General features: G+C 35.8%; 7 protein-coding genes across 13 annotated transcripts; 3 read left to right on the top strand and 4 right to left on the bottom strand.

Moving 5' to 3' along the window:
• Positions 1-23,836: 23,836 nt before the first annotated feature.
• Positions 23,837-65,960, bottom strand: LOC149926613 (uncharacterized). Its single transcript, XM_090158799.1, has 3 exons — positions 65,328-65,960; positions 33,577-33,737; positions 23,837-24,661 (listed from the first exon to the last, which is right to left on the bottom strand). Exons 1-3 carry the CDS (start codon positions 65,881-65,883, stop codon positions 24,116-24,118), a joined length of 1,263 nt encoding a protein of 420 aa, XP_090014925.1. The 5' UTR covers positions 65,884-65,960; the 3' UTR covers positions 23,837-24,115.
• Positions 65,961-66,953: 993 nt separating this feature from the next.
• Positions 66,954-72,833, bottom strand: CycT (Cyclin T). 3 transcript variants are annotated; one of them, XM_090158064.1, is made up of 12 exons: positions 72,545-72,833; positions 72,215-72,414; positions 71,727-71,808; positions 71,528-71,656; positions 71,394-71,454; positions 71,262-71,324; positions 71,147-71,192; positions 70,800-70,890; positions 70,650-70,722; positions 70,505-70,584; positions 68,435-69,629; positions 66,954-68,377 (listed from the first exon to the last, which is right to left on the bottom strand). In XM_090158064.1, the coding sequence occupies exons 1-12, from the start codon at positions 72,572-72,574 to the stop codon at positions 67,431-67,433; spliced, it is 2,997 nt and encodes a 998-aa protein (XP_090014190.1). In that variant the 5' UTR covers positions 72,575-72,833; the 3' UTR covers positions 66,954-67,430. The 3 variants fall into 3 exon arrangements, with proteins under 3 accessions (XP_090014190.1, XP_090014188.1, XP_090014189.1); XM_090158062.1 differs by having other exon boundaries at positions 66,954-69,629; XM_090158063.1 differs by having other exon boundaries at positions 66,954-69,629; positions 70,505-70,563.
• A 29,288-nt stretch (positions 72,834-102,121) lies between these two features.
• Mat1 (CDK-activating kinase assembly factor) lies at positions 102,122-103,215 on the bottom strand. Its single transcript, XM_090158385.1, has one exon. The coding sequence runs from the start codon at positions 103,122-103,124 to the stop codon at positions 102,189-102,191; it is 936 nt and encodes a 311-aa protein (XP_090014511.1). The 5' UTR covers positions 103,125-103,215; the 3' UTR covers positions 102,122-102,188.
• Positions 103,216-103,256: 41 nt separating this feature from the next.
• Positions 103,257-104,913, top strand: LOC149926610 (dual specificity protein phosphatase 3-like). Of its 5 annotated transcripts, none has more exons than XM_090159566.1 (4): positions 103,257-103,343; positions 103,603-103,912; positions 103,981-104,204; positions 104,259-104,913. In XM_090159566.1, exons 2-4 carry the CDS (start codon positions 103,620-103,622, stop codon positions 104,513-104,515), a joined length of 774 nt encoding a protein of 257 aa, XP_090015692.1. In that variant the 5' UTR covers positions 103,257-103,343; positions 103,603-103,619; the 3' UTR covers positions 104,516-104,913. The 5 variants fall into 5 exon arrangements, with proteins under 5 accessions (XP_090015692.1, XP_090015690.1, XP_090015691.1 ...); XM_090159564.1 differs by having other exon boundaries at positions 103,315-103,449; XM_090159565.1 differs by having other exon boundaries at positions 103,321-103,386.
• Positions 104,572-107,892, bottom strand: LOC149926609 (low-density lipoprotein receptor-related protein 12-like). Its single transcript, XM_090159561.1, has 9 exons — positions 107,537-107,892; positions 107,415-107,468; positions 106,999-107,355; positions 106,737-106,929; positions 106,549-106,663; positions 106,418-106,457; positions 106,266-106,338; positions 106,158-106,207; positions 104,572-106,095 (listed from the first exon to the last, which is right to left on the bottom strand). The coding sequence occupies exons 1-9, from the start codon at positions 107,589-107,591 to the stop codon at positions 105,449-105,451; spliced, it is 1,584 nt and encodes a 527-aa protein (XP_090015687.1). The 5' UTR covers positions 107,592-107,892; the 3' UTR covers positions 104,572-105,448.
• A 665-nt stretch (positions 107,893-108,557) lies between these two features.
• LOC149926608 (Krueppel-like factor 13) lies at positions 108,558-122,253 on the top strand. The gene is made up of 2 exons (XM_090159562.1): positions 108,558-109,339; positions 120,878-122,253. The coding sequence occupies exons 1-2, from the start codon at positions 108,769-108,771 to the stop codon at positions 121,243-121,245; spliced, it is 939 nt and encodes a 312-aa protein (XP_090015688.1). The 5' UTR covers positions 108,558-108,768; the 3' UTR covers positions 121,246-122,253.
• Positions 122,254-127,503: 5,250 nt separating this feature from the next.
• LOC149926607 (tetratricopeptide repeat protein 37) lies at positions 127,504-134,734 on the top strand. Its single transcript, XM_090158949.1, has 30 exons — positions 127,504-127,676; positions 127,748-127,891; positions 127,954-128,118; positions 128,178-128,309; positions 128,378-128,482; positions 128,546-128,930; positions 128,989-129,334; positions 129,415-129,526; positions 129,589-129,665; positions 129,731-129,889; positions 129,958-130,062; positions 130,124-130,240; positions 130,691-130,791; positions 130,852-130,957; positions 131,022-131,198; positions 131,267-131,552; positions 131,615-131,671; positions 131,732-131,875; positions 131,950-132,091; positions 132,153-132,246; positions 132,308-132,388; positions 132,454-132,578; positions 132,641-132,773; positions 132,839-133,287; positions 133,359-133,588; positions 133,647-133,790; positions 133,858-133,949; positions 134,035-134,101; positions 134,202-134,341; positions 134,436-134,734. Exons 1-30 carry the CDS (start codon positions 127,578-127,580, stop codon positions 134,656-134,658), a joined length of 4,737 nt encoding a protein of 1,578 aa, XP_090015075.1. The 5' UTR covers positions 127,504-127,577; the 3' UTR covers positions 134,659-134,734.
• Positions 134,735-144,179: the final 9,445 nt, after the last annotated feature.

The following is a 144,179-nucleotide window of genomic DNA, read 5'->3' as shown; positions in this document are numbered from 1 at the left end:
GCCCCCTTTTTGTCAGGGGGGGGGCACGCGCAAACCCCCAAAAATACCCCCCCTCCTTCGTGGGTGAACTAGGAGTTCCCCCCCCCCCCCCGCCTCAGCATTATCTCAAATCCACTTAGCGCGATCGAAAGGCAAGTAGGGGCCCTACTTTTTGGGGGGGGGGGGTGCTACAGTAGCGCCCTCTGTTACGTGATAGCCTCACTAAAGTCGTACTAAGGAGTACGGGATACGTGCTTGGTAGGTTGTAGGTACTGCGGGTACTGCTAAAAGGGGAACCAACGTAGCCATCGAACTGAAAGCCAAAAGGATGAGGGGGGTGGAATTTTTCTAACGGGTGACTATGGCGGAGTTGGTGGGGTGGCGGGGGGGGGGGTGGAGAAGAGTGAGTTTTAGGAGGAAATGGAAAAGCTTGGGAATAAAACGTCAAACGACACTTAATTAAATCTAAGTGCCCATTTCAGCCAAATTCAATGAGCTCCAATGAATGCGGACGTGCAGGTCGGTAATCAAAGACGAACGTTGCGTTGCGAATCAAAAGCGTCTCTGTCTGCCTCCCGCGCTGCTTTCCCGCCCTTTTTTGCCTCCCCGTTCCCTTTCCGCCTACCGCCGACAGGGGTCGTTCCTTACAGCTCAATTGCCAAGATTTCTCTTTTTACGAGGATGGATGCGGAAAGCAAATAATCCAGACTTTTTCAATATTGAATTTGATTTGGTTTTGGCGAGGAGTAATACTAGGTATTAAATATTTATTAAAACTTAATTGTAATATTTAATTACAAATATTCAATTAAATACAGGAAATCTATACTATATTCCTAAGTGTCTTCTGTCTGTCTGTCTGTCTGTCTGTCTGTCTGTCTGTCTGTCTGTCTTGCGTCTGTTTCTTTATAGGCGTCCGAGCCGTTCAACCTAGGACCTCCAAATTTCTCACAGCTATTCTTATGGCGCAAAGGCAGCGAGTCGCGCTATTTTCATCGATTTCGAATTTGGGTTAAGTTAATTAATTAAATAATGTTAAAAAGCGAGTCGAAATCTGTTTTTCTTTGCCCCTGGAAAGGTGCCGTGAAACCTGCAACCTACATACACCTATACAACCAATATTTTTCTGCCTCAGTCAATTTCATAGTCACTTGGAGAATGGAGACGGGGGGGGGGAAGGAATAGGGTTTTGTTTATGACTCGGTCTTCACGAGATTTTTGTTCTAGCTCCTCCCCACTAAAGAAATCAAATCTCATTGGTCAACTAAAACTTAAGCGATTGAAGCTCACGCCGAAGACGGGTTTCTTACCCCCCTGACCATGATGACCCTGAATATAGTCACTCTCGCTAACTATAAATAAGTAAATTCTTGAAATTATTTTAACGCTTAATTTTAAATTTATCGGCTAGCCGCTGCCGTCACCGATGAAAAATGGAAGACGTTCACTCGGAAAATAATCTTATCAGAAATTGGTTTTAAAAAACCCATTAATGTATTAAAAAGATTAAATTAGGTAAATGATCTTTTATCTGAGCCAAGGCTTGAAGGGACACACCGGCGTTTGAATTTAATCAGTTTCCCGCGCTTGTTTGCAGAATATGATTGGTTGTATCTTCTACCACGTGGTGAATAAGGACTGAATTTAAGGCTGTTAAATAGCGTATCATGGCTCAAGCAAAAATCTCGGCTGTAAACCACGCCTATTTCTATGTGAATCATCACTGCCACCGTCGTTCTTCCCTAGACATTCCAAGTGAACAGATATAATTTCCTTGTATAGATATCAGGAATCCATACCTATATTTGGAATGCTTATCCTTCCGTATGGCGTATGGTAAGATCACTCAGACGGCTTTGGCCCCGCCTACGAGATAAAAAAAACCCTCTGCGCGCGCTCCCTTCTCACGTTGTTGTTTGTTAAGTTAACATAGTGACGTCAAAAAAAACGTCAGCCGCGAGGTATAAATTCCTGTAGATGTATATGTTTTAAGAAAATATTTGGTTGTCTAACGAATTTATAAAAGTAAAAAATTATTTTTACATGCTTTAGACATCATCTTCCGTTTAGGCTTAATGTTCCAACAAGATGGCGACCAAATTGCGTTACATTTTGCACTATTAAAACAATTTTTGATTCATTTCTTCCATATCTACGATAGCAAAACTTTAGGCCTCCAGATGGTTAATAGATGGCGAATAAAGCTGGGCAAATTTAAAACAAATTTACGTTGTTATACTGAATGCCTAGTTTCGGACTCCATCTTGATTTTAGGTCTAGAGCGCCCTCACTTTAAAAGATTACGAGATAAGTATTATTATATTATACTAATTAATTATTATCACTATATTACTTTTATAAATACGTTATATTTTGTAACATGAATACGTAGTATATTAATTAAATTTAATTAATTTTATTTTGAAAATTTTATTTTATAAATAATGTAATTTTAACCATTAATAATTTATATTATAAAAAGTATAAATTTAAGATTAAGCATTACAGCATTTTCCGAAAGTATATTTATAATTAATTAGAAATTCGGAATATTTTGTATTAATTAAAGTTGGGCATTATTATAACACTTTCGATTTCGCTCAATAGATGGCGACAGCTGAGTGTTACGAAAAGTAAATAAAAAATAGCGGAACTACGTGAAAACGAAAACTGAGGGTGTTCTTTACGTAAATCGGTTCTTGGTTAAATTCTAATTTGTAGCAAAGAATCGCTCTATCGCGCGGTTTGACGAAAGCGCGAGTTAGCCGTTCTGGACGCCCCCTAACGGATGTTTCGGCGTTTTCCGCTCTCGGCTTTCGCATTATACGCGATGTGTGTAAACGTCGGCAAAGGTCCCCAGGGCCAAAGCCCATCTCTTCTCCTCCGAAAGGGTCGCTTGAAATAAAAGACCAAACGACTTTTACAGGGGCACTGGCGGAGGTGGCACCAACGTAAAAAACGCCACCAGGCGATTGCCTCTTCCACTTGGTGGGCGTTCACTTTTTTTCGCGCCTCGATCGCGCCATTATACAGCTCCACACCGCGGGTCGTTTCCACAATAACTTTATATATCCTTCTTTATCCTCGTTCGGTTTTAAAGAAAAAAGAATGAGTGTAAGGGGTATCTTATCGACCGAATTCGTCTGCTCGGAGAACGGCGGCCTCCGATTGGTCGTAATTTGAGGGGGTGACGTCACGCTTGACTCGTTGGCAATTAGGCCTACACGTTTCGCGGAAATTCTACTCCAGGGAAACGGACGATCGTGCCGCCAAAGTACCGCGCCATCAACACCCTTATTTGGATTCCCTCGGTGCCTGGCGACTCTCGAACGTCGCCGCTAACTCCGTCCTATTCTTCGGTATCATTGACGGCCCGTAGTTGCCAGACTGCCTGTATCTCTTTCGTTGATTGCACCCTTTTTCGGTCGTAGGATTACCCTTTCAGCAATTCTCTGGAGTTATTATTTTTCGCGCGATACGGAATACATTTCCTCCGATATATCGGAAATATCCTTGTTATTCTTAATACATATTCCATATTTTATCTCATTTCGCGCACTCTTTTATGGAAATTCACGTGTATCTTCTCTTTTCTTCAAACTTGGGACTAATGACAATAGGAAACTTCTTACTCTTTCCATAAGTAACGTGATAGTTTTAAGTATCGCAATTGATATTCTCCCGTTGCTATTTTTATAATGGATGAATTGTTTCGTTAATCAGTACGTTTAGTATTTACATAAGTCTATAATATTGTTTTATAAGTTTGTCACTTTGGGGAATATTTTAATGAGAGCTAGTAACGGAGTGACGTCATCACAAGAAGAAAATCCCCCCCTAGCGAGACGCTGTCAAAGGCTACGTGTGACGCGTTAGTAAGCGGACGCAAAACGGAGACGAAGCCCGTAATGCAGTCTGTCTAGTGAATAGCTCTCAGTAAATCTTTTGCATGTGAAGTATAGGAAGTGTCACACTTATGTAACAATATTATATACTTATGGTATTTATTTATACTTAGGCTGAATCTAAAGAAGTGGTATTTGATAGAAATATAATTTAATAAAAAATTTTAATCATACTTTGATCCGAATTTGATCACAGAATATGGAAAAAAATGTCATGTGATCAAGTAAAATTTGATCAAATGGTATTTGATCAGAATTTGATAAAATTCCATTTGATAAACGTTTTCTTGCTCAAATAACATTTGATCAGAATATTAATAATTTTTATTTGATGAAATACCATTTGATCGAAATTCGCTAATCTTTTACTTGCTAAAATACCATATCAGAATTTGGATAAATTTTACTTTTACTGATATCAAAATTTAATTAGAAATATAATTTAATTAAATATTTTTTATCACACTGTGATCCGAATTTGATATCAGAATATGAAAAAAGTTTATTTGATCGTATACCATTTGATCAGTATTTGATAAAATTCTATTTGCTTAGAATTTGATTAATTTCTATTTGATGAAATACCACTTGATCAGAATTTGATTAATTTCTATTTGATGAAATACCATTTGATCAGAAGTTGATTAGTTTCTATTTGATGAAATACCATTTGATCAGAAGTTGATTAGTTTCTATTTGATGAAATACCATTTGATCGGCATTTGCTAATCTTTTACTTGCTAAAATAACATCAGAATTTGATTAAATTGTACTTTTACTGATATAAAAATTTCATTAGAAATGTATCCCTTAAGAAAATAGGTGTTATTTGATCGAAATATAATTTATTAAAATAATTTTTATCATATTGTGATCTGAATTTGATATCAGAATATGAAAAAAATCAATGTGATCAAATAAAAGTATATAAAATTTTGAAAAAGGTTTATTTGATCATATACCATTTGATTAGAATTTTATAAACGTTTTCTTGCTCAAATATCAATTTGATCAGAATTTAATTAATTTATATTTGATGAATTACTATTTGATCGGAATTTGCTAATCTTTTATAACATATCATAATTTTGTAAAATTCTACTTTTACTGATATCAAAATTTATTTAGAAATACATCTATTTCCAAAAGAAGTGTTATTTGATCGAAATATAATTTAGTAAAATTTTTTTTATCAAACTTTGATCATAGTTTAAACAAATCTAAAAGTTCAGATTTGATCAAATTTTGATAAAACAATATTTGATAACAAATTTCATCACCATTTGATCGGTCCCATTTTTGATAAAATCATTTGATCAAAATTTTATCAATCATTTTCATAAGGGGTGAGGTGGATTGGGAACACCGCTAATAGTAAAAGTATAAATAAATTAATTCTTGATTATACTTAGGGATAATTACTGTTGAGATGATCCATGACCATTATGGTCTAATTTTCCGCCGGGTACCAGAAATTATTACTTATCACTAAGAAATTATTACATACTTCTGATATTACTCAGGTAAAAGAAATCAATTCAATAGCCAAATAAATAACCTTAAGTCTCTATTTGGGAAACTAGAACTAAGACACCCCATTTTATAGAAAGCAGCTATCTATTTCATTTAAACAAAATCAAAAGTAAATGGCCACGTTGTGTTATTCCATATTTATTGTGTAAACTATCCGTGATTTATGATTACATTTTGTAGACCAAACACGTCTCTCGAAATTTCAAACATTAAGCAACAGTAAAAATTCTGAGTGATCACAGGATCCAGTTTTTTGGTTCGCACCCAAAGCGATCAAATAATCCAGTTTTTTCAGTTCGCATCCAAAGTGATCAGATAATCCAGTTTTTTCAGTTCACACCCAAAGTGATCAGATAATCCAGTTTTTTCAGTTCGCACCCAAAGTGATCAAATAATCCAGTATTTTCAGTTCGCACCCAAAGTGATCAGATAATCCAGTTTTTTCAGTTCGCACCCAAAGTTAACAGATAATCCAGTTTTTCAGTTCGCACCCAAAGTGATCACATAATACAGTTTTTCGTGTTCTCAAACAAAGTGATCACATAAAATAGTTATTCCTGTTCACACCCAAATGGTAATAGTTAGTGTAGGGAGCTATTGGCTCGCGTGGCATGAAGGGCTTGCCATCACCCTCCTACGCATTGCAACCCGGCCACCTGTTTAAAGGCATTATAAGTCGCTAGATGACTTGGGCCTAAGGTTGTGCCTTGGGTATTAGCCTAGCTGATAATTATTTTAAAACTAGTTATTCCTGTTCGCACCCAAACCGATCACATAAACTAGTTATTCCTGTTCACACCCAAACCGATCACATAAACTAGTTATTCCTGTTCACACCCAAAGCGATCACATAAACTAGTTATTCCTGTTCACACCCAAAGCGATCACATAAACTAGTTATTCCTGTTCACACCCAAAGCGATCACATAAACTAGTTTTTCCTGTTCGCACCCAAAGCGATCACATAAACTAGTTATTCCTGTTCGGACCCAAAGCGATCACATAAACTAGTTTTTCCTGTTCGCATTAAAAGCGATCACAGAATACAGTTTTTACTGTTCGCACCCAGAGAGATCACATAAACTAGTTTTTCCTGTCTGCAATCACAGAATCCATTTTTTACTGCTCGCACCCAAAGCGATCACAGAATCCAGTTTTTCCTGTTCGCACCCAAAGCGATCAAAGGATCCAGTTTTTCCTGTTCGCGCCCAAAGCGATCACAGGATCCAGTTTTTCCTGTTCGCACCCAAAGTGATCACAGGATCCAGTTTTTCCTGTTCGCACCCAAAGCGATCACAGGATCCAATTTTTCCTGTTCGCACCCAAAGCGATCACAGGATCTAGTTTTTCCTGTTCGCACCCAAAGCGATCACAGAATCCAGTTTTTTATGTTCGCACCCAAAGCGATCAAAGGATCCAGTTTTTCCTGTTCGCACCCAAAGCGATCACAGGATCCAGTTTTTCCTGTTCGCACCCAAAGCGATCACAGGATACAGTTTTTCCTGTTCGCACCCAAAGCGATCACAGGATCCAGTTTTTCCTGTTCACACCCAAAGCGATCACAGGATCCAGTTTTTCCTGTTCGCACCCAAAGCGATCACAGGATCCAATTTTTCCTGTTCGCACCCAAAGCGATCACAGGATCCAGTTTTTCCTGTTCGCACCCAAAGCGATCACAGAATCCAGTTTTTCCTGTTTAAACACAAAGTTATCACAGAATTCAGATTTTCATGTTCCCACCTAAATCTATCTTAGAATCTTTACTAATTCTTCATTTCATAAACACAAAATTTATGAACTGTGATTAAACTAATACATATAAGCTATGTTCAAGGTCAAAGATGTATATTTTGGGAGGGGTTCGACATTTGAAAACGGGATTTAGAATCTCAAAGTGGTTTTAGAAATCAAAAACTGATTTTGAGATTTCAGAAAATGATTTTCGTGTTGATTTAATTTTTTTTTAACTTATTTCGAGATTTTTAAAAATCATTTTTCTCTAGAGTGTACGGGATTTGTAGGACAGTCGAATCCCACGATAATGTGACATTTAAAAACTACGATAAAGTTAGTCGAAATATTTTCGGAGTGCTACGTATGGAGTGACATAGAATTAACGTCACACCCCAAAAAAAACCTACTCTAGCGAGAGAAATACACAACTTCAAAACAAATGACCATTCGTCGAACCTCGGCTACGCGTTTACTATATAGCCACTAGGTAAAGAGAAAGTATTAACCCTAATGTCTGCACCAAACAGAGTTGCCAGATGCACGATCCGGATCTTATTTGTACGATAATTGAACCCTCGATACGATATACGGTCCGAAGGCTGGATCGTACGGCAAAAATACAATCTCACGATAAAATACAAAGTACGATCCGTCTAAAAACTGTTTTCTTTAGAGCGGAAACCTTTATATATCTCTAAATACTGCGGTGGCCACTGATCTTAAGCAAAGGTTATCTCCCAGATTCCGGATTTCCACTTCCAAACACGCTCTTGCGAATATAAAATATTTCCAAATATTTTCTCACGTGTTTTTCGTACATAACGGTGACCTGAAGTATATGACATAAAAGGTTTTACAAACTGTTTTTTATTATCTTTAAATAACTTTTGGTCTTAATTGGTTTGTCGTCAGCCGTACGATCCTTCTTAATCTAGTACGATTCAAATCAAAACTACAGGGTGGAAGCCTCAGCCGTGGTGCAGCCTCGGTACTTCTCCTAGTACACTAGAGTGCTGCGGGTGGAATACTTCTACAGGCGCTGCTTCGGCCATTTAATCCGTTATTTAATTATTAGATAATTAGAGATATTTAATTATCTCTACAAATTCTAGCTGGATGTTTCTCGCTCTTTATTTTACTTTTCGGTTTTAAATCGTCGTCTGCTATCGCGGAATCCAAGACGAGGAAGATATGTAAGCAATTTCAAAACTTCTAAGCCTTGTATTAGAAACTAGGAATCCATCATAACAATATCTAAATCGCTCGCCATTTTAACATCAAACTGTCAACTTCGGGGGAAAAAAATCCCCAACGGGGTAACGGGTGAATCTCTTCTAAACTTTGCCTAGATAATCAAAAAGTTCTCCCAAACTCGTACGGCGTCTTCGGCCGCTCTCTCTGGCGATTTCTTCCGTCTGATCTTGGCTGGGCGTGTGACAAAGGCTTACAGAAAACGCTTCACCGGAGCGGAAAGAAAAATTTGCCCGCCTAAACGCCAGCCTGATTGCGTTAGCTCCTCGCTAAGAGGGATAGTCGCCCGAAAAAGAGAAGGTCCTTTTGGCTTTTTGCGGTGGGCTGTGGGCGGTGGGCGGGGGGCGTGAGGGGAGGGGAAGCTCGCATTTGGTCGCGTGCCGAAGTCACGGAGGCTCCGGGGGTGGCCCGAAACCGAAGAGGTATTATTAGCGGCGAGGCAAAGACGGCGGTGTACTTGGGGGGTTCGATGGAACCTTTTTTGGACGACTGTGGCATGGCTAATAGGGACTATAGGAAGAAAAAGTTCCTTGGCAAGCAACTAGGACACACTGTAAGGAGAGGGGGTCGCGGTGAAAGGGAGTTATACCCCCCCTCGGGTTTCCAGATTAAGAATTAAGGGATAAAAAATTACTTTGTTAAATAGCGAAAAGGACGTGAAGGAAAGTTTCTGGGGCAATTTGGAGGGCCTTTAACCGAAGACAATCACCGAATTTATTGAAATTTATCGAGTTTGCCCTTCCCGCAAATTAAGGCTTTTACTTTTTTAACCACGTAACTCTCGAGAGTGCCTAGAGATGGCGTATCTGTCGCGCTGAGTTTCCAATTAGGCGGACTCTATTATTGGAATTTTTGAAGTATTTGCCGAAATTAACTGGTATTCCGGTTATGAGTTTTTTATTGAGGTGGTGGATGTTTCAACGGTTTAATTGGTATTAAATATAGAGGCTTAATTAATTTATAATTAATTTAATTTCAATATAATTTTCGTGTCTTTTGATGCACGGATTTGGTAGCGTGCTCCTGGTAGATGACTTCTTAACGAACAGCGATGTAATGCTGGTAGAACACTTCTACAGGCGCTAGTAGACCAATTTTAGAGCAAATTCTTATCGATAATATTTAAGGAATATTAATCGCAAATATATTGTTTATAATAGGACTTTTTTGTCGTTTTAAACGCGTCGTCCGTTTTAAATTCCGCGTAAAATCAACTTTACGACTTTGAGAGCGTCCTAAAGGGAATGAATAAGGACAGTTAAAAGCTAAGCAAGTCCTAAAACGCGCTCGACTCCGGCGTGTATGGCAGTTCTTACACGCCATTTGCGGGGTCCAAAGTAGCGAATCATCAGTGCCCAATGAGTGTAGTAAAAGTAGAAGCGTCCCAAAAAAAGGGAAGAGGGAGTGGAAGATGAGGCAAAGGCTTAATGGCAAACCGAGGCTTAGCGAGTCGTTGGCGCGCCGCGAATTAGGGCCTCGCAGATCCATTAAGGGCCATCATTAGGCTGCAGTTAACGAGTCAATTATGCAACTGAGATAGATTCCTCGGCCCATAACGACCGGCGGAGAGGGTCCCTTTTACGACTTTCCGGAACCCCGAAGACGCGCTCTTTTCACTCTAGCGAGCCAGACAGCCACTGCCCGAGTCGCCACTCTTTTGTTAAGCCTAATATAGATGGCGCTAACTGCTCTGCCGTTTAGGTATTACGAGCCGTAGATTGGCGGCATTAAGCCCGCGTCCTACGCGATTCCGTACCGCCTAGCTAATTCCCCTTCCACGGCCGAGCTTTACGGCTTTGCGGTTTATTAGTATTAAAGCGCCGGCTTCCGTCTAGGAGTCACCGGGGTCGCGTGGCGTATTAGCGGCGGTTAAACCCCGTCCGCCTTTCCCCGGCATCGCGCCGATAACCGCGCTTGTAGATTGTAGAGAGGAAATTACCTTAAACATTTTAAGCCTTGCCAAGGCCTTGGTTACCCCGTATTAGACCCATTCCCGCTTAATGCCGAGGAACCGCCCTCGCAATTGGGGTGGAGGATAAGTTTAGCCTTTAAGCGTATGCGAAAGCCTTAACTATAACTATATGATTATCACCTCGAAATATACCTCTCTCACGTATCTCCCATAATCGTTAAAAGTTAATTTTTAAAAGCCACAATTAAAGTTTTCCCGGCGCAGTTTTCAGAATAGCCCGAGCTTATCGAGACGAAATGGCCTCGATTTGGATAGTGTATATAAATCGGTATTACGGCTCTCCAATCCAATAAGAACCCTATAAAATTGCTTCCTCAATTTCACTGATTAAAATTGCGAAATTCGCAAATATTAATTTGGTAATAAAAAAAACTATCGCATATTTATAAATATAACCACCCGAAAATGATCGCGGATGGGGGCCATTTTTAAGAAGTAGAATACGTAAAAAGGGTGTCGTATATGTCCGGTTAATATGACAGGTCAAAGCTAGGGGGCGTGTTAAACGTTCTTTGGGCGCTTTTACCCTACTACGTCGCACCCTGGCGGCGCCCGACCCGAGGTATAATGGTCTCGTTTAGTTTTCCATTTCTTTTAATTACCATTTTACGCGAAAATGAAAGAATCCGCAAAATTTAATCTTAGGAAAGAATGAGAGAGAGAGAGAGAGAGAGAGAGGGAGAAGTACATGAGAGGCCGAGGCTTAGGTCGCGATTAAAGTGAAAGGCAACAATGGTGTAGTGGGGGGGGGGGATGAGGAGGGTTTCGGAGGGAGGGAGTGGAGAGGGAACGCGCAACAGAGAGAGGGGGGCAGGCAATTTAAGCCACAGCATTTGCATTAGGGCTTAGCGATGACGCGCCCTAGAACCCGTTGCTGCAAAATTCTGCCGCCCGCCGACATTAGCTAATTAGCGAGTTAATCTCTTAGCAGCGTGCCAACGATCCAATTAAGGGGGCAAAAGAGCCTTGTTTGCTCAGAGGATAGACCCCTCGGAATGAATATAAAGCCAGTCACCGCGCCTTCCTCGGGGACGGGGGGGGGGGACGCCACCACCCCCCCCCCCATTTCGCCTTGGCGACGGGCGAAGAGCGCCTAGCGGCAGCTGTATGGTGGCCGAAATTAATCAGATCTTCGGAGGCTTCGGCCAGACACGGGAGATGACAAACCCCGACTTTTCCCCTTCATATTCACTACAAAAGTCCCAACTTTCTCCGGACCCATTCGTGTACTGTGGGACGCGGGTGAACTCGGAGGTGGCCCGACCATAATTGGAGCTGATGCTGATGATAAACTCTCGCTAGGGCCTGTTCTCGACCAACTTGTTTGTGACGTTTATCAATTCGTTTTCCATAGGGTCATATAAGTGGTAATTATAGACCATATTATCTGTAAAACACGCGGAATATAGGAAACTGACACACTTCTATCTAGGAGCAACAAACCCAAGGAGAACACAGCTAGCCTTTAAACACGCTAACGCAGAGTTGTGTACAAATTTCATTGAACGAACCTTTACGCTGAACGTTTTATGGGCACGGGGGAAGACAATTTCCGAATTTCCCCCTTCCGACAGCAGCAATGAAAAATGTACGCCAGAAAATGCACGACTTTTGACGGGTTGCGATCTCCTTGTTTTTAACAACACAAAATGAAAATTTTATCATTGAAAATAACATGGGAATCTGGACCAACTTTAAGGGTAAAAAAATGGAAATGCGAAAAATAGAAAATATAAATAAAAAATAATGTAAAAGTTCGAAATTGATTAAAATTTTTAGAATTGGTCAGATTCCCATATTCCCCCTATTTACTTTTGATATAACATGTTATATCAAAAGAAAATAGGGGGAGAAAGTCTATAACTGCCTTCAGATTTTACCTTCCACCATGCTTGACACCCTTTTTAAAGAGCTAGTGATCACGTGATATTTCTAACCAATAAGGATAGCGCATTACGCGCGAAGTAGTGCATTTGTGGTATTCCGGTCCGCGCTCAAGATGAAAATTTGGAATTTTATTCCCTGGCAACCATGTCACCGCCTCGCGATTTCAAATAGTCTCTCTGTCAAATGCTGACCATTATTTCCTTCGATAACGGTTGATTTTAAATAATAATTACTATATCAATTGTAAAATAAACAAAAAAAGCTCGTAGCTATAGCTGTTATTTCAGTTAAACTTGCAAATTGTTAGGTCTTAACATCGTAGATTTAAATATTAGTCTCGATCTCTGCTCTTAGATGGCGCCACGCTCTCCACGATTTAAGTGAGTGTTATTCTAGTTACGGTTTATTTCTTTTCAAAAGTCGTGTTATTATTTTTAAAATGTCGCATTTTAGTTTCTATCATATATCTACTTTATTTAGGAACTAAATTAACCAAATTATCGAAAGCAAAAGTTTAATATTCACGTATTTTATAGAGAACTATTTTTCATCGTGCCGGAGTACAACCGATATCTTTGTGTCCCTGTAAAGAGGCGAGGGGGAAGTCATTTCCGAAGCCCAAATATTTTACCCCTCAAATAAGACGTCGTGCGGTTGGACCCAAGTGCCAGACTTTCTCCCCCTATTTACTTTTGGTTATATTCAATGGTAAAATTTCCATTTTGTATTGTCAAAAACATTTTTGGTTGCCATGGAAAAACGGTTGTCAAGTTACATGAAGGTCTACCAAACCCCCGAGTTTGAACAAAATCGGTGTGTTATACCTCAGGTCATCTCCTTGTAAGTATTGGCGACCGAAAACTATCGCTACGCCCCCTTTGGTTCGCCATTGAAACCTAGATAGGTAGCGATTGAAGCAGAAACTATTAGTTTTTCCTTATCGTGTTTCGTAAATATGAATAATTATGCTTGCATTTAAAGTGTATTTAAGAAAAAAACGTTCTTATGACTTTATAATTTGTCCGTAGCAGACGCTAGGTCTTAGGGGCAACCTCAGAGAAGCTAGCGCCGTTACGCCACCTAGATTCGTTTCGGTCGCGAATTATTTAATTATACTGTGTTGGGATTATCCGTGGACGGTGGTCATCATGGTCGAATTTACTTGCAAGACATTGGTTTTAGTTGACCAATGAGTATGAATATAAATATTAATAAATGCATTCTTGGCTTAGCTATATTATCGAAACGTTACAAATTATGCCATAACTATTAATTATACAAAAACGATTTTTACAAAAAAATTCAAATCAAATAGAATTTTCTAGTGTTGTAAGTTGGAAAATTTTCCGGAAAAAGACCGAGGCCTTTTTTCCGGAAAATGTTCCGTATTTTTCAGAAAAAAATAAAAAACAGTCTTCATTCCATGATTAGTCTAATATATTGTTTGCAAATTTAAATAAAGCGGCATTTTTGCCTAATTTTTTCGAATCTGAAAGTAAAACTAAACCTCTAGACTAGTTTAAACTGGTTAAAATGTAATACTTGTTAATGCTTTTTAGTATGTTTACTGATATTAGACATTTTATATCGATAAAAAGTTAAAAACATTAAAAACCCTTAAATAGTAATTTATCTTTCAATTTTTTATTTTCCCGATTTGCGGAAAATGTTCTGGAAATTTTTCCGCGTTTTATTTTTCCGGAAAATAAACAACACTAGAATTTTCTGAAAACTTTCGTTGCTTTATCTCATAATTAAAAAATGAAAAAATATTTGTGGCTTTGAAAAATAGCAATATCCGTAGTAATTTTGGGCGCGGTTAACTTACAAGGAGACTACCCGAGGTGTTACACACCGATTTCGTTCAAACTCGGGGAATTGGTAGACCTTCATGTAACTTGAAAAATCCTAAAGGGAATTTATTCAATGGGCAACGGTTTTGCCATGGCAATGAAAAATGTTTTTGACAACATAAAATGGAAATTTTCCCATTGAAAATAACATGGGATTTGGACCGATTCCAATGGTCCCCCCCCACCCCCTGTGAAAGATTTAAAAAAATTGAAAAATTTTAAAATACCAAAATTATAAAAAAAAAATAAAAATTGAAGAAAAAAATCAAAATTGATCACATTTTGATCAATTTGAACCAAATGGGTGAAAATGAACCGATATGGCTTAAATAGGAAAACTTAATATTTTATGTTGTCAAAAACATTTTTCGTTGCCATGGCAAAACCGTAACCCATTGAATAAATTCCCTTTAGGATTTTTCAAGTTACATGAAGGTCTGTCTACCAATCCCTCGAGTTTGAACGAAATCGGTGTGTAACACCTCGGGTCGTCTCCTTGTTAGTATCGGCCCATCGCATTTTCCCAGATTCTCCGAACCATTTAATACGATAGCGCATAAATATTGTTGTTATTGGCCTACGATTCTCGGACATCGGGGGGACTTTATTAATTGACTGGGGCAGTTGGCGATCTTCGTTGTGACCTCTATAGACGCCATTCTTCCACGATATTTATTTTTGTTGTCTCTTAATTGAATTGATTCCGTCCGAAGGAAGCTTGTTTATGTATGGTAGCCACCATTGAAACTAACGCTCTCTATCGCGATAACTTTTATCGGGAACTGCTTCACTCTCTCTCCTGCTCACATTAATTAAGTAATATGGATCGGCGGACGGATTCCGCCGGCGTCCCAACATATTTATGTTGCTCTTTGATAAATTGAATTGATGTAAGCTTTCACCTATAATCTTTTCCAGCCGTTACTTTTCGATATTTATCGGTTTCAGTTCGACGAATATTATGACCAGTTTTGACATTAGGAATAGCTGGCCGTTTTTCTAAATCAATCTGTGGTTCAGTTTTTCAAATATGAAGTTATTTTCTAGCAATTATTAATATTAAACAATATAATTACATTTCCTAAATTAAAGGGAGTAGAAACTAAATTGAAGGAATACGTGATTAATGCTAATACTCCCTAGGATTTGTTCGTAACGTAACTAGCGTCAATAAACACGCGGACAGAAATGTCGATTGCAATGATCCAAAATGACTATGTAAGTTCTTAACTCCCAAATATTATTTCTAAATCTTTTGGTTAAAATCGTACTGAAAAAACTAATATATTTTGGATATTTTAATCATATAAACCGATAACGTTATTCCTATAAACTGCATGATATCTTTAATCTTATAAACTTGTAATTTCAATCATATAAACTGATAATTTTGATCCCAAAACCTCATCATTTTAATCCTATAAAATGGTAATTTTTATCCCAAAACCTCATCATTTTAATCCTATAAACTGGTAATTTTGATCCCAAAACCTCATAATTTTAATCCTATAAACTGATAATTTTGATCCCAAAACCTCATAATTTTAGTCCTATAAACTGGTAATTTTGATCCTATAAACTGGTAACTTTAATCCTATAAACTGATAACTTTAATCCTATAAACTGGTAATTTCAATCCTTTAAACTGGTAACTTTAATCCTATAAACTGGTAACATTAATCCTATAAACTGGTAACTTTAATCCTATAAACTGGTAACATTAATCCTATAAACTGGTAATTTTAATCCTATAAATTGGTAACTTTAATCCTATAAACTGGTAATTTTAATCCTTTAAACTGGTAACTTTAATCCTATAAACTAGTAACATTAATCCTATAAACTGGTAACTTTAATCTTATAAATTGGTAACTTTAATCCTTTAAACTGGTAATTTTAATCCTATAAACTGGTAACTTTAATCCTATAAATTGGTAACTTTAATCCTATAAACTGGTAATTTTAATCCTTTAAACTGGTAACTTTAATCCTATAAACTGGTAACATTAATCCTATAAACTGGTAACTTAAACTTATAAATTGGTAACTTTAATCCTATAAACTGGTAATTTTGATCCTATAAACTGGTAACTTTAATCCTATAAACTGGTAACTTTAATCCTATAAACTGGTAACTTTAATCCTATAAACTGGTAATTTTAATCCTATAAACTGGTAATTTTAATCCTATAAACTGGTAGTTTTAATCCTATAAACTGGTAATTTTAATCCTATAAACTGGTAATTTAAATCCTTTAAACTGGTAACTTTAATCCTATAAACTGGTAACATTAATCCTATAAACTGGTAACATTAATCCTATAAACTGGTAATTTTAAAACTATAAACTGGTAATTTCAATCGTATAAAATGGTAACTTTAATCCTATAAACTGATAACTTTAATCCTATAAACTGGTAATTTTAATCCTTTAAACTGGTAACTTTAATCCTATAAACTAGTAACATTAATCCTATAAACTGGTAACTTTAATCTTATAAATTGGTAACTTTAATCCTTTAAACTGGTAATTTTAATCCTTTAAACTGGTAATTTTAATCCTTTAAACTGGTAACTTTAATCCTATAAACTGGTAACATTAATCCTATAAACTGGTAACTTTAATCCTATAAACTGGTAACATTAATCCTATAAACTGGTAACTTTAATCCTATAAATTGGCAACTTTAATCCTATAAACTGGTAACTTTAATCCTATAAATTGGTAACTTTAATCCTATAAACTGGTAATTTTAATCCTTTAAACTGGTAACTTTAATCCTATAAACTAGTAACATTAATCCTATAAACTGGTAACTTTAATCCTATAAATTGGTAACTTTAATCCTGTAAACTGGTAACTTTAATCCTATAAATTGGTAACTTTAATCCTGTAAACTGGTAACATTAATCCTATAAACTGGTAACTTAAAACTTATAAATTGGTAACTTTAATTCTATAAACTGGTAATTTTGATCCTATAAACTGGTAACTTTAATCCTATAAACTGGTAACTTCAATCCTATAAACTGGTAACTTTAATCCTATAAACTGGTAATTTTAATCCTATAAACTGGTAATTTTAATCCTATAAACTGGTAGTTTTAATCCTATAAACTGGTAACTTTAATCCTATAAACTGGTAACTTTAATCCTATAAACTGGTAATTTTAATCCTATAAACTGGTAGTTTTAATCCTATAAACTGGTAATTTTAATCCTATAAACTGGTAATTTTAATCCTTTAAACTGGTAACTTTAATCCTATAAACTGGTAATTTTAATCCTATAAACTGGTAGTTTTAATCCTATAAACTGGTAATTTTAATCCTATAAACTGGTAGTTTTAATCCTATAAACTGGTAATTTTAATTCTTTAAATGTATTATTTAATTCCTTAATTCCTTTCAGTCTAGGAACAATTTATTGTCTGTTACCGCCGCAACTGATGTTTTAATTGTGTAACGAATAAAATAATGGTTCCATTAATCCGAAAGTATTTACCTCGACGACTGTAAGTAAGACCCCCGTTTTATCCCAGCTTGTATTTGGTTTTTATGGATCGTTCGCTAGATGGGGCTGGTGGTCCCGGAGGTTGCGGAGGAATAGAGACGCTGTCGGAGAGGGCGAAACGAATCCCAGAGGTGACTAAAACACACAAGCGTATTACTTCTACAAGCTGAGCTGCCGATTTTCACTCGATTCCAGTGTTATCTCTCTCCCAGCGATGGAGATCGAAACCTTCTTTTCTCTTTCGTCTTTCGCCAGCAAATATCTTCTTATTGGATTTTCTCCTTACGATAATCGCCCATTTTGGGGCGAATCTAAAATCCTTTAGCGCCTTGTTAACTCGAGTCTCTTTCTATTAAGTATATAACGACTCTTCGATACCAAATATAAGCGAACGATGAAACGATTAAAATGACGACATCTGGTAAATTTTAATAACTTTATTGTGACGAATATTTTTTTAATTCTTCTTAAACAGAGCTGTCAGTTAAAGGTGATTTCTTTCAAACCAATTGCGAATTAAATTAGCACAATTAGTAAAAATTAAAAATTGTATTTTTAAAAATAGACTAAATATATGGAACCCATTTTGTAGCCTAATATTAAAGAAATGGAATCTATTAAATAAGTTCAAAAACTTACCAACCTAATTTTATTATTATTATAATTAACAATAACAAAACTTTATAACGTAATTTTATTTTTAGAGAATTAGGAATACTATTTTTCCCCCAGATATAAAATGATATTAAAATAACAATAGCATTGATTATTAATTATTAACCAAATCAAAAAAATGCCTTTAGTTACTCTTAGAGTTGAAAGTCGGAAAATGCCTTTAGTTACTCTTAGATTTGTAAGTCGGAAAATGCCTTTAGTTACTCTTAGAGTTGTAAGTCGGAAAATGCCTTTAGTTACTCTTACTTGTTAGAGTTGTAAGTCGGAAAATGCCTTTAGTTACTCTTACTTGTTAGAGTTGTAAGTCGGAAAATGCCTTTAGTTACTCTTACTTGTTAGAGTTGTAAGTCGGAAAATGCCTTTAGTTACTCTTAGAGTTGTAAGTCGGAAAATATTTCGTTGAAAATGACCGAGACCTTTTTTCCGAAAAAAGAAAATAAAGGTTTTCATTTCATGATTAGCCTAATATTGTTCGCAAATTTCAATTTCGCGGACTTTTCGCCTCATTTTGTCGAATCCAAAAGTAGAACCTCTAGACTAGCCTAGAATGAAAAACCCTTCCAATTTTTTATTTTTCCAATTTTCGGGAAAAGTTTTAGAACATTTTTCTGGAAAATTAACAACTCTAGTTACTCTAGTCTAATAATCTTCCCAGCACGAAATTTTGAAAAGTAGCCCAATTGGGTGTTAAAACCGCCCATCTGGTAACTCTGTTTCTTTCAACTATATGAAAAATATATGGAATCTATGGAGGTCAGATATTATAACATTTTTAATAAAAAGTAATGTGTTCCAATTTTTTATTTTTCCAATTTTCTGGTAAAGTTTTCGAATATTTTTCCGGAAAATTAACAAACTAGTTACTCTAGTCCAATATTTTTCCCAGCCCAATTGGGTGTTAAAACTGGCCATCTGGGAACTCTGTTTCTTTAAACCAGCGGTTCCCAAAAGGTGTTCCACGGAACCAAGGGTCACCGGGGTTCCGAGAAGAATCTTTTAAGATAAGTAAAAAAGGTATTTGAGGTTCCGCCAGAATTAGGTGGACAATTTCGGGTTCCATAGGAATGAAAAACTGCTGCTTAAAACTATATGAAAAATATATGGAATCTATGGAGGTCAGAGAATATTACATTTATAACATTAATTTACTCCTAAAATATGTAACTTAAGTTGATATTTTTGCACGGCTTTATCATAAATTTCTCCAATAAAGACATTTTCACACTTTAGTACTTCGTTAAATAAAATTTCTATGTGGAAACAACGGAAATTTCAACTTTAAACAATGGAGGGAAATTCCAAGAGAGAGATGAGGATTGTTATGGCCCTTTGTGACCCCCTCGCGTCTCCCGAAATGATAATCAAGTTAAAGCCGATAGACATTGTAGTAACAGTCGTTTAGTCGCGGGGAGAACGGTCCAAATCTGGGCTGGAATACACCGTGATGCGGGGCGACAAAACATTTCTTCCTTCACCAATTCTTACCCGCCTCTTCCCGGTCTTTGGCGCGGCGAAAGAGGAGAGCCTACCCTAATTCATCTTCTCCTCCTCTCGGGCTTCCTCCATCCCCATCCAGCAGATCGATCTCCCGCTCCTGAGCTTCCTCGCTCCCTCCTCTTCCAAAGAACTTTCTGCCCAGTTTCCAATCGAATTAGAGCCGAGACGAAGAATGGAAACCCTTTCGAACGATTTTTGAAAATACTCTTCTCTTGTTAAGCCCCTCCCCCGTCTTCTGCTTGCTTTTATTTGCTTTTAGACGCTCGCTGTATAAAGGAATTTTCACCAGATTAACTAATTCTCTTATTATTTGGAATTTCATAAATCGTCAGTAACACTGAAATGTTATAATTAAACAGTGCTTAGGCTAATATACCTGTGTTAAATAACTTGAAATGTAAATAATATACGCCTAAAATTTGCACTTTCCCACGGATCAAAGTTTGTTGTACGTTTTGACGCTAGAGGGCGAGAATAAGGCTGTTATTAGACAAACCTGGTCGAGAACAGTCAGCAGCGCTTCCACATGCGGGGAATTTTTCCTTTTTCTGGGATTTTTCAACCTTTCAAAATGCTTAAAGGGAATAATCCAATTTAAGAGTGAAAACGGGAAAAGTCAAGGAAAATGACATTTCGCGGGATAAACTGAGGGAAAAGTGTTCTTTGCACGGGAAGAAAGGGAATTTTTTAGCTTTTCTGATAACATTACCTGTTCTAGTCTACTCTAATTGTATATTTAGTCCATAGATATGATATGAGTCACAGATGTAAAAAATATTTTCAATGATCTAAATATCCATTTGCGACTTTTGCGGATATATTTTCGCAAAATTATTCAAATGTAAGTAATTTTGTAATAAATAAAACCTTATATTTTGAATTATTTTCGGAAATTAAACTGAATATTTATATAAATTAGTAGTAGTTCCAAAATATAGCGAGGGATAAAAATGGGGATTTCCAACCCAAAAATGGGATTTTTAGTTAAATGAAATTATTGCAAGAGGGAAATTTTAGATATCAGATGTGGAAGCCCTGACAGTCAGATTTTTCAACGTTCGAACCACGAAACAATCTACTTCTAGAAGTTCTTTGTAGCAGATGTTCAATATTTTAATGTTTAAGCTCATCAATAAATGACAGTTCGTTTTAATAGGCGAAACTATAAAGACCAGAGGGGCTGAAAAGATGGTAGTCACAGGACGTTGTAGAGAACTGCAGCGCCATCTATCCTAAGAAATACGAATTTTTATTAATTTTCTTTTGCTAATGTCGGTTTAAATTTTGAGCGATTCATCTAAATAATCTAATTATTATTATTATTTAAAACATCTTGTGGAAGTTAATTAACTGCCTGCAGTATTCTGGAAGGAATCATTTTTTTCTTTACCATCGCACGGCCAACTATGAACACGACTTACCAAATCGAAGTTGGCTGTGAAATGGTAGTCACGTGATTTTGTTTTCCCATTTTAACAAGTTGGTTAAGACCAAATTTACTTTATAGTTTTGCCTATTCACGTTGCGTTTGATTGTTTTTTATTTGTACACGAACAAACAGTAAAGCGATATTATTTACTTATTTATAAGAAGTATTTTCTCGAAGTCATAGTTTTAGAAAGTCAATATTTCTTCTGAAACATACTTTATAAATGCAGCGGAAGCCTGCTAAGGTATACACGTTTCAAGCAAATATAATTAGCAATATAATAATTGAATACTATATTATATTCTTCTAATATTACCTATTTTCATCACTGTCAGGTAATTAATCAGACGAAAATTCTGCAGATTCGGTAACTGAAAATCAGTTATAATTGATAAAAATAAGCTAGGATTATAACCTACTAGTGTTGTACGTCGGAAAATGACAGAGGCCTTTTTTTCCGGAAAATTTTCCGTATCTTTCCGAAAAAAAATAAAAAACGTTTTCATTCCATGACTAGTCTAATATATTGTTTGCCAATTTAAATAAAGCGCCATTTTCGCCTCATTTTTTCGAATCTGAAAGTAAAACTAAACCTCTAGACTAGTTTAACCCTATTAATGTTTTGTAGTATGTTTACTGATATTAGACATTTTATATCGATAAAAAGTTAAAAACATTAAAAACCCTTAAAAAGTAATTTATGTTTCAATTTATTATTTTTCCGGAAAATTTTGTGGAAATATTTCCGTATTTTATTTTTCCAGAAAATTAACAACACTAACCTACATTTCACTCACTATTGCTTTACAACATCTGCATGTTTTTATGGAAAGAGGAAGCCGGAGAACAGATGTCCAGAAATTAATCCATTATGTTCATACGTCCATGTTACTTTTGGTACCACGCATTGCGTGATACTTACGTAGCCAAATACTTTTGCATTATTTACTTATGATATTAAGAATGCTTTGCAAACGTTAAACCATGTATAAACCAATCAGAAACCGCTACTCCAACCTATGTAGTTTCTGATAAATGGTAGCAGAGCGTGTTATCGCGTTTATAATTTAGCTTAACACCGAAGCACTCTATATCGGCGATATAAATTGTTTTAATCAAAATTATCGATGCGCTCTGATGGTTCCGTTTCTAATTGGAAAGGCGATCGCGAGAGGTCGCTCCAATATTTACCCTATGACACTTAATTAGGAGATTGAGTCGCTCCCAACTCAAGAGTCCGATATGCTTAAGATAACGCCTAGATTTGATTCAGTTTGTTTCGCATTTTCCGTTACAAGGACAAATGGCGGCTCCCTTACATATAGCCTATGAAACTGGTACGTAAATGTAACCTTGGTTTAAATGACGCTATCAGAGAGCAAAAGTCAAGCGAGTAAAAAAACATTTACAGAAAAACAAGTTTTTAGTTATATGTCTGTAATAATTTCCATAATAATCTAATAATTGAAATTTACTAAAAACATTAATAATTTAATTATGTAAAAATACTCAAGGATTATTATTTGGAATATTTTTCAAAAATAAGGTATCTCGACTTGCTTGACTCTGGCTCTCAAGTAGCGATGTGTTGTAAGAAACTTTATGAAATATTTAACAAAAAAATTTATTTAAAAGATAAATTAAATTGGCACCACAATATTCGTAACAATTTTTTCGGGCATTCTTTAAACCTCGCATTAAATTTAATTCCAGATCGTTTTCGTTGCTTGGTTACAAATATACCTAAACCAGACTTAAATGCGCGTCGTTATAATTACGATACAATATTTGGCACTTAATGATTTCAATGATTGATGTCGGTTATTTTTAAATTCAAACTTTTTTTCGATATTATAAATGTCTTTCTTATTTTCGTTGTTTAAAGAAACCGTTCGTTTTTGTTTTAAAGATTTAAACTTAAAAGACTATTTACTTTTGATATAAATACATCTATTTTTTTTCATAGTTTACATACAAATCGCTTCACAGTTTTCAATTATTATTAATTATTCTCTCGCTATTTTTATAATACAGCTTCGGTAGCTTCGAGGTCAATATATTTTTATTATTAAATATTTTTTAAGCTCATGCCTCAGTAGCTTCGCGATGTATTTACAATTATTTTTAATTTAATTAAAAGAAAAAACATTTCGATTAATTTATAATTGATTTTAAATGAAAATATTTACTTTAAATCTTATTGCATTTTTAGACGGAAATTTAGAGTTAGAATTAATTTAATGGTGACTGCTGTAGAATTAAGAGTTGAATATTGTGGTTTGTGAATTTATAAAATGAATTTTAACTGAATTAAAGACCTAACATTAACTAAAATAATTTAAACTTAATTACACTCTTATTGCATTTCTAGACGTAAATTTATAGGTAAACTAATTTCATGGTCACTGCTATATTAAGAGTTGTACAATGTGTTTGTAATTGTTAATTTAGAAAATATAGTTTAACGTAATTAAACACTTAACATTAATAATTTAATTAAATTCTTATTGCATTTTTAGACTTAATTTGGTGGTCACTGCTATAGAATTAAGTAATAGTTTAAAGTTTAAAGTTGTTAATTAAGAAAATGAAGATTAACGTTATTAAACCCGTAACATTAATAAAATAATAATAATTTAATTACACTCTTATTCCATCTTTAGCCTTAAATTTATAATTAAAATTAATTTGCTGGTCAATGCTGTAGAGTAAAATAATGTGTAGAGTGTATAAAATGAAAATGAGCGTAATTAAACACTGAACATCAAAAATAATAGCAATTGTAATACTGAAATATGTCCCATCAGTAATGAATAAATACACTTTGTATTTGACTGTTCTTAGTTGCAAAACGTCCAATGTCCAATAGAGAGAGACTAAAAACCTTCACACAACGTAAGGGCGGTAAATAAGGTCACTGCACATAGTTTTGGACGAACCGCTACAAGACACCGGATGTCCAGCGGAGGAATGTCCGTGCGCGTGATGGTGATGTAGATGATGGTAGTCCTGTCCGTCGCCGAGCAGCCTCCGATCGGCCAAGCGGTCAAGAGCGATGGGCACGACGGGCATCTCCTTGCGGCGGATCAAAGAGTTCGCGCCGCCGTTGGACTCGTCTTCTCCGGAATCGGACCGTCCATCGGCGGCGTCGTCTTTCATCCGTTCGTCGGGATGCGGCCGGTGCAGGCTGGAAGGGGCGCTGGCCATGGCCGGGTGCTCTCTGGCCAGGGAACCGTGGTTGTTGTGTCCGGAACTGGACTTGTCCGAATCGCGTTCCGACGAGCCGCTGGACAAGCTGTTATGGTTGTTATTGTTGCTGTTTCCGTTGGAATTGTTACTTCCGCTTCCGGATGAGCTCTTGCTCTTCGATTCGTGCTGCGCTTTTTTGCTGCGTTTCCATTTCATTCGACGATTTTGGAACCAAATTTTTACCTGCAAGAATAGAATCTGTTATAAATAGTTTTCAGCTGACGTCATCGTTATTGTATCGGCAAAGGTTACTTTCAAGTTTCAATTCTCTTTCCCCGGTCTCGATTTGCCTTTGATCAACCATTTTTACCAAATTCCACTTCAATTATAATATTATGATAATATAATGTAACCTCAAACTAAATGTTTTTTATATAATAATAATCAGCTAGGCTAATACCCAAGGCACCACCTTAGGCCTAAGTTAAAGCCATTAATTTAGGTGGCCGGGTTACAATGCGTTCCATCATAAGAAAATACTAATTCACAAATTGTTTGTAGACTATATGTAGAACACTTAAAGGCTTAATTTCAATACTTCCATTTACAATAGATGGCGGCAATTTCAACATTTTAGAGGGAAATAAATAAAATAAAATTATAATAAAATAAAAAAATGAATACTTGTAAAATAATTAAACAAAAGTTTAATAATTTTGCATAAAAAAACACAAAAAAATTACATTTATATGGGTTTCTAGATCATTTAAAATGTCAACGTTCTTGACGCCATCTGGCATTTAAAAATCGCTTTGTAAAAGTTCAAATAGGGGCGAAAAAGTCGTTCTAAAAAGAAAATACGCAAAAATGAATATTTTTCTGTTTTTCGATAATTTAAAGCAAGTGGCGGCTCGACGTGAAGTAGCTCTTTTTTCAACAGATGTCGCTAGCGTCGAAATAAAAACAAGATGCTTAATCCAGATTTTGACCCAAAAGGCGGGACATAAAAGTACCCCTCGCGTTGAGTGACTCGTTTGTAAACTTGACGATAACTTAAATCATATAGTAATTTTTAACTATATATTTTATATGGGATAAATAATTTAGGTTAAAGTCCATTAAGTAGAGTATTAGTTGTCTAAATATAATAATCAATAATGGTTCTCTGGTGACGTTATCGTTTCGGGGGGGGGGGTCGGAATGATGTAGTAGCTCGAGCCCCCCCCCGCACAGCGAGCCCTGCGGACCATCAGCTACGCCACTGCATGCGCGCCAAATTTTACGTGTTAAACACAAGATAAAAGTTCCGAAACATACAAGAAATGTCAATAAAAAAACAAAACTACAACACAAGAGTCAAGCGACATAGGTAATAGAGTGTTGTCGTCTGATACGATTTTGAAAACTTGTAACGTCACAGCTGTAGTGTTAATAATGTCCGCCATGACAGTTACCGTTTTTTATCAATAGGCAAATTACAATGGTGACGTCGCAGGGTTTCAGACGACAACACTCTATAGGTTATCGCTATTCGGAATTGTAGCTTCTTTTTCCATTAATAGATGGCACCAGGCTCTCCAGTGAAGTCGTTATTTCGAAAAATTGGATAGACTCATTGCCATCTCTAATAACAAGGGCCTTATCATAATACACGTGGCAATGATAGAGCCGACTGTTGCTTCAAAACTCCTGGCGCCATCTAGTAAGACGTCAGGTATTTAAAAATATATCTCTAATGTCTTCTCCATGTTATCAAGTACGTAGTATATTTGGAATTGAAAGAGATTATAGCGTTCAGAAAATTCTAACTCCGAAACTAACTTCATTTAATCCCCTGAAATTTATTCCAAAGCGTTTTATTCGCTAATGGCGAGTCCCTGCATATCTTAAAAAGCAATTTAATAGCAACAAGATTTTTCCATCATTAAGGGCGGTCCCTTGTTAACCCTTTTCTTGAAAGTAGGGGAGCAAACCCTCCTTATCTCCGCCATCCCTTTTTTTCCCCATCTTAACCTTCTTATCACTCGGGGTGGGATGAAACTAGCTTATTAAGCGTCATAAATTTCTTTTGTCTTTTTTCTCGCGAGCCATGTTTGTTACTGCGCCTTCTATTAGTAGCTTGGGAATAAAGTACCCTTTTGTTTGGGCTCTATATTGTACGGGGGGGGGCTGATGATTCTGAAAGGGTTTTTGGTGGTACCCATTAAGGGGGGAGGGGTAAACCCCTGTTCGCCGGGTAAGCAATTAAGCCCCCAATTAGTGTTCTTCTTCATTACCGAGTAGCTGCAATTACAGGAGAATTACAACTAAGCTACTACGAATGGAACGTACCGCCCCCTGGTGGCGATGAGGTGAACCTAATTTTCCCCGATTTCTCCCTCCTTCAATCTCGCCCCCCTCGCCCCCCCCCCCTCAACCTTCGTCAAATCATCTAGGCCTCGTCATATTCATAAATCAATCCATGTTGATTTGCATACAGTTTTCATTACGTTTTTAATTTGATATTGTATTGTGTTGTATTGCTAATTAGAAGTAATTAAGAACGTGTACGGGTACGCGGAGAAAGAGCGACAGGTTTTAATTATCTTCAATCTCTTTTGATTAATTAGTAAATATGTATTATGTTCACCATTTTTAGCGCATATTTTTATTAGTTTCGTTTTAAATTCCTTATTTAATTATATTGGGTTCAACACCAAATAAGATTTTAAAAATTAAAGGGTTTTTAAAAATATTATTATTTTAGTCAAAATTTGAAATTCATATTTAAAGTATCGTCAACGTAACAGAGAACATGGAAACACTGTTTTATGGACGGGAAACCCCCTGTTTTTCTATGTAAATTAACACGTCAATTTTTCTTAGCGAGCTTTATTGTAATTCCTACAGAATACCTCATCTATTACAAAATATGTAAATTTATATTAATAAAGTTATCTAATTTTAATATTATCATTTAGTTTTCCCAGAAGTAAATGAAACAAGTTATCGAAATAGTGCTCAGAATCGGAGGGCGTTTTCCCGATGAAAATGATGAGGAAATCGAGTCAAATAAAAGCTAATTTCCATCCCCGTCTTTTGACGCGATAAATTGCGCTTAGGAAATAGGAATTGTGGGTATAGCTATTTCTATGTATAAAAAATAATTTCAATAAAACCAAAACAAAATTTTTTCACAGAAAAATTTTAAATTCGAGGTCAAAATGTAACTTCATAATTAAAGAAAACGCCTCGAACATGGGGAGTATAGCAGTTTGCTAACTTCGGTTCATTTACTTCTGGTTTTCCATAATCAAAAGGATGTATATGAAAAGTATTTGAATTAAATTTAATATAATATAATAATAGCTAGGCTAATACCCAAGGCACCACCTTAGGCCTGAGTTATCGAGCGACTTTTGAAGCCATTAATTCAGGTGGTCGGGTTACAATGCGTAGAAAGGTGGTGACAAGCCCTGTATGCCACGAGATCGAGCCAACAGCTCCCTACACTAACTATTACCGTTAACCTCTACACGTTTTTATGAAGGGGAAACCGAAGAGCTCGGAGGAAAACCCCTTAAACCAGTGGGGAGACAACTTGCAAACTCAACGCAGAAGGAGTTGTTCCGAGATTTTCACCCAGCGCCTGCACAAGCTGGGATCGAACCCGACTCCTCTTGCTGCGACGCGAAAGTGCTAACCACTCCGAAACCGAACATTATTCAAAACTAGTCCCACTAAAGTGTATGTGTGAACAGTGTGACCAACACGTTGTGAACATATTTTATCCATTCAATGATTCACACGGATTAACTAGGTTTTCGACTCGTGTTGATCAACAATGTTTTGCAAAAATGTTGGCGAAAAGGTAGTGTTAGGCTTAACGAAGATTTTTTGCGTGGCGTTTTTGCACTTAAAAAATTAAAGTCAAACATAGTTGACTTCATTTCGATTGTAGTTGACTTCTTGGCTAGCCGGTGAATCAGGTAACCAACCAACCAGAAATATTTAATTCAGCAATCCCCTTTGGTTCACTTAGGGGGTAGTGAATTGAGAGTGTTTTTTAATGAAACGTCTAAAGGATTTTGTTTAGGGCTGTACGAGTACTCGAACATCATCAATTACTCGGCATTTTTTGGAACTCAACCTCGAATAAATAATTGGAAAATACTCGTCGATTATCGCAGTGGCGTAGCGTGTATTTCTTCCGCCCGGGGCAAACCCTGACTTCCCCCCCCCCCTATTTTCGCAACTAAGCAAAAATTCTGTGGTACTCTGTTGCTCTGTTGATTGTAAAAGGATTCAAGTCGTTTAAAAATAAAAATTTTACTCTGCATGTTTTTTTTAACGCGAACCTCTTGTTCGACTCCCACGATACCCAGATTTGTTAATCTCAACGTGCACATGGTAGACCTGAAATAATTTCGTATCAATTTTCCAGGTCGCTGGCCCCCTTTGCCCCTCCCACGCTACGCCACTGGATTATCGAGTACCAAAAAATTGCATAGTCGGGTACCCGATTACTCGAATAAGCTGCTCTTAGTTGTAAGTTCATAGAGGGATTATTGCAACTTTTTGGGCTGGCAATAATAAACGGTACCTACAAGACGTACAAACAACAAATGGTTTGAATGACCCGACTCGTTAAAAATATTACTCGGTGTCAGAATTACTGGACTCGAATAAGAAAAAACTTTCCCTTAATCAAGTACTCGATTACTCAACTCGATTTCAATATTACTCGACTCAAATAATCGATGAAAAAAATTCCTACTCGATTGCCTAAAACCACTACTTACGCAACCCTATAAGCCCTATGTACATCGATAAATATTACTTTTCGCTTTCGCAATGGGAACATTAGGAATACCCCTTTAACAAACTTAACAAACGGCGAAAAATTAATGGAATTTTGGTCTAAAATACTTTAAAGATATTGGACTGCTAATTATTAAACTCGTCGCGACGATCTTAGTTGGCTAAAATGAGCACGTTTGAAAGCCCCAGAGGATGAAAAAGGGACCTTTTCGAATAGCCGCAGATTAATCGAGGGAATTCTTCGATATAACGCCACTTTTGATCTTCGTTCTCAATCGCCCCGAGCAGTCAAAACTTTGGCCAAATAAATTGTTTTTCCGGTTCGCTTCTAAAACGGATAGAAACGTTGAAAAAAATCGACTGGCATTTGAGGAGTTCACATCTTCTCCGTATCATCTCAGTTTCCCAGCCCAATCTATCACCATATCTTTTCTCCACGTCAAATTTTTGAGACGCCCATCGTTTTTCTAAAAGTGATCTATGGAATATAAAAATAAAGGCCGACCCTTCGTCGCGTTTTTTGCCCACTCCAAACGCGTACGCCGGAACTCGCGCTAGAACGGTTCGAGTGTGAGAGTTTAAAAGTTGCATTGCCATTTTACGATTCGGTGTTTCGCTTTGAAATATCCGAGTTACCGCGGCTCTCGCTCTATACAAACTAGACATCGTAATTTCGTTTTCCGAACGCGGGGATAAAAATAAGAAGTTGAAAAATATATAGATATATATATATCAAGACTGTATGGCTAAGCCTCGGTCGAACCAAATCGCGCGGTATTTCTAAGACCAAGGCTTAAGCCGAGGCCCGCTTTCAAAAATAAGATAGAAACTGACAGAAACGGGGGTTTCCATAATACGTTTACTTTCTTTTTTATTCGCGAATTTAGCGAATTTACGTCAAGTTTCTTTTCCGGAGAAAATGCCGACCGTTTATTTCCTATCACGTTCTCCTCGCTTTGTAGTTTGCCATAGAATGAATTTATATTGAACGCTTACAGTTTTTTTTATTTTTAAAATGATTTTTTTCCGCTGTTTTTATTATGTAAAACTCAGAAATAGAAACATTGGGATTTCGAAAAATTGAATTTATCTAGCTTCCAAAAAAGACCGTAGATGGCGATAGTGGTTCTGATATTTCGTTAATAATGCGGAGAAATATGGTTCAGATAAAATTTCGCGCGGATCAAGAATCTAAGGGAAGTCACTGTTTTAGTATTTAATAAGGAGAATCAGGAAACTTTGAATAATTTTTTTCAGTTCGAACAAATTTGATGTCAATGTCAATTTTTAACCATTTATAATTATCGTATTCTATACTACAGGTAGACCTCGATTCGCTCGACCAAAAACACGCTCTTAAGTTACCTGATATCAAAGTAAAAACGGGAGAAATCCTTAAACTTATATTACAACTTTTAAATGCTTCCATATTTTAAATGTGCTCTAGAACACGTCACTAAAAGATCCAATATAGAATAGAAAATCGGTTTGCTACTCGAATAAGTTCGTCGCTCTAGATTTCAACATTTTCTCCTCCTGTTTAACTGGTGATTAGTTTTCAAACAACCAGAGTGACGAGCTCCAAAACGACGATGGTCTAGCAAAACTAAATTAATTTTTGTGCAGTTTATCTACACAAATACAAATATGCACAAAATTACAAATACTAAATTGTCTCTAGCGAACCAAACACTGAAATGAACGAATATAATAATAATCAGCTAGGTTAATACCCAAGGCACCACCTTATGCCTAACGGGCCTAAGTATCGAGCATGTTTTGCAATTGATAATTCGCCAACTCTTGGTTTTGTTCTTCGGGGATGTCACGTGAGATAATTTTAGGTTAAGTTAAGTTTGGAAGACTTGAAATTTTCGGTTGATGATTGGCGAAGGTGAAATGTCAAAAGACGCCTTTGAGAGGCGTTTGGTGGATAGGTTATTGGTCGAAGTATAGTTGTATGGATGGAAGCTAATAGTTGATAGTCGGCAAGGCCGGTGACCAGTGTCCGCGTGTGGTGAGGAGAGCCATTCGAACACATGTTGGGGTAGTAAAACTTTCGCGAGGAAAAAAATACTTTTGTAAGAATAAGACACTATAATTATAAACATTTGGACACCCGTTCGGGGATAGCAAATATAAAAGGTCTTAAAGTGAAATTGTAAGGGGATGCTTTCTGCCTGTGGGAAAACTAAAAAGGCAAGATGGTAGGAAAATATACGAAAAGCTAAATTAAAGTTCCGCCAGATGTTTTAAGAAATCAATGGTGACGTTAAGAATATAGAAAAATTTAAACTATTTTAATAAATTAAGAATTATAAAATTAAGTAACGTCAGAGTGTAACCTAAATTTTCTGACGAATAATTGGTAAAAGTGTTATTTTGTTGCATTATCCAACCCCCATTTGAACCAGCAGAGGAATTTACATAGCAGGCTACAAAAGTTATTTTTATAAAGTAGCTTGGCCTTCTTGTTTAAATATTGCTCTTAGGTCTGAGTCTCTTACTTAGAGCTCTGCGTAACAGATAAATTAACTGACAAAATTTCGATTAATCGTAAGTATTTTGGTTAACTGTTTATTTATGGATATCATCCATGGATAAATAACGATTAAACATGCAAAAAAATAATTTATATTTTCGGATTATTGTAGGTTATGGATAATAATAAAATAAGTGGTTAATTTTTATCCAAACGCCGAGCATTACTCTTACTTTAAGTCTACAGTCGCCAGAGGAATATAGCGTTTTATAACGCACGTGTAAATCGCTCGTGCGAAGAATATACTAATAAAAATGGGTCTTGTGACGTAAGATCAACATTTTAACAAGTTAAGAAAGACCCCTTTTTATTTCATTAAATCAACTATTCAGACCTACCGATTGTAGAGTAGAGGGTGTACTGTATTTACAGTGTAGTGTAATTAGTGTAAAAAGAGATGTGAATAATTTGGAAAAGCGTAAAAAGTGTAATTTGAGTACGTGAATCAGCGCGCGTGATAAATATTCATAAAATATTTGGTTATATTTTGCTGTCCTTAACATTTTTAACGTAGACTACCACGTGGTTTAACTTCGAATATCTCAGGAAACAAATGGAAATTTTGGCCCAATAGGGACTGGGCAGTATATACGTCACAGTTTTTTTTCAATGGTTTTTATTGTGGGGAGAAAAATGTTACCACAATGGCGGCCATGGCCAAAGCTACGGAGTGCCTAGTCTCTATTAAGAGAGTACCTCGATTAGTGTAGTTATGATAAAATTTTCATTCAAATTGGATCACTTTTACTAAGATTAGCAAGATGATAATGATTAAGTTATTTGAGTTAATGATCTTCTTGATCACCTCGACAATTTACAAATCTTTTGAATCTAGTTATAAAATTTGACCTTTATTTTACTATCTACAGTTTTTTTGGCCCTCGGGTGTAAAGTATATCGTGTTGAAATTACTTTTGTAAAATTGTTAAACTGAAAGCAAGTGGCGGCTCCTATTTTAAGGTTAGTATCATTGGCGAACGAGAGATGTCACTAACGTAGAGTTTAGTCGAAATTGAAACAAGTTGAGCAAGCAAATTATTCCCTCAAAAGTAGGTGCCTCGACGTACCCCTTCGTTTGATTTTCTTTGCGTAATCACGTGCGCAGTCAACTTAGCTTGGATTGGCTTTTCTACAATCACGCAATCGTCGACTTTTAAATAAATGACAATACGTTTTTGAAAATCGATAATAGATGGAAGCACCTTCCCGGCGATCTAAGCAACCATAGCCATCTTCGTTACATAGACCCAATCAAAAATACAGAGGGCAACGATAGAGTCGACACTTGCTTTAAAGCAAGTGGCGGCTCCTAGATATCGCTAGCGTAATAATCAAAACAAATAAAAGGTGTGGCAAATTGAGAGCTTCTCGCGTTGATTGGCTTTTCGGGATCTATTAGCTTTTTAAACACGGGGTTTCGGGAAGCCAATAGATCGCAGACAACTCGCCTTTGTTTTAAGTCCCCGGAAGGTGCTGCCACCTAGAAGCGCTTTTAGAAGCATTTTTTTAACTTTTTTTAATTGTTTTTATAGAGTCGCCACCTGCTTTAATTTCTTTTCTAACATAACCGACACTTCCTATTGTCTTATTTCAAATTTTGTACACTGAGATTCTCGCCTAGCTTCAACTTGGACTCGCGAGTATATTTCGCCTTGGCGTATTCAGAAACTAGAGGGCTCTGTGCTGAACAAAACCTTGAAATTCGGTTCAGTGGTACTTTTTGTTAATTGTCATAGTTATAATTATTACTTTACTTATGCGTCTAATTATAAGGAAACTCGTGGTGCATTGTAACAATTGTCATCGTAACACTTGCCTGCGTTTCGGTCAACATTAGATTGGTGGCCACTTCAAATCGCTTTGGTCGGGATAAATATTTGTTGAGTCGGAATTGATTTTCCAGTTCCAACAGTTGCTGGCTGGTGAAGGCGGTCCTGGGGCGTCTCGTCTTGCCCAAAACCGACGGTTGTTGGGACCCTGCCACACGCGAAAATAGAAAAAATATATATTTCAAAAGACGTCTCTTATATTACCTACAATAAATTGATTCGTCAATTGCTTTTTCGTAAAAAAAATATTTAAAGGGAAGCTATTAGAGGTACGATTTTAACGCTTCAATGGCTTAAAGTAGATGGCGCCAGCTTAAATGTTTTAGTGGGAAGGGCCTATACACTCTTTTTAGAAACGTTTACTGGGCGCCGCCATTATCGTATGCTGGCCCCCTACTGCAGAAATTTCATCCCCCCAAAACCGGATTTTTCATTACCCTCCCCGTAGACTGTAAGGTAATGGCGGTCGATTGCGAAGGCGCGTTTAAGTCTATAAGTCCCAGGATGACTTGGTCCTATTACCATTGTAAAGAACAAGTGTTTTTCTAATAAATTTGAAATTGGAATTTGAAATTTAAATACCTACTAATTTATTATAAAATACACTTTTTATACTATTTTAAACGATGATTTATATAAAAACTATAAATATAAGTTAAGAATTTCTACGTTTCAGACTGCTGGCGCCATCTAGTAAGACTCTGGGTATTTAAAAATCAACCTCTAATGGCCTGGATCTTCCCGTCCTCGTCAAAAATATCCATCGTTCTATATCTGCAAGATTTAATACCGAAAATATAGCGTAGACCGTCCAATTTCCTACAGTACCCTCCATTACCGTGATTAAGCTAGACTCCGTAACGAGGCTTACCAAGTCAGACGGACAAGGCTCAACCTTGTCGTCGAGAAATTGCGGACATGATCGTTTGTAGACTAAATTGGCATGATGTCTATCTCGATGAAGAGTATCTTCGCGTATATTTGTGATGGCGGGGAGGGTCGTAAAACGTAATATCACGGATGACTACTAGCCTCGCCTCTTTGATATCTATAAATTCCCTTTCCTCAGCCCCTCCTTTACCCCCATTCTTTCCTTTCGTTTTTGGGGTCGTAACTTTTCCGATTCAGCTTCCGACTTTTTTTTATTATTTTCCGGGCCATTCCTCTTTCACGCGACTGCGAGACTAGAATCCGCATTTGGAATCGTAAAACAGTCGTTCATTTCGAGACCGAGGCCTAGCGAAAAGCGCAAAAGCCCATTTTCCCGGCGAGATCTCTCGATTTGGGGTCCCCTCTTTTAAATCACTTTTCGACGAAATTCCAGTCGTCGGCGAATTGCTCGCGAATAATAATAACGAGGGTTGCGGGCTGGCCCAGAATCTACGAAGCGAAAAACGTCAATGGCCAATTTAAAGAGCGAGTTTTCGATAAACGTGTATAAGAAGGAGAAAGTAAATTGAGGGGGATTCAAAAAGGAACCTCCGAAAATGCCGCCGTGGTCATAAAAGGATCTTCAGGGACGAATTACCGACGACAACGGCTCTTCGCTCTTTCTTATTTTTTTTTGTTTTTTTTTTTTCCTTTTTTTGGGGGTCCGTCGCCATGGATAAGATAGAAGGAAAGACTTCCTTATACAGGGTGGAAGCCTCAGCCGTGGTCCAGCCTCGGTACTTCTCCTAGTACACCAGAGTGCTGCGGGTGGAGCACTTCTACAGGCGCTGGTAGGCCAAATAAACCAATGGGAGAATTGGATGCCTCAGTCGTGGTCCAGCCTCGGTACTTTTCCTAGTCTAAAAAAAGACCAATGGGAGAATTAGAAACGCATCCTCCAAATGCTTTTTCGGGCGATTGGACAAAGATGCGCTTCTAATTATGCCATTGGTCTATTTGTGGAATACCAGCGCCTGTAGAAGTGTTCGACCCGCAGCACTCTGGTGTACTAGGAGAAGTACCGAGGCTGGACCACGGCTGAAGCTTTCACCCTGTATATATTTTTTTTAAAGGTTTTACAGACGGTTTTCACTGCTGAATTTAAGGAAATAACACCAAGAACGATCCGAGGCTACTGAGATCAAATAAACGGAAATTACTAAATGTCTATTTCAGACCAGTAAATTTTGTTGCGTTCAACGTGCCCGGCGATTGTCGCAACATAATCATTCTTCCTAAATATAAATAAATACATTCTTGCTAAAATCTTATAATTAAAAAATTACAAGTATAACATGGCGAGATCGACCTTGAGAATAGTGATTTTGACCTTCGAAAAGGAGATTTTTAGGATCCCAAACTTGGTAACCCCTGTTTTCAAATTTGGTAAGCGAGCCGTATTTTGAGGATCAGGTCATACTCGACATCTATTGACCCGCTACAAGTTTAGATTGGACAATTTAATCAATTACAAATTAGGTGAAAAATAATATTTTCCAAGTTAAATATCCCAGACTTGAAACTTAACTATGGATTTAATGTGGATTAGACTTTATGTTATCTGCGAAGTTTCTACCTAGAAACCTATTGATATATATTTTTAACTTCTTTCCAGATTCTTAACCATGGTTATGCTATTTTAGGTTGATTAACCAACTCGAAAAATGATTTTTTTTACCAATGTCTTTCCGTTTGTACACAGATCTTTCAAATCGCTTTAAGTACTTTTATACTGCTATAGACTGGTAGACTTTTAATAAGGAAACATATTTTTAGTGGTTGTTTTTAAATACCCAAAGACTTAACAGATGGCGCTACCAAATCTGAAACGTTGAACTATCGAGAAACCACGTGAATATTTTTGTTTATAGCTTTTACATAATACTTTACTTCAAATAATGTTTACTTAAATAATATTTATTACCTTCCAGGTAAATATTTAAACTAGAGCCATCTAGTATGAATAAAAGCATTGAAATCGAACCTCTAATGGCGTCGTTGTAAACGTTTGTTTCCCTGTGAGAACACTCATTGTAAATGGACTCCTATTACGGAAAGAAATATCTAATGGACGCTTTTCCGTTTGCTTAAAGTCAGTCGTCTTTTATAAAAATAAAAGCGCCAAATTACGGAAATAAATTTTATCCGATCTCGGAGAGCGTCGTCAAGGTAAAAAGAGCGAGCAGAGGATGCAATCCAATTTGGCTAGGGATAATAAGAGGCTGGAAGGAGGAGAGCCGCGTCCGCCGCCGCTGAAAATTGAACGTCAATCTAGATAATGGTTCGGCCATTGTGCCGCTGGGCGGCGCTAGTTTACTCTTAAACACGCGTCGACACAATGGAGGCCACATGTCAGAGATGAGACGAGGATGAGGACGGGAAGCCCGAGAGCGCCGCCCGCCGTTTGATAGGGCCTGTAATGAGATGAAAAAGCGACACGGGGAAATAGAGGGGATCATGTGCCCAGGGGGTTCAGGGGGCCGCTCTCTTCCATTATTTTTCCCGGTTTCATCCTCACTCGCCTCTCCTTCTCTTGGGATGAGAGAGAACCACCAGCGAGACCACCTCCTCCCGTTTGGATAAACGCTCTAATTTTCGGCACCAGTTAACGCTATCATCTTTCTATAACGAGACCCGTTCGCATTCGTATTCTTCGTGTTCTATATTCGTGATTTACAAACGTTTATATTTTGTGATAGAAGCCTCGTTAGAAATACCGAGAAGATTTTAAACTTAATCAGGGTTGCCACGGTACCTGGAAAACCTGGAATTCCTGGAATTTGAATATGGCTATAAAATTTAATTTCGGTTGAAAATAGGAAACTTTAGCAGAATTTGAATAATGGTATAAAAGTCAGGGAATTTTAAAAATTAATCTAAAAATCAAGGAAATGTCAGGGAATTTAATTTCGGTTGAAAATAGGAAACTTTTTATAAAATACGTATAAGTTAAAGAAAATACAAAATCTTGGCACAAAATAAGTCAGGGGAGATCTCCGGAGATGGCCAGGGAAAACCTAGAGTAGTCAGGGAATTTTATTGTGAAAAAACGGTGGCAACCATGTTAATGTTTTTAATCGAATTTTTAACTCTATTATAAAAATCGATATTTTTTAATTTAACTATATTATTAAAGAAGGAAGAAAATAATTTTATTTAGGGTGTAAAATTAAAGTAAAATTAAATAAAAACACGGACATTTTCTTCTGCCTTGACAATGGCCTATAGGTGTGCCGAAACTAGTCGGTGTTTATTATAAATGAAACTTATTTTACTTACGCAAAAGTTCGTGTTTTTATTTAATTTTACTTTAATTATAATTATATTTCAAATTATTTTTCTAGGGCAGCAACTCGTCTTTTAACTTATAAATATCAATACGTGTGGATAAATATGCATAGATGTTTTTGGGTAGTTATTTAAAAATACTATTATATTTTAGAATTATCCAAGAACATATCGAGGTGACTGAGAACAAACAAACGTAGCATTTGAGTTTTGTGGTATGATCTATTACTTATTTCTCGGGCCCAACCATACTAAAACATTTCGTGGCTACATCTGATCTCTGAAAATGGAATTACGAAGTGTTTTTACAGTTTTAAATATTTTAATTCGTATTTTTATTTATATTTATATTTATATTTATATTATATAAAACTAATTGTTAGTTAAATACTTAATTTAATATTAATTGTATTGCTAATTTAATTTTTAGCAATAATCATTAAAACACTATAAATTATTATTAAAATATTATAAAATTTTATAAAATTATAATATATGACGGCTTGTAAATATAGTTGCATTAGTGACTCGTAGATGGCGACTACGACACATTCCTCAATTCAAGCTCCACTTACAAAATTTTAAAAAGAGGAGATCATATTCTCAGTTGCCACGATATGTCCCTAAATTAATTATTAATTATTATTTAAAGTTTTTATTTAAAAGAGGTATGGTTGCGATTTAAGTTAACTAACAAAACTGATACGTTTAAATTAAGTGTCAAGTTGTCACGAGTATAATCATGCATTTTCATATGGTTTACACTAAAAGTTGTAACGTCCTTTCCCCCTCGAATTCATGTCCTGTGCTTCTCCCCGTACAGTACTGCCAGTCATTTGTGAGTTTGCCTTGTATTGAAATTTCAAGGGCGAGTCATACCGTCGACTGCTAAGTCGTACTCACAAATACTGGCAGTACTGTACGGGGGCACAGGGGATGAATTCGAGGGGGAAAAGGCCATTACACCTTTTAGTGTAAAGTATGTATAACATAGTTTAACGAGCTCAGTTAGAAATCAAACTTCATTTACATTGTATAAAAAATTACTTAAAAATGGTTGTTTGAAAATTAGGAATATTATTTAAAGTAAGCTGAATTTATAATATTGACTTTTGATTCTTTAAGATATATTATAATCTTGTAAATTTTTGTTATTATAATTGGAAAAAAAACTCAAGAAAACCACGAACAAGTTTTCTTATGTACTATTAAACATGAACTAAATAAAAGAATAATTGAAATTAGAAAGTTTTCTTATGTGGGGTTTTGGTTTTGGTTTTTCAATATTTCCGGAACCACTTGTCCGATTTTGAAACCGAAACCGGTTATGGAAAAGGAACAATTCCGCGCGTCGATTGGTGTTTGTCACGTGCACGAATTTCTCGAATATCTATTAGTTGAAAAGGCGATGTTTTACTTGTTGAGGTTAACGGTAATAGTTAGTGTAGGGAGCTGTTGGCTCGCGTGGCATGAAGGGCTTGCCACCACCCTCCTACGTATTGTAACCCGGCCACCTGAATTAATGGCTTTAAAAGTCGCTTGATGACTTAGGCCTAAGGTGGTGCCTTGGGTATTAGCCTAGCTGATTATTATTATTATTATTATTTTATCATGTTTTTTAAGCCTTGGTCGAATATTTCTTCACATTTAAAAAATTAAAATATCCAAATTATTCTCCGTTTTTTAACCTTTCCAAAAAGGTATCATTCGACTTTCTAGTATAAGCAGTCTTAAAACTATTTGAAAAACAAAGTGTCCAGAAACTTTTGCCCGGGACTGTACATTAAATAAAATAAAAAATAATTTAAATTAGAAGCGCAGAATTAGAAGTTCGAATGCGAACATCGTGAATTTAACCAGCTAAAAGGGTGTGAGTGGGGGGAGATGGGTGTATGTTTAAGTAATCATCGACACGATTGATTCTATGGCGGCGCCATCGTCCGCGGCCCATCGAATGATAATTGAGAGAAGCGTAAACGCAGAAGGGGACCCCGGATGGACGTCACCCTTCAACGGCGGGTGCCACCCCAGGGACCCCTTAAAAAACACGGTGACGCGAGGGGCGGCTAAGGGACACGCTATAAGGGATTAACTGTAAAGTATTTAAATACACAAGCACTCTCTCCCTTAGGTATTAATCCAATTTTTGCGCCCTTCTTTTTGGAATTACGACGAGGTGTTTGTTCAAACGTTTTGCCCCAATAACGTCCGTGTTGTCAGTCCAAATATGAGTAATCAAGGTTGAAGGGATTATGCCATATGGGGGTCATAGGTTATAATATTTCTTTAAGAATGTTCCACACGGTGGTCAATATTTATATTTTTTAAAATATTTTTGGTATTATGTTTTTGTGGAAAAACCGAATTGTACTATTTTTATTTTTTTTATTAAGAATGTGTTTCAATTTAATCTTAATAAATATTTCAAATCTGTTTTTGGGTATATCTTCAACATCAATTATCCTATACTTTCTGATATCGTCAACATCAATTATTCTATATTTGGTGATATCTTTAACAACAATTACCCTATACTTTCTGATATCGTCAACATTAATTATCCTATATTTTGTAATATCTTCAACAAAAATTACCCTATACTTTCTGATATCGTCAACATCAATTATCCTATATTTTGTGATATCTTGAACAAAAATTACCCTATATACTTTCTGATATCGTCAACATCAATTATCCTATATTTTCTGATATGTTCAACTGAATTTATCATATACTTTCCTATATCTTAAATATAAATTGTACTATATTTCATATCTTTAGCAGACATTATCCCATATTTTCCTTATATTTTCAACAGAAAGTATCCTATGTTTTCAGCATAAATTACCCTATAATTTCCTATATCTTCAACAGACATTGTCTAATATTTTCCTATATCGTCAACATTCAACAAACATAATAATATCATTTCCCATATCTTCAACAAAAATTACCCTATATTTTCATAAACCTGCAATTGAAATTATCCTATATTTTCCCATATCTTCAACAAAAATTACCCTTTATTTTCCTTAAACTTCAACTGAAATTATCCTATATTTTCCTAAACCTTCAACCAAAATTATCCTATATCTTCAACAGAAATATTCCTAAATTTCGCTACATCTTCAACCGAAATTATCCTTCATCATAATATATCTTCAATAGGAATTATCATAAACATATGGCCAACAGAAATTCTGTATTATCCTTGATGTACCAAAAATAATTCTTTAAATTTAAATTCAAATTTTCTATACCGAACTACACTATTATTAATATTGAAAAGATGTGTTTTTAATAAATATTTGAAACCTTTATTTTCCTTTATGTTCCACAGCAAGTTGAAACTTATTTTTCAATAATTTTGATATTCAATGTGTCGATTGTAAATTTCCATTATCTTAAAACTTTTTAGGGATTTTTATTGGTCACTATAGCTGCGCTGATAAATTCAGTTTGAAATTTGGCGTATCGGTGTTATTTTTATCGGCATCTGGAACAACTTTATTTCAATTTGTTTATAGCCGCTATAAATTACAGTAAATCGGCGTAGCATTTCCACTCGGCACGTTTGATGGGGCTACTCTGCGGGGGTTAAAGGGGACCCCCATCAGCCCACAAACGCGCGGTCATCGATAAGGCTAAAAAAAAACCTTTAAAATAATTAAAATCACTTTCGGTCGCAAATGGCGGTCTCCAAATTGCCTCCATCTGTCACGTTTTTCAGGCTCTCGCTTTGGCGCTAAACGACGCGGCCAGCGCCATCTATGGGCCAGTCTCCGTTCCACTCGGAAAGTACAGGGGGGGGGGGAGATCTGGAACCACTAAGTTCCAGCTCGCGCAAACCCCCGTGGTCTCTTTTTTCCTCTCTCTAGGATCCTTCGAAGGATGAGGATGGCGTTGTGGCTCGGATAAAAGAGACTCATGAATTGCTAATGACTTGGACGCGCGACGTGAGCAGGGGGAGACGATCAGCTATTTTATGGAGCCGAAAATTTCCGAATTGTGATGGGCTAATCAGGACCCTGTTACAAAACGCCTCTGTTTTACGCCCTAAATTGAATACGTATGGATTCAGAGGGGACCTTTTTTGCGCGCGTTGGATGGATTTTATTCCGGCCCCCGTATAGACGGCTTCACCTTCGCTATTCTCCGCGGACGTTTCTTTATTTTGTCGGCGTCCCAAATAAAATAACTGAGCTGCAGGGACGATTTGGCGGGGAATATTTCGTCTTTTTCACGTGAAAAACGATTTTTGAAATGTTTACCTTTTTCGTTTGAATTCCACCGAATTCGGAGGGTTTTCCTTTTATAGAAGTATCCTCTCTGGGGTTTTGAAACCTACTTTGATGTTGTTTTGAAACAGTCCCAAAAATTCCCGTTTGATTGGGCTACATTTATGTTTATTCGTGTTTTATATTTGGACCTTTTCTGTATGGTTGTCGGGTTAAGTGTTACTGTTATAATTTTACAGGATTGTTTTGGAAGTAACCTAACTGATAGCATTTTCTATTTCTGAATAATAAAATATCATGGTACTTGTATGTTATACATAATCCCATATTTATTTATTTATATTTATGGGATAATAACTACGTTGGAGCTTATTAATTCTTGTTATGATAATAATAATTAATAATAATAGTTATTTAAGAAATACAAACCATGTATAAATATTAAGTTAAGTCCTATGACTGCATGAATTTGGTAAAATTATGTACAATTGAAAGCAAACCCAAATACAAGTAGTAATTACTTATTTAAATTTTAGTTTACCGATACAAGATATTTAATAAGCGAGGTAAAATGGTATAAAATAAAAATATTTTATTCTAATAATCGTATAAATATTTTATTCTAATAATCATATAAATATTTTATTCTAATAATCATATAAATATTTTATTCGAATAATCGTATATTTTATTATAATAATCGTATAAATATTTCATTCTAATAATCATATAAATATTTTATTCTAATAGTCATATAAATATCTTATTCTAATAATTATATAAATATTTTATTTTAATAATCAAATAAATATTTTATTCTTATAATCATATAAATATTTTATTCTAATAATCATATAAACATTTTATTCTTATAAGCATATAAATATTTTATTCTAATAATCATATAAATATTTTATTCTAATAATCGTATAAATATTTTATTCTAATAATCGTATAAATATTTTATTCTAATAATCGTATAAATATTTTATTCTAATAATCGTATAAATATTTTATTCTAATAATCTTATAAATATTTTTTCTAAATTGAAAAAATTAGCAATCCTATGATAAAATATAACATTAATTTAATTAAAAAATATCGTAATAAGAATCCTTATCTCAAGTTAATATTTATCCTTTAAAGGCCGACTACGTAGCTATTCTGTCTTTCATTGGAAGCTGGCTTGCTTCCAAGACACATGTGCCACGCAACCAGCCAACTACCAGTGAAGAACCGAGTAAACCGAATAAATATGTAGTCGGCCTTTAAGCGCCAAAATGGTATTACTGGTTAACCCCCCCCCCCCCCCCCCGCAATAGAGCAAGTCCTTTCCTTACCATAAATTTAAAAGTATGTTACAGCGCATTTATCACTAATACGTTCCCTTGTTCGAAATGTAGTATTTTCCTTTACCTTACAAACATTTCAGTTACATATCCACCTGGGAGGTTGTAAAACCCCTTGGAGATTTACCTTCCCTGTAAGGCGTTAAAGAATTTCCCCAGCCGTGCTGTATAGTTTTAAGCCTCCACATTTATTCATATTATAACATTATATAAAGTAAACCCTGGTGATAGAATTTAAAAATAACGGGCGCATCTTCGGCGATCCCTGAAATTCTCTGGCGAGGTAGAATATTACGGGCAGCTTTACAAATGTTTATCTTGGCCTAAGATGGCCGGAAATTGGAGCCGTCAGTTTAAAATTACTGCGCGCTGGGATATAAATGGTGGCTTGTTGTTAGATTGAGGATGGCTGTAAGGTTAAACTGACTTTTATGTATGAGCAACTTTTAGCCATCATTTGTTACGGAGAAGCGGCGTTGCAGGCGAGTCCCCCTCCCACCAAGATGGAGGAAAGGTAATATGTTTGAGATACGGGCTTCTCCATCTCCGTAAATCACCAGGGATGCATTAAAGGAAGTGTCTGGTGCTTAAAACTCCCGGTTCGTACTCTCTCCGGGATCGTGGCATCTCCTTCAAGTTCGAGGCCCCACCTTTGGCCCCTTTCTGATATAAAGATTATTTCTCCACTGAATTCAACTCTGACTTTCGCCCTTGTAAAACATTGCCCGTTACTACCTCCTATATCTTGGTTTGCAATATCAGAAGAAGATTTTTTACTAGTAATTCCATAAGTTAAAAATATCGTTCCGTAAGTACGAATCTTACTGCTTTTCATGTGGTAAATGTTTACTGAGAGCATATGTAACATAATTACTCATAAGTATGCCACTAGCTCTATTTCTTCACTAACGGTTTGTCTCTCAGATATTGCGTCATCCATACCCTACGTAATATTTGACGTCATCAAATCTCAAATGCCGATTATGCCGTCGCACCATTAGCTCTACGTCTGATAAACCGACGGCCATTTTTTTGTAAACAAACCGGTTTGAACAACCAAGGCTTAGGAGCTAAAATGAACTACAATATAGTGTCAAATTCTGTTAATGTAATTAATTTGCAAATTAATAAGGTTCTCGGAGACTCACGTTCTATAACAAATTTGCATTGTCTAATAAAAGATGCAGGTTTATTGGAAAAAATTGTTGAAATTCAGGTTGAGCTTTTCTGAGGCATCTACAAGGTTGGAATTTTTGCAGATTCTTTTGACTTATTGGTCATTTTCCCCAACCTTTTCTTTTTCTAAACTACTCATTATTTAACTTCATCCGCACAAACCGAGCGAGTTTATAAATTTCGATAAAGCTACATTGGTCTAACTAAAACTTCGACACCAAAATTTCCTTCTCAATTTAGAGGTTTTCCATTGGCTTAAATACATATGTTAGTGCCAATAGTGTGACTCCCAAAATTACTAGGATGAATAAAAAGGTTAAAATCTAACGTAGTCCACCTTTTTACTGGTTCGTGGTGAAACAAACCGTTAGTGAAGATTTTATAATAAAATAAAGGTACAGTGGCATACTAATGAGTAATTATGTTACAAATGCTGAAAGCAATAGCTGTTTCCATAAAATAAAACATGCAAAAATAAACGTTTAAAATGTTTTTTTCAGCGTCACGAGCTTAAGCTTATTAGTACTTTATTGGCACGCGCGTTTCGCACGTGGAATTCCAAAATCTGTATCGGCTCGAGCGCGTGCTCTCTATCTTCAATAGCTAAAGTTAGTGACGTAGAAATACAGTCACACGTGACCTCCCGTATTTTATAGAAACATATTCAATACACTGTTTTCTCCTAGGGATCCGACATTCGTAAAAATTCCGTAAAAATGCCATACACTCTATATAAAATTTATCTTAGGCTTAGTTTCTCTTTTAGGTTTAATAGTCGCAAGCCAGATTTCCCGCGCGGTACTGACGAGTCCCAAATAGAACGAAACCGGTCTACCGTTGGAGTTTCAGGCTATTTTATTTAATTTAATTTAGTTTTTTCCCCGAAGATCTATTTGGTCCGAGTTTCGCGTCTTTTTGTTCGCTCGAAGACCTATTGGTACGAGCTATTTGTAAGTTTTTAAATTTCTTCAAATTTGTTTAGGGTTTAGCTTTTTTATCCCTTTTCATAATGGACTAATCTACTTATTCGCGTATTTTATCCGAGGGGCTAACCACTCTTTGAAAGTCTGTACACCAGATTACGCTTAGACTACCACTGCCAAAGGCAGGGACTTCAAAGATTACGCGTAGTCCCATTAGTACAGTCAAAGGTACGGCTCTGTACACCGATTACGCGGAGTGATCAGCCCCTCGATTTTATCATCCTTTGCAATGCAGTCCATACGTTGTTCCTTTTAAGGCTACATTTTGAAAATTCCTGCTCTGAAATCTCAAAATCTGTTTCTGATTTCAGAAATCACTTTGAGATTCAAAATCCCGCACGCAGTAGCGTAACTAGGAACTCCGGGGCCAACCCGCGAAAAATGACTTGGGGCCCTTTTAAATAGCACCGATTTTATTCATAAACGTTTGGGGGGCTATTTACGCCACTGCCCGCACGAAACATTTGCAAATAGCTCTTATTAGTATTAGCTATCCCAAAACTTGAGGGAAAAGTTATAGACTTATTATAATTCGACTAACAATTTAAGCGTTATTTATATTGGACTTAAGTGTTGGTTAAATATGGTATTATTTTGGAGTTATTCGCTCGATTTTACATATTAATTTTCGAAGTTTGTAATTTTTGGTGCCATCTATATGGAGACATTCGAAATATTTTAACGTTGTAGAGCGGGTTAAAGATTTTGAAGAATGTACCCTAACGTAAGTACAAATTGTAATTTAAAGCAAGTAACGGCTCCTGTCTAGTTACATTCGCTCGCACTAGATGTCGTTAGCGTAATAATCAAAACAAGATGAGTAAGCACCAAAATCTATACTAAAAGGTGTGGCAAATTGGGAGCTTCTCGCGTTGATTGGTTTTTTGGAATCACGTGACTATTAACTTATTAAACACGTGGTTTTGGGAAGCCAATAGACGGCAGACAACTCGCCTTTCGCTTTAAGTCCCGGAATGTGCTGCCACCTAGAAGCGCGTTGGTAAACTTTGCTTTAATTTATTTAAATTTTTACGATTATTTCAGATTTAGAAACTTCAATAACGTACCCTACAGATTGAACTATTTACTTTCCGACTCTCCTATTTAAACTAAATAAAATAAATAAATAAATTTATCATCTTCAATTTCTACAAAGAAATAGAAAAGTTTTCTAATTAAATCAAGCGAATTTCAACAAACCATAAACTGTTTCTAAGGGAACTGAACTTGGAAAAAAAGCGAGCATCTTTTCTCTTCAATGGCAGGACGCGGTGGGTGGTGTTGTCCTGCGGGGGGGTCTGGAACGTTTCCCATAATTAGTTTTCAGAGAGCCATTAATCAAAGTAGCGGTGGGGAACAACCCCCAACCCCCCATCTTTCTCTCTCTCCTTCACTTGTACCCCCCTTATTAAGAAAACGGCCGTCTTGTATCTAGGTATAATTATCAGCGGGCGAAATTTTTCTTTGATTTTTAATTCGTACCGCCATCTATCGGCCGCTTTTCGCGTCCTCGTGACTCAGCGCCCCCTCGCGGAAGAGTCGCGCGTATAATATCTCGATGGTATTCTTGACTAATTAGGATCCTTGCTCGATTTATTCAATTCCAGATACACACACACACACACCTATGTACGTCTCTCGCCCTTCTCCGAAATCAGTCGTTTTGGAATCCACTAGGCTAACAATCAGGCGAGGTTTAATTAACTATGCAAATGATAATTTGCCCGCGAAAGAGTTACAAGTCGATCGTGTCGCCCTCTCGCGCTAGTGACGCTCATTTCGGATTCGATCCCTATAGCTATCCCCTCCCCCCCGCTCCAGTCAGCGCGCGCTTCGTTCCCCGTCGCCTTCCCGCCCCCCTGCTACCCCCCCCCTTCCGCAGGTGGCGGAAAACGAAGCGCGCGCGGCACGAGACCGCGTCCCCTCTCTCTCTCTTTTCCCGCCTAAATGCTTTGGCGCGCGCTTTTCCGCCGACCAAATTGATAAAGGGGCGGGGCTTATATTGTCTCGAGCGAAGCCTTCTCGCCGATAGGGTCAGGAGTTGCCGATTATTTCGACGAAATTAAGGGGGGGGGGAATAGAAGGGAATGTAAGGTTTGATGTTGGGGGGGGGGGAGTCTCTACGCCCGCCCTTGTTTGTATTCCATCCAAGATTCGCGGCTTTATCGGTCTTGTTTACCAATATCCCCGTTCATGATATAAACTTAATATATGTCGGGCGGGAAGCCATCCCCTTTTCAACGCCATCTAGAGGCGGTGTGGGGAAGCTCTTCGCACGTTTTCGAAGATGTAAATTAATTTCCAACGTCGAATATTGACCGCTCGCTTAGCCTCGTGCCGGGAGTTTTAACCAGGGGGGTCACGGGGGGAGGGGGTGATGGGCGAGCTTTAAATTGTTTCCCCCCTTTATCCCTCCGACCGAATTATTGAAACTCACGTTTCCTCTATAATTTTAATAATCGTCAGTTTACCGAATATGATATATTTTAAGAAACGTCCAGTTCGCGTCCCCCATTTTGTCGACCCCCTAATTGGAATATCGGATTCAGAAGCCGTCACTGATAGGTCCCCCTTTTCCCCCTGCTCTTCTACCTTTTCCAAGTTTGTCCTCATTATGATTAAAATCGGTCCGCATCCTATTATCGGGCCTTGTTTGCTAGTCCCTCAGGCCCTTCGCGTATCTGCTCTGTGTATTTTGATATCTCTACATTATCCCTCTCTACCTGCGTGCTAGTTATTGAAATGATATGTGGGGTTGAGGTAAAATGGGTTCTCAAATTCTTATTTACCATACCAAGAACGTATTTACGTTACTGAGAATGGACGGGTCTATCTTTCCAAATCCGTTTGCATGATCTACTACTTACGTTACTCGAAATAGCGTCAACTATAGCGTCTGTTGAAAACGTATTTAACTTTTTAAGGTAATTAAAGGTTATATAAATTATAATATATAATTGTAATTTTACTGTAATTTTTTAACAATATAATTTTTTCTTCTGTAGAACCATCTAAATGCAATCTCTAATTTCTTTATAATAATAATAAATACATATTTAAAATTAAATTAATAAATACGTATTTAAAATTAAATTAATAAATACATATTTAAAATTAAATTAATAAATACGTATTTAAAATTAAATTAATAAATACATATTTAAAATTAAATTAATAAATACATATTTAAAAATTAAATTAATAAATACATATTTAAAAATTAAATTAATAAATTCATATTTAAAATTAAATTAATAAATACATATTTAAAATTAAATTAATAAATACATATTTAAAATTAAATTAATAAATACATATTTAAAATTAAATTAATAAATACATATTTAAAATTAAATTAATAAATACATATTTAAAATTAAATTAATAAATACATATTTAAAATGATAATAATAAATATTGAATTACTTTAATGAAAGCTTAATTTAACAAATTCTTCAATTTAATAAATTATAACTATCAAAATAGATGGTTGAACCTCAACTTATGTCAAGAAAAATTATTTTAAAACAATTAAATACTGTTCCAATTTAAAAAGCGCGATTAACAATCTGATTTTGCAAAACTCGTATGTTCTCAGTAATCTAAATACGTTGTTGACAATAACCGCAATCATATTATAAATTCTAGAAATTTAAAAAAATTCATGCGATTTTAATAATTACAGACTGAATAAAATTTTCAAATTTCAAAACTTTTGAAAAATAAAATCTCGATTTTGGAAAAACAAATTGTTTCGCTGCTAACTCGAGAAGAATCGTTTATTCCTATAAAAACAAAATAATTTTTGGATTTAAATATTTTAGTAATTTCTGAAAATTTTCATATAATTTGAATATTTTCCATGATTCCTTATTAAAGTGAAAATTTTTCAATATACAACCAACGTTTAAATTTGGTTGTAGACTACTTTCTAAAAATTCGACGAAAAAAAAATTCAATAATTGAGTTTTTCTATTTCAACAACGAATTTTTTTTAAATTTAATTAGCTGGTCTCACCCTTGATGCTAGTAAATTTAGTTTAGATATTCAACCTACTGTAAATATGTCTTTCATATCAGACGACAGTTCCTAAAATCCAGCGGACTCTGCTCATTAACCATTTGAAAAATTCCACCATAATTTTAATTTTTTTATGTAATTTTTATAGCCCCTTTTCCGGATACTATAGAGTAATATCGGCGCGACGTATGTCGACGTCACCCATGTGTTTTCCTACAGATAAAAAACTGCCCTCAAAATGGCGGCCATAGCCGAAAGCTACAGAGCGATACTACTCTATAATGATTCTGTTTCTTTAATAGTTCGGCTACGAAACTAGGGAACACGGTAGTCGCCATGACAGGGGTGGAATCCGCTTATAATACCTTTCCAAGAAGTGTATTCGTAGCTTTTTGTAAACGAATCCGGAATACCAAATAGCTAATATAATTTCCGTTATAACACTATTAAATTCAACCAAAGGAAAATCGCGCTAAAATACCACATCCCGGTAAAAAATGCTCCGAATATAAGCATTTTCAGCTTTTCAATATTCCATTCAACCCTAAAACAGCGAAATAAAGAATAAAAAAGACTTTTTTATACACGGCAGCAATTTGGTAGATTAAAACTTGGTCTCCTCTCCATTCAGAAAACGCTCATTTCAGCGAGCAGAATCCGACCCGGTAACCAATCAGTTCGAGAACACGGCCCCGTGAAGAAAGCGTTTGCCGCCTCAAATCTTCAGGGACTCCTTGCTTAGTAATAAGAAAAAAATGTTTGGGCGCTGGTAAACGCGGAAACAATAAAAGAAATTGCCTATTTTTTGCAAACGTGGACGACACGATGGCGTTCTTTCCACTAGCAAATTAAAACATGTATGGGGCCTCTCCTCAAAACCCCCGACACAAAAAAAATCCTAAGACCCCTAAACAAAAGAATACAGGGTCGCCAAAACCCCTGATACTTTGGATGCTGTGGGTCTAGATTTCGAGATTTCCTTTCCCCCTTCCTTTTCCCTTATATAGATCCCTAGTTCCTCGCGGGGACCATTTTGAAAGTGGCCCTGGGGTCTCCGATGGGAACACTAACTCCATCTAGAGGAAATGTTTGAAAAGAGAAGAACGCGAGGCAAAAAAGTCTTCCTCTTTTAGTAATATATTTCTAAGGGCGTAAAAGGGGCGATAATAAAGAATCTAAGCCTTGGCCGGATCGCATTAGATGGTGATTGACTCTGTGTAAAAGAAAGTTCGGAAAATTGTGGGGGGGGGGGACAGTAGGTCTATGCCTCCCCCACCCGATTCACCGTGCCTGTTTTTTCTTCGCTACAATAGCGCCCCCACTCGATTGGGCTCAGATGTACCCTCGTTTTTACGGTACGGCTCGTACGGGAGGAGGGTAAACATGGTCTTGATTAGTGACGAATTCTTCGTAAGGACACCTTCGATTCTTTGTCGAAATCCCCTCTTCTCTAGCGCCACATCTTTTTTGGTTTGGAATATATTTTAACTTCTAGATACAAATCAAATTTAAAAGTTCCCAAGGATACTCCCGAAACATTATTTTATGAACCTCCAAAGAATGATATGGTACGAAGATGTACTTTTCTGATTGCTAAGGAAGGATTTAAATTGTGTTATAGATTTCGACTGGTTTTTTCTCGTTTGTAATGAATTCGGGTTTTATTTTAATATTTGTGTCGTTTCAATCCTTTGTATTGGATGCCTATTTTTATCGACACTTTTCAAATTGATAATTTTCCGTAGATTCTTTTGTGATAGAAACTAACGTTATTACTTTGTATGAATGGTACAAACAAGTATTTATTAATACTTCTAGGGATAATGATTATATAAAGATTATTTTTAGAGATGGCACTTTCAAAGTGTTGTTCCAAACGTATTTTCAAAGCATTTTTTGGGGAAAAACGTATTTTTCGATTTTCCACGTGCATTGTTAGTGCGAAATCTATCCGGCATTGTAACTGCTGTCAACAATTACAATGCCTTTGAAAACAGCGTGAATGTCGCTTACAAGCGGAATTCGTAGAAAACCAGTTGCTTTGGTGGTGAAATTAGAACACATACTATAAAACTTTCAACAAACTCCAAAATGTTCGAACGTACTAAATATATGCCAAAAAATATCAAAACGCATTTTCGTATCATAAATTTTCCAAACGTACTAAATACGATTAAATAAATACAAAATGCATTTTTATCATAAATTTTCCAAACGTACTAATTACGATTAAATAAATCCAAAACGTAATTTCTTATCATAAATTTTCCAAACGTACTAAATTCGATTAAATAAATCCAAAACATATTTTCTTATCATAAATTTTCCAAACGTACTAAATACGATTAAATAAATCCAAAACGTATTTTCGTATCATAAATTTTCCAAACGTACTAAATACGATTAAATACATCCAAAACGTAATTTCTTATCATAAATTTTCCAAACGTACTAAATTCGATTAAATAAATCCAAAACATATTTTCTTATCATAAATTTTCCAAACGTACTAAATACGATTAAATAAATCCAAAACGTATTTTCGTATCATAAATTTTCCAAACGTACTAAATACGATTAAATACATCCAAAACGTATTTTCTTATCATAAATTTTCCAAACGTACTAAATTCGATTAAATAAATCCAAAACGTATTTTCTTATCATCAATTTTCCAAAGGTACTAAATACGATTAAATAAATCCAAAACGTATTTTCGTATCATAAATTTTCCAAACGTACTAATTACGATTAAATAAATCCAAAACGTATTTTCTTATCATAAATTTTCCAAACGTACTAAATACGATTAAATAAATCCAAAACGTATTTTCTTATCATAAATTTTCCAAACGTACTAAATACGATTAAATAAATCCAAAACGTATTTTCTTATCATAAATTTTCCAAACGTACTATATTCGATTAAATAAATCCAAAAACGTATTTTCTTATCATAAATTTTCCAAACGTACTAAATACGATTAAATAAATCCAAAACGTATTTTCTTATCATAAATTTTCCAAACGTACTAAATACGATTAAATAAATCCAAAACGTATTTTCGTATCATAAATTTTCCAAACGTACTAATTACGATTAAATAAATCCAAAACGTATTTTCTTATCATAAACTTTCCAAACGTACTAAATACGATTAAATAAATCCAAAACGTATTTTCGTATCATAAATTTTCCAAACGTACTAAATACGATTAAATAAATCCAAAACGTATTTTCTTATCATAAATTTTCCAAAGGTACTAAATACGATTAAATAAATCCAAAACGTATTTTCGTATCATAAATTTTCCAAACGTACTAATTACGATTAAATAAATCCAAAACGTATTTTCTTATCATAAATTTTCCAAACGTACTAAATCCGATTAAATAAATCCAAAACGTATTTTCTTATCATAAATTTTCCAAACGTACTAAATCCAATTAAATAAATCCAAAACGTATTTTCTTATCATAAATTTTCCAAACGTACTAAATACGATTAAATAAATCCAAAACGTATTTTCTTATCATAAACTTTCCAAACGTACTAAATACGATTAAATAAATCCAAAACGTATTTTCGTATCATAAATTTTCCAAACGTACTAAATACGATTAAATAAATCCAAAACGTATTTTCTTATCATAAATTTTCCAAACGTACTATATTCGATTAAATAAATCCAAAACGTGTTTTCTTATCATAAATTTTCCAAACGTACTAAATACGATTAAATAAATCCAAAACGTATTTTCGTATCATAAATTTTCCAAACGTACTAAATACGATTAAATAAATCCAAAACGTATTTTCTTATCATAAATTTTCCAAACGTACTAAATTCGATTAAATAAATCCAAAACATATTTTCTTATCATAAATTTTCCAAACGTACTAAATACGATTAAATAAATCCAAAACGTATTTTCTTATCATAAATTTTCCAAACGTACTAAATACGATTAAATAAATCCAAAACGTATTTTCTTATCATAAATTTTCCAAACGTACTAAATACGATTAAATAAATCCAAAACGTATTTTCTTATCATAAATTTTCCAAACGTACTAAATACGATTAAATAAATCCAAAACATATTTTCTTATCATAAATTTTCCAAACGTACTAAGTACGATTAAATAAATCCAAAACGTATTTTCTTATCATAAATTTTCCAAACGTACTAAATACGATTAAATAAATCCAAAACGTATTTTCTTATCATAAATTTTCCAAACGTACTAAATTCGATTAAATAAATCCAAAACGTATTTTCTTATCATAAATTTTCCAAAGGTACTAAATACGATTAAATAAATCCAAAACGTATTTTCGTATCATAAATTTTCCAAACGTACTAATTACGATTAAATAAATCCAAAACGTATTTTCTTATCATAAATTTTCCAAACGTACTAAATCCGATTAAATAAATCCAAAACGTATTTTCTTATCATAAATTTTCCAAACGTACTAAATACGATTAAATAAATCCAAAACGTATTTTCGTATCATAAATTTTCCAAACGTACTAAATACGATTAAATAAATCCAAAACGTATTTTCGTATCATAAATTTTCCAAACGTACTAAATACGATTAAATAAATCCAAAACGTATTTTCTTATCATAAATTTTCCAAACGTACTAAGTACGATTAAATAAATCCAAAACGTATTTTCTTATCATAAATTTTCCAAACGTACTAAATACGATTAAATAAATCCAAAACGTATTTTCTTATCATAAATTTTCCAAACGTACTAAGTACGATTAAATAAATCCAAAACGTATTTTCTTATCATAAATTTTCCAAACGTACTAAATACGATTAAATAAATCCAAAACGTATTTTCTTATCATAAATTTTCCAAACGTACTAAATTCGATTAAATAAATCCAAAACATATTTTCTTATCATAAATTTTCCAAACGTACCAAATACGATTAAATAAATCCAAAACGTATTTTCTTATCATAAATTTTCCAAACGTATTAAATACGATTAAATACATCCAAAACGTATTTTCTTATCATAAATTTTCCAAACGTACTAAATACGATTAAATAAATCCAAAACGTATTTTCTTATCATAAATTTTCCAAACGTACTAAGTACGATTAAATAAATCCAAAACGTATTTTCTTATCATAAATTTTCCAAACGTACTAAATACGATTAAATAAATCCAAAACGTATTTTCTTATCATAAATTTTCCAAACGTACTAAATACGATTAAATAAATCCAAAACGTATTTTCTTATCATAAATTTTCCAAACGTACTAAGTACGATTAAATAAATCCAAAACGTATTTTCTTATCATAAATTTTCCAAACGTACTAAGTACGATTAAATAAATCCAAAACGTATTTTCTTATCATAAATTTTCCAAACGTACTAAATACGATTAAATAAATCCAAAACGTATTTTCTTATCATAAATTTTCCAAACGTACTAAATACGATTAAATAAATCCAAAACGTATTTTCTTATCATAAATTTTCCAAACGTACTAAGTACGATTAAATAAATCCAAAACGTATTTTCTTATCATAAATTTTCCAAACGTACTAAATACGATTAAATAAATCCAAAACGTATTTTCTTATCGTAAATTTTCCAAACGTACTAATGTCGATTAAATAAATCCAAAACATATTTTCTTATCATAAATTTTCCAAACGTACCAAATACGATTAAATAAATCCAAAACGTATTTTCTTATCATAAATTTTCCAAACGTATTAAATACGATTAAATACATCCAAAACGTATTTTCTTATCATAAATTTTCCAAACGTACTAAGTACGATTAAATAAATCCAAAACGTATTTTCTTATCATAAATTTTCCAAACGTACTAAATACGATTAAATAAATCCAAAACGTATTTTCTTATCATAAATTTTCCAAACGTACTAAATACGATTAAATAAATCCAAAACGTATTTTCTTATCATAAATTTTCCAAACGTACTAAGTACGATTAAATAAATCCAAAACGTATTTTCTTATCATAAATTTTCCAAACGTACTAAATACGATTAAATAAATCCAAAACGTATTTTCTTATCATAAATTTTCCAAACGTACTAAATTCGATTAAATAAATCCAAAACATATTTTCTTATCATAAATTTTCCAAACGTACCAAATACGATTAAATAAATCCAAAACGTATTTTCTTATCATAAATTTTCCAAACGTATTAAATACGATTAAATACATCCAAAACGTATTTTCTTATCATAAATTTTCCAAACGTACTAAATACGATTAAATAAATCCAAAACGTATTTTCTTATCATAAATTTTCCAAACGTACTAAGTACGATTAAATAAATCCAAAACGTATTTTCTTATCATAAATTTTCCAAACGTACTAAATACGATTAAATAAATCCAAAACGTATTTTCTTATCATAAATTTTCCAAACGTACTAAATACGATTAAATAAATCCAAAACGTATTTTCTTATCATAAATTTTCCAAACGTACTAAGTACGATTAAATAAATCCAAAACGTATTTTCTTATCATAAATTTTCCAAACGTACTAAGTACGATTAAATAAATCCAAAACGTATTTTCTTATCATAAATTTTCCAAACGTACTAAATACGATTAAATAAATCCAAAACGTATTTTCTTATCATAAATTTTCCAAACGTACTAAATACGATTAAATAAATCCAAAACGTATTTTCTTATCATAAATTTTCCAAACGTACTAAGTACGATTAAATAAATCCAAAACGTATTTTCTTATCATAAATTTTCCAAACGTACTAAATACGATTAAATAAATCCAAAACGTATTTTCTTATCATAAATTTTCCAAACGTACTAAATTCGATTAAATAAATCCAAAACATATTTTCTTATCATAAATTTTCCAAACGTACCAAATACGATTAAATAAATCCAAAACGTATTTTCTTATCATAAATTTTCCAAACGTATTAAATACGATTAAATACATCCAAAACGTATTTTCTTATCATAAATTTTCCAAACGTACCAAATACGATTAAATAAATCCAAAACGTATTTTCTTATCATAAATTTTCCAAACGTATTAAATACGATTAAATACATCCAAAACGTATTTTCTTATCATAAATTTTCCAAACGTACTAAATACGATTAAATAAATCCAAAACGTATTTTCTTATCATAAATTTTCCAAACGTACTAAGTACGATTAAATAAATCCAAAACGTATTTTCTTATCATAAATTTTCCAAACGTACTAAATACGATTAAATAAATCCAAAACGTATTTTCTTATCATAAATTTTCCAAACGTACTAAATACGATTAAATAAATCCAAAACGTATTTTCTTATCATAAATTTTCCAAACGTACTAAATTCGATTAAATAAATCCAAAACATTTTTTCTTATCATAAATTTTCCAAACGTACCAAATACGATTAAATAAATCCAAAACGTATTTTCTTATCATAAATTTTCCAAACGTATTAAATACGATTAAATACATCCAAAACGTATTTTCTTATCATAAATTTTCCAAACGTACTAAATACGATTAAATAAATCCAAAACGTATTTTCGTATCATAAATTTTCCAAACGTACTAAATACGATTAAATAAATCCAAAACGTATTTTCTTATCATAAATTTTCCAAACGTACTAAATTCGATTAAATAAATCCAAAACATATTTTCTTATCATAAATTTTCCAAACGTACTAAATACGATTAAATAAATCCAAAACGTATTTTCTTATCATAAATTTTCCAAACGTACTAAATACGATTAAATAAATCCAAAACGTATTTTCTTATCATAAATTTTCCAAACGTACTAAATACGATTAAATAAATCGAAAACGCATTTTCTTATCATAAATTTTCCAAACGTACTAAATACGATTAAATAAATCCAAAACGTATTTTCTTATCATAAATTTTCCAAACGTACTAAATACGATTAAATAAATCCAAAACATATTTTCTTATCATAAATTTTCCAAACGTACTAAATACGATTAAATAAATCCAAAACGTATTTTCGTATCATAAATTTTCCAAACGTACTAAATACGATTAAATAAATCCAAAACGTATTTTCTTATCATAAATTTTCCAAACGTACTAAATTCGATTAAATAAATCCAAAACATATTTTCTTATCATAAATTTTCCAAACGTACTAAATACGATTAAATAAGTCCAAAACGTATTTTCGTATTAAAATTCATATTTGATACTTAAAATTTCTCTTTTTCGATAATTTCGTTAAACGAAAAATCCCTTTTTCCACTTAGAAATTAACATTTTTTATCCCTCGTTAAGATTTGTAGATTTTAATTTATATAGATATTCAATTTAATTTTAAAAATAATTCTTAATTTAAGGCTTTATTTATTACAAAATTACTTAAATTTGAATAATTTTGCAAAAATATATCCTCAAATATCTCAAACGGATATTTAGACTTTCATTACTATCAAAATGATCATCATTTTTGGAACGTATTACAAAAATTTTAAAACCTGTGACTCATAACATATGAAGTAAATATATTATTAGAGTAGGCTAGAACAGCTAAGGTTAACAGAAAAGATAAAAATTACTTTCTTCACATTTAAAGAACACTTTTCCCGTTTTCCCTCTTAAATTGCATTATTCCCTTTTAGCGTTTTGGAAAGTTGGAAAATCCCAGAAAAGGGAAAAATTATCCGCATAGTTGCCATGGTAACCAACGTGCCGGAAGTTACAAAACCAGCAATCGCAAAGATCTCAGAAGTCAGAATTCGAATCTAGGGTACTGAGATCTATATGATCTTTAGTTATTCTCCCTCAGTATAAGAAAATTCTTGGTACGAACTATTAATTTTTACAAATATTAGCAACTGAAATCGCGAATTACGCAATGATTTCAAGTGTTTTTGGAGAGATGAAAGCTGGAGATTAAGATGAGTCGTAAATTATTGTATCTTTTAGCCAAAATTGACGTGATTTCTTCCGACGTGTTTATGGTCTTTTAATAAATCAGTGAACGTCAAAGTTATTATCGATATTAGCTAATCTTTAAAGAATTCGGTTCGAGACCTTCGTTATCGACCTGGACATATTTTTACTACTCTGATTTCGATATTTCTGGATTTTACCAACAATTTATGATTTCTTAAAGAAAATAATTCACTTTGCTGACAAGATGATATACATCATATTTTGAAAATTTATGAATTGTGGAAATACTTGGGATCAGATTATAATATATATATTTATTATTATATATATCTTTGTAGATAAGTATTGTACGTAAACGTTATAGCTATTTCCATTTGCTGCTCTGGAGTACTAGTGATTGCTCCGATCAGAGTGCTCGGAACAGCTCCGAACACTATTTTCTGCTCTCGAGCAGTAAAAGGGATTTGCTAACATCGCTCTCAGAGTTAGATTTTGAATTTCTAAACAAAGAAAATAGAGAAAGAAATATAAACTTACTTCCGGTAATGTTAAGACTATTAAGCACTAAGTAAGTACTGGGTGTAAATCACCTTACGCGTATATGTAATGAGAATTAGTTTGAAAACAAAAAACAAAAACATGACCATTATTGCGTAAGTAAAGTCTTTACTTGCGCAATAATTATCGTGGTTTTGTTTTTGTTTTAAAACTAATTATCATTAATGTTAAGACTACGAAAATATTATTAGCCGGAAGATCATCACGTTTTAAGTACAACTTCTATTTATTTCCTATATTTTCTTTGTTTCCCCGCTTTGGAACACGTAGGTACCATAAACCCTCCGATGAAGCCATACACAGAATACCGTCTTAAAATTGTATTACTGACGATGCAAAATGTAGAAATTAAATTGAAAAATTACTTATTTATAAACTTTCGATTTAATAGTCTATTACAGCGGTTCCCAAAAAGTGTTCCACGGAACCCTGGGGTTGCGTGGAAGGGTCAAGGGGTTCCGAGAATTCTCAGCGCGGCCATCTTTGTTTGTGTCAAGAGTCTTTTAAGATAAGTAAAAGAAATTAGTTGGGGTTCCGGCAGAATTAGCTGGATAATTTAGGGTTCCATAGCAAAACAAAATTAGGAACCGCTGGTCTATTAGACCTATAAAACAGGGTTTGGACTCCTATTAGTAAACCATTTTTGTAGATACAGGTTTCAAGCGAATAATATTAGCAATATTGGGAAACTGATAGCTAATAGGAACCACCGATATAATTCGAAGAATGATAGAAAAGGTTAAAAATCCATCATATCAGGGGTTAAAAGCTAAACCCCAGCAGAATTTAGAGATACCATAAAACATGCATAGGAAAACCCTGAAAATTCGCCTTACAGTCATGAAATCACCCAGAAAATCCGCCTTAAAATCATGAAACCACCCTTCAAATCATGAAATCACGCAGATGATCAATCTTCAAATCCTTCTTCAAATCCTGAAATCACCCAGATAATCCACCTTCAAATCATGAAACCACCTAGATAATCAATCTTCAAATATTCAAATCCACCTTCAAATCATGAAATAACCCAGATAATCAATCTTCAAATATTCAAATCCACCTTCAAATCATGAAATAACCCAGATAATCAATCTTCAAATATTCAAATCCACCTTCAAATCATGAAACCACCCAGATAATCAATCTTCAAATCATGAAACCACCCAGATAATCAATCTTCAAATCATGAAACCACCCAGATAATCAATCTTCAAATCATGAAACCACCCAGATAATCAATCTTCAAATCATGAAACCACCCAGATAATCAATCTTCAAATCATGAAACCACCCAGATAATCAATCTTCAAATCATGAAATTAACCTTCAAATCAGGATATCACCTAGAAAATCATGATATAACCCTTAAAACTACGAATTCACCCAGAAAATCATGAAATAACGTAAAAAATATCCTTTTAAATCACCCAGGAAATTAACCCTAAGATCATGACATCACTCAGAAAATCCTGAAATAACTATAAAAATCCCAAAATAAGCGAGAAAATCCCACGTTAAGCCCCATTTTCATGCTCGCTGGTAGCGGATAAAAATCGTCAAAATTCGCTTCCGCCACTCGCAAGCGTGAAAATAAAGCTAAAATATCTGTTTGAAACAGATCGACGCGGAAAGTGAAAAAGTGTATAGCTGAAGCGGATTTTGACGATTTTTACCCGCTACCAGCGAGCATGAAAATGGGGCTTTAAAATCCCCAAAAATAGTTTTCTGATTTGCAAAATCACTTTGAAATTCTGAGCTTCGAAATGTCAGAGCACTCGCCTTCTGCTCCGATATCGGACACGATTTTCTTCTACCGATATAGATACCGAGAGTCCTAATTAAACCTAGACAAAGAAAATGTGTCGGTATAGCGGCGTGGGTACGAAAATAAAGCCATTACTTTCAATCGCCGGTTATCGTAAGCTCCCATAAATCATAAAGGAGCGCCGTAAGCCCTCTCATTTTGCCACCTTCGAGATAAAAGTCATCTTTTCTTATATAACGAAATTGCACATCTATGCAGCTAAATTCGACGTTTTTCGGAGGATGGAGGGGGGTATGATTTCGGGCCGATCTTTGGCAGACAGCCTGGTGCCAACGAGAGAAGGTCGGGGGGACGAAATGGGGCCGAAGTATAGTTGGATAACGGACCAATTTCGCGAGCTTATCAGCGACCGAACCTTTCTCTATACGTCGGATAAGAGAGGATTTTGAAAAAGAGCGCAAAATTGGAGTATCAGCGGAGGTCGGCGCGGAATTAAGACTTGTTTACGCAAGATTTCCCATTAGCGCTAATGGCAAGGATACAGTTAGGCGTTGAGACGAGAATGGGACACTTATACCGATAGTTTATTTTACAAATTATAGCGTATTACCAATTATCGGGTAATTTATTGATTAATGGATCCCGTAGCTGGAAGAAATATCAGTTTTCATAATATAAAGATTTCGTAAAGCAAATGGAAATAGTTATATGGATATTTGAAAAGGTTAAAGGTGAATTCGTCACCTGTTAAGATTTCGTGACTTTCCAATTTGAATTAGTAAAATCTTTTTTTTTCAAGTGTTCATTTTATTATCAAATTAGTTAGTTAATTGTTTCGGTAAAAGAACAACTTGAGTATAAAAATTGACATGATTTAACAATATATACTTCGTGATAAAAGTACCAAATTCTAAAATGGAAAATTATAAGGCCCGATTAGGGTGTCGGGAAAGCCGGTACAAATTACCGGAGCTCGAAATTATACTTCTGTTGATTATAAAGGATCTCAAAGGGCCCGGAATTATCGGGGCCCGTGCAGGGCCGGAGTAAGATTATGGGGGGCCCTGTGCAAAGAAGAATTTGGGGCCCCTAAAAAAATTCAGCCCTTACTTTTTGACTTTTAATAATATTAAACAAAATTGAAAAATCATTTATTTCGAAGACTGGGGCCCCTGTGCCATGGCACACTTGGCACATGCATTAATATGGCCTTGGGCCCGGGCTTTGACAAGTAAAATGCCCCCCTTGAAGGCTCCTTCCAAGATCTTCTATTTATCTCAGCTAATAACGACTTTCGAAAGGCCCGGAATTACAGTTTTCCCGGGCCCGGTGCCGGCGTCCTTGAAAACTATTCCAGTTTCCCATTCTTCCGTGAAGCGAGGAAGAGAGATCTTTGCCGAGGTTGAAGGAATATACATAAAACGATTTTAGGATTTAAAAGTTAAGCTTTTTCAAACAATGGTGTCTCTCTAAGCCCTCGTTATCACTGGTGATAAGAAATGTTCTATTACACTCTCAGCGTCGCGGTGCCATAATTAGCTAAACCTCAAATATATCAACTTTCCTAGCTGACATTAGACCAAAATAAGTAATATGTCAAAGGGTTAAATCAACTTTTTTCACACCATTTTCAGTCTCGATTTTTCGAACATACAAATCTCTATAATTATCTCGTGTCCTTTCCTCTTAGTACAACGGACATTTTTCTGATTAGTTGACTTAACGCCATATTTTTTTCTAAATTTTTCTTATCTTGGATTGTGATAATGTTTTCCAAATGACTTTTAAGTGACGCGCTCCCCTCCAAATCAACTTCTTTAGATTTGACGCTCCGTATGTGTTCAGGATGTGTTACATTTCGCGAGATTACTGATTCTGATATATTGAAAACACGTGGACCGTTCATAAAATCGAATTGCTGGATGGATTTATTTAAATAGTTCTTTCTATACATTTTTTACGCTTATCCATCTTGTTAAAATTAGAAGACTTCGCAAGATTGAGCTTTGGTAGAATTATCTTCGCGCGCGCGATTTGCATGAGCGTTAGAAAATAGGTAAATATAGTGACGTAAGATCTACATTAAAACAGTTTAAAGAACGAACTATTGAAAGAACAAGGAATATTCCTGTATTTTTTATTATCTATATTTATTACACTACTTATAATTTAGTCATAACAACCTTTGTAATCAACCGTAATAAAGTCAGTGGTAATTACATTATGACTGTATCTGTCTGAGATAGTAACATTTATATTATATTTATCTACATGTTATATAGTTTTTTAAGCGGATTAAAATAGTAACTGACCAATAATAGTTACCTGCACATTGTAATTGAAAACCAATTGGGAAAATTTAAATTTGAGATTTAAAAATACAAGAACAACAATGCTATTTTATTTTCAAATGATGTTATAAAATATATTAAATATTGGAAAGGTACACCTATAACTATAAGCTTAAAAACATTCTAATTTGAAAAACTAAGTTTTGATCATATAAAATTTAAAGATTTAAAGTACAAAGAACGGCATTGTTATTTAATTTTGTATCCCAAAAATTTATGGTCAAAATGATCTTTTTGAAAAAAACCAACCGAAAATATATTATAAAATGTTTAAAAGATAAAATTTATTGATTTAACCCAATATTGCTGACGCAATTGCTGAAGTTCAATATGAAGAAATGAATGGCTACTGTACGTTGTATAACCCGCATATTACAGTGATTTTGAGGAGATTTGAAGTATTTTTTTAGTGTAGACGGGAAATCTCGTTATCATCGATGTAGGGAAAAAAGTTATCTAAATGGAGTGGTTTCATTTTGTCAAATTTGGAATCTTTTATGAACGCTTAAAATTAGTTTGTTCGAGGGTATATCGAGAGGTGGTCGCTATCTTACAAATATGACTTCACTCACAAAAATTACTCTAGGATCGCTTTTTGTCGATTTTTGATAGGCGCAACTTCAAGTTGTCAAGAATTTTTCGATAATTCTCTACACAAGAGGTGAAGATCCTTAACATTCTCTACATGTATAGAATATCGGAATAGCCTCGTGGTATATTATTTGCCTCTCTAAGCAGATGGCGCGTTAATATTATTTGAGTGTCTTTTATCAGGCACCTTTTTATTAAATGTGTGAAAGATAAAGAGGAGGGGGGGGGGGACTGGCAGTTGATAGCGGTTATTTTCAAGAAGGAAGTCACTTATCTGCTAAACGCTTGTAATTACTGGCGATTAGAAAACTGAACTCCCCCCTGCCCGGGGAAATTTCCATATCTGATGTCTCACTCACTGTTATGTATTGGGAAATAATTGGATCATCCATCCTGCAACCAATGGTCAATGAAAAACCCTTTTAAGTGTGTTATAAGAGGCGTGGAATAACGTATAGCTAAGGCTTTTTAGGCCGATATAATTAAGATTTAGCTATATCCGTTTGCAAAGTAGGTATTTCCAACGGAAACAATAAATTTACAAAGATATAAATTACATTTTATATGACCTATAACGTAAAATGCAATGCTGAAATGGTATTTTCTGTAACGGTAGAAGTATTACGATATTAAATTAACTATTTTACACGTTATAGTTTATTTTTAATGGAGAAAAAGAAAGATTGTAAGACTTTGAAATTAATATAATATTGGGATGCCTATATACGATATTATATTAACTATATTATACGTTATAGTTTATTTTATATCGAGAAAATTAAAGATTGTAAGACTTTGAAATTAATATAATATTGGATTGTCTATATACGATATTTAATTAACTATTTTATACGTTATAGTTTATTTTTAATGTAGAAAATGAAAGGTTGTAAGACTTTGAGATTAATTTAATATTGGGTTGTCTATATACGATATTTAATTAACTATTTTAAAAAGTTATAGTTCATTTTTAATGGAGAAAATTAAAGGTTGTAAGACTTTGAAATTGAGATAATATTGGGATGTCTATATACGATATTTAATTAACTATTTTATACGTATTAGTTTATTTTTAATGGAGAAAATGAAAGGTTGTAAGACTTTGGGATTAATTTAATATTGCGAGTCTATATAGTAGTATATACGATATTAAATTAACTATTTTATATGTATTAGTTTATTTTTAATGGAGAAAATGAAAGGTTGTGAGACTTTGAAATTAATATAATATTGGGATGTCTATATACGATATTAAATTAACTATTTTATACTTTATTTTAAATGGAGAAAATGAAAGGTTGTGAGACTTTGAAATTAAGATAATATTGGGTTGTCTACATACCATTGATTTTTGGGCATTTAGGATTATCTCGAATTAAAATGTATCTAATATTTTACATTTTACCGAGTAGAATTTTATCATTTTACGACGGTTAGCTTATTAATTTTATTTCCTTTAAAATTGAGAGACGTAAAGTATAAATGGAACTTATTTATAAAAGTAAATTGAGATGGCCGTAACTTACCGGACATGTCGTAGGATCTCGGATAGAACATCCCAGCTCTCGCTAACCAGTCCAAAGAGACGTGTCCGCTTTTAAGTCCGGCCAGCGCGGCAGCTGAAGAAGGGTCACCGCCGGCCGCCGCGGCAGCCACAGCGGCGGCCGAAGGCGGGTGGAAGGCGCTGCTCTGGACGGCGTGGTGCACGGACAATGAGCCGTGACCCCCGTACGTGGCGTAGAGCGTGTTGGGCGTGAAGAAGGGCACCCCGTGGTGCTGGTTCGGGTACCCGGAAATGAAGAGTCCGCTTCCGGGGCCCCTCGACGGATTGACGGCGTGGAAAGCGTCGCAGTTGGGAGAGGAGTTGCGGGGCCCGAGGAAAGACGACTCGGGCCGTTGCGACGTCGGGGTGGTCGCCGGGGACGGGGCCGAGCTGCCCGACGCGCCTCCGGGGCTCAGAGGCGGCGACCCTCCGTTGCTCTCCGACTGGGACGTCGGCGACCTCGGCGCTCTGTCCGCGCGGGCCAGAAGGGCGTCAATTCGGAAGGATTTCGATACTTCCGTCGACGATTTCGAAGACATCGCTTCTATTTGATATTCTATCTTTTATAAATTATCTTTAAACAATTCCGTCTCGATTCTTAACACTTTGGTCAGTAAGGAACATTTTACGAAAACCGTAGAACGCGGATAGATTTCAACCGTCGGAAACTTGAAGAAGTGACGAGACAAAGTTTGGAGGTGCCGGGACAATGGGATTTACTTTTGTCGAGTTCGGAAAATGTTGCTTGCCAAGATATACCAATGGGATTTTAATGTTGTTTTCCTTTTTGGTCCCCCCTCTCGTCCGATGATGATGCTGATGGGCCTATACCTATTCGACTGGCTCTCTTTCCTCTGGCACAAAACGCGAGTACCTACCGACTCCACGCGGAAGGGAGGTGAAAGGTTCCTCTCCGTTCCGCATAGGCTCGTTGGCGCGAGGCCGTGGGCGGGGCCAATCCCGGATAGCTCCGCCTCCCTCCCTCTCGAATCTTGGTCGCTTCTAATAGCGCGCGCTCTCGGATAATGTGTCACGAACAGCGCTCAAATCGGCTTCCAGCGCCGGCTAGCAAATCAATTATGTGTTGACAGACCGAAAATTACGACCGTTTGATAACGTATAGGAATATAGAGACATCCGAGGCTTCGCGATTCTCTACTTTCTTTCACGGCGGACCCCCGGGTGTAGGCGCTAGGATTATTTATCCGTCTTGTACCCATGCCCAAATTCTGTCAACACGGTTTTTTTGCGTACCTTAAACAAACATAATGGTTGACAAAAATTTTATATTTTCACTTTTAATTTTTTTACAATTGCCCCTGAATGTTGAACTACCCGCGATACCGCGACGCGAAACCGTTGGAACACTTCTACAGGGGCTCGTAGGCCAATTTTAGACCAGATTTCTTTTATCATAGCGTGATCGTTTCTATCGTTAATTTTTTTTATTTCAATCAGTAATTATTTTTATTATAATTTCCCATTGGTCTATTTAGAAAAGGCGTTTTTTTTTAAATTTTAGGATGTTTTCGTATCTTTTACATAAGAAAATACAAACGTTCATTTTTGAGTTATGTTGTGAAAATACGTTTTGAACAAAACCCAAAAATTAATAACATTTTAGCCTTTATTTAACAATAGTCATCTTAGCTCCCAAATATCAAATTTGGGCATTGTTTTTCCCACAGTGCGTTAAGTTTTTTTTAAATCATTTTTGACTCGCATGACTCTCCAGTAGTTTTGAAAAGTAGATAACATTACATCGTTTACAAAAATTCTTCATAAAAAGGAAAATTAATTAGAAGTAGAGAGTTATCGCACAATGGTTTTGTGCAACTTTGTTTTTTTTTTTAATTTTATATTTTTTTTCCTAAAGATTTTACTCTTTAATTTTCGAGGATTTATTTTTGCGTTTTTTTTGTCACCAATTCGTCATTATATCATTTTTAACTCCCAATATATTACTAGTTTAATACCGTCGTTTAGGAAAACTGTTTTATTTACATGAACGAATGAAAAACATACTCCAACCAACAATTTTTTGAAAAAAAATTAAAGAAATAATTTTTTACACCTAACCTAAACCTTAACGATCACCTGGTGGTAGAGGTGGGGGTGGAGGCGGTGGTTCCCTCGGCAAGGGTGGCTCGCGAGGTAAAGGAGGTGGCTGGTTGTTTAACATATGCGGAGGAGGTTGTAAATTTGAATACATTTGTTGATGAGGGTTGAAGCCCATTTGTGACATCTGAGTTTGAGGATAATTATAAAATTGTGGGAAAAAGTCAGGCCCGGCATAGCCCATCATGTTATATTGAGGAGGAGGAGGCTGCGGAAAGTTTGCCATGTGCATATTTCCCTTGCCATTTGAGGAAGCATAGTGCTGATTGGCCATACGATTTCCATTCTTATCCTGCGGATGGTGAGGAGGCATGGTTTGGTTCACGTTTCTTCTGCCACGTCCTCGACCAGAAATTGGAGTGTTAGTCCTAGATAATTTAGCACCTCGATAGCCACTTTCCACATTTTGGTTATCTTGATTACTAGAAGAGTGTTCTTTCGAATGGTGTCCGCGCTTTCTAGACTCCTTTTCCGGTTTCTGAGAAACGCTGGAGCTGTAAGTTCCGGAATTTAACCTATCTTTGGTAATTACTATCTTAAGTCCCGTGCTACCACCGCTCGTAGAAGCCGTGGCTGGCGTTGCGTTAGTAATAATTGGCAAGGAAGGATGGGCAGCTGTGGTTTTCGTTTCAGAAGGTGTGGCTAACTTGACTTTTGGAATTTTAATTTTTAAGGCTTCTCTCGGCGGACTGCTAGCGCCCAGATTTGTTTTATCCTTTTGGCCCTCGTCTTGATGCTTAGCTGATCCCAACATTATTTTGTCTTTAGGAATGGTTATTTTTAAACTGCCTGATACAGAAGATGTAGACGCGTTAATTGGCAGCGTTTCCTTCGCTTCCGCCCGATGAGTTGTGGTTTTCTCCAGCTTAATTCTCCTATCTACCTTCTCGTATTTACTAGGCAAAGGCTCCAATACTACGGAAGGTTCTTTTTCAAGGTGACGCAATTTACTATCTATTTTATGATTCATACCATGAGCTTTATCCTTTGCCGGACTCTTTTTACGATGAGACCTCTTTTCCGGTTGCGGTTGCGCTGCTAGTTGGTTGACTGCTTGATTATCCATTGTTTGTGGCGCTGTTGCAACGGGTTGGGGATCTCCACTAACAATCGGGGACTTTGTTCTGCTGTGTTTTTGTCTTGATTTTCCACCAGCCGGAGACTTGGTGGCTATTGCTGGCGATTTAGGTACATTGAGAGATACTGAAGGAGGTAGTAGTTCTTCTTTTGGCTTAATTAGGTTTTGAAGCCTTTCGTCCAATTGACTGACATTTGAGATAAGGCTACTTTCTAATTTTTTACCCTCTTCTCCACCTAGATCATTATGCTGGTTTTTAGAGCTATAATTATTTTTATCAGGCTCTTCTTTTATAACCAGACCTTGCTGAACTTCCGAATGATATCCTTTCGGATACTTCATATCGGGAACTTCAGCCGCGTGTTGAGAATTGGAATGTTCCTGAACCATTTCGGCTCTCCTTTGATCTCTAGAACTGTGGTGAGAGGCGCTTGGTTTAGAACTACTTCTTTCAACAGAAGAATCCTCGTTCTTGGGCACTGCTGATCCGTGCCTGCTTTTAGAACTTCTTTCATGATGATGAGCTTGCACGTGGCTCTTACTATCGTCAACGAATGGTTTCGGTTTTGAACTAGCGGAAGATGAAGAGTGAGCAATGTGTTGAGTTTCCAAAACCTTTTCAGGGTACGCCCCTTTGCTGGATTTGGGGAGCTCCGGACGTCTCTTGTCTTTTCTCTCCTTGTCTTTCATTTCATGGTAGGTGGCCAAAGAAATTGAAGAATGACCAGGCCTATCCTTCTTTTTGGACGGCGAAATTGAGGCAGCAGCGTCGTTATTCGGTGCAGCAAGTAAGTGCGGGTGACGAGGAGGAGTCATTTCTTTTCCCACTTGAGATGTACTTGGGACCGCAATCACTTCTTTCATGCTACTAATAAATTTCTGCTGGTTTTCTAAGGGTGGGGTTATTCTGCTACTAGACTGACTCATCATCATAGCATCGCTTTGCGCGTCTAAAAACTCTTTGCTTTCAAGATAAGATTCTAAATCGCGATCATTTTCAGGCACGCAATTGGAGGTGGAGGGACCCGGGTTATCAGTCTTAGATTTTTTGTTGTCTTTATCTTTTTCTTTATCACCCAGTTGATTTTCCTTAAAATAAGTTAAAGTAAAATTTGTTACGATACAATTCTACAAATCGAATTAAATAGATGCTTCAATAAAACTTCTAGCCTTCCCCAATCACAGCTAGGGATGCACCGATATGGGTACAGCCGATATATTGGCCAATATTAACAAAGTTATCTATCATAACAGTTGTGTATATGATAAAATTATTGTAAAAGATGGTTCAGTGCACTGTCGTACCATTTTATTCTAATTTTTCATTAAGAAAATTATGCAGCAAGAGCTTACCCGAATATATTTCTTTTCATCTAAGTTGATACATATTTTCTATCAAAAATCGAGTATCGTAGATTTTTTATTTGTTTACACTCGTAACCCAGTGTCTAAAAAAAGGTATGATCTAGTTTCTGAAGTTTGGCGTCTATGGCGCAGTCAATCAAATAAAATATTATCATTAGTTAGTTAATCAAGAAATTTCTTATTTTTAAAAGTTTTTTCTTAATTCTTTTTTCTATTACCAGTATCGGCTTTGTTTAAGCTGATATTATAAAAATAGGCCGATATATCAGTGCATCCCTAATCATAGCCAAAGCAGGATTATTTTAAGAAATATTTTTGGTGGGTATCTTACTAGATTAGACTGGCTAGTCAAAACAGTCAAATACAATTCGTACTCAAGAAAAATTAAGTCAATAGGTGAAGCATTTACAAGTTAAAGCGGGATTTCATTCTTCCAAAAGACTTAAAACGCAATAGCAGCAGGTATCAAAAAACTCTTATGCCTAATAATTTTTTTTGGCATTGACAATCGCTAGCAACACCTTTCTTCCCTGTGAAAACTAGCTGTTATTTCTTGCACTGTTTTACTGAAGCACCTATCGAGACAAATATATATTTACTTTGGAATTTCCACTCATAATTTTCCTTTTTAAGCGACTTGGACATTTATCTAATATGGCTAAAAATTCCGAAGTTAACTCTGTTAAAAGTAAAAGGTGGTTATATGCCAAGAGTCATTTTTTAGCGTTTATCCAAGTAGAATACCTTCCAATTGTTCCAAAGTTACCGATCGGTCTATGTAGAAATACCATTCCCTTCCTTCGTACGAATGAGGAATCTATAAAAGATTCAGATACTTGCTTAAACCGGTTCTTTTATCCGATATGGGGTCAACCATTAGAAAAAAGGATATACCTCCCAGTTGGACCACTTGCAAGCTAAATGAATACAAACGCAGGCCACGAGGGTTGGTTTGTACTGTAAGCACATTGTGGTCAAATGTAAGCTGGAAATAGAAACAAAACTTTCATTAGCACAGCCCTGAATACCTTAAAACACTATCGTTAACGAAACTATACTACACACATTAAAGAAATGAATTTTTAACGTTTCACCCACCTCAACTTACTGAACTATTTAATTTTTTTTACAGATTTTTGTTCTACCCTCAAATTTACTTTCAATTGAGAAATACTATTGGTCTTATAGCGATAGACCCTCAAACAAAAAATAAAAGTCGGAGAGTTAATAGAGAGCACAACCTGTTGGTGGCCATGAAATAGGAGGTCTGGGCAAGGTCTTTCGAAGCTGAAAATAATAATAATTAATGATTAATTTAATCATAAAGCAGAGCTCTTAAGCAGTAAATCAGCTTACCTCTTACAAGCTGACTCCATTTTACAACGTAAGTGTGAGGATGATCTATCGCAATATCAAATCCTATAAAAAAGGGTTAATTAGAACAGTTAGTTTACAAATAATTACTGAAATATATGCAAGACTATTTACCTAGTGTTTGTAGCATTATATTTTCATTTATTACTATTTCTTGGGTTTGGTCATTATAAGCCTGTGGATATTACAATTGTTATGAAGATTACGACACATATAAACCAATTAAATTGTTTTTAGAAGATACACACATCACTCTTTATGTCCAGTGGCGGTAAGTCCCGGTGAAGGAACATGTGCGCCACTTTAATGACATGTTCAAGTTTTCTAGGTTGTTCTTCAACTTTTGCGGCCAAAAACAGGGCGCAGGTTGATATAGCCTATAGATATACAATCATAGAGCTCAGATATAGTTTGTAAAAACAATATTAAGTGGTTGAAGGGACTTACATGGCGATGAAATTTTGTAAAGGAATGGAATACATAGAAACGGTGCATGTAAACAATTGCGGTATTGATGCAGAGTTGAGTACTATATTAGGTAATTAAGTTAAGCGGTAATAACCAATAACAAACATTTTGACCCAAAATTACAGTTTCACTTCATTATGCAATCATATTAGTCAACAATTTTATAACAAAGCCAAGGCTTATGTAGGCTTGTTATAAAGGAACAATGGTACAGTGCATGGGCTTTAAGATACTTGATATAATAAAATGTGCAATATTCATGAGGTAGTTTAACTTACTAAACGAAAATATACCATGTTTATATTTATTATTCCGCAATTTTTGGCCGTAAGTCGGACTAAAAATTATAGTTCTTTTGTAAAACATTGTTAACCTCACCCACTAAGCCTAACACGTAAGCAAGCAATGCGAATGAACGAGGCTTAACGAGGTAGCTTAAAATAGATAGTGTTTTAAAAAAAGGATACACCTGCAATCGTTGTCCCATATCTTGTATAAAATTAGCTGCTTGTTGTCTATAAGACAGTTCCTTGTCTCCGTCTATTCCACATACTTTACTTGGTGAACTATTTAATTGTTCTTTAGTAAAATACCATCTTTCGGATGCCGCCATTGACCTTCCTCGCGAATAACCCCGCGGTTGGATGCCTTTGGCTCCGAAGTCACTCTAACCGGAAATAACGTTACCAATCAACCGGGAAGAAGTTAACTCCAAGACGTATAGACTACTCTTATTGAAAGCGCGAAAAAGGTCCAAGCCAACTCAATCATTCTTATGGAAATTTCCTAATGCTTACTTTGAAAATAAAACCGTTGTAAAATATCATGCCATTGTAGTTGATCTATATATCTTATCCGGGGGTGTTTATTCTTTTTTCCGCCATGGCCTTGTTTGAAATCAGGGTCTAGCGTATTGAACTATCCACTTAAATTGGGTTTTTTTTTATAGATGTTTATGGGCGCACGGTCATTTTGGGTAGTTAAAAATATTTTCTTAACTCATGGAAGGTAAAGCAACTATTGTTTGAACGAGAACTCCAATTTACGATCGCACGTGCATGGCCGTGGTTTCTAAAGAAGTCACGTGACACAGCTGTTTAATAATCCTAAGATTCTGTTAAGACTTCAGTGGAGCTTTATTTAAGGCCCACGTTGACACCAAACAAAATGGTCGACTTGATAAAGAGGTTCACACATATACGCCACATGCGAGCTTGGCGCTGTGTGTAACTTCCAGGTAGTGATGGCTGCGAAATTTTTGAGTTGAAGTCGAAACGAACACAATGATCATAATCTCGAACGAGATGCGACATAAAATAATTTCTGTAACTTGTTTGATTTCAGTTCGATAAAGATATCGATTTTCGATAAGAGGGTAGAAGTCGAACGAGTGACGTAGTTCCCGTATTAGTCGACCAATAAGATCGTCGATTTTGAATGCATTTGAGACGGAAAGCATTTTGTTAATTTTTATTTACAAGCTTGATGGCATTATGAAATATATTTAAAGGGCCACACCGGCGTTTAGAAATTAAACTGAATTTAGCACGTGGTAGCAAATACGACCAATCCTTTTCTGGAAACTAGCGCGTGAAACAGGCCAAATTCAAACGCCGGTGTGGTCCTTTTACAAAGAAATAAGTTTGTAAAAAAATACACGAATAAAAACCCGATATTATTATTTTCTATTCGCGAATTTATTTTTAATAGATAGTCTTGACGCAAAGTTCACAAATAAATGTTTGTAATCGCTAAATATATAAATAAATAATTTTGTGAAGATAAACTTTCCATAAATAGAAATAATACCAAAGGTTAAGTATTTATGACGATATGGATAAGTAAGTAAATTAACTTTATTATAAATGTTTTATTTATTATTTAGATAATAAATTAAGTTAATTTATAATTGAATAATTATAAGCGTGTGCAAGCATGTCGTAGAATAATAATACGTGGTGATAGTTAAAAGTATAAAGTTTAATCAAAGTTAAGGTTACATTTGTTAGCGGTTATTCCGCGCGTACTCAGCTGTCGGAGTCATAAAACACAAAGCTCCTTAAGCTCGTTTCCCGTCCCTCTCGACGAGCGGTTCTCTCTACCCCCTTCCGTGGGGTATAGAGGGGGCAAAAATAATAAAGAAAAGGGCAGTGATCAGGTATCGCCATCTACGTACTCGTTATTATATTGACGCTTACATAATATAATTAAATATGACGTGGTACGTAAATGACTAATTTATAGTTAAATTAATATGTGTAAATTAGCCAATTTAATTGATTACTGAGTAAATGAGGTTGATTGTAACTCGGTAACTGAGTAAAAGTATAATTTCAGCCAATTGTAATTTATGAATTAACTATTTCATTACCTCGTAATCTTTATAATTAAATGAAACTTGAAAGTTTAAAATAGCAAAAATAATTTAATGTCTTTACACTCGTTTAGAACACTCGTTAAGAACTAAATTGCGTAAATTTAAATTTAACATAAACAATTTTAAACATCAAAATTAGGGCTTAGGCAGTGGCGTAGCCAGGGGGGCACAGGGGGTACATGCCCCCCCGAAACGAATGGTTGTACGTACAAATATTTTTATTTTTTTACTTTTTTTTTCAATGGTGTGCCCCCCCCCCCCCGAAACAAAATCCTGGCTACGCTACTGGGCTTAGGTCTATAACACGTTTACTTAAACAATTCCGATTGTTAATACAAATTAATAATTGTTATTGCGAAGTAACCGCAATACTGTTGTCGATCTCGAAGCTTACAGGGAGGATAGAGTATGAATGAATGAATGACTTTAATACCGTACATAAATTACAATGGTCCCTTTTTTAACAGGGAGGAGTACCCTACGGAAGGGCATGCAACATTTATCCTAACGGGCCAACTTGTTTTCGAGGCGTGAATAAATATAGTCCGAAGAGCGATGGTGTTGTTTTTACAGTTTTTAGAGTATAAACTTACGTTTTTATCCAGATATTGTGCATGACCTTTAGGGCACCTTGTCTATTTCACGTCTCGAAAACAAGACGTTGCGTATGAAAAGTGTTCACAAGTTTCGCTGATAGCCTTCCACTCTATGTGAGTGGGTTACTCTATGGTCCCAGCTGATCGTACTTACTACGCCACGAAATATTATTAATTTCCTTTCTCCACATTTTCGCAGGAAAACGAAAGTTTGCCATTTTCGGTGTATTAAAAAGAAAATCTGAATCCGACAACACTGCAGGAAATCTCCAAGAAGTAATATTTCCGAGAGCCAGGACCCGAAAGGTATTGTTTATATAGTGCTTGTGGAAATAATGGAAACTTTTCACCTGTAAACAGAACGTCGTGTTTTAGCCAAGCCTTAATATGCCAAAAAAGCTACCTGGTTAAAAGGGAACGCCATGGGGAACGCTTGTTGCTGGCGTTAAGGTGAAAAATTTCGATTAATTTAACCAGCACTATATAAACAATAACTTGCGGTCCTGGCTCTCGGAAATATTACTTCTAGGCGATTTCCTGGGAGGAGGTATAATTGACCACAAGGTTCGTAAATTGTGCATGCTCTAAGAGCAAAGACTATATAACGCTTCGCTTACTAGACAGGCGTGTTCTATGGCTCAACTTGCATACCGATTGTGGCTCCATCTCGACGCTGGCCCAAAATTTCCCCTAGCTTGAGCTGTGTTACTAGTGGCGCCTCTAGCCGCGGGTCCAAATATTACCCCAGCTTTTACAGTGCTACAGAGGTGTTAACAGGTTTTTCCTAGGAACACGCCTGTCTAGTAAGCGAAGCGTTATATAGTCTTTGTCTAAGAGGTTGGCCGATGGAGCCGATTTCAAAACGTAAATCCGCGGGTTTCGGTATGGTGGGTAGCAGACTCCTAAAAAAATGTCTTTAGAAGGGGGTAAAGAGTCCACGGGACTCCCTCAAATTATATCGTTAGCTGTGTAAAAAGAGGGAAAATTTTGAGAATTAAATAAAAAGTTGAATTATTTTTATCTTAGAGGCATCTGTATAGTGTATACTGACCGCCATTATTTCAGCTCTCCGATTATTAGTCGAACTCCCCACGGAGCCAGAGGTCCCCTATCTACTTATCTGTGAGGCCTATAGAAATTTACAATGACCAATGGAAAACTTGGGCCACCAGGGAAAAACTACTTTTAACTTAAACAGGTGTGGCCCGTGTGGGGAATAACTTCCATACTTCGTCTGGTGGGTAGAGACAGCGCGCCCCTCATTTTGAGGACATTGAGTTCGAGCCAAGTTGTTGCGCGTAAAGAGAAAACACGAAATAAGCCCCTCTCCATTTTTTCTCTCTTCCCGTCTTCCGTAGACCGTGAGTAGCGGCGGCCATGGGCCAGATAATGATAAATTTATCTAAAATAAATATAAGCCCGTCTGCTCGAGTTACTGGAACTCAATGACGTCACTGGCGCGGTAGAAAATCTTTACGCGAATTTTCCCCAGCATAAGTTCTAAATGCGCCCCCGTTTTCAAAGTTGTCTGTCTTTATAAGAATTTATAGACCCATAACATTTCAAGATTCCATACTTTTAAACTTTAATTAATAAAATATGAGAGATATATTTTTTAGGTGATGTAGTTTATGTAAAATATAAACATGAATCTTCGCACAATATAGTTTTGATTTCTAATTTTATTGATACTTAGAAAAAGTAACAAACATTTCGAAAGTCAGATCTTTGAGATCATTATTAGAAAAATATAACATTTTAAATCCGAACTCTTTGCACAATTGTAAATTCCTGAGTTAGAATAACAAGATAAATAAATAAATAAAAGCACGACGGATACTTCATGGTAATTTTATATTTATTAAAATTAGCGCTTTCGGGTTCGTAACCCCTTGTCAAGCGAAGTGTCTCGGTTGTGCTTAAAATATTAAGAATTATTGTTTTAATTTCTCTACAACCAATTTTTTGCAATGTTGTTTTTCACTATTTCAAATTTTATCTGTTTTCCTTTTTAAATTTTAACTACTCCCAATTTTTTATACAGATTTTACAGTTATCCAAATTTAGTTTCCCAATATTTTTAATAATGAAATCTCTCTTTAAATATTTGTTTTCTTTTGTTATAACTTCACCGTTATCGAAGTCGATGTTATGACCTTTAGTAATCCAAACGTTTTACTCCAATTTTCATACATTTTTTACGCTCCTTTAAATTTCCTTTTGTTTGCACCGTTGTTTTATTTTATTTGGATTAAAAATATTGTTTATAATACTTCTAGGATACCCACATTTTTCCAGTTGATTAAAGGTTCTTCTGAAATGGTTTCAATTTTATGTTTTACATATATTTTTTTGAAATACCTAATTTCGTTTTGTTTGGATGGGCAGATATATAATTTAAAAACGTTTTGGAGTGTGTAGGTTTTTAATCGGATAATTTATAGTGGTTTCAGGGCCATCTTTACCTAATTGGAGGCCCCTGGGCAAAGCTATGGGCGATCCCCTGTAACTCCACCCAAGTTTCTAACCTCCAGCGCGAAGTCCATCCTCGCTCTAATCTACAACTATCGATTCAAATAGTTTCACTTGTCCTACTAAAGGTTACTGAAGAAGAAGCTTATTCTGAATTTAAAAATACCAACAACCAAAAGTCTTTATTCGTTTTAGATTTACCCTGTCTATACACGCGACTAAATACGAAGTTTAGGACTTTCGAGCAATGTTAAAAACATTTTTGTGATTAAAATTTCTTTTGCATTTCACAATTTGAAAAATGGGGCCCTCCAGAAACTCGGGGCCAGCACCGTCCCTTGGGTAGGGCGAGCGGAACAGTGGCCCAGGGCGCAAAAATTGAAGATTTTTATTTAAATTTGATATTGAAAAATTAAAAATTTTATTAAAAATAAATTGAAAATATTTCACTAAAACTCGAAAATAATGAAACATAAATATATCTGTATTAGAATTGTCCAAATACGAATTTTGCTTTCCTTAGTCCGGCGGCTACACTGCCGTCAATTCGCCGAAAAAGGTTTAACAAAAGATATTTTTGGGACACAGTAGAACACACGAAACTCACAAAAAAACTTATCGAAATGTTAGACTACACTAAGGATCGTTTAACTTTCATAGATGGCGCCATTTTCAACATTTAAAATGGTTTTATAACTAAACTAGCTTAAAAAAAACAAAGAAAATGATAAAATCAAAGCTTGAATGTGAAATTAACTACATAATAATAAATTAACTGTAAAAATATTTAAGTATTACTAAATCTGACGAAAATTGATCAAATTAAAACTTGAATAATGCAAAAATTGTGAAATTAACTAATTAATTATTAATAAATTAATTATTAATTAGGTAATTTTTATTTGTTAATTATTCATAAGGGAAAAACCGATAAAACCCACAAGTTGGTTACGTAATTTCGCGTCATATCTCCATAACGACCAAGTAGAGCTCTTTCATATTAATATATGCTACTCTACGCTATTAAACCTTTTGATTAAAAGAAAAACTGGACTGGTAACTCCTATAGTTTTCATAAAATATCGAGACGCAAAAAATATCTCGAGCGATATTATTTTAAATACTACTTTCACGCTTGCTTTGTTTCACTTAAAAATTAAATTAGGGTTAATTTTCATGTTTTCCGTCATTACTATTTCTTCAATAACTTTACAACCACAAATCAGCTTTGAAAAATGAAACCAGATTATGTTTCCGAATATTATACCGCTTGAACAAGCGTAGGCACGAGATATTTTATTTATTTTTTCATGACGTCATTTTGGAGGGGTTTGGCTATTTCCAGCTTTGGTAGGGCATCAATTTTTACCTATATTATTTTCGTGCGGGTATTCTTTCATAGAAGTCCTCATTCGGCTCTCTACCTAAAATAGAAACAAAATGGCTGCCGAGAGAAAACGGCCAGAAATTTTTGATCGGGACTGTACCTTTCCAGTTGAAGATTTAAAAAAAACGAGCAGTCAAATTAGGCGAAAAATATCCAGGTGACATAGATCTAATAAAAATATCAGCAGAAATTGAAAGTTTTAAATATCTATTTAGTTCTTTAATGGACAATCTTGAAAGCGCAAATTCTTTAGATTTTTTAAATACCATATTGGAACACTCGCTGACAAATGTATATCCAAATATAACAATTGCCATTCGAATTTTTTACAACTCTCTCAATTTTATCGATAGAATACGAAATGTCAAAAAAAACTAATTTCGATATGGTTATCGACAAGTTTGCGGCAATAAAGGCCAGAAAAGTTAAAATTTAAAATTGTAAAAATAAATATCTTATGTATGAGTATGTAAAAATCAATGTTATTTTAAAATAAATATTTTTCTCTGTGTATTAGTTTTTCATAAAATATTTCTACATAAGGTTATGAGGGCGCCATTTTGATGTTTTGCCCAGGGCGCCATTTGGTCTAGGTACGGCTCTGCTCCAGGGTTGGCAAGTTTTAAACAAAATGTTTAAAACAAGGGTTTAAAACACGTTTAAAACAAATATTTTAAACAAACACCAATTTGTTTTAAACGTTTTAAACTATCTGTTTTAAACATGTTTTTTATAAGGTAAAGTTTCATTGTTTTTTTGTAATATTTTGGTTATTCAATATGAGGGAAAAGGTAGAAAAAACCATTCCAAGGCTCTAAGAAAGGTAAATTGTATTGATAACGGCTAGTTGGATTTTAAGATTATCTGAAAAGAGCGACTGAAAGGGCTCGATATGATTTCATAAATTTCCTACCAGTGCAAAAACCCTACGAACGCGTTGAATTTTGTCTTTTTGTTTAAATAGAATGTATATAGCGGCCAATATATACATCTACTTGGGACCCTACCTATGCACGAGATAAGAAACACGGCCGGTCTGGACAGATCGGGTTAATACCAACTAGGCAGCACTCCTAGATAAAAATTAAGGGATTCGGTCGATTTTTTTGAAATTTTATGAAGTGATGGAAGTTTTAAGATTATAGAGGTATCTAAGTTCTTATTTTTTATAAAATTGTTTATTTGTGATAATTTATGACTGCAGACGTGCACATTTCAGTAAACCAAAACTAAAAACCATGTGTGGATAACTAGCTATTTCCCTTTCTTAGTACTTTGCGACCGAAAATTCCAGGATGATAGCTATATTGAAAACTCTACTACAGGTTAGGTAGTATTTGCGTGGGGCATCGAAAACCCTTAGGCCGTCATGGCCCGTCAATGGTTGGTCGAAATTCTTGTCTAGTTTAAATAAGCGTGTACTCTTTAGATCTTCGCCCTGTGAGTTTATTTATAATACCATAAGTGGCATAATTACCCTAAGTGTGCCAATAGGAGCCTTTCCCACAGAAAATCTTCAATTAGAGCTGGTTCTAAAAAGACCAAAGAAACGTAGGACTCGCAAATTTCGTCACTGGAAAACATGACGTCATTTACGTCACTTTCGTTAAACAAGGTATCATTGAAAAAATCATCTTATTGATACACTTAGGGTAATTAGGCCACTTATGATAATACGTTTAATGATACGTAATATTTCTTTAAATGAGTTTACTCGTGAGTCTGATTCATAAGTATAATGAATAGTTTAAAACGTGTTTTAAACATAGTTTTTTATTGTTTATTATGTGTTTTTTATTGTTTGATTTAAAAACAGTTAAAAACAATGAATCTTGTTTAAAACAATAAAAAACATTGTTTTTGTTCTTTTTGAAAAAAACAAGGATTTTGCCAACCCTGCTCTGCTCGGGGCCCTAGGGCAGTGCCCTTTTTGCCAAATGGGAAAGGCGGCACTGAGTGGTTTGATTCACGTTTAATTTTTATGTCTAGAAATTGTGAAGCCTGGAAATTGTTGGCTTATGTTTAAACCATGTACGAGAGTTAAACTATAAAATACTATTTATTAATAATAGTATAAATATTTTTTTTAAAGTTTACAAAGCATGGCAACTAATAACTTTCCCTAGAAGAGAGAATAGGTGGTATTCACGAGAAGATGGCGGCCATTGCTCAATTAAGATCTCGTGTACTTTCGATCGCTCCCCAGCCCAAAGGAAGGCCCACAAACTTGCGGTTGCAGAATTAAAGACTCGTGTTGCGGGAGGGGAAGCCAACCTAACGTAACTGTAAATATTTCGAGCAAGACTGAACACTTTTGCATTGTATAAACCTTATCTCTATGTAAATACTGTAAATATTTCAAACGAGTCTCCAAACGCTTCCATACTGAACCCTTTGGCAAACCCATTTTTAACATGTACCCTGGATATTCCTGCACCACACCCCTCTTCAATTTAATTACTCCCGTTTTGACTGGACCACTCTAATGACCACTCCCTTGGCCTGTCACTCTACTAAAGCATTTCTAGAATGTGTGAAGAAAAATGCACTATTTCAAATTATTGACAGCCCCACCAGAAATGGTGGCCTCCACCAACGTGATAATGTGCTGGACTTAGTCCTTTCTTCCGACCAATATCTAGTGTCTGACCCGGAGATGCAGGCAGCGCTGGGGTGTAGCGACCATTCCACCATTGTGTCCAAAGTCCAAATTCAAGGGGCCGCTCCTTGGGACTCCCAGCATCTCCGATGCTTGGTCATTTGTCCTGCGTAAAAATCAAATGGGTATTGATCTATTTGTTCCCACGCGAAAACCCCTGAAACCGCCGAAACTAAATTTACGAACGATTCGCAGTCGCTCTTTTAAAAACAATGCGTGGTCTCACTTCCTGATAACCACAAAAAAAGCGATCTGTTTCCCAGACAACTCTGGCATCGGCGTACGAACGGTATCGAAAAGCGCGCAATGCCCACACTTCCCACTGTCGTAACCAGAGGTGGAAATTTGAAAATAACTTGGCCAAAAATATCACTGACAACCCTAAAGCCTTTTGGTCTCATGTTAATAGATTTCACTCCACTAGAGTAGGTATTACCGAGCTAATGAAACATGACGGAACATACACTGACACCACTGCAGAAGCCGCTTCCCTATTGAAAGATTACTTTACAAGTACAGTCACCCTACAAACACCGGTCGCTTCCCCGCCACCATCGCCTCCTCTCTCAATCCCTATATCTTCCTCCAGGCCCACTCCTCAGGCCAGTGGCGGACTGGGTCTAATATTTTGGGCTGCCAGAAGACAAAGGGTCCCAGCTTTAACAACTATAACGCTATCATGTTTGAGGGGCCCACTTCATGAACGGTCCGTGGGGCCCACCTGCCATCGAGCAGGTTCACTCTATGGCCAGTCCGCCACTGCCTCAGGCTAGCTTGACGGGTTTCACATGTAATCCTACAACCGTTAAAGGGCTTCTATCTAAATTAAATATTTCAAAATCCCCGGGCCCTGATGGTGTTCACCCGTTTCTGTTAAAATCCCTTTCTATTGCTCTATTTTTCCCACATACTTGATCATTTACCGCTCCTTCTCTGAATGTCAACTTCCCTTGTTCTGGAAAGAGGCCAACATAACCCCAGTCCCCAAATCGGGCTCCCGAGCTGACCGCACCAAATACCGCCCAATAATTAACCTTAACCAAACCCCCAAATTGAGTGAACAATTGGTCTATAGTCCACCTAACCGCCACCAACTTTTTATCCCGTTACCAGCACGGTTTTCTCGCCAGGCGATCCTGTCTGACTAACCTACTAGAAGCAACGAATTTGTGGTCCCAGTGGCTGGATGAGGGGTATAGTGTAGATGTAATTTACCTAGATTTGGCCAAGGCGTTTGACTTGATACCCCACTCCTGTCTCCTTGATTCACTAAAAGCTGCGGGCATTGTTGGCGATGCTCTCGCCTGGATTGAGGACTATTTGCGTGGTAGGAGGCAAAGAGTGGTGCTCAATGGCGTGGCGTCCGGCTGGGGTGATATTGGTAGGGGCGTTCCCCAGGGTTCTGTTCTAGGACCCCTTCTCTTCAATGTTCTCATCAATTCTTTGCCCGACGCTGTACTCGTTGCGCTTATACTCCTCTTTGCCGACGACTCTAAGCTCTTTCACCGTCTACAAACTCTCTCCGATTGTCATGATCTTCAATTTCATGTGGATAGGGCTGCACACTGGGCCAAATCGCGCCGTCTATCCTTTAATAAATCAAAGTGCTCTGTCCTCCACCTGGGCCACAAAAACCACAATTTGGTTTACACTTTAAACGGTACGCCCCTCAAAACTACTCTCTCGGAGCGAGATCTGGGTGTACAAATTGTCCCCTCCTTGAAGTTCTCTAGCCACACCAACACGGTTGCCAAACGAGTTCGCGCGGTAACTGGTCTAGTGCGGAGAAACCTCTACTTCCGGTCGCCTCTGTTGGTCAAATCGCTTTACAACTCTCTGATCCTTCCTATTTTTGACTACTGCTCAACAATTACCCCACACGTGAAGACAGACCAACAGGAACTCGAAAAAGCTCAGAAGCAGTTTACAAAACTTGCTTCCAAATTTTCAGTACAACCCCCTACCGCCCGGCCAAAAGCCCTAAAAATGGAACCAGTAATGATGTGCCATAAACTCAATAACCTGCGCTTACTCCGACTACTTGGCCCTAGACTCGGGGAACCGAACTAGGGCCACACCCTTAAGCTCAGCAAACCACGTGCCAACACGGCAGAGAGACTCGATTCTTTTCCCCATTCTGTTATAAACGATTGGAATAAACTTCCGCAGTCTTTTGTTTTAATGAAGGACTATCATAAATTCCGCTCCTCTGTAACTGACCACTTAACTGTCACCCCGTAATTCTTACACTGAGCTGTTCTTTTTTTTGTATTATTATTAATATTATTTCTTTTTTGTACTTTGTATATTCGTTGCCTGCGCAAAAGCCGTTCCGGCTTGGTAGGCCAAGTTCCTATTAGTGAAATAAATAAATAAATAAATAAATAAATAAAGGTTGATAGTTATGGGTGAAAGGGGGATGACACTAGCCTCCCATTACAGCGATGATGACGTCACGAGAATACACCCTATATAAAAGATTCGACTGGTTAGTAACCAAGAGAGTGACATGCATCAGATTTATAGCCCGGTGTACCGGTAAGATTGAAACCACACCACCGGAGGTCCATCGAGAGTGAGTCCAAAGTCCCGACGTCCCTTATATAGCGGGTCCCTCGGATGACGCTACCGGTCTCCAACCTAATTGGCTGGAGAAGAAAGCCCGCCAAGAAATCTTTGCGGACTCACTGTGGTGCAATAGTAAGCGTCACCGGTAACTTTACCCCGCTTTTAACCTTTCGGGTCAGAGGTCGCCACTTTCGAAGAATTCCGAAGGTGGCGACGCGAGCGAGGATGAATCATCCCTACCTTCCCCAGCAGCGTTGGCCCAAGGATCGTATATGTTAGAAGGATAGGTAGCCCTCCGGCCAGCCCGTGTTTTCAAAACGCCGGAAGCGCCGTCGATATTAAGAGAGCCTCTAAACGTGGGACGTCTTGTTTCTATTCCCCCAAGGACAAATTTTGGCGGTGCTACCTCCTTGCATGGATTAAACACTAAAGGATGTACCACGGGCGAAAAAACACACAAATGCCTTGTCACGTCGCCACCTAGCGGCGCGAGTCCGAAAAACCGGAAATTTAGTTTTCTCTAAGCTCTATCCAGGGGCAAACAAACCCACGTGCTTTTAAATAAATAATTGTATCGAAAAAATAGCAGACGAATTCTAAAAATCACGGTATAAAAGTTTCAAAAAATAACAGATGGCGCTACAAACTCGTATCCGGTGCCCCTGGATATAAGAAAAACAAAAAATAACACCTAGCTAACGAGGACTTTGCCTTAGGAAGCTAGCCCGTGGAACATCCTTTAGTGTTTAATCCATGCTCCATGTTTTGTCCTTGACGGAATCTAAAGACGTATTCTCTATCGCTCATGACCCACCGACGGCGCTGCCATTTTTCGTCCCTCGCCTCATATCCTTCTAACATATAGGATCCTTGGTTGGCCCAAAACAACGAGAGAATTCTCTGAAGTAAAGGGTAAGACTGTTTGGGACAAAGCCTACACACACAGAAAAATATTATTGCAAATTTTACAGTAAGCTGCGGTCAGCATAGATGCCAGCAGAATACTCTTAATTTCACAACCAGCTCTGACTGTTTTTTACACACAATCCTTAGGGATTTGTGTGTATTACGATCATCTACTGTGTAGCCGCCGCCGCCGCTGCCGTACACACGATTGCTCGCGGTACGTTAGTGGTACAAAGGCGATTGATATCTCAATCGATAGGCACTATTATAGCCTCGACGGGAGTTTCGTAGTTTTGGGATCGGAGCCCGAGAAGTTGGGCAAATGCCCAATTTACTATTTTTGGTGTTTTCGCTTTGTGTGGTAGATATTTTATTTAAAATTAAGTCCGATAACGTTAAAAATATATTTTTGGTTAGGTTAGGATTCAGCGGATCTACAACTTCAGTTATATCAGAAAATATTTAATTTAAGTATAGTTAACACGTTCATTTACGGGACCCCAATTTTCGCGGTTTAATATTTTCGCCTAAGAGTAATAATCAGCTAGGCTAATACCCAAGGCACCACCTTAGGCCTAAGTCATCATGCGACTTTTGAAGCCCTTAATTCAGGTGGCCGGGTTACAATGCGTAGGAGGGTGGTGGCAAGCCCTGCATGCCACGAGATCGAGCCAACAGCTCCCTACACTAACTATTACCGTTAACCTAGACAAGTTTTTATGGAAGGGGAAACATAACGTTCCTTAATTTAAGTCCGATTTTCATTAGAGTTATATTTTTGAATAGCTGTGGTTTCCATATAACCTAGACTTGCAATTACGTTGCTTAATTTTAATTCTAAGTGAGGTTTTTTGGACAGCGTATACGGACCCCCGCAACTTCCGACATTGTAAATCCGCGTGTTTATAGAGTTCTGAACACCAGTTTCCCTCTCGCATTTTTCAAGGCCGTTCGCGCCGAGCTTTCAACGTATTCCGTTAAGTAACAATAAGTGTTAAGCTTGGCTCACACGATGCGATTTTATCGTACGCGACTCTTTGTCGTACGCCATTCAGAACGCGGTCGCACCAGAATTTCGTTCACACAACGCGACGACAACAAAGAAGAAACCAATGACCATAAATGAAACAAGTCGTAGCCTCCAAATAGAGAATCCATCGCATCATTCAACCATTTGCTTATAGTAGAAACATGCTCCCAAATGATATGAAATATAAATTCCCATTTTGACCATTTATTTTGGACATTTTATGTTTATGCTAGCATAAACCCGTCGAAAGAAGAGGCAAATGCCACCGGTCCGTATGCTAAAATAGAATTTCGTAACGTGGAAGAAACTTAGAAATTTTCGAAAGGAATGTCTCCCGTTTACTCCCCCTTTTAATACTACCAAAGCTGCCCGTCGCGCGCGATAAAATAGGTTCCAACCTATTTTTGGTCGACGTCGCATGCGACTTCATAAAACCCCTTTATACGACGCGATCTTTGACGACAAAATCGCATCGTGTGAACCAGGCTTAACACTCAACGTTTTACGCACGTTTAACGCCCTTTTTTACGCACGTCGTACGGCAGGAAGAAGGTAAGTAAGATTTGATCAAAAACCACAAGTTTTGTTACTTCTAGGCCCTTTCCAGCTTAGGTTGCAGTCGCGTTGCAAAAAGTTAATTTTAAGTGAGTTAATTAGCCATTCTTACCAGAATTCTTTATGCGCTGAAGCTATATTCGCATTCCATTGAAAGCCTGCCTGAAATAAGAATAACGTATGAACAGGCGGGTAAAAAATAAGTGTGACCCTAAATATTTGTTATGCCCAGAAGTTAAGAATAAGTGTGCCACTAAATATTTTTTGACCAGCTGCCGTACACACGATTGCTTGCGGTACGTTAGTGGTACAAAGGCGATTGATATCTCAATCGGTAGGCACTATTATAGCCTCGACGGGATTTTTGGGATCGGAGTCCGAGAAGTGGGGCATTTGCCCACTTTAGTGTTTTTGGTCGATTTTTAATTTAAATGTACTCCACCAACCGCGTACGCACTATTGTCATATTTGAATTTCGTGCCAATTGATACAGGTGCCATCTAACTTGTTCGCGTTTCGCTACCTTATTTCCAAAACTAGGTAACTCAAAAAACTTGGTTTTTATAAAAATTAATTTAAATGAACGTGTTCGCGTTTCGCCACCTTATTTCCAAAACCAGGTAACTCGAAAAACTTGTTCGCTACCTTATTTCCAAATCCAGGTAACTCGAAAAACTTGTTCGCTACCTTATTTCCAAATCCAGGTAACTCGAAAAAATTGGTTTTTATAAAAATTAATTTAAATTAAAGTGTTCGCGTTTCGCCACCTTATTTTCAAAACCAGGTAACTCGAATAATTCTTTTCCGATAACCTTCCTCTTGGGTATATTAAGTTCATATTCAAGATGATTGGAAATTTGTTCAAATTTAAATTTAATATTTAAAATAAAGTTAATACATCAGTGGGATTGTGTGTACTTAAATGTCCGTGACATCTTGTTTTTATAGTCATGCTTCCTGTTAAATTTACTGAACACTCTGCTGTAGTGCTCGGCAGTCGATTAATTTTTATCCATGATTACAATAAGCTCGGCTATATTTAAATAATATTTATTTAATTAACCAATAGTTGAATAAAAATTGTAAAATTTTTAAATAATCGAAAGTGAATAAGCCTATTATTTAAATAAAACAAACAATTAATTAAATAAATACCACTTTTATTCAAATAATTCAATAAGTTAAAATGATATTCTTTTTACCAACGTTTTTTAAATAAATCGGAAAATTTATGGATAATGAATAAACAATTCCGAACACTACTCTGCTGTTTAAACATACAGCAAGATTAAGTTATATTTACAGAGTATTTCTGTTTATTTAACCTTCATTCCAGACGTATTTAATGCATGCAGTTTTTACAGTAAAATCCAATGTTTGTAAAAATCCAGTGTTTGCCGTAGTTTTAGTTATCAAACGTATTTAGTACAGAACCTATTCACAACCTTAAAATTTCATAAAAAATTTTACGGATCAAACCATTATCACATTGGTTTAATTCAAAATTTTCAATTATTTTATTAATCAATTCATGATAGAACTATATAAATTTTTTATCAATTATTAAAATTATTATATCAAATAGAAAAATTTAATCGAAAATATTAAAAATGACTACAGCTCTAGTTGATCATGTTTAGCTCGAGCCTTTGTAGTTTAGGAAAGTAAACTATTAACTTGGTTTCAAATGATTAAGCACACGATGAACAAGGGTTGTAATTAATATAGTATTTTGGGTGGGATGCTACTTATACAAAAGAGTATATACAAAATTTTTTATCGGATATTATTATATTTAAAACAAAAATGAAACTTGTGCGATTTTAAAAAATGTTTTGACAACTAAATAATAATTAGTTGTTTTATATACTAGCGCTTGCCGTTTATAACAGAAAAAACAGCAACGTGTTAGCGTCAGAAATTCGGCGTCGTGGTCTAGTTCTCCTTAATACGGTGTATTTGGGTTTGAAGACTTTATTGGTTCTTAAGTATACAAGAATTGTAAAAGACCCGGGTACGGCGTGGTCGGAGATCGTAGCGGCGGGTCACTGCGGTCGAAGACTCTCGAGCGGGCGGCGGAGTTGATAGCTGGACAGGCGGCGGATGTGGTTCCTGGACTGGCGGCGGAAGTTCTGGTCGGGGCTGGCTACATCGTGGTCGGTTGTAGTGGTCGCTCGAGTCCCACTCTGCTTCTCTCCATGATGGGCTGGCGACAGGGGCTTTTATGCCCCACTCCGCGGAAGCGAGCGGGGGGAGTCCGAGTGGGGGGAGATAGTCTGCCCCGGGACTTCCAGGCCGGTTCGCTGTGTTTTCCCCGGGGCCCGGGCGATCGTCCCCGGGATTCCCCTCTGGGCTGCTGGCGTTTCCCAGGTGTCCGTTACATGGGTCCCTCCGTCGTAAGAGGCCGTCTCGGTCGCAAGTAATTGAACATCCCTCTGGTGTGCAGGCTTCAGGCGAGAAACGTGAACGACTTCCTTCCTGGGACGTCCTCTGCCGGAAACAGTAGCGAGCTCGTAGGTTACTTTTCCGGTCTGACGTTGAACTTCGTAAGGGCCATGGAATCGGTGAAGTAGTTTCTCGGCTCTGCCGCGTCGGCTGGTGTGTCGATGAAGATAGACGAAGTCTCCAGCGTTGAAGGAGCAGTCCGGGTGGGTCTCGTTGTAGAGTCTTGTCCGGCGTTGTTGATGTGCAGTTTGGCAGTCTCCCGGCGGGTGGGGACATTTTCGGAGTTGAATTGGGCCGGCGTAATAGTGGGGAGAGTGCGGTTAATGGGGCGAAGTGCGGTGCGGTTGTATAGCAGCTCAAATGGCGTTGTTCGCGTTGACTCTTGACAGAAGGTATTCCCTTGTTGGCAGCGTGAAAAGGGGCCCAGGAAATCCATACCGACCCGTAAAAACGGTGAATCTGGGCACGGCAGTGGCTGCATGAGTCCGGTGGGAGCGAATGGTGGTTAATGGTTGGCCAATTAAGAGAGGAATTGTCTGGACGCGGTCGGGAACTACGTAGATGTCTACCAACGCCTCTGCCTGATCCACCTTAACTTTGACTTCCAGTCGTCCAGTGGGGCGTGCGCTTCCAGATCCGTATCCGCTGATCATTATTCCCGGGGGAACTGGTGCGTGTGTTAGGTTCAACGTCCTTGCTCCGCTCTCCTGAAGTGTGACGCATCGACTTCCCATGTCTACGTAGGATTTGATAGGTAAGCCATTGATCGTTGCTTCTTTGAAATACTTGGCATTCGGGCCTGTGGTTTTCGTATTGTCCTCGACGTGAAGTACATTGTGATTTCTGGTCGTGGCGTTCGTCGTTGCGCTTGCCAGATTCGGTGGCCTCTGCTGGGAGGTGTTTTTGCAGTCCTTGGCTTCGTGCCCACTGCGTTGACATTTCGTACACCGTGGTCTCTTCTGGGGTTTCGGACAGTCCTTCGAGACATGTCCGTAACTATCGCATTTGAAACATAACTGTTCACCCTTTTCGTTTCTCAGTGGCTTACGTGTTTTCCCCGAGTCGTTGGGAACGTTACGTTTATCGTCGGTGCTTACGTGTCCGTTCGTGAGCGGTCGTTGGAGAAATTATTCCTCGTCCTCGCCTTCGTGGATTGACATGAAGTCATACGGTCTTCCATCCTCATCACACACCTTAGTAGTTCTTGAGGCGTATCAAAAATTTTCGAGCTCAAAGAGCTAATAAGTTGGTCATCGTGTAATCCAGTGATGTCTTCATCCGAAAGGCCACAGCGTCTGGCTTTTGCGACCTTGTCGTGGTAGTAGGTTTCTAATTTCATGTTCGGTTCGCGGATGCGCCTTTCCATTTCGCGGTGTAGCCCCTGCACACTTCGCTGCGCCAGAAACCAGTCCCTAATCATTTTCTTCCATTCCGCCCAGGAATAGTCTATCGATTCAAGTCCCTCGTACCACGTCTTAGCTATTCCTTGCAACTTCGGTAATGCGTAGAATATAGTCGTTCGTTTGTCCCAACTGAAAGCATGAGCGGTTTCGTCTACCTTTCTTAGCCACATGTCTGCGGTTTGGTGGGAAGCCTTGACTGGATCATAGAGAAATAATATTATTTCTCTATGACTGGATCGAAATCGGGAAGTGCTTTGCCTGCGTCGCCAAAATGACGCTGCCTTGGAGATGTATCTCTTCGTCGTTGGTCATCTCTCTGCCGTTGATCGTTATTCACCATTTGTACTGCTGGAACCGCTTGCTGTACCGCGGTCGTGACTGCCGCTTGAATAGCGCGCTCGAAAAAGTCCATCGGCATTACGCCTACCGGTACCCCGTTCGCGTTGTCGGCGTTATTTCCGTTTTCCCCGTACCGTACGTCGTGCGAGTCGTTACCGTCGTTCGACATTTCGCGTGTGGTTTCGTTCAGGGTTAGCATAGAACCAGCCATACCGGTTATAGCCACCTGGTTAAAACCGGTTATAGCCACTTGAAAAAAATCCGGATTTTATTGGCTTTTTAAAAAAAATTACAATATAAATATTTTAGTAAATTAATAGTTTTTATTTAGAAATTTAGTTTATTTTTTGTTTCATATTTAGAAACCAGTTTACTTTGGCCAGTTTTTTGGTCGGTTTAAAGTTCGAAAGTTCGCTGCCTCGCTTCTGTCGGTGCGTCATACACAAAAACTGGGGGGAATTTCCCGAGGAAATCAAAAGAATTCAGTTATTTTATATAGTTATTTCGCCGGGAGTAGTGGCTCACTCCTGTAATCCCAGGCGTCCGGGAGGCAGAGTTTGTGGATGGTCGTGTGAGGACGACTACCAATTCCCCAACGGGTGGTCGGAATACTTCCGCCACGGGTGTCCCCACGTATCCCCCCGTTCGCGTGGCCGTTACACATATCTCGCCCTGATTAATCAGATGGTGTTTCGCCGGGCTCGCGGTCTTCTCAGACTCAATCAGCCCTTTCTTCCTTGAATAATAATAAAATATATATAGTTATTTCGCTTTGTTTGTTTAGTTTCTTATTTACGACAATAACTGCAGACAATTTCTACTTAAATAAGTAAAAGGTACTGGTTATATTTTAGCCGGTTATAACTGATAAAAACCGGTTATAGCCAATTAAAACCACTGGTCTGGATTTTTTCAAAAAAAAGCCGGTTTTTTTCCAACCCTGGTTTCGTTTATCGGTCCAGGGATAATTTGTGGTCGTAAATTCGTTATCTTTAAACTGTTATTCGGTTGAACACAATTCTCAGTCTCACGTGGTATTGTTGCGTAGTCTTATGTCAAAGGCTTAGCGTCCTTTCGTGGTTGCATGGTAGAATTTAACGTCGTCGGAATATCGTCCTTCCTTTGTTGAATTATCTGGCTACGTCTAAGTCCATCGTTGTTCATGAAATTTTAACGTTAATTTCATTAAAGTCTTCTTTGCAGTTAGACCGGTTGATTCTTGATAGGATCCCGTCGTATGCGTTGATCGTGGCGTATACAAAAAAAAAACGCTCAAACTTCGCCCTCGTGGAGAAACCCCTTTTTTGTCTATCTAAATCGTTTTCAATCGTAATGTTCCTGTATCCAACTTCTGAGATGTTTGTGTCAGAAATTCGGCGTCGTGGTCTAGTTCTCCTTAATCAAATTATTAGGCGTATTTAAAGTGATAACTGTTTATTACGGTTAAATAAGTAAAGTATAAAGTACAAAAAGGTTTCATAGGTTAACGCGGCGGCCGGCGTGGCCGTTCGTTACCAAAAAAAGGGAAATTCATACCATGTCTACCCATGCGCTATTGCCATCTCGTGGTGAGGAAAGTTAAAGAGTAATATTTAAGGGGGTGCTAAACGTGGTTGTTTTCAAACGTGTGGTAAAATTTACGCATTTTTAAGTAAAACGTCAACCACGGTTTCATATTGTTAATTTTAATATAATTGTCATTTTAAAAACAGTACGAATATGAATTTTTACAGTCGCTACTGTTTTCTTCCAAATACAGCAGAAAGCTGTAAATTTTACGACAAACTGCTGTTAACCCACTTCAACTGCACCTTGCTGTAAATTATAAACCATATTTTCTGTTTTTTCAACAGTAAGTTTAGAGTGTGCATTTGCAGATGCAAATTAGGGCTTTACACCCCCCACCCAAATAGGCGTCAGGTGTGAGGTCAAGTGAGAAAGTGCTCGTTGCCGTGACGGCGGATCCTGATACTCGTGGGGGTGACAGGGGCGGGGGCGGCGCCAAGCTCAGCGACGGGAATCGGCTCGACTGACTTGGCAACGGGAGCCCCCAGCACCATAGAGACAGCTACCGAAGGATACCCTCGGAGCTACTTTCCCCACGGTACACCCCTGGAGGACATGGGGAGTGGGGCGTCCCACTACCCCAAGCATCTGCTGCTTGGGCCACCAGACGGCCCTGAAATAGGTCAACAGGCCAACGTCCATCGGTGCCACAAAAGTAGCCACGGTCCTCGACATCCGTTGAGGGGGCGTATGCCTCACCTCAATCGACGACGGTGATGCTGCCGCGGAGTGGGTGACCTGCCCCCTTGATCCTTGGGCGGTATGCCTTAAGGGTCCTCCTAAGGCCGTCTGCCTTGTGGTTTGGGCTGGCTGCCCTACTCCCGACAGGGTGGTCTGCCCCTGCGTTCCTTGGGACGTCTGCCCATTCTGGCGTCCCCGGTTCGCAAGGCCCGTGGTGTAGGCGGCTGCTCCCCGCCCCGACCGGCGAGATCCGCGTTACAATTGCTAAAAGATGGCGCGAATGCGCAACAATCTTCAGCCAAATTTACGTCAAATCTATGTGTGCGTTCGCCTTTAGTCTATGGTAAGACGAAATGAAAGCGTGTGATCACAGAAGAGAAGTATAGAGGTTATATTGAAGCGTCTATTAAATTATTTCATCAGAGTTGTTACGGTGGATATATTTAGTATTTTAATTTAGCCTTATTTAAATAAAAATTTAGCCTTATTTAAATCTAAATTTAGACTTATTTAAATAAAAATTTAGCCTTATTTAAATAAAAATTTAGCCTTATTTAAATAAAAATTTAGCCTTATTTAAATCCAAATTTATCGTTTTTTAAATCCAAATTAGCCTTATTTAAATCTAAATTTAAGCTTATTTAAATAAAAATTTAGATTTATTTAAATAAGGATGTAGCCTTATTTAAATAAAAATTTAGCCTTATTTAAATAAAAATTTAGCTTTATTTAATTTTTTTGTCTTATTTAAATAAAAATTTAGCTTTATTTAATTTTTTTGTCTTATTTAAATAAAAATTTAGCTTTATTTAATTTTTTTGTCTTATTTAAATAAAATATTTGATTAGAACTCTTATGGTATATAAATTTAATAGTTTAAAGGGAGTATTGGACCCTTAATTTAAATTTTGGATCCGAGTTTTATGCTATTTAAATTTCGTAAATGAATTGACCCTTAATGAAATAAACATTTGATTCATGTGTTAAGCGTGACTTTTACTTTGATAACACACATCCGGGCTTTTGCCTATTGGAAAGTCGGGTTCAAATCCGGGCTCTGAAGTATTATTTTGTGATGAGTATAATTGTTATTCTGTACAATATGATCTGTTTAGTAGTTTCAATTTTAAGTTTTACCTAGTAAAGTATCATTCACACTATACAACTTTCGTTGACCATTTTGTTTAGGCATTTTTATTCTTCCCACTAATTTCACACTTTGAAAGTGGAAGTTTAGCGAATTTTGGTTGCTGCGATAATTGTTCGTTTTTACACTGCGCAATTAGTTGGACGGATGAAAATGCTCAAAGAAAGTTGTATAGTGTCTCACTATACAATTAAAGTGTTGGTTGCACGAAAAATCGATAGCAATGAAAATGAATGAATGTGGGCTTCTTTTGAAGCCCTGGACGTTCTCTTTCCAAAGATGTCATTGTCGAAACAAGTTTCCAATCCTAAGTGTACTCATTTTGAGTCCGAAACTGATCTTTTCGCTCCCCAAAATCCAGAAATTTTCTGACGTCATGGGTGCCGAGAAGAATTTTACAAGTCTGGAAATTCGCCGATAAACTCGATTTCCACCATTTCGACTTCTTTTTTTATAATAATTCAAAGACCACTTAACCGATTTTGATGACATTTTCTGTACTTGCTATAAAATGTTTGCTCTTTCTAATGAATCACTAATTAGCTATATCTAAAATTTCGGGCAACCAACACTTTAACTTTCTTATATTATTTTCTTTGTATAAACTAAATTTTATTTCTTAGACGAAATTTGAATCCCCGCCATTCCATTAGACCAAGTGTTACATGTAGACAACGGGACAAAGAATATAATCTTTATATTCTTTGAACGGGAGATGTCGCCACTATAGTGAAAGAAATGCACTGCTTTAACAATGACTATATATTTGTTGCTAATCCTTTGACCGAAGCTCAGTTGTTTGGGAAATTTTACATGTTGGGTATTTTCAGCTTCAATACTTTCTCCCGTAGATGATTAGAAATCTCAAATATATAGAATATAGCTTATGTAGGCTTTTCATTGTCCCATGAAAAAAAGGTCACTCCCCCTTTTTTATTCCTTCATGGTCGCGCCATGGAAGAAGTCTTCCATGGTCTACTTCTTCCATGGTCGCGCTTAAGTGCTTACCGCCTCTGCTAGAGGTATTGTATTATCCCCTCCAGAAACACCTTCTTTCCTCCAAGAGTCTACCATTCTAAAACCAGGTAAATCATTGCTTAGAGCTAAAACCACATAACTCTCAATTTCGTTTTGCAAGCTCCGCTCAAGTTTGTCAGCCATGTTTAATTGTAACACGAGCAACGAAATAATATTATCGCCTTCTTGGCGAACTTGTTTTCTGACACATTGACGGTGGTTTAGTGCATGGGCCAAATAATGATAATTTATCATTATTTGGCCCATGTTTAGTGTAAGTCATATCCCGCGAACAAGGTGCTTTTATGACATACTTATGTGTAATTATGTTACATCAAAAGTAAATGAACCTAAGTTATCGAAATAGCGCTCAGAATCGGAGGGCGTTTTCCTTATGAAAATGATAATAAAATCGAGTCAAATAAAAGTTAATTTCCACACCAGTCTTTTGATGCGATAAATTCCACTTGGGAATTGTGGGTATCAGAGGTGGGCAAAAATAGTGAGCACTCGTTTTTGAAAATCCTGCAGTAATGAGCGAGCGCTTCAAATTCGAATTCCAGCTGCTCTTGTTCAGCGAGAGGGCTAAATTGAGCAGCCTCTGGGCGAGCGCCGAATAGTTCGCTCCGGCGTTGATGGCTGACGGCGCGCTGAGGGAGATTCCCCCCTCGACGGGTTAGTTCCCTCACTTTTAAGCGCTCACCGCGCGCTGAGCGAGATCTCCCGATCGTCGGAATAGCCCCCTCACTTTTAAGCGACGCGTTAGTACCCTCAGTAGAAAGCGCTGACGCAGCGTTGAGGGAAAATTACCGAGAGAAGGAATAGTTCGCTCAGATTTGAGCGCTAGCTACGCGTGGATTTTGATCACGGTGAGCGACGGTAAAGTTCGTTTACGCAAATCGCTCACAGCGCGGCGAGCAAAAATTTCAAAAATCAAACATTAAACTATTACTCGGCTATGGGTTTATTATTTACTTTTTTTATTAATAAAATGAAGGGTACTCTAAACGTCGGGAGTTAATGATATCTCCGATTGAATAAAATTCAAAGGTTCTTCCGAATTTATCCAACGATAAACTAGACTGCAAATATTCCGTTTAGTGTTAAAAGAGCTTTATTAAATATTAAAAGCCACAAATTATAACAATAGGCGCTGGTATACATTCTTTTGGTCTTGACAAACTTGGCAGGTGAAATGGGCAACGCGGTACGCGTTTCTTCATTTTTAGGGGATTGTGGCTCGCGCTACTTTAAAGGAAAATATTAGCGCGCTCTCAACTTAAATTAATGATCGGTACCATAAAAACAAGTGGACATTTACTAACCCCTAATCCAACTCATTTGTAAATCTCCAGAATTTAATAGACAGTTTTAGCAACTACCTACAGGGGCGGTGCCAGAAGATTCTTAGGTGTAGGCTAATAATGTTTATCATTTGTGGGCCCCCTGTTCCTCAATATTGGACTTATAATTCAATTTTGCAAATTCAGGTAATTTATTTATTATTTGATATTAGTGCGGTTTTTAAAATTTTACAGTATTAACTATCATCACATATTTTATTTGAATTTAAAAATCGACTTGATGTGGCCCCGTCAGATCGATTTGTGGGCCCCTATTTGAACACAAAAGTAGGCTATAGCTCGGGTTGCCTACCCCTAACGCCGCTCCTGACTACCTACACCGGGATTTTATTCACAGTGAACGACGACAGAGTTCGTTTACGGTAAATCGCGAAGAGCAAACATTTCAAAAATAAACTTCACATTTGACGGTATGAACAAGTTAATAATAAGATTATTTTTAATGTATATGTAAAATATAATACAATATCTTTGCATATAACCATCTTCGATTTTGTCCATTGTTATCGATTATTTTCCATTTTTAAAAAGCATTACGTTATAATTTTTTTTCCAATTTAAATAATATTTTTTAGATACCTGGTTTTGAAACTAATAGCGTTCTTTTCGTTTTTATTTCACACCGAATTTTAGTAATAATAAAAATGTTTGAATAATTCTAATGTCTAGTTTGTGCGGGTAACAAAAATCAACAGTGAAGAAGCTGTCAAAGATCACCGTCAAGCTCAGCATGTGGGGAGTGGGGAGCCGCTGGCTGCCGGGGAGTATGAACAAGGAGGAAGGGGGGTGGCATTACCAAGGTAACCTATTTAAAGTTACTATAGACAGTAGGCTATAATCACTATGCTGTAAACATCTGTGTCGCGCGAAAGCGATCCAAATGTAACGACTGACGATTACGATAAAAATTACATCATTCTTCCGAACTTCAAAAGGGCGTTATTTTATTTCTGGGGGGGGGGGGGATTTCTATTTGAACTTGTAATAACTTACACACAAATATTTTCTTTACATTTTTCTGTTTTTATTGCTTACGATGTTACACTTAATATACAATATTGGAAGTATTTCAATATTTATTTAAATCTTCGCTCTTGCTTGATACCTACAAAGATTCTCAAAAAAAATTGTGTGGATCGTGTCATTTTCGCCTAATTTGGTTTGCACATGTTTCTTAACAATGAAACGAAACCAAAATTAGTTACAGACATACGCCAAACGAGGAGGCAATGAACACCGCTAATGCCCCACAATGGAACATTTTGAAAAAAAAAAGGATCCACCGTGGAACTTCGTATGTCATTAGAAAGTGTTCATCTTGTAAAATACGGAACAATTAAAACAGCGAATATATTTTAGTTTCAATAGTTCAGCATTTTAGAATCACACAGTCTAATGGTCCTAAGAAATAAAAAAACAAAAATTATCAATAATTAGTAACAATAATAATAACTATATGTAAAACTGAGTTGCTGTATTTACGTTTTAGCGATCGGCTTTCAACTTGAAGCTTGAAAAGAGGGGGGGGGGGGGAACCCCAACCCCTTTCCAAACTATCCCAATCGTTTCAATTTTGGGACCCGCAGGTGGAGTCCAGACACGAAGGCGTCTCTTTCGGCATCTTAACGAAAAGGCAAAGGTTGACCACTCATAGGAAACGTCTCTTAGTCGCAGCGGGACATGACTAACCAAATATTTCCCCGAAATAGGCATTCACTCGCTAATTTAGGCTTGACTTATAATATACATATATAAATATACTTTTCGCTAAACTGAACTCCCCCTAAAAATGAGTCGTATAGCTTCATAGATAGACTAGATCAAAACTAGCCCTTCTGAAACCGAAATAAGTATACAGGAAAACGGAGAAAACCATGTATATTCGGGCCGCGTCTACGGAACGTTAGCTCCAAAGTATATTTTTCTGGACTACGGATAGACTAACATGAAAACGTTAATCAATAAAAATAAAAATACTACGTAATATCATAAATCCATAATTTAATGGAAATAATTCACTAAAAGCTATTTACAGAGTGACGTCATCACGGTAAAAAATCGCCCCTAGCGAGATGCTGATAAAGGGCACGTCATACACGAGAAGCCCTCTATATAGAGTGTCTCTTGTGGCTAGTTATCAGTAAACGTTTTGCATATAAAGAATAAGACGTGTCATACTTATGTAACAATATTATTAACTAATGGTATTATTAGCTATTTTTACTACATTTATTTACAATATTTATTTATTCTGTGTTACTATTTACTAAGTTGCGACTAATCGGGCCGATTAGATATTATTGAACCTTGGAATCTATAGCCGACATATTCAGACATTAGAATAATATTAGTTAATTCAAAAGCATTGAATTGGCGGCTTGGCCCGATTCATAAAATCCTATTTGGCTCTGCAAACCTTTTTTCCCACTTTGGGCTTTTTTTTTTCAACACTGCCCATTCCAGACAGCAAGGGCACCACTTACTCGTTACAGCACCTGACAAAAATATTAAAATAGGGGGACAGTCGATGGAGGGTTTTTTCTATTTAGCATCGAACCCATTTTCTTCATTCTCGCAGTTTTCAATTTCAACAATAGCGTGTACTTCTTAACGTCATATGACGGGGGGTCAACGCCAGAATTCCGAACTGACGCCAATGAGTCGCCCCTCCCTTGGGTCTTAGCCAATGCTAGGGCAATTTCGAAGTTTCCTATACTTAAACCTCGCTTCGTAATCCTTTCTACAATAATAGTATAAATAGTAGGTTCCTTTCTCATTTCGTTACAGTTTCTTGTCGACTTTTCTCAAGTCTGCGTCTTTCGATTCGTATTTCGGTCCTTCCTTAGTTTAATTTTTTCGTGTTTTTTGCTTTAGCTGTTCATAATTTAATTTTTTCGAGTCCATAGTTTTGGAGTTATAGTACTTCGACTGTGGCTTGAGTTTTTTTATTCAGTTTCAGGCTTTAAGTTCGCTTCCGTATTTTACAAGATGAACACTTTCTAATGACATACGAAGTTCCACGGTGGATCCTTTTTTTTTCAAAATGTTCCATTGTGGGGCATTAGCGGTGTTCATTGCCTCCTCGTTTGGCGTATGTCTGTAACTAATTTTGGTTTCGTTTCATTGTTAAGAAACATGTGCATACCAAATTAGGCGAAAATGACACGATCCACACAATTTTTTTTGAGAATCTTTGTAGGCATCAAGCAAGAGCGAAGATTTAAATAATTATTGAAATACTTCCAATATTGTATATAAAGTGTAACATCGTAAGCAATAAAAACAGAAAAATGTAAAGAAAATATTTGTGTGTAAGTTATTACAAGTTCAAATAGAAATCCCCCCCCCCCAGAAATAAAATAACGCCCTTTTGAAGTTCGGAAGAATGATGTAATTTTTATCGTAATCGTCAGTCGTTACATTTGGATCGCTTTCGCGCGACACAGATGTTTACAGCATAGTGATTATAGCCTACTGTCTATAGTAACTTTAAATAGGTTACCTTGGTAATGCCACCCCCCTTCCTCGTTGTTCATACTCCCCGGCAGCCAGCGGCTCCCCACTCCCCACATGCTGAGCTTGACGGTGATCTTTGACAGCTTCTTCACTGTTGATTTTTGTTACCCGCACAAACTAGACATTAGAATTATTCAAACATTTTTATTATTACTAAAATTCGGTGTGAAATAAAAACGAAAAGAACGCTATTAGTTTCAAAACCAGGTATCTAAAAAATATTATTTAAATTGGAAAAAAAATTATAACGTAATGCTTTTTAAAAATGGAAAATAATCGATAACTTTGTAACTATACATTGGCCGCTATTTGTAATATTTATATTTTTAGTGTAAAGGAAGTTTGAAAAACGGCAAAAAAGAAAATTCGCGTAAATCGAGTTACCTCAATTTGGAACTAAAACAGTTTTAATATTGGCACAGGCTGGCCATTATATTAATTCCAACCCCTCCCTTTTTTTCTGAAAAAAATTATTATTTAAAAACCGTGAATCTTCGCAATTAGCTTGATCATTTGATGATATGGTTATTTTTGTCGATGTCATAAACAATGGACCAAATCGAAGATGGTTATATGCAAAGATATTGTATTATATTTTATATATACATTAAAAATAATCTTATTATTAACTTGTTCATACCGTCAAATGTGAAGTTTAATTTTTGAAATGTTTGCTCTTCGCGATTTACCGTAAACGAACTTTGTCGTCGTTCACTGTGAATAAAATCCCGGTGTAGGTAGTCAGGAGCGGCGTTAGGGGTAGGCAACCCGAGCTATAGCCTACTTTTGTGTTCAAATAGGGGCCCACAAATCGATCTGATGGGGCCACATCAAGTCGATTTTTAAATTCAAATAAAATATGTGATGATAGTTAATACTGTAAAATTTTAAAAACCGCACTAATATCAAATAATAAATAAATTACCTGAATTTGCAAAATTTAATTTTAAGTCCAATATTGAGGAACAGGGGGCCCACAAATGATAAACATTATTAGCCTACACCTAAGAATCTTCTGGCACCGCCCCTGTAGGTAGTTGCTAAAACTGTCTATTAAATTCTGGAGATTTACAAATGAGTTGGATTAGGGGTTAGTAAATGTCCACTTGTTTTTATGGTACCGATCATTAATTTAAGTTGAGAGCGCGCTAATATTTTCCTTTAAAGTAGCGCGAGCCACAATCCCCTAAAAATGAAGAAACGCGTACCGCGTTGCCCATTTCACCTGCCAAGTTTGTCAAGACCAAAAGAATGTATACTAGCGCCTATTGTTATAATTTGTGGCTTTTAATATTTAATAAAGCTCTTTTAACACTAAACGGAATATTTGCAGTCTAGTTTATCGTTGGATAAATTCGGAAGAACCTTTGAATTTTATTCAATCGGAGATATCATTAACTCCCGACGTTTAGAGTACCCTTCATTTTATTAATAAAAAAAGTAAATAATAAACCCATAGCCGAGTAATAGTTTAATGTTTGATTTTTGAAATTTTTGCTCGCCGCGCTGTGAGCGATTTGCGTAAACGAACTTTACCGTCGCTCACCGTGATCAAAATCCGCGCGTAGCTAGCGCTCAAATCTGAGCGAACTATTCCTTCTCTCGGTAATTTTCCCTCAACGCTGCGTCAGCGCTTTCTACTGAGGGTACTAACGCGTCGCTTAAAAGTGAGGGGGCTATTCCGACGATCGGGAGATCTCGCTCAGCGCGCGGTGAGCGCTTAAAAGTGAGGGAACTAACCCGTCGAGGGGGGAATCTCCCTCAGCGCGCCGTCAGCCATCAACGCCAGAGCGAACTATTCGGCGCTCGCCCAGAGGCTTCTCAATTAGAGATAGAGAAAATAAACTCGTTTGCCTTGAGTACTCGCTCACTTGAGCAAGCCGTGTTTAAAACTCTATATGCTCATTTTTCCGAACGCTCGCAACTTTTTGCCCACCTCTGGTGGGTATAGCTATTTCTATGTATAAAAAATGGTTTCATAAAACAATTTTTTTTTCGTCCTAGGAGCGTGCAAAATTTCAAATTCGAGGTCCAAATGTTACTTCATAAGGAAAACGCCTCCAAGATGGAGTATAGCAGTCTGATAACTTAGGTTCATTTACTTTTGGTTACATATTAACTCAAGCTACACAACAATTTTCGATGCAGAACCAAAACCTTCGGCACCGCAGCGCCACCTAGAATCGTTTCAGTCGCCAATGGTAAAATGTCTATATTTTAAAATTTACCGCGGGAATTTACAACAAATTTAGGAAGAGGATAGTTAAAATAGCTTAACCAAGAAGCACTAACAAGAAAGACACTGCTTTGAAATAATTTGTGAAAATCGGTGTAAAAAGGGTATATTTTATTTACAAGTTTATCTTGAAACGTAAATTGAACAAAAAAACCTACTCAAAATCCAATATTGTACTCAATTTTTTGTGTAATATAATCCACATAGAGCATCCTGTATAGCTCTGTAACAAGCAAAATTTTCCACGTAACCTCCAGCTTTTTCTTGATCTCCCGCAGCTCTAACATGAGTAGTGTATTTTTCAGTAACTAATTCTTCAAAGCATGGTGCATCTGGGCCACACAGATCTAATTTAGGCTCTTCATAAGAAAACAATTCATTCTCAACCATCTTGGGAATTGGCAAGAAATTGTCTTTTTGGCCAATCTTTATGCCTGAAGAGAATTTTGTCACAGATGGTTTGACAGTAGGCAATTTGGTCGCATCTCTTCTTCTAATAAACGTCATAGTGTGGCTGGCTAAGATCTGATCCGCTGGCATGTCAGAAAACATAAGATTGTCAATGAGAGATTCTTTAGATTTTTTCTTGAATATTTCTTCCTCTTTCTCTTCTTCAAGCCATTGCTGTTTCCTAGTTTCATCCTCTTCTTGTTCTCTGAGCAACATTTCCTCGAGTTCCTCTTCTTCCCTCGTCAATTTTCCTTTGTTCCTTAATATCGTAGTCTTGTTTTCTTTCTTGTATTGCTCCATTTTTCGTTTGGTACCATCAATATCAATATCATTTACTAAATTATGAACAATCACTTCAATTTCTTCTAAATAGTCATTATATTCGTTTAGTGTGGCGAAGTCATCTTCCTTTTTATTGAAGTCTCTTAAAACTTTTCGACGAATATCAACTTCTTTCTCTACAGTAGCATCTTCGAATATTTGTAGCCTAAAATTTCCCCTTCTCAATGGGGTATTACAAACTGTACAGGCATTGGACCCTTTGACAAACAATAATTCAACGCATGATTCGCACAAAGCATGTCCACAGACATTTACTAAAAGTTTTAATGATGGATTTCTATATTTTGTTGTCTTGCAACGCGGACACGCTATATCTTCCATCTTTAAAAAGTTAATTACCTTGAATATTAGCTAAATAAACTTAAAAATTGGGCTGACAACTTCGGCACCGGTAGCAGATGCACACAACAAACTTGTTTTTATCGTCTGCTATTTTTATCCGAAGGTCAATCACTGGCTTCAAAGCCGAGTCAAAATACTAAGAATTCTACTAGAAATCCGGAATTCTCAGAATAGCTTTAAATTGATTGGTGGAAAAAGGTATTCTGCCCAAGAATTCTACTTATACATTTTGATAAGTAAAGTAATTTTCCTGTTTTTAAGTGGAGAGTTTTGCCCTTTCTAACTGTAATTACTATAAAAATCAGTGAACATAATATATTTTAAGATGTTACTTATACTATAACTTGGTACTAGAGATTTGTTTATATGATTGTCTTATTTTTATAGGAATTTTTGTTTATATGATTGTCTTATTTTTATAGGAATTTTTGTTTATATGATTGTCTTATTTTTATAGGAATTTTAGAGTAAAGAATGTCCAGCAAGCATCATTCCAGATCAAAAGATAAACATAGGTCTCATCACAAAGGACATCATCACCACCACCACCACCACCACAGACATCGTCATGATTATGATGAACATCGACATGATCCTGATTTGGACAAACTAAATCTAGTATTGCGTAAAACCTGTCCAGATATCAAACAAGTTGCTGGCCATTCCTTTCTGGAAGAGATTTTAGGTAAACCAGTTCACCGATGGGATAGGTTGGAAATTGGTTTAGACTGTGATGAGGTGTATCCAAATATTTTTGTTGGAAACAGGTATGTATGTCTTAGTTAATCAACAGCCAATTAGTGTTAACTGTATCACACTCTTTTTTTTTAAATAGAGGTGCTGCTCAGAATAAAACATATTTACAAAGACTAGGCATTACCCATGTTCTAAACACAGCTGCTGGAAAAACCGCTGACCAAGTGAACACTGGAGAGCACTACTACCAAGGAACACCTATAATTTATATGGGCCTGGATATCAATGACACCACAAATGTCCCAATATCACAATTTTTTGAACCAGCTGCAAAATTTATCAAAGATGCACTTGATAAACAAGGTATAAAAGGAAATCTGCTGAGGTAAATATTAAAATGTTAATATTAAATTTCAGGGAAAGTATTTGTGCATTGCTTAATGGGAATGTCAAGATCAGGTGCTATTGTCACTGCGTATTTGATGTTAAAACTGGGGATGAATGCGGAAACAGCACTAACAACTGTTAGGAAATACAGAGATATCAGGCCAAATTATGGCTTTCTCAAACAGTTAGTGCGGCTAGAAAGAAGTATGGGGGAAAAATGTGATAAGAAAAGAAAGTACGAAGATGAAAAAGATATACAATCTAAGAAAAGCAAGGAGGCAAATTGAAAATAAAATTTTTGTAAAAATTTAAAAACAAGTTATTAAAAGTGAGGATGAAATAGTATAAGGGCACAAATATTTTTATTAAAAGGGATTTTAAATATTACATTTGAGACATACGTGGGGTCTGAGGTTGAAGTATTTTAGTGGGCTATATCAACAATAGTCTTAAGAAACAAGTGGTTTTTTCTAGCTAGCATTGGTTAACAGTAATTGGGGAATCAATGGTCTCTCATTTAATACTTTTCTTTGGAAGCCCCTTTATATCAAAATTGAATCACTGTTAAAAGTACTATATACATAAATGCCATTACACAGAGAGAGCTATAATAATTGTAATAAACTTAAACAAAATTCAAATAATTCAGCTTATTCTACAGTGAAAATGTGGTCAAAAATCTATATTTATTGTCTTATTAGTTATTACTTTCAATACGTCAGTATCACTGATAGCTTTTGTTTTAAAACTAAAAAAAATTAAACTTTTCCAAAATGTTGAAGTGTGAATAAATTCTTAAGTTTTAACAGTAACTATTGGATATTTAAAAATATACATTTCCGAAAAATCAAAAACGGTTACGACATTTGTATTTCATTTTTGCACAGGGACACGAACGGAAAAAATGTACCTATTCTAAAAACAGTATTAAACTATTAATCTATTTTTGAGTTATCTACAGGTTAAAAGTTTTGTTCCGCAATAAATAGATGTACTGATAGTAATCACTACGTAAAAACTGCCTAAATAACTCTCAAACACGCCATGCATAGGTTGTCTGTCAATCTCATCTCTCAATTAGCAAAAAATAGGATTTATATATATATTTATATATTAGTGCATATCATTATAGTACTATAATAAACTCTTATTTCAATGACTATTTCCGATAATATTTCTTAAGCCTTATTGAAAATCTAAGGCACTCTTTGTAATTAGTGTCAATTAGGTAGTAACGGTACATGATCGCACGTGGACTGAGGATCTGACAGTGAAGATTCAGAATCTGTTTTGCTCATACCACTTTCTTCTATATTTTGCGAGGTTGACTGCTCATTGCTACTTAATGGTGGCAATGTACTTGTAACTTCTTTCACAACGGGAGAAGAGAAAGACTCTGGCGTGCTTAAGGAACTACCAGAATTTCTGGAGAAATCTTCCCCGCTACTGTTGCTATTATGTCTATCAAGATCAAGAATCGCTCCGTGATTGATATTTACGCTGGTATTAAAAGTTTCAGACAACTCTTCCACAATCGGAGGTGGTCTGTTTACACCCAAACTAGACCGCTGCCTATGGCTTCGGCTTCTCCTACTGTGCCTGTGTGAATTCCGTCTGGGACCTGGGTTACTAATAATATCGGGGTAATAAGCTCTAGGGTCTCCAACTGCTACGGCGTACGAGGGAGGAGGTTCTCTGTATAGGAATTCACGTTCTAAACGGGATAAAGGCGTCTCTCTAGCACTGGGAGTGGTTCCCACATTTCGAAGTGCGTAAAGTTTACAAGAACAACTTATAGCCACCACAAGCAAAAGGCCACATATCAACGAACCCATAACTGCGGCTGTTATAACACTATTTTTTAAACCTAAAGAAAAATCCATAAATAAACTGTTGAGAAAAATTAAATTATACGACAAACTGATTTACAATTATTTCGTTCATCAGATCCATCTCCACAATCATTCGTTCTATCACAGCTATTAATATTATGTAAATTATTATTACAAATTAATCTTTTTTGAAGTACTAGTTTACCTCCAAATTTCACGAATACATCGCTCATTTGCGCATAAAAAACCTCCTCTTTCAGATCTACATAGCTCACTATCTGTTTATTAGAAATAAATCCAACATTAACAACTTAATATTAGCTTTCCCACCCAACAAGATTTAAAATATTTACGTACTACAATATTTTTCGTCACTATCATCTTGGCACTGTGGTACCTTAATAAATAAAAATTGAAATTAGCATATTTAGGATTATCCTTTGACAGAAAAAAAAAGTATTTTCAAAATACTATTTTGCCAAACTTACCCCATCACATCTTTCACGAAGACTATAGCAACCAATTCCCGAATTGCACATGATCTTATTTTCGCAAGCAGAGTCGCAACTCAATTCATCAATACCATTTGGACAATCCAAAACTCTACAATACGTAATTAAGTATAAAAATATTGATTAAAAAGGAGGAGACTAGAATGCTTCAATTTGCATTTTACCTATTGCAAAGTTGAATATATGGGTTAAAACAATAGTTTGATGTTAGACTGCAGGAGGTATGATTGACAGGACATCGGCCGCAGTTAAGTTCATCAGAAAAATCTGCGCAGTACAATTGGCCATTGCATTTTTCATGCATCGGATAACATCCAATGCCATTGTTACATTTGATCTGTGACCCAGAACATGCACCTACATATGAAATGCCTTTTTACACAAAGCTCAAGAAACATCAAATTAAGTAAGCAATAATAATCTTACCAACAAAATATGTTAACTGAAACCCTCTTCCCCCTTTAGTCTCTAAACTTGTGTGAAATTTCACCCAAACTTCCGTACCCTCAAATATCAAAGGTTCGGGAAGAGTTCTATTTTGACCACAAAACTGTCTTTGCTCATTATCTTCACCAAGTTTAACCCAGTTAAGATAACAACAAGGGGGTTCATCGCAAGAATAATCTTCTTCAATATCCAAATCAATAAAATTAACAGTAACAATTTCCTCTGGCTTCTTCTTTATAATCCAATTGCATGATGTGTGATTATGATAAGCATAAGGATAGCCAGGGCTTTTTATAGTACCACTAGGACCTTTTATAGGTACCCTTTCGCAATTAGCTGTAAAAATTTAACTTAACATTAATACAATAATTTTTTTTTAAATGGATTTATAATACCATGTTCATATCCATCATTAAGATCTACACATGATATGAGACAGGATATCCAAACTAAAAATTGATTTAAATTTGATTTCAGTTTTTTAGAAATAAAAGATTGTAGTTTATTCCAGGCTTACGTAATATCGTCTTGGAATGGAACCATAGCAGTATTATTTGGTTTAAATATTGCATGTTTGGTTTGTCAAACGAGCTTGTTCAAATATAGCCAAGGCATAGTGACAAGAATAAGGCCAAGTTGAAGTTATACATCTGTTACCAGATTGATAATATTTCACTAAATGATATAATTAAACGAAAACTTTGCAACGTTTAATTCTAAAAACACTTCCGTCAATTAGCGTAACATGTAACATAACTGGGCCTTTCTTATGAAAAAAATTTAAAGGAAATTATTCGATTTCTTCCCCTACACTTTTCTAGGAAATTGGTTTGTTGTTTTGTGGTGAAACCCACTTCCACTTTTTCCCCTTCTAATGGGTTCTTGCTGACATCCAGTCGCTTAAATATAATAATAATTATCAGCCCATAATATCCTCCAAAAATTAACTTTAAGTTTAAAGACAGCTTAATAATTATTTTATAAGAAATTTTTTGTACGATTGTAGTATGGTACCATTACAGTTACGTAATTAACCACAAGATGGCTATACCTTCGCCATTTTCGAAAAAAAGAGCGCTAGTCTTTTTATCTAGTAAATCAATGAAATATTTTGGTAGAAGAGGTACCAAGAGCAGAATGTTTATAATTAATTTTTTTTAACTAGGAAACCCATTTAGAAAGTTTTCACAAGCTCAGAAGCTAACGTAGAGAAGAAAATATAAATAGAGATAATAATTATCTTATCAAAAACAAGATGTTACACACACTTTTGGAAAGTCAAAAAGCGACCAAAAATTACTTTGAGAAGTTTGGAAACCTTTCGGAAAACTAAAAAGTTAACACTTTCAGGGGGTAAAACCTGGGGAAAAGGGTAACTCGAGGTAGAGTTAAAGACCTTTTTTGCGCAAAAAAGCCACACCCATTTTAATTCACAAAGGGCAAGCGATCTTGCAGGAGCTTCGGAGCGGATCAGCAACAATTACATTCCCCTTTCATAGCCCCCCTCCTCTTTTCACAGCGGAGAGCGAGAGAGAGAGAGCGATCTTGCGGCTCTCCTCTCTCGGATAGAAGCAGATTTTCCTTTGAATCGGTCATTCAGTCGAAAACGCGTTTCGATCCGAGTAGCACGCGGCGCTATTTCGTCCCGTTCAATCGGAGACAGAGTGGAAAAAGGGTTTTTGTTTGTTACGCGAACCGCGTCGGTAAAGAGGATAAACCGGAGTTAAATTTCTATCGAGCTCAACGGGAATGGATCGGCGTGACACAGACAGGGACATGAATTTGGCCGCCGAGTGTTTGGTAGCGATGTCCAGCGGTCAGTTATTCGACAAGAATCGCTTTCTTTTACCGCGCGATTGCGATGTCCAGCCGCCGAGAGGATCGGACCAGGCGGATCAGCCACCACCCGTCTCGGACTCTTTGTTCATGATAGCCAGAATTCTGACCGATTTGACCAGGATTAAGCAGGAACCCGTCCCCGACATCGGCGGAGACCAGATGTTACCTTTAAACCTTATGGGCTGCGGCAGTTTGGTGAGCGGACAACAGAACTCTCGTCTTTGCGCGCCGAACAAAGGGGCAACGCCCACCCCGCCGCCGCTAAACGCCTCCTCGCTTCATCCGCAGACGACGGACAATCATAGAGTCAAAGAAGTACTACAATCGTCCAGCGTCGGGGTCAAAGGTGGCAGCGCGAATGGAAAGAAGAACCCTCAGACCAACTCCCAACTTAAGAAAGTCCACCAATGCCCCTACCCGGGTTGCGACAAAGTTTACGGCAAAAGTTCTCATCTCAAAGCGCATGTCAGGACGCACACTGGTAAATTTACATATCAAATCTTCTTATATAACGTATCCTCGCGATACGAACTAAAACGTTAGAAAATAAGAATAAGGATTTCGTTTCACTATTTACACGGCCTCTATAAAAGAAGGCGTGGTCGATCAATATCTAAGCGCCGTAGAACAGCGCTTCTTTATAAACGTCACCAACTTACGGATTTACGTATTACCGCGCGACTACGTGCTCTATAGAATCCCAAAGGTGATAAATATACCAAATTATCTCGAATTTCAAAAACGGCGTATTAATCCTTGACGAGGCGAGCTATTTTTACAGGGGTGGGGTGCTTCTTGAAACAAAAAAAATAAAGGTAGCCTAAAGCCTGGAAAAACCGCCCCAGAAAACGGCACGTGTAAAAACCCGTTTCATTGTTACCGATGCGTATATATTTAGCCGAGGCCTAGCTTCCAGCGCAGCCAAAGAGAATGGATTCTTTTTGAGCGCCACGCGCTCGCTGTCGGGAGCGGGGGGTCCTTATATCCCGAGGGAGGAACAGAATGATGAGGATGAAGAGGAGTCTGGGCTAAAAGGAAAAGCCCCGAAATTTCTACCGGTTACTAAGGGCTCGAATCGCGTTTTTTTTTAAAAAAAAAAGTAAATAAAAACGAAAAAGGAAAAACCGTTTCGTTTACCGTTCTAAAGTTTAACGATCGAGAATGCGGATTCGTCGATCTTTTAAGCGCCAATTAAAATAATATATGATAAAAAAATACGCGTTTGTTTTAAGGAATGGTTCTGAGAAGTAATTGGGGCGGTTCCCCTTGATATTTAACGCGGAAGAAACGGGCCTAATACTCTTGTTACAATTTAAAAATGAAATTTTCGTTAAACTAGATAGCCGGCCAATAACGTTAATATATTAAAATTTGCGGGGCCCGTTATCTATGGACTAAAAAGTGGGTTCATTATCTGGCTAAACCGTAGCCAGCAGAAATTATAATCTTCTTCGTGTGATTATTTCGCCCCTCCACCCATAATCTAATCGGTTACCAAACAAATAAATGTAGTTAGCGCAATTCGTGTGGTGGCATTTTTTTTATCAAGGCGAAAAGCTTCCTAGATATGCGTCAACCGCGCGAATGTTAACTATATATTTCACGTTAAATATTAGGTTGTAACAGAAGTATATAAACAATATAACCATAAGTAACATAATAACAATAAGTATGACACTTCCTATTGGTGGATCTTAAAATTCATTTTGCGCGTGAAAATACACCGCCATGTTTGGGTATAAAAGGAGGTAAATAAGCCTGCTATACCTCACAATGTAAAGGTACGGTCACGAGCAAAAACGTAATTTTGAAATCGGGCAATTGCTTTAATGCTAATTTTATAACCGAACCTTTTTTCGGCACTGATACTCTCTTAATGGCCTAGGTTTTCTTCTGCCTGTCGCCCTTTAAATTAGGCTAACATGTTCAGCGGTTGGCCTACCACCAGGGTATTTGTGCTCCACTAAGTTAATTAAAACGGGACAGGCAGAAAAAAACCTAGGCCTTTAAAGCTCAGAAGCTGTGACTTGGACTCGCTACCTTTCCGTTTTGGATGACTACTTTTTGATAAAAAAATTAAGCCTAATATCGGAGAGCCCGTTCTGGATTCGCGATGACCTTTGGCTTTGTTTTAAAGCCCGCGTGCGAATCACGCGTGATAAAAAACATGAGCTCGTGGCGCCGAGAAAAACGTTTTTAATTTTTATCGTTTTAGCCTAATATTCCGCCTATCTATCGGAAACCAGATATTTCGGCTTAGCGGAAGTCTCGCGTATTTTAGACACTAGAGGGCTCTGTGCTGAGAAAACATCTTGATTACGCAATAACTATGAAAATCAGTTTGGTTGTAAATCTCGTTAATTGTCATACTTATAGTTATTATGTTACTTATGATATAACGTATCTCTTACCAGATAAGTATGAACCTACGCAGGTTTGCTGTTTATTTTTCGAAAAAATAGTTCGAGGCGTAAACTGTCGTATATTGATTTTTCTAATACTACGTCATCGGTAAGATATGGTTCTTCAATAGGCAAATTAATATCCCTACGCGGTGCAATAGACGCTAGCATAAACTCTATTTATGTCTTATTCAACTTGTTAAAAAGTTCCACGCGCGTATTGATATTTTATCGTAAGCGGGCTAGAGCGATTTCGCGCGTGCTCCTTGAAATAAAAAAAATGCGCGAGCCTTTTACGCTAAAATATTAAAGAGCGCGTGGAACATTTTAACAAGTTGAACAAGACATGAATAATTTATGCTAGCGCCTATTTTAACATTTTTAAATAATAATAATAATTGACACGGTAAATTTTGAGCCGTGTTGCGATGTACACATCCGCGTTTTGGCGGGAAATTCACGTCGAGCCTGTGAAGGTACAAGTTTTATTTTAATGGATACTTATCTCGTAAGATATATATTATCTACTTCTGGTGCTACTTAAAATTTTAAAATATATGTAACGAAAGCAACTGCTATCTTTTCTATTAATATATCCAACTACATTTTTCAACTCGGACCTATTTTTAAAAGAGTCAAGTATTTGGGTCAATGCGAAACGTTGCTCAAGATATAGAGCTTGGGCACTAAGCACCCCCCCCCCCTCTCGGTAGTTTAAGGGGGGGGGGGGGGGAGGCTCGCCAAAAGCGACCTTCAAAACAAAATAAGCGTAGTTATCGCGTCGCTTGCTGTTATAATAAACGAGTTTTGGTTCACGTGGCAATTTACCACCAACACTGATCAGTGAGCGAATCTGGCTTCAATGACAGATTATGATACCTTTAAAATGTACGCGAACAATATGCGGAATTTCCCAATATTAAAGTCAAAGGCGTAGCGACAACGCCTGTAGCGTTTTTCGGCTAAGCTATCCACCTGGCGTTGTGTTTTACACGTGTTTAAGGTCAAACTTTACGAGGTCATAAATTTGCGGAATTAAATAGCTAGTTTCAATAGACCGAAACACACGGCGAAAGAGAAGATCCTTTCACTGTTGTAAAGACATTAGAGGTTGTTTTTTAAATAAGCAAAGTCTTACTAGATGGCGCCAACAGTCTGAAACGAAGAAAGTTTAATTTATAAAACCGCGATAAATATTTTTTTTACGACTTTTTTGTGTCTATTTATGACTACGTTTTCCCGAGTTCAACTTAGTTTTTTTAATTAAATATTTTTAATTACAGTTTGTAAAAAAATTTCCAATATTTATTCCCTTAATAAATAAATTTAAATAGACACTTCTATAAAAACATCTTCGAGGAAATCGCCAAGAAGTAATATTCCCAAGAGCCAGGACCTGCAAGTTACTGTTTATATAGTGCTGGTTGAAATAATGGAAACTTTTTACCTGTAAGCGGAAAGTCGTGGTTTTGCCAGTGGCGTAGCCAGAAATTCGTCAAGGGGTGGTCGAACTTCGCAGTGTTACCTAAATGTCACATTTTTAGAATAAAGTCCATGTCAGTGGCATAAAGTGGCAAATATGGCCAAAAGTGGCAAATATGGCCAAAAGTGGCAAATATGGAAAAAAGTGACAAATAGTAACTAATAATCAATAAATGCATTTAAATTATGTAAATAATATCTTTCAGAGATGTAGCATCACTTACATGTGAGATAATGTTTCAGTTTTTCACAAAAGAACCATTAAAAACACCTTAAAGATATATAGCAGACGAATTCAAACTCAGGAAAAATCGTTGAAAAATAGCCAAAAGAAATTACTAGATTGGGCTATAATTGAGTATCTAGCCCAAAACCTGACAACTAATACAGTATATTTGTCTAAAATAGCACAAATATATTTGTCCTTTCGTATGTTTTTTTTATTTTTATTAAAATTTATTATTTCCCACTTTTTGGCATATTAGCCAGTAAAAGTATTATTCGCCATGTCGGTATTTACCACTTTTTGCCCACATTATTTGACACCTGACATTTACCACTTCGGAACACTGGGTCGAAGTATGTGAATGTTAAGAGGGGGTCGATAAGGGGGTATAAATTTAGTACAGTCAAAGGTAGGCCCAAGGGGGGTCTAGCCCCGGAAACCCCCCTTGTCTACGCCACTGGCAGGGACCCCAGAGGTCGTATAATTAATATAAAATCCTATATTTTCAAAAATGTCCTATAACATCCTACAATTTTGATATTTTGCCTATTTCAAATCCAGCCACTCAGAAAAATTGCTAGATTTAGCTATATTATAAATTCCTATACCAAGTCACTCTAGTCTATACTTTTGTTATGGTTAACATGATTAGCTACTAGTATATTTTTGTCATAAAATGGTTAAATAGTTTCTATTTTTTAAAGTGAAAATAATTTTTTTTATTTCTCTAAATATAGATTTTGTTTTTAAATGCATAAAGTTAGTAAATGAAATATCATATATAGTCCTATAAAATCCTATAATTTTGTATAAAATAGTCCTATAAAGTCCTATATTTTTAGAAATATAATCCTATTTTTCCTGTAAGAAAATTTAAGATTTGAGTGGGTGCCCTTCACTGATTTTTGCTAAGCTTTAATATGTTAAAAAACGCAAGCTGGTTAAAAGAAAACACTTGTTGAAAAGTTTCCATTATTTCAACCAGCACCATATAAACAGTAACTCGCAGGTCCTGGCTCTCGGAAATATTACTTCTTGGCATTTCCTTGAAGGTGTTTTTATTGAAACGTCCATTAGCTCAATCTAGCGATAGTACACCAATACGCATATAAGAAGAGAGAAGACCCTTTTACAGGGGTACCGCCATTGTGTGTACATTTTTAATAATCTACTTGTTACTATAGATAGCGCCATCAGTTTACAATCCAAAATAACAAAAATGATCAAACCCGCGAAAGTCTTATTTAAAAGTTGAAATTTTGTATAACTATATTTTCTAAAATATTTTATATAAACATTCAGCTTGCAATAACACTTAATAAATATAATAATTTTTTTTTCAAATTTTGCGCCAAAATATCCACTCTGGTGTCATCTAGTGTAGATTACGAAATTAAAATTTTATACTCGATGGCGGTTTCTAAAGGTTTGTTTCCCTGTATGTAATATGCGAATTGGTTTGTTAGAAACGTTAAAATCGAACTTTTAAAGGGCCACACCGCCGTTTGATATATTCGGTCGAATTTAGCACGTGGTAGCAGATACGACCAATCCTATTCTGGCAACAATTCAAACGCCGGTGTGGCCTCTTCAGTGCTTCCCTTCAAATATTTGTTTCCCTGTAAGACGTTTGAAAATCGCCCCCCCCCCAATCAAAAATAATACGTAAAAAATCCGAGGGAATATTCCCAGAAATCTCCCTTTGAAGTTAACCTAACCAGATTACCATCATAATTCAACAAGTTAAAAAGAGAACCATCTGTATTGACGTAAAAAAAACATGGACCCAACCCCGATAACAATTTCTCAAGAGTATTTTTGGGGGACGTTCTTCCCATCGTTGCGAGCGGTAACAGGTGGGATCGAGCCTAACTTCCGGCCAACTAGATGTCGCTTCCGGCGCGGGAAAGAGAATCCCCCACAAAAGAAAGAGAGGAACCCCGGACAAAGAACGCTTTTCTGTCTGGCCTTTGCTAACATAAGGTGGTCGACTGCCACTCCGCGAAAAGTGCCGATTTTGTTGGGATTTAAAAAGCTACACGGGCTGGCGACCTGTTAAAAAGTTGCGCCACTATATCTCCGATCGTGAGATCCGATATTCATAAAGCGGAAATACTAAAGGAAGTAGGCTTTTAAATTTTAAAAAGCTAACCCGTATAAGATTAAAAGGGTGGCCACTGCTCAGGGAGTTTGAAAATAGGGATAAATACTCGGGGAAATTTAAATTTTTCTTTATCATTTTAAGCTAAGATCTGTAAATGTTACAGTAAATTTTTTCTTGGTTGGAACATAAACAGGGTTCGTACACGACCTGGAAAAGTCAGGGAATTTGAAAGTCGTTATATAAGTCAGGGAATTTGAAAGTCGTTATATAAGTCAGGGAATTTGAAAGTCGTTATATAAGTCAGGGAATTTGAAAGTCGTTATATAAGTCAGGGAATTTGAAAGTCGTTATATAAGTCAGGGAATTTGAAAGTCGTTATATAAGTCAGGGAATTTGAAAGTCGTTATATAAGTCAGGGAATTTGAAAGTCGTTATATAAGTCAGGGAATTTGAAAGTCGTTATATAAGTCAGGGAATTTGAAAATGGTTATAAAAGTCGGGAAATTTGAAAATGGTTATAAAAGTCAGGGAATTTGAAAATGGTTATAAAAGTCGGGGAATTTGAAAGTGGTTGTAAAAGTCATGGAATTTGAAAATGCTTATAAAGGTCATGGAATTTGAAAATGCTTATAAAAGTCAGGGAATTTGAAAGTGGTTGTAAAAGTCAGGCAATTTGAAAATGGTTATAAAAATCAGGGAATTTGTAAAATGGTTATAAAATCAGGGTATTTGAAAACGGCCCAAACAGTCAGAGAAAAGTCAGGTAATTTGAAAATGGCCCGAAAAGTCGGGAAATTTGAAAATGACCGCAAAAAGTCAGCAAAACAAATTTTGGAAATATTTTGCAAGATTTTACCTCGAACCATTCATTTATAGAGTAGTATCGCTTGCCAATATTACTCGTATTCTACAAAAATGGTCAGAGAAAATTTGGAAAAGTCAGGAAAATTTTGTACGAACCCACATTTTTACTGAAATATAAGGTGATAAAAGTTAAATCAATAATGTATTTATTTTTACTTATTTAGAATGACTATGTTGAGATGATTTATAGCGTTGTTCCAAAACCCACCACGCTCTAAGAGTAAGCTCCTCCCCCTACCACGCTGCTGCTGACGTTTTTCCTTTCCACCCTGTCGTGCCGGGCCAAATTTCGACCATGATGCCCGTGGACCGACTCAACAGAGTAATTTTCGCAAAGTGTAAATAAATACGTTATTGGTTAAATATACGGTTAACAAGTGGGCCCAGCCGTAATGTAAGTTCCACATCGTATGTGTTCAGCTACTTGCCGAGGCATGTCCAAAACACTAGACTCAAAGGGGAACCCAGTATCGTGTAAATACGCTTATTTATGATCGTACATTAAACAGTTTTATTTAGTATCATACTTATGATTGTACGTTAATTAACATCACTCACAGCTTCATTTAGTGTCGTACTTTTGGATATTGTTCTTTCAAGTTAGGTGGTATTGCGTAGGCTGCAGGTAAACATACTACAATTATAGAAGTTTCTTTTTAACAAAAGTATTACTTGGTTAAAGGGGAACCGTCAAGCTTTAACCAGTTAGATAGCCCTATAGCCCATTAAAAACTAAAATTTATGGCGAAAACCGCATAAGAAAATATTAAGTGGTTAATGTTTAATAAAATAAAGAAATTTCGGGAAATCGAAAAGCGCGCGTCCGCCGCGACACCTGGTGAGAAGTCGGTGAGACATAAAAACAACTTAAAAGCGCGCGCTGCTGAAGACGCAAAAAATATGTTATAAGAGACCTAAGCCAAAATTGCGCGATTTTAATAGTTAGGATAGTTCCCGAATCGCTCATACGGGGTTAGGGGCGCTGGCGGCAGCCCCTAAGATGGCGGCGAAAATTCAAACCCAAACACCTGGCGTTATTTTTCGTTTCAACTTTTTGGGCCAAAAGCTATTTTTTCAAGACCAAAAAGGTACGTGTTAGTATATTGAACGTTTTGTTAATCTTTTGATACGGAAATAAGGCCATATTTGGAAAAGCTTGGCCGTTCCCCTTTAAAAAGAAACTACTATAATTGTAATAATTCCTGCGCAATTAATATATATTTATCTCATTGAGTCAGATAAAAAAAAGCTACTCTGAAATTTTTTCTTACTAGAAGTTTCAAATTGCCAAGCGTCAGGCTATTATAGAGTCGCAGAATATTTTGAAAATTAATTTCCAAAAACATTATACGACTCAAAAATCGGTTAAATATTATCGACAAGGACGATAGCTATCGTATGTTTGGCAACACTGCCTTCAATAGCTAATTTTGCGCCAGCGCATTGAAAAACCAAAGGAGATGAGAGGGGAACCCAGAGGTAGTTCCAAACGATAATATATTAGAGTACTTTGGCCGTGAGCAAGCAGAGTTGCCTCGGGATCGAATCCTGGTGCTGCCAATAGTTGGGTTTGTTAAACTAATATCAAGAAGTACATCACCCCACACAAAGAAAATGCAACCCGTCAAAAGTTGTGATTTTCTTGTGTACATTTTTCATTGGTTAGACGCTTTAGCGCTTGCTGCCGTCGGAAGGGGAAAATTCGGAAATTGTCTTCCCCCGCCCGTAAAACGCTCAGCGTAAAGGCTCGTCCAATGAAATTTGTACACAACACTGAGTTAGTGTGTTTAAAGGCTAGCTGCGTTCTCCTTGTGTTGGTTGCTTCTATTTGGAAGCCAGTAGTCGAGGGTAAGAATAAAGAGTTTTTTATGAAATCTTGCAAAGGGTGTCGCATTTATGACAACTAACTACTACTACTTCTACATTTTGAACCTAGCAAAAGCTTCACTCGAAATAAATTTCGATGTGGAACTAAAAATTACCTGCCTTAAAAATGGTTAGGAAATTTAAAAAAAAATGTTTCGCAAAAACTGGGATTTTCAATTTGAAAATATTGTGGCAACCATTCTTAAAATATATTTTATTGTCATTTATCCGTATATCAACGTTTCATAGTAAGTGATCGAAGGGTGGGGATTAAAATAATACTTCCTTCAATTTGTTCAATCCCGTCGCGCAGATGTACTAGCGTACGACCTTCGCTAATTTTACCCTTGGATTTTTTGGAGGCGAAATAAAATTAAAAAAAAACCAAGGTAAAAAAGATTCAATCGCATCCCCAGCGTTGCATCACTTTACGAATCTGAAATTTTTCGCGGCTCTCTCCCCCATTTATTTCGTAAAGGAAGAAAGAAAAAAAATTATTTCGCGGGAAACTGCGCGCGCCAGCTGACCTCCCCGAATCCCCATCTTTCTCATAATGCGTCCGTGACGTCATAAACTTGGCCGAGACCCGCATCGAAAAAGAGGGAAGGAGCGCGCGAGCAGCTGCCGAGTACCGCGCCTCCTGGCGGGATCCGAACGACGAGCGGGGACGATAACCCCTCGTATCCCCCTTTACCGAAACGCACGAAATGTGCCGCGCGCGGAGTTTTGGCCCGAACGTATCCGTTTCTACCCAGCAACTAAGCGACTATCTCGAAAAATAAACCCTCTTTCAAACGAATGAAATTCCCATAAAGCCGGGTTCAAATTTACGTTGTAAGGTTTCCCATTGTAGGGAAAACCTCCCAAATGTGCATTTAATTAAAATTTATTCGCCTGTCCTCTACCAACTTTTTTACATTCATTTCACCTACAAAATATACCTCGAAATCGGCCGTACATTGTTTAGGGGTTGGACAAAAGTATGCGCTATGTAAGGTTGTTATAAACACTAGAGCAAATTAAATTAACGCGACGGCCACTATCCGTAATCGGTGTACTAAAGTGATTACGTAATCGATTACAGATTGAGCACTACCAAAGGCGGTAATCGGTGTACAGATTTTAAGGAAATGGCTAGCCACTCGTCGTCAACTTAAAAATCTCCGTTAAGCCTAATAATTTTTTTGCGTCGCGATGGTTTTGCCCTAGTGAAAACCAGCCTTAATAAAGCATTATTCAAGTTAAAGGTAGGAAAATGAAGCAAAACCGCTGAAATGCACGGATTTTGTTTAGCAGTAGAGCGCGGACAGCCGTCTGCAACGCGGGGAGACGTGGGCGTGGCGGCACTTCTGTTTCGCGCGTCACAGGCGAGTTGCCCGCGGAAAGAAGGTCGCCGCGCGAAAACGTGCTCCCGATTTCCTTCTCGCCAGCCTTTGTCAACGCAGTCAAGAGTTGAGGAAGAAGCAGACGAATCAACCCATTATTTTGACGTTCGGCGCGGGCATAGGAAGTCCCGCTTATAATTGTTTCGGTAGAGAGAGAAATAGGGGTGAGTGGGAGTTACCGGGTGAAACGGGGATGAAAATGTACCGGTATTAAAATTTAAAGTAAAGGAGGAGGAGGGGGTAGCGATATCGGAATAAAGATTTTCTTCGCGATACATTTTTCGCAGTTCACCCTGCCGTAGAAGCGTAATATAAATCGGGCGTGGCCATTTCGAGAACCCGGTAAAAGGACATTTCAACGCTTGACCGGTTAAATAACAGACTTTTTTCCCTAACTTTAAAAAAATATTTTTTTCGACAAAAAGAACCGAGGTTTGTTTCTTAACGGTTTTTGCTATTAGCAAAAAAAAGCTGTTTAACAGCCTTTTTTGATAAAAGTATTATATAAAGTTTATTAGAAGCGGGCTTATGCTATCCCTTCTGGGGTCTTTTTACGTTACCACCGAGGTTACAACTACTTGTTTCCTCCACCTTCTTATATTAAATTACGTTAAAGAATTGTTCTACGCTTTCATGAGTCGTGATAATACACTATTTACATTGACTTCAGAGCCACCTTACAGATAAAACTATAAGCTCTTCTTCCTGGTGGGTTTTCCTTCCGCAAACTAGTTATTGTTTTATCGGCATCTAACAATATTGACCAATAGATGTCTCTGTTGGCAATCGAGTTTGGATAATTAAAGATGGTGGATGTGATTTGACTAAACGAAGCAACGGTTTAACAATTTTTATTTCCTAAACCTCTCGCTAAAAAATAATTTTTCAAACAAATATGTAATATTCGTTACCTAACCTAAATTAATCAAAACATTGCGAAAACCTAGTCATTTAACTAACGATTTGCGAATTTCATAGACACCGGAAAAAATAATATGTAATATTTTTAATATTTCCTCCAAGTGGCGGATTTTGGAAGCTGATGAATAGAATTGGGGAAGCAGACGATATTTTAAGAGGGTTGGTTTCTATGCACTTATTATTGTCAAAACAGTTCTACAAAGATTGGTAAATTTTTGGTGTTTAAAAAGTAAATTAGAACAAAAAATGCACGTAAACTCTGTTAAAATATCGTCTGCTTCACCAATTATATTCATCACAGGGTTGCCACACGCCAGTTAAAAGTCAGGGAATTTAAAAATGGGCCTAAAAAGTCCGGGAATTTTAAGAATTTATGAAAAGTCAGGGAATTCAATTTTATCTTGATACTTTTTAAAGGTAATTTTACTCTAGATCTATGACAAATTCTATGATTACAACTTTTTTCCTTGAAAGTTTGGCTATTTTTTTCAACATTGCAATAACATTTTTACTGAAATATAATTACATTTAAATTAATTAACTCCTGAAAAAAGTAAAATGTAAAAATTTTGGCAATAAAAAGTCAGGGAAAATCTCTTAAATGTGGTCAGGGAATTTTAATCGGAAAATTTTGTGGCAACCCTGCATCAGCTTCCAAAATCCGCCACTTGTTGTTACGTTTAATCTCTTTGTTAAATAGATAATTATTTAGCTAGGCGTCTGTTCGATCGAGGATATTTGATTAACCGTTTTATCTTTTGCAAAACAGGGGAACGTCCATTTCCGTGCACGTGGCAGAACTGCGGGAAACGGTTCGCGCGATCCGACGAACTGGCCCGTCACCTGAGGACGCACACCGGAGAGAAGAAGTTCGCCTGTCCACTCTGCGACAAACGTTTCATGAGGTCAGACCATTTGACGAAACACGCTCGGAGACACCCGGACTTCGACCAGCGCGCTCTGACGCGTTGCAAACAACAGCAGCACCACATCTCGGCGGCGGCGGGTCAGGGAAACAACAAAAAGAAACCAGAAAAACAAGGAGGCGCGGCCGCCATGATAAAGGCCAACTCCGTCGCCGACAGTTCGGCCACCCCTTCAGAATCGTCCGACCAATGGCCGTTACCGTCGCCTTGAATTATAACGACTAATTCGAAAATCACGCGTAGTTAATTATAATTCATAATAATAACAAATAACGCCTAGCATTTTAAGGCTCATGAAAAATCATAGTTAAAAAATATATATTTCAAGCGTTATAAATCGCTTCTTTAAGATGTTACTTAGTATATATTTAAATACGACGGATTTTTTTAATGAGTTCGTTCCACGAACGATATATCATTCATCTATTCATTGATCTAATGAATCGCGCTTAATTATAACAATTTTTATACTATAAAATCACCCAGAGACGGGCTTCAACTACTACACAGACGCGACTTCCTGTTTCGCCTAATTAAAAAAATAGGCATATTTATCATGCAATTCACGCCAAACTGTGTACCGCAGCGTAGCTACAAATCAATGGTTTTGACGAAAAACAGACAGACGAAAGTATATTAAGGAAAATCACAATGTATCTTCAAATAAACTGTGCCTTTTACCAAAAATTCTGTTGAACATCATGAATTTCGCTGAGTAGAAAATCAAGTTTTGGCAATAAATTTGTTTTTATTACACAGTACTGTTGTGACAAAAGCCTTTCCTCGCCTCCCCCCTAAGGTCAAGATTATATATAGCGGAGTATAATTTCAGTCCAAAGCGCCGGGACTTTACCCCTTTCCCGCCTTTGATTGAACTGCCAGGTAGATTGCGGCTCAAAACTTTAGTTAAAAGAATGCTCAAGAATACAGTTAGTTATATAAAGAGTGATAATGTCGAGTTTTTAAAGAGTAAAAACACGTAAGACAACCGCGAAAAGTGGCTTAAATTTAAATTATAATTATATGTTCCCTATGAATACCAATCTATGTTTTGCACTTTTTTAAATTATTATTTTTCACGAACATTAATTGATGATTAATTCGTACGAATATTAAGTCCATTATTTTACTACTGTTTAACCAAACTGTGTAATTTTGTATTCGTTTTATTGTGAAGTGTATGAAAGTACTTAATTTGAAAGAGAACATTTTAATACTAACGTTTTGTTCATTTAGTTTTGTAAATATTGACTATTTCAATGCCCACAATAAAAGTATTTGAAATAATTATCAGTGTTATTTTTTGGCAAACGGACCACATCTCACTCGAATGATTCGAATCATAAGAACATTTGTACTGCGACAGCTAATGGGATAACCATTGGCCCCCTTACTACCCTATGGAAAATTTTGGATCGGACACTCCTAACAGAGAGTGTAAAGTCGCTTCGCTACAGAGAGGCGCCTCTTCCTATCCCCGTAATGTTAAAATTTCGTGGTACGTTTTTTCCCCATGAGAGCGTTGAAGAAGCAGACGACGGTGTTTGCAATTCCCGGACACACGATGGCACTGTAAAATTGCTTATCAAAGAAAAATAAATTTTGCTCTCAATAGGTTAAAGTTGAATTCAGCTCAGTCAGCTGTGATGTTGAATTATTTTAACTATTTAAGTAAAACAGTTGATTTCGTAAGAAATATAAAAGTAAGTTTATTATCAACTGTACTTTTTTAATATATCAAAAGAAATTCGTGGAATCTAAAGTGGAATATTTTATGGGCTGGCCAAGTCTTAATTAAATATACCAAAACCATGGTAGAACATGTGTTTTGAATAGCAGCGGTGAATTAAATATTCTGAAATATAATTAAGAACATTTTCTTTTAGAAGGTTTGGACTTTCAATGGCTTTGCAAATTTCTAAATCTTCGTCAGTGAATTGTCCTTTACCTTGCAAAACCCAATGGTTATCATATTTGGACAATTCTTCATGGTCCAGGAGCTGGTACTTTAAACAAGTCTGTTTAAAATAAAGTCATCCAAATTGTCAATTCAATATGAATCTGATGGTTTTAAGAGGCTATTGACTGATGCAGCTCTGTACGCTGCCTGGTATTGTTGAGGATTTGGATGATCTCAATTGTCTCCTTATTGGCGAATGGAACCAAAGTAGTTTTCTAAAAATCTTTGACTAATTCTTCCAGTTACTAAGAACTTAAAACCAAAATTATCCTGTATATCATTCCATAGGAGTAGCAAAGACTGAATTGATAGTTTCCACCCTTCAATACAAGGTAAGGTTTTATACCTAGAGTTCTGAAGCTACCATGTATTAAACCTTTCCAATTTTTCTTTCAGCATTGGTATGTGGATGGATTGATCAGTCATTGCTCTCTTACAGTGTGTTTCATTGTTTAATGTCCTGCTATTGCAGAAATCAAAAAGGCCATTCATGTGTAAGAGGAACTCTGCTGTGTATGTGCTTTCAATTGTTAACTCTCCTAATCCCAGTGAACAGGCCATTTGAATTAGAAACACTTTGACTGCAAATTTGGGGAGCTAAACTGACTTTCATGTTAGAAAATGCTGGTAACTTGATATGTTTACGTTTCAGCTTATGTGTGCTTTGAAACTTACCAATTTCTTGGTCTATTTTGAAAAAATGGTTCTAGGACTGCCCAAGAAACTAGATTGCCTTCCACTATTATCTGATACCGTTTGAAATTGTTCCTCACACTTTTCAAGAGATGTGGAGGATCAATTTCAATGAATGGCTTTTCCACTGATATCCCCATACTTTTGAACAAATTTTGATTGCCTGTTCCTTGGTCACAGACTACAGCTTTGACAATAAGGCCAATACGTTTTAGGTGAGTTACGCAATCATGAAGCAATCAATATCTTCAAAGTCTGTTCGTGACAAGCATCTTTTGTGAGGAAGTAACCAATTGGTGGTTTGAATTTCAGTTTTATGTCATTCACCATGAACACTAGGGCCTGATTTGCGTACTATTTTGACCTTCCATATGGACCGAAGTCTACGAAACCTTCAATGTTATCGTTTTCATTATTGTCAAAATGTTTAGTTGAATGGCTATAATTATGTTCAGTACAAATATATTTAAATGGAATAGAATTCAATAGATAGTTCTGGGTTTAAATTCATAGGAATTGACTTTATCCACTGTAAAAAAAATTTCATTTAAAGCTAGTGTTCATCATTGTGAATATTTTATATAAATTATCATTTTCTTCGTTGAATTGATTTTGGAGGGCATAATTTGGCATTTGTAGTGCTGCGTTTACCTTACACCAGATTGTAGTTGTAACATGATCTTCATGTGCATTTTCATTTGCTACTATTTGAATTAATTATAAATGAACATAAGGCAGTAAGAGACCATGGCGGGATATGTTTTTGCCTTCAGTTTACCTAGGGAAAACCGTGGTTTCATTGGAATTTTCCAAAAAAAATAGTAGGTGTAGCTAATGGTGTAAGCCTGTTTTTGGTTTTGATATTCATAAAACAATCGTCAGTGAAATGAAGCCCGCAAAATACGTGGTTAAAGTGTAAGTAATCTGTAGTTTTATTTTGGAGCTTTTCACTGTTTACATTTTGCAGCCACTGCAGAACTATTAAGTTTGAAGAAATGTTAATGTATTAGAATAGGCTGTAACGTTTTTAAGGAATTCGTCATACAATTGATGGACGTAAATATTCCTAACCCTTGCTCATAGATTTTAATTCACCAAGGCGGGGGGAAGATGGCGACAAAATGCGAGTCGTGGCCTTATCGTGGAGTGAATTAAATCTGAGAGAGGGGGTTACATACAGGGGAAAGAAAAAAATAAAAAAGAGGGGGAGATTCGAATTCAGAATGGAAACCCTTTGTCGTTAATCAATCACAAAATCTTTATTTAACACTCAAATTTATAAATAACACTAAAATACAAAAACAAATGAACAAAATTGCGGGGGGAACTGAGGGGATAATCTTACTTCGCTTCTAGTGATGGTTAGGCCATCTCTACTATGGTTCTTTTAGCTTTTTCCAATATAAGAGGGGAATTTAAACACTAAAAATACACTCTTTGACCTTAAATTTGTTAATGAAATTATCTCTTACTATTTTCTATGGGATCAGTTCCGGTATCCCTACTCTCAGGCATCTTGGTTTCAAAGGATGGAGGGGGCAGAAACAAATATACACTTACACTAAATAATAATAAACACTACAATTAAATACTACAATTAAAGATTCTACAATTAAACAATGACAATAATTAACTCAAAATAATAACAACGGCGAGGGCACAACGCGAACGGAAAAAGTAATCTGAACTGTATAAATACAAGAAGCAGAATGAACTCTCAACCTCGAGGGGACCTGTCTTAAATCCTTTTCTCGGACAATAGCGAGGGATTAAGCTTTCTTTTCTAAAACTTTTTCTCTACTTTTCACTGGCTACTTCGTATTTCGACCCTGGGTACTCTACAAGGGGGGGGGGGGTTATGATGGAAATTCTACTCATCACTTGGTTTCGGTGTCCTCCGCTACGTTGTCGTCTCTCCGTTTACGGGTTTTCTCTTTCCTCGGTTTACGTAAGATGCCCGACACACGCACTTCACAGAACGGGACGTCTTTGGGGATTGCTTGTTTACGCGTTTCTTTATTCACACTTTTCTTTAATTCTCTTTATTTACTCGTCTACGGTTTGGCGGCCGGATTGCGGGTTTCTTCCTATATTATTTTACTTCACAAGCTGACGGGGGCGTAGGTACTTCGGGTTTCGGTCTGAAATGTCCGGCTAGGCTAGGGAATCGGTCTCGGTCATCTGGCTGTCTTCTCTCGGAATGGCTAGATATTGGGTGATCAACAGGTGATTCGAGGGTGTCGAGGGCATTACGCTTCTCAGACCCATTACTGCTTGGCTTATGTTCTTCCGATCGGAATGTCCTGGCTGTGGGTCATCTAGGCAATCATGGAGCGTTGTTCCGATCATGTGGTTTGCATTGAGGGTTAATTAATATTTAAGCGCGACTTCATCGCACATTATTTTATATTTATTTCGACATGGTTCTTCTCTTGCCCGAGAAGCAGAGTTCTGTCAAGTTCTGTCCAGGTCTGCCAAAGCAGAGTTCTATCCGTTCTGTACCATTCTCTCAAGCTCTCTCAACTTCTCTCTTTGGGGCCCTGTCTCTTGGTTTTGTTCGGATTATGGGGGGGCGGGGTTGAAACAAAAAGCAACTGGTGACCTCCCATTTTACCTAGGTCATTGGTGTATTTAAGACTCGTGTCTAGTCATGCGGTGGTGACGTTGTCCGATTTACGAAAGTTCGCTTGGGATTGCGGGGGGGAAATGCCAGAGAGTCTCGAGGTTCCCGATTTTCTGTCTCCAAGCGGAAACGTCCGGGCGCCCTCTTGACCCTATGGCGGCAACCTTGGAAAACGTCCGCTTTTCTTGGGATCTTGCTACCTGATAGTTAATATGAAGCTTGTGGACTTAAAATGACTTCATGGGATCGCTGTAAGCTGAGGGAGCTTTACTGGTTTAGTTCGGAAAGTTTTAGGGAAATCTGGGCTGGGAAAGTTTGCTTAATGTATTGCACCATGGTCTTGTGACCGAAATAAAAACACTTTAATTAGCGAGGGATTAATTTTAGCGTTGCCGAAGGCAGGGATTTAGTTTATAATTTATATTGAGAGAATGGTTTAATTAATTATCTTAATTTTATATTTTATCGTGGGGTTTGATCGAGTTCTATAAGGCTTATAAACACTAATTAATTTGTATGTATGGTTCAAAAGTTATTTAAGTTTTTAGTTTATCATTAAATTAAATTTATATTTAACACGGGGATTAGTTTCATTAAATAGAGCTCGGAATTCTAAGAAATTTGATGTATGGGGCTTTACGAATACTTAACAAAAACTGTAAATTTAGAGGGTCAAGAGTGCGGGGAAAACGTAATAACAAAAGTAAATAAAACACAGAAAAAGTAAAAAAAAATAAGTATACGGGGGAAAATGAACCTGAAGGGTTACAAGGCTTATTAAATCAAAACGCGTATTCTTCGGTCTTTATCCCTTGGAAACTTGAAAGCAAAAGACAGACGCGTGGTTACCTTTTTATTCGATTTACAATTTTTAGCCGAACAAGACATTTCAAAATAAATTAAACTCGCAAAAATACCTAAAACACTTCCTTTTTTGCGTCTTCTCAAACTCTAATCTAGCACGCGCCGGAGATACTACTAGCGCCATCAAACGCCCGGGAATTGTGGACATTCTCGGCGAATAAAATCGTACCACGGATTTTTTAAAGAGAGGCGCCTCTCTGTAGCGAAGCGACTTTACACTCTCTGCTCCTAAGCAGCTGTTCGAAATCCTGGACAAGCGCACCGAAGCCAAGCCCACTCTCGCCATCTCTGAAGATAAAAATGAAAATTGAGACTGTGGAGCCATCTGTCCCTAACATTTTCATACACTCGCTTAACCAAAACCAACACGTTCTTGGGTAACTCAATAATTGTAAAGTAAACAATGGATCCTGATAATTCTCATAAAATTAAAAAATGCGTTAAAGAAGCTAAAAAGGCTCTGCAAGAAAAAGACTACCAAGCGGCTCTAGAATATTGTCATGTAAAAATTTACAAATGGAATTAAATCATATGGGAAGTTAATGGACTTATTGTTTTATTAATTATTTTCAGTCTGCATTGAACTTAGATGCAAGCAATTATAATGCATTGGTTTTTAAAGCTCTAGCATTGCAAGAAACAAACCAACCTAAACAAGCTGTAGCTACCTTTGAAAGGGCAATTTCATTAGAACCGCAACAATTATTGGCTTGGAAGGTTTGATATAGTATTAAAAATTATCCAAACTACTTTACATTTTAACGTATTAAATGCTATAGGGACTATGTGGACTCTATGAGAAAAACAGCTCCCCAGAGAATGACAAAGAACTGATAAAAGTGTACAAATCATTAGAATCATTGTCAAAAGAAGATACCACTAAACAATTGGATATAATTTCTAAATTAATTTCCCTTTCAAAACTAACCGGCGATGTCCATGAAGTATGTTTAAGATATATTCAATACTTTAAAACAATTGTTCAATAAATTATGAATCATAGTGTGTTCAAGCTATGACGTTATTAGCTGAGAAATATTTAGATTCAAAGGATGAACGACTTGAATTTTGCGCTTGGAATTCCCTGATTAATTACATATTATCAAAGAATGACACCAGGGAATATTACGATTTGGTATATATATATATATTATTAAATACATTTTTATAACTCTAAAACATTTTTTTTTTTAAATATAAAAGCTAGAAAAAGCATTTGAAAGAGCTTTAGGCACTAGTGAAGGAGCAAGAATTAGTGAATCTGATCTTCAAACACTCCAGAATCAGTACCTCATTTATCTAAAGCTAGTATGTTTTGCTAGAAAGGACTTCATGTAATTAATTTCATAAGAATATTTCCTTACATAATAGAAAGGTTCTATAGCTGTGGCTTTGGAGCAAGCCAAATCGTATCTTTCGGGAAATGACAATGATTCTCAATGGCTAGAATATATCTGCCACTTATTTTGCGAGTGCTGCATTGTTTCAAACTTCGAGAATTCATTTGATTTGACAGAAATCAAAGAAATTGCCTTACTTTTGCAAAATTTAAGTTCAAAAAATGTTTATAACGCTGCCTTATCATACACAACCCAAGCTATAGTTGCTTACTGTGATAATAATTACTTAGAAGCATTAAAACTAGTAGCTAAAGGGCTAGCAGAAAGCACCAAACTTATAGAAAGTTGGGTTTTTATCTCGGAAGTTCATCTGCACTTACACAATTACAAAGATTCGGAAACATCTTGCCTAACTGGTATTGTTTAAAACTTACAAAATATCATTACATTGTTTTAAAACTATTTTATATGCAGGTTTGCAACACCTTAAGTCTAACAATGATAACTCACTGGTTAGTTCGCAGTATTTTGTTATTTTTTGCGTCAATTTAAGTAAAGCCCAGACAATGTTAAACCTCCTAAGTGAAGCTAAGCAATCTATCGCAAGGGCTTTAAAAAAACTTTACTCTATAACTGAGCAATGTGACAAAATTGAAGGAAAACTAAAAGAATCCAAAGCTTGTTTAGCACTTCGTTTGAATAATTTAAATGAAGCTACTGAAGTTTCCGATGAATTGGAAAAATTTAAGCCGCATTTGGCTTATTTGATTAAAGCGCAAGTTAATTTACTTAAAGAAGACTATGAGGAAGCTGAAAATTTGTAATTTACACGTTTAGCTCTCAATTAATTTTAATATTTGTTAGAAAATACATTTTAAGCAATATTTTCTATACTCTTAGAGCAACTTTATCATTGGAGATTAAAAGAACACCAGAAGGACTTCACATCTTAGCAGTGTCGCAATGGAATCTGGAACTAAATAGATCTCAAGCAATAGATACATTTCTAATGGTTTATATCTAACACCCACTCCTTTTAAATTTAATTGTATTCTAATTGCGTTAATTATTTAGGCATGCAAATCAGATTCTTACTATGGGAGAAATTACCTATACCTTGGGCACTATTACAAAATTCAGTACAACTTGAGGTATTATAGAAAACAGATTCTTATAATTTTTCATTTAATGTAAATTAATGTAAACTTTCTACTAGTCTTGCCCGGCAGTGTTATGAAAAAGCACACGAACTAGACCCATATGATGAAAAAATTTCTTTGCATTTAAGCGATTTTCTTATGGAATTTCAAGATTTAGACTCTGAGAAGTCTCATCATTTAACTGTTTTACAAAAAATATCAGAATATATTCCACGGTATTCAAACTAATTTAAATTCAAAATTAAATGTTGTTAAAAGTTACTGGTACTATTGTAATTTATAGGTCACATTGGGTTTGGTTTCGTTTGGGATTGTGTTATCTGCCTGATAATCTCACACTAGCCATCCAAGCATTTCAAAATGCAGTTCGATTGGAGCCCAATGATAGGTTTGAAAAAACCTATTCTCTATAATATCGCAAAATTATTAAAAATGTTATATAATTACAGTAAGAGTTGGGAATGTTTGGGCGATGCGTACTTACTGCAAGGTAGCTACGGAGCTTCTCTCAACGCTTTCAATAAGTTGGCTGACCAAAAACCAGATGATGTTTACTCTGCATATCAGTAAAAACAAATAGCGTTTTCCATTTGACTGCTCTTGAGCGCTCTGATCAACATTTTATGCTCCATTTGCATGTTCGGATCTGCTACGATCAAGTTTCGCGTGTTCCATTTCCCTCTCTCGGGTACTCGGAGATCGACCAAAACCTATCTGCTAACTTCAACAGATCAACGAATCGAGATTGGAGCAAATTTTTGCGTGTTCTTTTTAGATTTTTTGGCAAAATGGCAGACCAAGACGTGAAAATTCAAATTACTAGAAGACGAAAAACAACAAAGCGCTGTAATATGCTAATGGAATGTTCCATTTGCGGTTTTACTCTAGTCCTTTGGGGCGAGATTTATGACGTCAGAGACAGATTCGGAGCGAATCTCGAGCAATCAAATGAAAAACGCTAAAAAATTATGACTTTCAACAAAAATAGAACAGTCTAAATAAATTGTTGATTTCAGAGTGGCTAGAAACAAGCAACTGTTAGAGAAATATACCGAAGCCTTAGAAGACTACCAAGCTATTTTAATGAAAGACCCGAGTTACATCCCAGCCTGCCTAGGTTTAAAATTGAATATTATAAGAGTGTAGATCAAATTTAATTTTTTTTATTAACTAATAGGTTTGGTTGAATCCCAGTACTTCCTGGCGAATGACTTTTTCAATCAGTCACTTTTTGGCTTGGCTAAAAGCTATGCTACGGATGCCATAGTTTTCTTAATTTTAAAGTAAATCAAAATATTCGGTATTCAAAATATTAAATTATTATTGATTGCTTCTAAATTTTTTTAGGATTTTTGCATCAAAGAGGAATTTTGTCAGTATATATAAAATTGCGGGAGATTTAACTTCTTTATTAGCATCTTTGGGTTCTAATCATTTGCCTATAGAATTGCCATGTCAGTTATTAGGTTTGCAAAAAAAGGAAATGATTTACAACCTATTAGACTTGCATACAAGTTCAAATTGGTAAATTGACTAAACATAAATTTTAGGTAAATTGACTAAATTCTCTAAATTTAAATGCTTTTTAAAAGGTGTTATGGCCAGGCTGTAGCTATAAACCCTAAATTACATTCTCTATGGCACGATCTTGGGGTGACATATTACCACATTTACCAATGTCATGTTCAAAATGAAAGTCCTAATGTTAAGAGAGTGGTGGGGAAAAGTTTGGCTTGTTTAAAAAAAGCCATAGACTTGAAACCAAATGATTCCAGCCATTGGATGGCTATGGGAGTTGTATCAGCGAATATGGAAGACAAAAATAGCTCCGCTTTTGCTCAACATTGTTTCATAAAGACATTGCAATTGGAACCAAAGGTGTGCCAATTACGGTGTAATTTTTTCGTTTTCAAAATATTACTACCAGCCTTTTTTTACAGAATGTTTTAGCGTGGAGTAATTTAGGAATTTTATACTTGACTCATGAAGAGATAAATGTATAATAATACAAATTTGTGTGTTCGAGTACCATAATTTGATTACATTTTAAAATTTAGCTAGCAAATGAAGCATTTAGCAGAGCCCAGTCTGTAGACCCAGCTCATGAAGTACCGTGGATTGGTCAAGCTCTAGTTGCAGAAAAAATTGATGATCCCATGAAAACTGAACTCTTTAGGCATTCTACAGTTTTAAAGCCAAGAGTAAACTATTTTTGTTTAAATTAATAAAAGTGATTTTTTTCAAGGAATGCTAATTTAAATTTTTTTTCCCATAGGCTGAAGGAGTGCTAGGTTATGCTCATTGGTTAATATCGAGTATGGTTCACCATTCGAGAGAAGATTTGGGGAAAAGAAAAAATATTGCTTACAAGGATAGATGGATTATCCAAGCTGCGGATGGGCTTGTGAAATTAATAGGTATGTGTAGATGCAAAGGTAAATAAAATGCAAATTTAATATATCTGCTATTTTGTTACAGAAAGTGAAAAGATGAAAATAGAAGCCTATCATTATTTAGCCTTGTTATATGAAAGGCAAAAACTATTTAACCCAGCAGTTGAAGCTGCAAAAATGTATAAAACTTATTACCTAACAACAAAATATCGTAGCTATTAACTTCAAAAACATTTTCAGGTCTTATAAGCTTCTGAAAGAAACAAACTCACCTTTTGAAGTAGTAGATGCATCAAGAGCAAATTTAGGTCGTTTACTAAGGTATCCTATACTTTTAAAAGTTTTTTTAATTTAAATACAGGTTGGAAATAATAATTTATTAATAGGTTAGCTGGACATAATGATGAGTCGCTGTCTATACTAACTGAAATTAAATTTCCCGATGTATCAGTTTTCTGTGAAACTGCCTTGACATTCTTAAAAACAGGAAGCCCTCTAAAAGCTTTCGCAGGTGGAGTTTCGTTTAATTTAATCCCAGCCTAATAATGAATAATAAAAATTCTGTATATTTAGCATATGAAATGGGTCTAAATGCCAGCGCAAAGAGCTGCCCTAATTTACAAGCAGATATACTAACAGCCATGGCCTTCGTAATAAGAAGAGTTCATGGATCAGAAGACCAAGCAAAAACATTCTTGTTCAAAGGGTTATTATTTGCATCTACCACTTATGAAGCATGGCACAAAATTGATAATTATTCAACATTTACAGGGCCACTTGTAAACCACAATCCATACCTGGACTTTTAGCATTGTGCACTTTGGGATTTCTAAATAATGACTCTGTTCTTGTTAGTGCAGCTTTGTCTGAATTAGAGCAATATAAGTATGACCCAAAATACTGGCCCAGAATAGCGCATTTATTAGCGCTAAATAAGGCAGTACAAGGGGATTTGAAGGGAGCTATCCACCAGATATGCAAAGCCATCCATTGGCAACCTCACAGTTCAGAACTTTGGTCTTATCTCTCGTCATTCTTGTTACTGTCTGGTACGAAAAACACTGAACCCGCCGTAAACTGTGCTAGGAAAGCTTGGATGCATAGTATTGCGGATCAAAATAGTCTGGGTCAAACGCTGCTTATGGCCAATTGTTACTTGGCAGCTGGTGATGTTAAATCTAGTCGGAGTTTAGCGTTAAAAGCAGTTCATTGTGAACCAGGTAGATTTTGCATCGCTTGTCTTACCCATAGCATTTATAAAGTATTATTCATATACTTAAACATTTTCTAGATAATATAAGAAGCTGGTGTTGTCTTTTGGCAGCAACAAGTTCAAACCCGTCAAAAAAATATGATCTTGAACCCATTTATAAGAGTATTCGTAAACTAAGTGAATATTGCTTTAAAATACCATTAAGAACTTCTGATTTGCTACTGAAAGATTGGTTTGAAGCAATGGAAACATATTATCGCCTCTACAATTGCAAGGATGTAACCCAAGAGACTATGTCCGATCAAGCAGTAAGTTGTATTGGAATTTACTATAGGACAAAACAGTACAGCACAAACCTCCTTATAGGACTTGAACACTAACGCAAATAAGCGTATCGTAAATCACCTTAGGCAAGCATTGGTTAAGCAAAAAAAGTCAGAAGCAGCATCATATCTAACAAATATTCTGAGAAATGATCCATCACTTCTTTCTGAAAAGCTAATCTGGAGTGTAAAAAGCTTCTTAATAAGTGGTTTCATATAGTCTAGGTTATTTCTGAAATTTAATCATTTCTTAGACCCTCATAAAGAGCCGATTGAATGAGGCTCAGTACAGCGAAGCTCAAAATGAAATATGTCTTTGGCTACAGATTTTAGATAACAGTGAACAGTATGCACTTTTTCCATGAGCTTCTTAATTCTTATGCATATATAAACTTAATGCACTAACGTTTAAGGATATTTTTAATTTTTAGATCCGGAGAAGAAAAAATCCTTCCATTGTTGTACCTCTCATTACTAGCCAAAGAAGCCAGTCATGTGGTATAAAATCAGTGCAATATTAAAATAAAAACTAAAAATACTATTTTTAAAGTTATAATTTTTTTAAACAATGCACATTTTTGTACAATTCCTTATTTAGACAAAAGATGAAGCAGATAGCTGGATCTCTTTGGGCAAAGATGCCATTGTTCAAGCTTTAAAAGTATCCAAAAACTGTCATCTTTCCAATTTCATATTTGCACTTCTTTCACTTCAAAAGAATGATAATGAGTCCCTTACGTAAGTAATTTCTATATCATGCACATAAAATTTTAATTGTATTCACGAATTTTATACAACAATGATAATTTACTATTAATTTATTTCAAAACAGTAATGCGGAAAAATCTCTGGAAGAAGTGTTATTCTCGTTGAAAGACGAAAAACTTTGTTTAAGCTATATGAATGCTGCTAGAAAACTGCTTCTTGATGTTTATAAAACAAGGAACAAAAGTGTCGTTTCATACGAGAAACTTTTACTCAATGCCCAAACCCACGGGGATGACGAAATAACAGAAGAGCTGGTCAAGATTGTTAACGAAAAAAAAAAGACCTAAGTAATGGAAATGTAATTTCTTTTCAAATTTAAATTTGTACATAGTATTTTTAATACCAAATTTGCATTTCTTTCTAACTTGATATAATAAAATGTTTTTAGAAACTATGAACTCGATATTTAAAAAAAAAACGTTTTTGTCTAGACCATACATTTGAGGGGGAGGGGGGAGAGGGAGAAATGTGTCCCCTGTTCCACCCCTGGCTATGGCCACTGATCAAATGTACGCGATTTTTATCTCAACTTACAGGGCCGGATTAAGACCTTATGGGGCTATAGGCCCTAGTTAATTTTGGTGCCCCCCCCCCCCTTTCAATAGCGAGCGAAGCGAGCTAAGCGCTCCCTCAATTTATAATTGAGAAATGGAAGGAAGATTTAGTATGTCGTCAGGGGCTAGACGGCAGTCCGTCAGAGAATGTGACAATCAAACGTTTTTGGTTCATAAGGGTGGACGCATTTACTAAAATTACTCGGGAAAATATTTTGTGAAAAGCAAATGATTAAAGTTTTGTACTTCTATTTTTTCGAACCCTCTTGGTGCCCCTTGTAGGCTTGGTGCCCTAGGCCCAGGCCTATTCGGCCTATTGGTTAATCCGGCCCTGTCAACTTATATACAAGGTGTTTCAAAAGGTTATGCACAATTTTTAAGGAGTAGGGGGTGAGTTGAGAAGTATGCCTGTTTTTTTTTTCATTTTCCTATGATGAGTTAAAAGAGCACCAGAGAGCTTCAAAGTGTGACCAGGGTTGTAGAGAAACCCTGGTGTGACCTACTAGCCCCTGAAGTAGGCTGCAACAAGCGCAAAACCAAGCAGCAGGGAAACGCGAACATTAAGGTTTGGGTTCGTGTGATAAGTAAAAAAGGACTTTGTAAACAAATCGAGGTAAGGCCAGCGTAAAAAAGTAAACTTAAACAGTATTTTAAGTCCCTACTGCTTGGTTTTGCACTTGTTGCAGCCTACTTACAGGGACTAGTAGGCCACACTTTGAAGCTCTCTGGCGCTCTTTTAACTCATCCTAGGAAAATGAAAAAAAAAAAAAAAACAGGTATACTTCTCAACTCACCCCCTACAACCTTGGAGGAATAAAACAAGTATACAGGAGTTGCGGAGAGCTGCGAAATCGGTTTCGTCAGTGACTGTGAACTCGCGCGAGACGGAGGGGTTCAAACGCGACTAGCGCCAGCTGCATACGGAATTTTGCAACTATTCTCATTTTATATCATAATTGTTTTCGCGTCGTCTGGTTTGTTTTGAAACATTTCTAAATTCTTTGCACCTTTTTCCAAAATGACTCGTATTTGTTTGGAGGAATAAAACAAACCAGACGACGCGAAAACAATGCTATAAAATGAGAATAGTTACAAAATCCCGAATGCAGTTGGCGCTAGTCGCGTTTGAACCCCTCCGAATCGCGCAAGATCACGGTCACTGACGAAACCGATTTGGCAGCTCTCCGCAACTCCTGTATACTTGTTTTATTCCTCCAAGCTACAACCAGTGGCGTCACCAGGATTTCAAAACTGGTGGCGCTTAAGCCATTAGCACTGGTCAGGGGCGTCCTATAGTGAGTGATATGGGGGAGGGGGGGAGCTCCCAAAAAGGTTTTTAAAGTTGAAATATTGAGGCCGACTATGAAAAATTAAATTTTTCGAAGAAACTTTTCGACAAGTTAATTGGAAAAATTGGGAATTTTAGGTGGCGCTTCTCGGAAAATTTAGGTGGCGCTTCAGAAATTTGACAGGTGGCTCAAGCGCCGCCTAAAACACCCTAGCGACGCCACTGCCTACAACTCCTTTAAATGTTTGCATAACCTTTTGAAACACCCTGTAAAAATTATATATTATTATATTGTTATGATTGAATATGAATAAATTCATAATATTATATATAATATTAAGGGAGAAGCCCGCCTTACAGGCGGGCCCTCAGTTAGTTGTGTGTTTCGAGACACTCTACCCCAGTACGCCCCCCCCTCCCCTTTTTCCCATGTGATAATTACCGGGCTACCCCTCCCCCTTTTGCCCATTTGATAATTACCGTGGTACCCCCTCCGCTAGTAGTAGTAAACTAAAACTTAGCACTTTTATTTCCAAGATGGCCGCCAAGATGGCCACCAAAACAACCCCCCACCCCCCCAAAATATTTAACAAAAATTTTTGGAAAAATCGAAAAACATATTTTTGTTTTCAAATTTCACCTTGAAGATAATCTTTGATCTCGACGCTCGAACACTGTCAACAACCACTAAGCCTCGGTCTATCAAATCAACAAGTTTGGTCACGATCGGACAAGGTCGAACCGAGATATCGGCGGTAATATGTAACCCCACCAAATACTTACGTTAATTTACTTTTGGTGTCATTTTTTCGTTTTTTTCGTTTTTTCGCCGTTTAAAATGCTAATTAGTTATTTGCGAGATGGGGAAACGAATTCGCGACCTTCGCTTTATACCCTTGGCGGTTTTGGCCCCACCCAAAATACTTTAAATAACTAAACTAATATAAATAAAGTTTAAAATGCTAATTAGTTATTTGCGAGATGGGGAAACCTTCGCTTTATACCCTTGGCAACTTTTGGCCACACCCAATCACGTAATATCCAACTTACCCCTGTTGAAAATTAAACTTTATTTACTTTTTGGAAATAAATAAATAAACAATCAATACATAGTTTGCATCCCTACGTCATCAATGACGCAGTTCCAAGTATAGATATAAGAACCAAGAATAAATATTTAATTTGAGCTAGAATGAACTATGCCGCCATTTTGCCGGTGTAGATTTCTTAGTAAAACGGGAGGGTTAACAGTTTCAATCGTCTGTTTGCGGATTTTAATTATTTTCAAATGATTAAGAAATTAGTTTCACGTTAAAAATGGTTATCTGCCTGGTTAAAAATTGTTCGAGTAGTTCAATTACCAAGGGAGAGCGAAAATTGTTTATTCGATAGCGAAGGTAATTGTAAAAAGGATGACCGCAAAGGCCTAACTTTGATAAGCTTTGTCAACTTCTTTTCGTAGATATTTCTGTCGTAATTTGATATTTTATTTAAATAACCCGGCCTTAGAATCTTATCTGACTTTGTTTAGGGCCCATTTAAAATTTTAAAGCATAAATCTAATTAGTTTTGTCGCTTTGACGAGATTACCAACAAAATGGCTACCTATTTAGTAGCTACGCGCGAAATGGTTTGAATTTTTGATCGCCCTCCCAGTTTCCTTGGAGACCATAGGCCCCTCCCTTCGGTGCAAACTATGTATACACATTTTAAAACAAATTACAATGGGGCTGGTCAATATCCGCCCGAGATATAGCCCCTTATGTATAACCCCGGTCGAAATAAAATACAATTTAGCTTACCCCTGTCGAAATAAAATACATATTTTAAAACACAACAAATAGGTCTGATTGGTCAATATCCGCCCAATAACTTATGTTTTACCCCTGTTGAAATGAAACTTTATTTACTTTTGGAGATAAATAAATAATACAATAACGACATAATAAACAATCAATACATATTTTAAAAACACAGCAAATTACAATGAATAAAAGCGGTATTTATTTAAGTAATTGTTTGTTTTTATTTAAATAATAGGTTTATTCACTTTCAATTATTTAAACATTTTGCAATTTTTATTAAACTATTAGTTATTTAAATAAATATTGAAATATAGCCGAGCTTATTTTATTCATGGATTAATCTACTGCCGAGCACTAACTTTTGCAACTCAAAAGACTATAATTTTACACAAATGGATGGCTGGTTAATTTTTAATAGTAAAATAATATATTCTAAAGTTGGAAAATCATTTTTAAGTTACATAATCAATAAAAATTCCAAAAACCATTTATTGAAAATAAATAAAAAATAATAATAATTAAATTAAAAATAGCAACATTGTAAATAGAATTTTCTCTGACTATACACAGTAAACGAACGGGTATTTTTTGGTGGCTAAATTAAAACAAAATTAAGTTTATTAATTTGAATTATTTTCAAAATTAAACATTACTTACTTTGATTTATAAGTTTATTTTTCTGCTGAACAGCGTTACCAGAAACACGCAAAGCTATCGATCGTACAAGACACGGTATATGAAATTCGGCCGGATTGCGAGCTATATCTTTAAATTCATAAATAAAAAACTACCTCTAGGATATAACTGGTTCAATTGCATTAACCTTGTAATTTGATACCCACCCCTTAATTATTTTTACGTGTAAATGTTATCAACTACAATTACAGCCTTCTAAAACTAGTTTGGATTTTTCAACAATTTTCTAACAAACGATAAAATTATAAACGCAGATCACGTTTCACAAGGAAACATTCAACAGAGCCAGTGAGAAGAAAAAACTGGTTTTTACAAACAAATGCTAGATATTAATAAAATATCAATTTATAAATCCTCTAATTTGAAAAAAAAATTGTAAATAAAAATGAATGTTTTTAAAAACAAAGCTTATTGACAATTTACTTTTTGAAGATAATTGTTTATATTACTTAACAACTATTAATAATAATAGTAATAATAATAATACTTCTTTCGCAAAAGACTAAATGTATTGGCTACCAGGATATTGCAATAAATAAGATAAAAAAATTTACACCAATAAAATTATTTTTTAAACAATTGCAAATTAAATTATATAAACAATAAAGATTAACAAAACAATCTCAAAATATGTACAAACTAGCCTATTTAATTAAGAGATAATTAGTAATATGAAAAAAATTAAAGGTTGTAAAAATAGAACATTAAAAAAATTATAAATATTATAAGGATACAATTAAATATATTTATATTTACCTTAATCCGTAGAAGATATTTCTTTACTACGAAATTAGGTATCAGGTTTGAAATTCGGGCTAAAACTTGTAATTGTTAAATAGTATAATTAAATAAATATAATGATAAATATTAACTAACAAATTATTTGATATTATGCTGTTGTAATGTGTTTACGTTGTTAAAAGAGCGGTTTTTATGCTGAATTTCCCTACACATTTGAACAACAGCATCATTGCTAATAATGGAATGGATTTGGTTTTGAATATAAAAATGTTTTTAAATTTAATTGTTTTCTTAATTTTACATTAACTGTGGAATTCAAAATAGAAATATTAATTGCAGAAGCATGTTCCTTAAAAAAGAGGATATTTAAATCTATTTTTTTAATTTTAAACCTTAATTAACGTGTCATTATTAATTCTGTTTAATTCACAATGCGCTTCTGATTTGATCTGTCTGTTTTAAAATTTAAATATTCAGTTTTTCATGTTTGCAGATTGAATTTCGTCAAATAAAAAATTAAAAAAATACTGGTAGAGATAAAAATATTAAATTAAAATTGATAAAAAGTAAATTAAATCTAATAAAGAATCTGGAGACTTTAGTTGATTGAAGAGTAGGTTGGTTTCTTCGTAGTACACCTCTGACAGGTGGCTCAAAAGTTCTTCCTCTTCTAGCAAAACGTATTCAATTAATATTTCACACATGTTTTCAATATTAATATAAAATTACTCTTTCGTGTTTATAATTTCAATTCTTAAATTACACAACTTAACAATAAAGAACCGATATCATATTAGTGTTCTTTTCGGAAATGTGGTACTGTAGAACTCAGGATTAAACTTTTTAAAGGCTTAGACTACACTACAGTAAAACCCAAAATTTATTAATAGGGCGTGAATCACCAGATATTATCTATCACACAGATAACACTTCTATTTTTTCGAGTTAAAAGTATAAGAAATAAAAGGTAATTGCCATGGTACATACATACGTCTTATTTTATTTATTATTTATTTATTTATGGTTATTTACTGTTTATTGCTTTGAAAAGCAAGTTTTCTAAAACCACCTCAATTTGTTAACCATTGGATAAAATATTTATTTGAACCGTGTTGTATTTAATAACATTTTTACATAATTTCACCGCTAGGTTTAATTATGGATTCATATTGTACCCGATTAATGTTTTTATTGCATTTATCAGAATTACGTTAACATAACATGAAATATTTGACTTGATTTCATATTGTCTCGGATATATTTTAGAATAAAATGTTTTAATTTTTATTAATTTTGTGTAAAACATTATGGATTCATATTTTACCCGATTAATGTTTTATTGCATTTATAACATGAAATATTTGACTTTATTCCATATTGTCTTCACGCGTACGGATATTTTTTTAGTATAACAAATTTGTATTTGTATTATTTTTGTTTAAAACATTTGCAGTTAAGGATATAAAAACAGATATAATTGGATTGAAAATATTGCAAGATAGTTGGAAGAGAGCAGAAAACTAGAAAGCGTGTTTACAAAAGGTTCTTTTAAACGTAACTTAGTACATTAATTAAGTATTTTTAAATATTTGAATATCGGAATTGTATTTTGTTGCATTAAAAGTAGAGTTTAGATGTTTTTCTAGTATTTTTCTATGTATTTGGATATCTGAAATATATTTTAACCGATTTAAAGTAGAGTTAAGACATTTTTGTAATATTTTCTATGTATTTGCGTATTGGAAAAGTATTTTAACGTATTAAACGCCAAATTTAGGTGTTTTTGTACTATTGTTCCACCTATATTTGCGCATTGAAATATATTCTAACGTGATGAACGTAGAGCATTTTCCGACCTTTATTTACACATTGGAAAGTTAATTTATCGTATTAAAGTTGATTAAAGAGTTTTTATAGTATCTTTCTGACTATATTTGTGTGTAAAAATTTAATTTTACCGTATTTAAAATATAGATAAGTGGTTTTTGTCTTATTTTTATAACTATATTTACATATTAAACATTTTTTTAATTTTAATTTTCCTATTTACAACACTATCTTTAATATATAAGTTTATTCCTAAATTTATAAGCTTGTTACAATTGACATATCATTTTCGACTAATCTTACAAAAATTCTTTAAGAAATAATATTTGTAATAGGAAAATCGTGGATGTTAAATTACTTGAAATACCGTAAGCCTATGTAGTATTTTTCTACCTATATTGGCATTTCGGAAATATATTTTAACGTATTGAATGTAGAGTATAGAGATTGTTGCAGTATTTTTCTTCCTACGTGACTACACCAGAAACGTCAATGTTATTCTCCTTATTAATCAAGCCGACACTGAACATATGTTTTACACTTTGTTCTACGACGTTTTAACATAAACCATTTCAATACATTCTTAACTTATTCCATACGCTATTTAAAACACATGAGATAAAGATAACGAGGAAAAAGGTTGACTCTGAACAAATATGTTTTACTCTACGGGAAGGATGTTGTAAGATTAAATTCATAATGGTTAATGTGAAGTATTTTTCTACCTTTTTTGGTATTTCTTTATCTATATATGTGTATCGGAAATGTGTTTTAAAGAATCGAACGTAGAGTAAAGGGTTTTTTTTTAGTATTTTCTGTCTATATTTGCGTATCGGAGTTGTGTTATGTAGAAGAAGAAGGAATTTTTATATTATTATTCTACCTATTAACATATCGGAAATTTATTTTATAAAATTTAAAAAGGGATTTTAGTAGTATTTTTCTATTTATATTTTAATATTTGAAATGTATTTTAAAGTATTAAAAGCAGAATAAAGTTTCATAAGAATTAATCTTTCTCACAAGTCTTACCCATCATACATACATCATCTAATGTGGAATTTATGTTTAACAAATGGATGAATTCGTGTTTACAAAAGGTTCTTTTAAACGTAACTTAGTGCATTAATTAAGTATTTTTTTAAATTTGAATATCAGAGTTTTTTTTTATTTTAAAGTGTAATACCTAGAAGGATGTAAGACAATTTTTCCGAAAAAATAATAACAATTTTACAAGTATATTTAATTTCAGCTTCCGAGTTGAAAATTATCTTATAACTGTATTATTCATTTTGAATTTTTGTTTAAAAACAAAATTTGGAAAAAAGTTATGTTATCAATTTTATTCAAATAAGCAACACTCGTTAGTTGTAAACTAGATTAAGTGTTAAAAACTAAAACCCAAAATTTGTTAGTAAACCATGATTTCCAAAAATTTACATATCAACCTCACAGAATGCTAAGCTTATCAGACAGTAAAGAGAGTCATAAAATCGATTGATTTAAAAGTTATTATAAATCCTACAAAATAAAGGTGTTTCGGATAGTTAAATTGTTCTCTTGGTAATTTGTATGATCGCTTACATGTATCGACTCCATTTTTTAAATTTCAATTAATTTAGTTTTTCATGATATTTATTATAAAGAAAAAATATCCAAAATAATGCAATAAAACCTTTAAATAATATTTTACCTCCGCTAATCTCGTAATGAGATTTTATCAAACCGCAAAATCTTCGTCACGAAATTTAAAAAAATATATAAAATATTAAGAAATGAAACATCTACATTTTAAGCAAAAAAATAAAATATTGTATCTATCTTCGGGGCAAACGTTTCTAATATTACGCAAACATTTAAAAAATTTCTTGTGGTTTCGGGCTACTATTTTTTGCATTGTAACACATTTTTCGTATACAGTACCTGTTTATTTATTTGATCTGTTTTAAAATACTAATTGTCTGATTATTATAGGACAAGAAATTTAACACTTATACGAAAATATTAGTATATTTTCTACTAAATCATGTTTAGATGGATTATGAATTAACCGTTTGAATAATACGTATAAGAATTAATCGTTATCGAGATGATTAGGGTTATTTCAAACTTTAAATACTTTAATTCGTAAAATATTTTAAACGTAACAAGGAAAGACTAAGTAACATTTACCCCGGAGAAAACAAAGCGCATTCTAGCCAAGGGCTGTACTATGAAGGAAACGTAATTGACTTCTTGTCGTTTTTACCTGAGAGTAAGAGTGATGGAAATGGAGCCAATCAAGCCTTTGGTAATACTGTGAGGTTAGTGGGTGGCCGATTCTGTCCACCTTGGTATTAGGCGATTATTAATGTATTATTTTTATGGTCCGTTATTCAACGTTAACATTTAACTCCTATACGCTTAAATAGGATTTATTGACCGTCGTCTTGATTGTTGGCTACTGTTATAATTACTACAATGATTACGATATGTTTTATTTATTCCGAGAGATTGATTTGACATACACTTTACAGCGATAAGTTATTAATGCTTTAAATTTTATTAAAAATGGTGTCCTAGGTAAAATATTTCTAAGTCAAAAACACCCTTAGATAAATGGTCAAAGTTTAAATATTTTATTTAATTTAAAAATATAAACTTTATTATAACAGATTTGACATATTATATATTACATAGAGTTGAAATCTTTGAAAGATGATATAATTATTTTTAGTGTTTTTTAATGAAAATTATAATAAAATATCGCATTAAGAAACATTTTCATAGAGTGAGTTTTTAATGGAATATGCAATTATCAATATAAAACTATCAATTTGATATTATAGGTTATGTTGTTGCAAATGTGATTATTAAATTTTATTCCACGTGAAATCATTTTTTAGTTATTACAACTA

The sequence above is a fragment of the Leiobunum rupestre genome, chromosome 9 (assembly GCF_980474605.1).
Source record: "Leiobunum rupestre chromosome 9, qqLeiRupe1.1.hap1, whole genome shotgun sequence".
In the NCBI taxonomy this organism is placed as follows: domain Eukaryota; kingdom Metazoa; phylum Arthropoda; class Arachnida; order Opiliones; family Sclerosomatidae; genus Leiobunum; species Leiobunum rupestre.
This window is presented reverse-complemented; position numbering and strand designations above follow the sequence as displayed.

What these genes read in the sequence shown, in the direction of transcription:
- LOC149926607 (XM_090158949.1), top strand. Translation starts at nt 127,578, where the DNA reads ATGGATCCTGATAATTCTCATAAAATTAAAAAATGCGTTAAAGAAGCT. An exon ending in AAAATTCAGTACAACTTGAG is followed by an intron (nt 129,666 to 129,730) that starts GTATTATAGAAA and finishes ACTTTCTACTAG; the next exon opens with TCTTGCCCGGCAGTGTTATG. An exon ending in AGCAGTTCATTGTGAACCAG is followed by an intron (nt 133,288 to 133,358) that starts GTAGATTTTGCA and finishes AACATTTTCTAG; the next exon opens with ATAATATAAGAAGCTGGTGT.
- LOC149926609 (XM_090159561.1), bottom strand. Translation starts at nt 107,591, where the DNA reads ATGCAATATTTAAACCAAATAATACTGCTATGGTTCCATTCCAAGACG. An exon ending in CCATTCCAAGACGATATTAC is followed by an intron (nt 107,469 to 107,536) that starts GTAAGCCTGGAA and finishes ATCAATTTTTAG; the next exon opens with TTTGGATATCCTGTCTCATA. An exon ending in TGTATTCGTGAAATTTGGAG is followed by an intron (nt 106,208 to 106,265) that starts GTAAACTAGTAC and finishes TAATATTAATAG; the next exon opens with CTGTGATAGAACGAATGATT.
- CycT (XM_090158062.1), bottom strand. Translation starts at nt 72,574, where the DNA reads ATGATATTTTACAACGGTTTTATTTTCAAA. An exon ending in CACTGGACATAAAGAGTGAT is followed by an intron (nt 71,455 to 71,527) that starts GTGTGTATCTTC and finishes TAATATCCACAG; the next exon opens with GCTTATAATGACCAAACCCA. An exon ending in ATGGAGTCAGCTTGTAAGAG is followed by an intron (nt 71,193 to 71,261) that starts GTAAGCTGATTT and finishes TATTATTTTCAG; the next exon opens with CTTCGAAAGACCTTGCCCAG.
- LOC149926608 (XM_090159562.1), top strand. Translation starts at nt 108,769, where the DNA reads ATGGATCGGCGTGACACAGACAGGGACATGAATTTGGCCGCCGAGTGT. An exon ending in GCATGTCAGGACGCACACTG is followed by an intron (nt 109,340 to 120,877) that starts GTAAATTTACAT and finishes TTTGCAAAACAG; the next exon opens with GGGAACGTCCATTTCCGTGC.
- LOC149926613 (XM_090158799.1), bottom strand. Translation starts at nt 65,883, where the DNA reads ATGTCTTCGAAATCGTCGACGGAAGTATCGAAATCCTTCCGAATTGAC. An exon ending in GAGATCCTACGACATGTCCG is followed by an intron (nt 33,738 to 65,327) that starts GTAAGTTACGGC and finishes CGCGTGTGGCAG; the next exon opens with GGTCCCAACAACCGTCGGTT. An exon ending in TAATGTTGACCGAAACGCAG is followed by an intron (nt 24,662 to 33,576) that starts GCAAGTGTTACG and finishes CTATTCTTGCAG; the next exon opens with GTAAAAATTTGGTTCCAAAA.
- Mat1 (XM_090158385.1), bottom strand. Translation starts at nt 103,124, where the DNA reads ATGGAAGATATAGCGTGTCCGCGTTGCAAGACAACAAAATATAGAAAT.
- LOC149926610 (XM_090159566.1), top strand. Translation starts at nt 103,620, where the DNA reads ATGTCCAGCAAGCATCATTCCAGATCAAAAGATAAACATAGGTCTCAT. An exon ending in AATATTTTTGTTGGAAACAG is followed by an intron (nt 103,913 to 103,980) that starts GTATGTATGTCT and finishes TTTTTTAAATAG; the next exon opens with AGGTGCTGCTCAGAATAAAA. An exon ending in AGATGCACTTGATAAACAAG is followed by an intron (nt 104,205 to 104,258) that starts GTATAAAAGGAA and finishes ATTAAATTTCAG; the next exon opens with GGAAAGTATTTGTGCATTGC.